This window comes from Xyrauchen texanus, chromosome 34 (assembly GCF_025860055.1).
Source record: "Xyrauchen texanus isolate HMW12.3.18 chromosome 34, RBS_HiC_50CHRs, whole genome shotgun sequence".
Taxonomy (NCBI): domain Eukaryota; kingdom Metazoa; phylum Chordata; class Actinopteri; order Cypriniformes; family Catostomidae; genus Xyrauchen; species Xyrauchen texanus.
Window position 1 is genome coordinate 20,721,106 of NC_068309.1, and position 109,812 is coordinate 20,830,917.

Genomic DNA, 109,812 nt, shown 5'->3' on the forward strand with positions numbered 1-109,812 from the left:
TGAATTATCAAAATCAAAGTGAAACAAAGATGTTTGTCTAACGTGCATTTAGAAAAACAAATGGATGTTTGCAAAAGCCTTCGGTGTGAACAGCCCCTTACAGTTGGTGGAGGTCTTTGGCCATTGCGAATTGCTCTCTTCTAAGCATTTCTCAGATTAAGCAATGAGTTGTTTAAATGCTTTGTCAGGAAAGATGCTCAACTTGGAAATGTGTGTCAGTCTTGAGATCCTTCCGTTAGGTTCCAGTTTGTGTTCCTTCTTTTTGAACAGCCCCTGGCCTGGGCTCATAGTCTGAGCCGCTTCACCACAGAAATCAGCAGAATACCACTGCTATCTGTGAATATTGCTACTCTACATACAACTGTACTGAATAAAAAACATTGCGGTATTTCACTGTTTTATGAAGCTTGAGTCTGGAGTAGTATATCTTCTATGCAATAATATATTTATTTGAAAATTTGTACATATATATATTAATATTTATATATTTGTTTCATTTAAAAAATTGTTTAGTCAGTACTGTTTAATTTTGTAATAAAGTTCAGCACTATTTCGCTTTGAGTGTTATTTTTCATTCAGTATATATTTTAAAAACTATTGGTTGATTAATTGGTTATTGGCAGGAACTGCCCAATTTAAGTTATCAGTAAAATCCACTACCGGTTGACCTCTATCCTCTGGAGACAGTGAGCCCGGGGTGTGTACATTCCTTCATAGAAAATAATTATTTCAAATATTAGAACACATAATGTCATCCGACAGACACGTCTGCTGTGCGACCCTCTTTAATTTACCCTGTTGCCCACACTTTATCAAAGTTATGTTGAGAAATATGTTTTGAAAAGGACTATTGTGCAACGAGCAGGCCTATTTATATCTTAAGAAATCCCAATATCTATTGATAATCATTGGGAAAATCTTTTCGAAAAACGTTTCTCACATACATACTGTTGTCCCATGACTTATATATAGCAAAGTGCCCCAAAACTCTTTTGTTTCCTCTAACATTTTGATGTTCTTCCATAGTAATCCAGTAAGTGAACTGTTGTGCTTCACACCCCTTTAATGACCCTTTTTTTTACATCTAAAGTGTGAACAGCTGGTGCTGAACTAGGGGGGTTTTATGACACTTTCACAGAATAAGTTTCAAAGTCCAAAAATTCTCATCAGAAAACATATTTCTGATGTTAGATGTTGCACATAAGTTTTCTTTTAAAATACTATGGCACAAGAGTTTCAAAACATGGGCAGATATCTGTCTGCATAAGCAAATTACATCCAGATGGGTGCTTAGCAAGGTGATAAATTGAGGTTATTCTGCTTGTGCTAACAACAGTTTTAGCACTTGTTAATATTTCAGACATGCAGATTAATGCGAAAACCACCTCCTTAATCATTTTTCAAAGTATAACTTTGATGAAGGCCATACGGAGCAAGAAATTCAGCTTCTCTTATGGAATTACACTGAAAAAGTAACATAAAAATTAAATGGTTTGATTCAAGTAAATAAAATATATTAAACATTTCTCAAAATAGCAGACTACATTAAGCTGAACCAACAAATCTGTTTAAGGGATAGGTCAAGTAGAATTAGTTCCCAAACTAGGAGTGTAACAGTTTGAATTTCTCACGGTTCAGTTTGATTCACAGTTTAAGGGTCACGGTTTCAGTTTTTGCTTTGTTCATAAAAAAACAATATTTCTGCCAAATCCAAAGAATAATCTATTTGGTAAACACTTCCAATGGGTTTGCTCTTAAATAACAATCATTATTTTACAACAGTAATCATGGTTTAACCATGGGATTTGTAGTAAAATTATAGTAACCACAATATAAACATGGTTACTGTCATGGTTACAATATATAGTAAAATCATGGTTACTATATAGAAACTACAGTATCACTGTAATAAAACCAGGCTAATTGCATCAAAACCATGATTTCTGCTCAGAAAACCATGGTGACACCAGTCATGGTTACTACAATATTACTAAACCAAGGTTAATTTTCATCAGGGTCTAAAAAAAACATTTTATCTAATTACTAAATCAACATTGTAGCTTAATATTTGATTCTGCACTAATACGCTACATGCATCAACATAAAGTGCACTTCAAACTCATCTCAACATGTATGCAATATTTGGAAGCTGGACATCACTATAAAAGGAATAACCTTGCTATTAAAATACATATGAGAAGGGATATTTTGATAATGCTGCTGAAGTATTTTAATCATATGTGGAAATCCCACACAAACAGATCAAGCGCTTTAGTTATTGTTTGATGTCTGTCCGAATTAGCACCGAGTGCCTGCTTAAAAATGGAAGGGAGTGTGTGCAGTTTCGGCTCACCTGCGTCTCTTTCCCTGGGTGATGTCAAAGTAAAAGATTAATCATGTGTCAATGTATTATTATAACGGCATCTTAATGCCATTAATCAAAGCACATTATTGTTGTTACTTTTCAATACTGTAATCTATCATACACGTGATAGATTACAGCTGCGTGAGAAAACGGGAAGAAATTGCGTGTGTTTTAAATAGAGTGCATCCGGAAAGTATTCACAGCGCTTCACTTTTTCCACATTTTGTTATGTTACGGCCTTATTCCAAAATGGATTAAATTCATTATTTTCCTCAAAATTCTACAAACAATACCCCATAATGACAACGTGAAAGAAGTTTGTTTGAAATATTTGCAAATTTACTACAAAGAAAAAAGGAAAAAAAAGAAAAAAAAAATCAGCCTTTGCTCAATACTTTGTTGAAGCACCTTTGGCAATTACAGCCTCAAGTCTTTTGTGTATGATGCTACAAGCTTGGCACACCTATTTTTGGGAAGTTTCTCCAATTCTTCTTTGCAGGACCTCTCAAGCTCCATCAGGTTGGATGGAGAGCATCGATGCACAGCCATTTATCCTGCTGGAAGATGAACCTTCGCCAGAGCTCTCTGGAGCAGGTTTTCATCAAGGATGTCTCTGTATATTGCTGCATTCATCTTTCCCTCAATCCTGATAGTCTCCCAGTTCCTGCCGCTGAAAACCATCCCCACAGCATGATGGTGCCACCACCATGCTTCACTGTAGGGATGGTATTGGCCAGGTGAAGAGCGGTGCCTGGGTTCCTCCAAACATGACACTTGCCATTCAGGCCAAAGAGTTCAATCTTTGTTTCATCAGACCAGAGAATTTTGTTTCTCATGGTCTGAGAGTCCTTCAGGTGCCCTTTGGCAAACTCCAGGTGGACTGTCATGTGCCTTTTACTGAGGAGTGGCTTCCGACTGGCCACTCTACCATACAGGCCTGATTGGTGGAGTGCTACAGAGATGGTTGTTCTTCTGGAAGGTTCTCCTCTCTCCACAGAGAAACACTGGAGCTCTGTCAGAGTGACCGTCGGGTTCTTGGTCACCTCCCTGACTAAGGCCCTTCTCCCAGGATCATTCAGTTTGGCCAGGCGGCCAGCTCTAGGAAGAGTCCTGGTGGTTCCAAACTTCTTCCATTTACGGGCAATGGAGGCCACTGTGCTCATTGTTTGACGCTTCAATGCTGCAAAAATTTTCCTGTAACCTTCCCCAGATCTATGCCTCGATACAATCCTGTCTTGGAGGTCTACTGACAATTCCTTGGACTTCATGGCTTGGTTTGTTCTCTGACATGCACTGTTAACTGTGGGACCTTATATAGACAGGTGTGTGCCTTTCCAAATCAAGTCCAATCAACTGAATTAACCACAGGTGGACTCCAATCAAGTTGTAGAAACATCTCAAGGATGATCAGTGGAAACAGGATGCACCTGAGCTCAATTATGTACATCAGAATCAGAATCAGAATCAGCTTCATTGCCAAGTATGCTTACACATACAAGGAATTTGTCTCGGTGACAGGAGCTTCCAGTCTACAACAATACAAACAATACCAAAAACAGCAGCAAGACATAGGTAATTAAAAACAAAAAAGAACACAATATAAATAATTATACATATACGTACATACACTCACCTTCATACATACCCACATACACACACGTAGTGCAAATCTAATACAATCTGTATATAAAGAATAAAAAACAGTATATTATGTACAGAGCAATGTAAGTAATGGCAGAAGTGGATATGTTGGATAATATAAATTAAAATTAAAATTAAACTGTGTATTGCACATCATTATTGCTCAATGGGGCAATTTAATTGTTCATTAGATGGATGGCCTGAGGGAAAAACTGTTCCTGTGTCTGACGGTTCTGGTGTTCAGAGCTCTGAAGCGCCGAACAGAAGGCAACAGTTCAAAAAGGTAGTGGGCAGGGTGAGTGGAGTCCAGAGTGATTTTACCAGCCTTTTTCCTCACTCTGGAAGTGTATAGTTCTTGAAGGGGGGGCAGGGGGCAACCAATAATCCTCTCAGCAGACCGAAGTTAATGGTGGAAGTTAATTTTCCCTGCCTCACAAGCTGCTGCCTGTCCGTCAGAAAGCTGGTAATCCACTGACAGGTAGAGGTGGGAACAGGGAGTTGGTTTAACTTAGTCCGGAGTATATCTGGTATGATTGTGTTGAAAGCCGAGCTGAAGTCCACAAAAAGGATCCTTACGTATGTCCCCGGTCTGTCCAGATGTTGCAGGACGTGATGCAAACCCATGTTGACTGCATCATCCACAGACCTGTTTGCTCGATAAGCAAATTGAAGGGGGTCCAGAAAGGGTCCAGTGATGTCCTTCAGGTGGGCCAACACCAGTCTCTCAAATGACTTCAGATGTCAGGGCGACAGGTCTGTAGTCATTAAGTCCTGTGATTTTAGGTTTCTTAGGGACGGGGATAATAACAGAGCGTTTGAAGCAGCATGGGACTTCACACTGCTGCAGTGATCTATTGAAGATCTGAGTGAAGATGGGGGCCAGTTGGTTAGCACAGGAACGAAGGCACGCTGGTGAGATGCCATCTGGACCTGGAGCCTTCCTTAACCTTTGCTTCCGAATGACACGGCACACATCGTCCTCACAGATCTTGAGTGCAGGTAGTGTAGCAGGAGGGGGGTTGCAGGAGGTGTTAATGGTTGTGTGAAATGAAGGTCCAAGTGTATGTGGGGTGTGAAATTGGGCCTTTCAAATCTGCAATAAAACACATTCAGGTTGTCAGCCAGTCGTTGGTCCGCCACAGGGTTGGGGGTAGGAGTCCTGTAATTAGTCAAGTCAAGTGGTTTTTATTGTCGTTTCAACCATATACAGTTAGTACAGTACACAGCAAAACGAGACAACGTTCCTCCAGGACCATGGTGCTACATAAAAACAACAAAGGACCAACACAGGACCACATGAGACAACACAACGAAATAAAATACCTATATAAAATACCTATATATACCTATATACAGTGCACGTGCAAACATGTGCAAAGTACGGGACAGTACAACAAATTACTGACAATGACCAGGACAATAGACACAGTGCAGCGCCGACCAGTACTCAGTAGTGCAAAAAGATGACAGTTTCTAAAAACGTAAACATAACATACTATGAGATAGTGTTCTATGCACATAGCAGTTATTGAGGTAGCAGACAGTTATAAAGTGACAGTAATTAAAGTGCAAATCAGGACACGTGTGTGTGTGTATGTCAAACCAGTCTCTGAGTATTGAGGAGTCTGATGGCTTGGGGGAAGAAGCTGTTACACAGTCTGGCCGTGAGGGCCCGAATGCTTCGGTACCTCTTGCCAGACGGCAGGAGGGTAAAGAGTTTGTGTGAGGGGTGTGTGGGGTCGTCCACAATGCTGGTTGCTTTACGGATACAGTGTTTTTTGTAAATGTCTTTGATGGAGGGAAGAGAGACCCCAATGATCTTCTCAGCTGTCCTCACTATCCTCTGCAGGGCTTTGCGGTCCGAAACGGTGCAAGTCCCAAACCAGGCAGTTATGCAGCTGCTCAAGATGCTCTCAATAGTCCCTCTATAGAATGTAGTGAGGATGGGGGGTGGGAGATGTGCTTTCCTCAGCCTTCGAAGAAAGTAGAGATGCTGCTGGGCTTTCTTGGTGATAGAGCTGGTGTTGAGGGACCAGGTGAGGTTCTCCGCCAGGTGAACACCAAGGAATTTGGTGCTCTTGACGATCTCCACAGAGGGGCCGTCGATGTTCAGCGGAGTGTGTTCACCTTGTACTCTCCTAAAGTCAACAACCATCTCTTTTGTTTTGTCGACATTCAGGGACAGGTTGTTGGCTCTACACCAGTTCGTCAGCCGCTGCACCTCCTCTCTGTATGCTGACTCATCGTTCTTGCTGATGAGACCCACCACGGTCGTGTCATCGGCGAACTTGACGATGTGGTTTGAGCTGTGCATTGTTGCACAGTCGTGAGTCAGCAGAGTGAACAGCAGTGGACTGAGCACACAGCCCTGGGGGGCCCCAGTGCTCAGTGTGGTGGTGGTGGAGATGCTGTTCCCGATCCGGACTGACTGAGGTCTCCCAGTCAGGAAGTCCAGGATCCAGTTGCAGAGGGAGGTGTCCAGGCCCGGCAGGTTCAGCTTTCCAATCAGGTGCTGGGGAATGATTGTGTTGAATGCTGAGCTGAAATCTATGAACAGCATTCGAACGTATGAGTCCTTATTGTCTAGGTGGGTGAGGGCCAGATGGAGGGTTGTGGCGATGGCATCGTCCGTTGAACAGTTTGGACGATACGCAAACTGTAGTGGGTCTAGTGAGCGGGGCAGCTGGGTCTTAATGTGCCTCATGACGAGCCTCTCGAAGCACTTCATGATGATGGGTGTAAGTGCGACGGGACGGCAGTCGTTGAGGCAGGACTCTGAAGACTTCTTTGGCATGGGGATGATGGTGGTGGCCTTGAAGCACGTTGGAACGACGGCGCTGCTCAGAGAGATGTTGAAGATGTCGGTAAGAACATCTGCTAGCTGGTTTGCACATCCTCTGAGCACTCTGCCAGGAATGTTGTCTGGTCCAGCAGCCTTCCGTGGGTTGACTCTACGTAGAGTTTTCCTCACATCTGCCGTGGTAAGACAGAGCACCTGGTCGTTGGGAGGAGGGGTGGTCTTCCTCGCCACCACGTCGTTCTGCACTTCAAACCGAGCGTAGAAGTCGTTCAGCGCATCTGGAAGGGAGGCATCTTTGTCACAGGCAACTGATGTTGTCCTGTAGTTGGTGATGGCCTGGATGCCGCGTGTCACCGTTGTCCTGAAAGTGACTGTGGATTCTCTGGGTGTGTGTGCGCTTTGCCTCTCTGATTGCCCGTGACAGTTTGGCCCTAGCTGTTCTTAGGGCTACCTTATCGCCTGCTCTGAAGGCGGAGTCTCGGGACCTCAGCAGCGTGCGCACCTCCGCAGTCATCCACGGCTTCTGGTTGGAGCGTGTGGTGATGGTCTTGGAGAAAGTGACATCATCAATGCACTTGCTGATGTAGCTGGTCACTGATGCTGTGTATTCCTCCAAGTTGGTAGAATCGCCATATGTTGCAGCGTCCCTGAACATGTGCCAGTCAGTACACTCAAAACAGTCCTGAAGAGCAGAGATGGCTCCTGCTGGCCAGGTTTTCACCTGCTTCTGAAGCGGTTTTGTGCGTCTGACGAGCAGTCTGTATGCTGGAATTAACATAACAGAGATGTGGTCTGAGTAGCCGAGGTGGGGCGGGGCTCCGCCCGATGCAGCGCCTGGGATGTTTGTGTAAACAAGATCAAGTGCGTTCGCCCCTCTCGTTGCAAAGTCCAGATACTGATGGAATTTAGGGAGCACTGTCTTGAGATTCGCATGGTTGAAATCTCTGGCGACAATAAACAGTCCGTCGGGGTGAGCGTTCTGCAGTTCGCTCATAGCCCCATACAGTTCACAGAGCGCTTCCTTAGCGTTAGCGCTGGGGGGAATGTAAACTCCGGTTATGTAAACAGTGGTGAATTCCCGTGGTAGATAAAAAGGTCTGCATCTAACAGTAACAAGCTCCAACAGCGATGAACAGTAACTAGAGACTAGCATAGAGTTCTTGCACCATTCCGTGTTGATGTAAACACACAAGCCACCACCACAAGTCTTACCACAGAGAGCTGTATTTCTGTCGGCACGAAACGAGGTGAGCCCGTCTAGCTGAATGGCGGCATCCGGAATTCTGTCGCTGAGCCACGTCTCCGTGAAAACAAAGACGCAGCAATCTCTAAACTCACGCTGCGTAGCCTGCTGGAGTCGGATATAGTACAGTTTATTGTCCAGGGAGCAAACATTTGAGAGCAGGATAGACGGGAGAGCCGGCCGGCTAGGGTTTGTTTTTAGCCTAGCATGAACCCCCGCCCTCTTGCCGCGCTTCCACTTTCTCGCACACCGCTTACGACGTCCTCTCCCCCGGCCACTGGCATCAGACGACGCCGAGGACTGGAGGCCTGGTCTCCGCAGCAAGCCGAGTACGCGTAGCGCCTCCTGCAGGTCATCATGCAGCTTGGTTTTTGCATGAGTCTTATATTTTAGTAGTGTCTGGCGATGGTAGACACGAACACCGGTTGCTCCGATGTCCATGTGCTGCAAAAGTCGGGCTTTTTTAACAAAAATAGCACCATTGTGGATCCGGAGTGGCCGCTGCGTGCTACCGCGCCGCCATCTTGGATCCAAGATGTTTCAGGCCACTCCACACTGATGCAGGGTCGTTAGCTGAAAACTTGTTTTTCAGCTTCTCAGAGTAGCTTCTTTTAGCCACTCTGATTTCCCTTTTCAGTGTGTTCCTAGCCTGATTATACAACACTCTATCCCCACCCCTGTAAGCCTCCGCTTTGGCATGACGAAGCTGTCTGAGTTTTCCTGTGAACCATGGTTTATCATTGTTGAATGATACAAATGTCCTAGTAGGGATGCACATATCCTCACAGAAACTGATATATGATGTATGATGTACATGTGATGTATGATGTACATGTGATTTTTTTCATTTTTTATTTTTAATAAGTTTGCAAAGATTTCAAACAAACTTCTTCACTTTGTCATTATGGGGTATTGTTTGTAGAATTTTGAGGAAAATAATTAATTTAATAAATTTTGGAATAAGGCTGTAACATAACAAAATGTGGAAAAAAAGAAGCACTGTGAATACTTTCCGAATGCACTGTAAACCCTCACGTTCATTACTTAATATAATGACATATTACCATTAGCCTATACAGCACTAGTGTCGAGCGATGTCTGCGAACAGTGCCTGTTTTGTTTACGTCTTTTGACATCACTGTTTTAATTGACTGCAAAAAGAAAATGTTCCTAGAAAGGAGAAATGCAGGGGGCTTCTCTTATCAGCGGCTCGTTTTCTCCACTTGCCATTTTCAACTACACACAACGCATGCAGAACTGTGATGTCATCAAGTTGACCCACGTAAAATACAGGCAGAGCGTCCATCTACTCAGGTGCATTAGCGGAGGTTGTAACTGTCCCTGTTTGTTTGACGCTTTGTTTTCTTGGCCAAAACTTGTGCTCCAGATGTCTCATTAAATTTGAGGTGAACCTACCACGATGCCAATACTTCCCGAAGCGTGGGTGGTGAACGATAAGGTTCGTTTTTTTTTACCAAGAACCGTTACACCCCTATCCCAAACCATTACCTTACCTGAACCTGAAAGATGGCAAGTTGAGTCAAAGTTCATGGTGGTAAGAACTAATTGAGTTCTGGCAATCTCCCTCAGAGTTTTCCCCACTTCTCTTTACTATCTTTCGATAGCTGTCAAAAACTTCCTGCACTTTCCCTCAGCCATATTGTTTTGCGTGCCAATTTGCTGGACACAATCCACTTGCTACACCAAACAGGCGCTTAAAATAGGATTTATGTGATAGGTAACCTGATTAACGTGTTAGCCTGATCCATCAGTACTGCTGAAGGGCTGTGGCTGAAAACTTCACCTCTGATCTACTGACCTAAGCCTTCTTTAATTAAAACCAAGTCACTGGCTTGTGTTTCTCTGGACCTGTCCTGGTGGTAGAGTTCGAATGAAGTCCAAAAAGCAATGCTCAAGGCTTAGTGGTAAACAGTGCTCTCTGCTGGTGCTGCTCTCTGGTGGAGTTGTTTTATGTTTTTTTGCCAGTACACTGTAAAACAAAAACACACACACACATACATATGTAACCTGCAATTCTTATCTTAACAAGTTATTTCTATCTGATTTAACCTTTAAAAAAAATTTGTTTTAGTGATGTTAAATAATACTTCTGACTTGAATGAAACCAGTTAATTTAATCTCATGTAAAAAAGACTATTAGTTTCAGTTTATTATGTTCATAACATTTAGCTTTTCAATTTTTAGACTACTGTTGCATCAGCAAGCATCAATGATTATGATAAGCAAGTGCCCCATGGCCAATTATCTTTTAGACATTCTACAGGATTTACAGGATCAAGGTAAAAAGTAGGCTATCATTTTTTTAACATACATTGATGATGGTTGCGAAGATTTGTCGACTGTAAATAATGCAATCTGCCAACCTCATATATACATTTTTTTAAATATTTAAATACACAATGAATACTACAATGCAAATAAAAAAATGATTAAACAGACGTTAAACGTCTTAACAAATTAGCTATCATATACAAGTGGAATTTAAAAAAAGAAAAATCCACATTTTACCTAAAGAACTGAGGGCCATCAGCCCAATATCAAAAAGGCAAACTCAATCCAAGAAAGTACAATCTATTACACAAACAAGCTTTATGTGAGCAAACCCCACATAGAAGGTAGTTTATAGTTAAAGTGAGCAGATTTATTTTAATATTAAACTGGGACGGGGGAAGGGGTGCATCTATATTCTCTCTCACACACATGTGCACGCCATCAACTCTTGGGGAGAAATTCTTTCTGTGCTCCCACACATAGGCCAATCTATTTTAAAACGACTCTTCTGAGTAGCTTCAATACAAACAGGAATTTTAATGTCAAGAGTAACGCGAAAGGGGGGCGGGCCTGAATAAGGTGACTAGATCTGAGATATTCTTCTAAAAAGAAAGAAAGCAGAAGAAAGAAAGTCGTTAAAATCTGTGAAGGCATGAGGCTGAGTAAATTATAAGAGAATTGTAATTTTTGGTTGAATTACCCCTTTAAAACTCATTAAACTCATATTTTATCACCAATATACATCACGTTTCTCGCCTCTTAAATTTAGGTTATGGGTAGGCCTACAACACTTGAATAATCATGTTATGTTGATGATAAAAACGCACTTAGTAAAATGCATTCGAATACAATTCTAACGTAAAAAAGCATGTCATTGCTCTGACACCTACTTGTCGCAAAAATTGTCCGTGACTTCTCTTATAAACAGCCATTTTATCGTACTAATCTCCACACATTGTTCACTCCAAAAGGATTTTTTTAGTTTGCAACATGTTGACGATTCAATGACAGGCGGTCAATTTATTAAGTGATAAGCTGTTTCCACATAAAAGCAGTTAATTCAGCGTACTGAAGCATCTCCCCATTAACATCAATTCAAAAAGAACGGATTCTGTTATGCTATGTTTGGCCGAGGGGTTCCGTTTAGGCCAAGCGCCGGGTTTTCTCGCGTGATTACACGTCCTGACGTCACAATTCTTTGCATTTAGTCGAAAGAGCTGCAGAGCAATTTTACATGAATATTCTTACGAAAAGTAGTCATTCATTTATTCTTTTACTGCTTATGTGTTCCCGATAAAATAATGGCATAATGGCTGCCGTAACACGACTTTGCAACGAATCGTTTAGGTAAGATCTCAAATACATCCCGATACTTTAATTGCATGCTGCAAGCTACAGACTATGATTATAAGTGAAACGGGAGCTGCATGCCTAGACAGCATTTTGGAGCATCATAAACGTGTGAAACACGTATTGCGCATCATTGCCGCGTACATTGTTTTAGGGCGGCGGTACGCGCCTATGATGCCCAGAAATTCTGTTTAGATATGTAGTTCACATGATTTTGAGACGCAGCTTATATTTGATAGATTTGTAAAGGCCATATCCATCGCACGAATTGTAACTTGAGAAATTGCTAAATGCAGTGGTTCATCATTTTACGATTAATTGTCGTGGTCTATCAAAACCACAGAGCTAGTTCATTGTGCGATGGCCTGACAGATGCGTCTTTATTGCCTCTGGAATTCGATTGTAAGACTTAATAACACTTATATTGCTTTTAACCCCAAATCGTTGAAATTCACAGTTCCTTCCTTGGGTAATGAGCAGGGCAAAAGTGAACTGGCCTTCTTAGTAAAAAAAAAACAGTTGTGTTTTGCCCATATTTATTAATTGTACATAAATAGCAAATGAAAACTGGCTATATCTACAGGAGCATATAAGTAATTATAATATAATAAACTAATAATATATATTTTTTATAATAAATCTGTGAATAATATTTGTATAATTACCTGTCAAATTGACAGGTTGAGTCGTGTGGACCTATTGTTATAGCTAGATTCGTGTGGACATCATCGCCACCGTGGAAGATAACGGCAGCTCGTGGCACCAGGCCTACACAAAGTCGGGCTCCAGCCCCCTTCCAGCACCACCCGAACACTTGTGCAAGGCCTGCGGAGGCCAGCTTGACACAGTAAGAAGAGTAAGTCAGTTTAGATCTTTCAAATCCATCTCAATTTATATTTTGCTGTAAAAGCGTTGAGCCCTGGCAATTTGTAATAGCAAAACCCAAATCATGGCACTAATGCCACTTTAAGCATTTTAGCTGATTTCAATTCAGTGTTCTCACAGTAATGTTTTTTTTTCACTCCCTACACATGTATAGCATGTCTGCATGGACTGCAAGAACAACTTCTGCTGCCACTGCACGACACAGATGGATCTCAGGCCACGGATGTGCCACACCTGTCAGCGGCTCCATTGCACCATTTTTGAACGGGCTGAGTTGATGCGACTGAAGGTGAAGGACCTCCGTGACTATCTCCACTTGCATGAGATCCCTACGCAGACATGCAGAGAAAAGGAGGAGCTGGTGGAGCTGGTGCTGGCTCAACAGACTCCCAGGGGCAGCGGCGGTGCCGATTCTGGTTTTCAGCCAGCTGCACCTCCCATGTCTTCTCATCCACTTGCAGAATCTGAGCCCCTAACAGAGGAATCTGAGGATGAGGAGGAGGAGGATGAAGAAGAAGAAGAAGAAGAGGGCGAGGAACAGGATGAAGAGGGTGAGGAACAGGATGAAGAGGGTGAGGAACAGGATGAAGTGGGCGAGGAACAGGATGAAGAGGGCGAGGAACAGGATGAAGAGGGTGAGGAACAGGATGAAGATGATGAGGAAGAGGTATGTGAAATAAAGGTGGGCGATACAAGCAAAAATCTATTTCAAGATATTCTTTTAAAATTTGCTTCATACTGGTATATGCTTTTTAATATAAAAGCGAATAAAATACGGACAGGTCCGTTTGACTTCAAACGATATCCAAAGTAAAAGTAGGCCTATTACAAATTTTAATTATAAAAAGAAAAAATTGCCTCATTGTAAGGGAAAAAAGAAACAAACTCATCAAACATAAGTAATAGGCTTGGGATCTATGCCTTTATCACGCATCTATAATCGGAAGATTTCCCAGATGATTATCGATATATATAAGGATTTTTTCAGATATAAATAGTGCTACACATTGCACAATAGTCTTTGTCTTTTCAAACATATTTCAAAACACAACTTTAGTAAAGCATTAGCGGCAGGGTAAATTAAAGGGGGTCCCACATCAGACGTGTCAGGTGGACGACATGTTGCGATCAAAAATTAGAAACAGTTATTTTCTATGAAGGTGTGCACACACCGCAGGCCCGTTGTCTCTCAAGGCTGCTTAAAAATCTGCATAGCCACGGAGCTCAACTCACATAGTTATCCATTAAATTCGACCCAAATTATTATCAAAGGAGAAAGATTATTAATTCTGGCCATCAGTGGCTATCACTGATGCAACTCCAATTCCGAAAAGGTTGGGAAAAGTATGAAAAATGCTAATAAAAAGAAAAAGGAGTGATTTGTAAATTATATTCACCCTTTGCTTTGTTGAAACCACTTCAAGTACACATTATATTTTGTTTTTTCTTGTGAATTTAATTGATTTTTGAAATGTACAGTAATTTAAAATCAGAAATTGCAACACACTCCAAAAAAGTTGAGACGGGTAATTTAAGACTAATAACAATTTGACGAGTTGAATTAACAAGGCGATGTGAAACAGGAGATGTTAAACAGGTGAGGCAATCATGTAATAGTATATAAAGGAGCCTCCAAGATCAAGGATCATTCGAGACTTGTCAGTTTGCCAACAGATACTTCAGCAAATAATCCAGCACTTTCAGAACAATGTTACCCAAAGACAAATTGGAAGGATTTTGGGCATTACACCCTCTACAGAGCAAAATATAGTTAAAAGATTCAAGGAATCTAGTCAAATCTCGCGAATGTGCATGATCTCTGATCCCTCAGACATCGCTGTCTTAAAAAACAGCATTCATCTGTAATGGATATCATGAACATGGGCTTGGGATAACTTCAGTAAACCTTTGTTAGTCAACATCCAGCACTGTCTTTTCCAAGGACGTCACAGAATTTCCAGCAGGACTTCAAACCACATACTGCCCGGATTTCAAGTGCATGGCTGTGTAAACAGAGATTGTGGGTGCTAGAATGGCTACCTGCAGTCCTGACCTGTGTCCAGTTGAGAATGTGTGGTGCATTATGAAGCACACCGTACGGCAATGAAGAACCCGTACAATTATGCAGCCAAAGACCTACATAATGGATGATTGGGGGAAAATTCCACTTTCTAAACTTTACAAACTTCTGTCTTCAGTGCCCAAATGCTTAACAAGTGTTATTAGAAAAAATTTTGATTAAATTCTAGACTGTCCCAACTTTTTTGGAGCGAGATGCAATCATCTGATTTGAAATTACTGTAAATTTTACAAAAACGATTAAATTCACAAGGAAAAATATCATATAATGTGTAGTTGTTGTGCTTTAAATATAGCAAAGGGTGAATATAATTTACAAATCACTCGTTTTTGAATTTTTCATACTGTCCCAACTTTATTGGAATTGGGGTTGTATATTGTGTATATGCGTCTTTCATAGAGATGGCACAATGTATTTTCAGTTACAAGTATGTCTTTTTGTGGTTTGACAGCTTAAATTAAACTTCTTCAGAGATGCATACATAGATATTGCATAATATCTTTTAATCGTTCATTTTGCACAGTTAAATCAGTTTCATACTCTAACCTGCAAACTCATCAACGTCACTTTCATTTTTGCAGCACATGAACCTTCGTAACTTTTTTTGTGTATGCGTCCTGTGTAAGGATTTCTAAATTGCCCACCCTATGTCCTGCTTCAGTAAATGTTATATCTCCCCCTTGTATTCTCCCATTCCTATTATGCCAGACATTCAACATAAGCCCAACTGAGTGAATTGTAAAGCACAAAATTAGGCTTCTCATTAAAATGTTGGCTAATGTTAATATATCAATGCAACAAAAATATTGATAAAGTAACATGCCTATCAATAATTGCTATATCGATTTTTATGATATGCCAAATAAGTAATAATAATTAATTCAATTATTTGTCTAAGTTTTTTTTTAATCAAAAAAGTAAATGATCCTGAAGCAAACCTCTCAAGCACACATTTCATTATCCAATTTCATGATTAGCTATTTTTCCCACCTCGATATAATTACTACTGGTGCTCATAAATGCCCTTTTAATCTAGAAATTATGTCATCATAGTTCCTGAAGTAATGCTCTGAATTACATCACGTCTCAATCCATGTTTGACAGCGGCAGAACAAATTGCTAGAAGGAAAGCTGACAACAGTAACTAAGATTGGTAGGGCTTAGAGGCGGGTCAGTTCAACCCCACAGAGGACACATCTGTTTTCTAACAAGCTCTTCATCATTTTTTTTTCTGATGTAAACGTACTAGACTGCCAATTCCCTACAATGTGGTGGTGTTTTGCGAAACACAATTTTCAAAATTTCTACCCATTGATACATTTCTACCAGTTTATTGTTTGAGTATATTGCCCACCTCCTATATGAAATGTACATTGCCATTGAATTTTTAAGGTAGTAGCACCTTTCAAGTATTAAATCAAATAAGATATATATAACATGATAGCAACCTTCTCAGTCCACAGACAGTGAGGAGGCCCATGTACACAGCAGAAGGGCCTCCCTGTCTGACCTGAGCAGCCTGGAAGACATTGAAGGCCTCAGTGTGCGGCAGCTAAAGGAGATTCTAGGACGCAACTTTGTGAACTACCAGGGCTGCTGTGAGAAATGGGAACTGATGGAGAAGGTCACTCACCTCTTTAATGATCAGAAAGACCTTCACAACTTGGGTATGTCTGCTTGCACAAACACACTTAAACCATTTTGGGGTGGTGCATCTTAGTGATTAAAGATCTGGAGCTGTATTAAAGAAACATCTGTACACATCTGCTTGTAACCATGGTGGTTTCAGCTAGGATCTAATTTAGAATAGTGACATTTTCAAATCTTTACTTAAAGGGATAGTTCATCCAAAAATGAAAATACTCTCATCATCTACTCACCCTCATTCCATCCCACATTTGTATGACTTTCTATGTTCTGCTGAACATAAACAAATGACAGTTACGTCTCCAGTGGTTAAATCCATATTTTCAGCAATATGATAGGTATGGCAAAGAAACAGATTAATATTTTACGTTTTTACTATAAATCTCCCCTTTCACTTTCACATTATTTTTCTTTTGTTTTTGCCGATTCTAATTCTTTGTGCATATCGCCACCTACTGGATAGGGAGGTGCTCCTCACCCACACCTATCATATTGCTTCTTAAGACATGGATTTAACCACTGAAGTCATATGGATTACTTTTATGCTGCCGTTATGTGCTTTTTGGACCTTCGAATTTCTGGTCACAATTCACTTGAATTGTATGGACCTACAGAGCTGAGGCATTCTTCTAAAAATCTTCATTTGTGTTCAGCAGAAGAAAGAAAGTCATACTTATCTGGGATGGCATGAGGGTAAAATGATGAGAGAATTTTCTTTTTTGGGGTAAACTATTCCTTTAAGGCTTAAGATTTCTTTAGTAAGGTTTCTTTAGGATAAACCTTGGGTGGGTAACCAAACGTTTGCAGGTTCACAAGGAATGATGCATTAATGATCATTACTGTCCATTTTATGCAGTAAGTGTAATATTAGTTTATTTGGATAAGTATGTCTGCTATATGATACAGCAAAAAAAAAAAAATTACGTAATTCTTCTTTTTAAAAATATGCTCTTCTTCAAATTCCTTGAAATTGACAATCTTGCATTTTCTTTCAAATTACAGTTTCGAACACAAAAAAAGAAGAAGGTATGCCTTATGGATAATGAGCTAATTAACCCCTAAATACTGTTATTGTTTTCAAAGCAGTGCTTTAATTACTTAAGTTCCTTAAGATGTGAGATATTACAAATTCTTAAGTAGAAAATCTCACATTGTTGTTCTAGATGACCCTGCTGAGCCCAGCGGCCAGGAGGAGATCCTTTGCAAGATCTGCATGGACTCCCCCATTGACTGCGTGTTGCTGGAGTGTGGCCACATGGTCACATGCAGCAAGTGTGGGAAACGCATGAATGAGTGCCCCATCTGCCGACAGTACGTTGTTCGAGCCGTGCACGTCTTCAGATCGTGAAATCCGGGTACAAAAAGACTCCCACAGGTTGTTGCTTTAATTTATGTACGTTCTCATAACATATATCTTGTCATATCTCTGTCTATCTTTACTCACATTCTTGGATAATGTTCTTATTTGCAGCATTGTTTATGTTTACATTATTTAATGCTCATGTTTGTTTAGTCATAACTGTGTTTGGTGCAGCAACAATGTTGTGAATCAGTGTTATGTTATGTTTTCAGTTCATTTGTTGACCTTTGCCCAATAGCGGCTGATATGTTGCACTTTGAATATTATTACTGAGGCTTTGTCGCTTCTCAACATTGGTTACTTTATATTCATCCTTGAACATTTTCATTTTTCAGTATAAAAACTCTTAAGAGGAGCAAACAAGCTGTAAAGAAAGTTGTATGAAATCTCTTTTTCGTGTTCTTTAAAGATAAGAGCGGTTAAGACAACTTTCAGATAATCAAATGACAGACCAATCATCTTTTTTTCTTTAAACAATTTTTACTTGGCTTATGAGCCTCAAAAAGTGAAATGTTCTAATATATTCATAATACTCAAAGGTGCGGAGTACGCTAGGATTTAGAATTTCTGAGATTTGAAAACAGGGCAGGATGGTTCACTTTATATTTTTTTCTTTGGAGCTCTATTTCTCATGTTGTTTCTGTGCATCTGTACAATAGTTCGCTTTGCTCTTAACTGCTTTTAAATCACTGCTATAATGTGACAGTTTAAGGAGCAATTCCACTTGTTTACGTGTATGTTGCACTCTGTATTTGAACTAATTTCCAGTGAGTAGGTGCTATTTTCCAGTCTCTGTGCACTTTTAGATCACAGATTATCCCCCTCTTTTTGTCATGCTCTTGAGATCATAACTTGAGAATATTGGGCAGAACCAGTTTTTCAAAACTACCAAGCTTGACATCTGCTTCAGTACATTCTTTCAATTATTGCACAAGAGACTAGTTCTCCACCACTAGTAATACTAACAGATCAGTGTTATTCACAAGATGCTCATTACTGCCTACAGTTACTGTTGTATGATAAAGTGTGTTAATGTAATAAAACTTTCTCAATTACTACATCATTTTTAACTTTAAGACTCGCAATTTTAAAGGTGCAAGATTTTAATTATTCATAAAGTATTATTACCTTTGCTTCTTAAAAGATTCTGAATGTATCATTTAAATTGTGGTTATATGGGAATGCCTGATAACTGAGAGAACTGATGCATATTGTTGTTTCCTTGCTTTCTTGAGCTGAATGTAGAGGACACTGAGATCTTATTAAACCATCTAGACATTCTCAGAAACACAAAGAAAAGAAAGATCCTTGAAAAGTTATACAGTCAGTGTTTGGGCAATTCATCTGGCTAAAACATGAAATCTTTTTAAATATCTTACTCATTGTTGGAGTCTTTTGCCAGTATATGCAAGCTGTATATATTCTATATTTTGATAGCTTTGTGTTTGCTAGTACTTTTGTTGGGTATTTGCATATTTATCAAATATAAAAGTGTTCAATCAATGAAAGTCGGAAACCTTAAACATCTTAACACACTTTCAAATTTTCATTGTTTTACTGTTTATTGCAAATGTTTAGTCAGTCCAAACCCAGCATGGCCATGTATTTACATAAATGCCTCACTTTATTCCTCAACGTGGCCACAGTGTATTAAAAAGTTATAATGAACAGATAAGTATTAAGAAAGTTTGTGAGCATTGAGTGTGAATTGCAGCTCCAAAGACAGACTATTGTATCTTATTACTGTCAAATGCCCACCCAAAATCTGTGCTGTGCCTGGAGCTTTTAATCTGTGCATTAACATCTCTAACAAAACAAATAAAAAACACACTAATAAATGCTCAGTTCATGAAGCTGATATTAAGTGTATGCCTTTTGCCACAATCCGTGTCATTTATTTTACCTTTATAAAAAAAGGAGCCCATATATCTGTGTGTATGTGCCAAGTGGAGTTTCGCACCCTTGAAATATTAGTAGGTTGTATTGCGGTCTGAAGATTTAAATATTTACATCAATTTTGTGACAATAAATATTATCTGAAGGTCAAACTTAAAAGTGGTTGCTGAAACAATGTGAAGTGTAGCATTTATATGATTATTTAGAAGCTAAAGTATTATGAGTCTTTGCAAATATAGCTACAGGACATTGAATGCAGCACTGAGAAATTGTTCCAAAAATAAAATAAAATAATAAAACAGTTTAGGCAAGTATAACATATTGGATGTGTATCTAGACACATTTTTTAATGAAAAAATAAGCTAATGAGAAAAAGAATATGAGCTGTGCATGTATTGCTAAAAAAATATATGAATTACTATTGAAAGGTGCTTAGAAATGCTTGAATTATAATTTTTTTATGTTGAGAGGAGACACTGGATTTGTGTATCATTTTTAAATGTTTTTGTTATCAGATTCTCTGAGACTGTGAGTTCTTTTGAAATGAACAATAATCCAAATCAACTGATTTCTTTCCGGAAACTTAGTTTCCGGATGTGGTAAACATTATCATATAACTAGCATGTCAAATTGCCAATATTGTCTTTAATATGCAGTGAGCCTGATATGCTAAATGCTGTATTCATGTAAAAGACTACATTGGAAGCTGTTTATAATTATGGAAAAAATATATATATTTTTAAAATTTTGTTACTATATACTGTTGTTCTTGTGCATATATTTGTTTTGTTTTTGTATCAATAAACAAACTTACGACATCGGAACAGTTGTTTAACTATTTTTTATTATTAACCCTTGTGCATCAATTAAAAAAAGTTACAAATAGGTTCATTATGGACAAAAATGGCCATGTCCAAAAACTGTCATAAAAATATTATAGATTTATATTTTTTTTCACTTTCACTGACATAATTTTTTTAACCAGCATCAGCTCTAATCATAATGACCAAACATTCATTCATTTTTAGAATTTTAACCCTTTAAACGCTGGTTTGTTTACATAATGCCACTGTTGTTTTTTTAGGAAAAAATTAAAAATAGTAATTATTTTCAATTTAATAGATGCTAAGCAGAGTTTTTTTCTTTGATTATTAGAGCCTCGGATATGTCAATGATTAACAACAACATTCATTTTGATGCTTATACAGTATCAGATTTAAAAAAAAGCTACCACTTAGGTCCATAATGGACAAAAATGGCCATGTCAAAAAAAGTGTCATAAAAATATTATAGAATAATATTTTTTTCTACTTTCACTGACTTATATTTTAACCAGCATCAGTTCAAATCATAATTACCAAACATTCATTTATTTTCAGAATTGTAACACTTTAAACGCCGGTTTGTTTACATAATGCCACTGTTGTTTTTATATAAAAAATATAATAATTATAATTATTTTCAATTTAATAAATGCTAAACATAATTTTTTTATTTTTATTATTAGAGCCTCAGACACATACAAACCACACTCTGAAATCCATACCAACACACTCACACAATTATATATTCATAATGTATCTAATTGGCTCTATAATATGCATAAGCCAAAAACAGCAGAAAACAACAACAAAAGCGATGATATGCCAAACCTGAAAAAATGGCACGATCTGGTAAAAAATATTTAAAATGTAAATTTTGAAGCCTTGCCAACATAATGAAAGCATGTTAAACAAGATTGCATAATTTTATAGTTAAATGGCACTGGGATTAAAAATCGCAGTTTTAATGGGTTTCAATGTGCCATTTTTGTCCAAAACGACGCTAAGAGGGAGTATTTTGTGTAACTAGTGCAAAAAATATTTTTTTAAAGAAAATAGGGTGAAATATTAAAATTCCAATAAAAATTCACACCTGTGGAAAATTTTATGCAGTTAGCATTAACACAAACAAAGTTAGCAAAAAAACAAAACTGAAAAAGCCAAAAATGTCCACAAGGATGCACAAGGGTTAAAAAAATAATCACTATTGGTTGGACGTCTCATCGAATTTCAATCAATCAACTGCAGTATTTCTTCATGCAGTAGGGGGAGACATAGTCCGCTAATAAAATAAAACAAAAATAACTGAACATTGCTTCTTAAATGTCGAGGCTTTTATCTCGACAGTGATGAATAAAACACTTTCAACATTTCAAAACACTTACATTTACAGTCACTCGAATCCCTGCGAGTTAGTTCAATTTAAAAGCGCACGTGTTACTGTTTCTTGTAGCCATGGAAACGAGAAGTGAATGGGTTGGAAGTTCAGCAGCCTGTTGCTGAGATTTACTTCGGAAGAAAATGCTCAACTGTGTATATATGAATGTGACTTAATAAAATAGCTGATGATATCATCGAGAAAGCGGGAGAAACACAGGGTAGGTCATTCAAAGTTTACAAAAAAAAAATAAAAAAATCCTGATAATGTTATGAATGAATGCTACCGCTAACTAGATGTTTCTGTAAGTTAAGATCACACTGAAACGCTTCTCTTTGGAATAGTTCAGTACTAGTACTCATTTTGAGGCAAAAGTCTAAGTATAAGACAACGATTTAGGTAGACCGAAGTTGTAAACAGTCTAGAAATGTTAAAAGGTAATCGTAATCTCTGGGAACTTTGTTGGTTTTCTTTTAACCATTATCAACCAGCTGGTTTAATTTGTTGTTGTAAAAATAACGTTCAAATCAAAAACAGTTCACTTTTTCACTTTGCAGGTTAGCAAGATGCAACATTCCCCATCTGTGGAGAAACCCGTAAGTATTCTTACTGATGTCATAACCTCTTTTGCTTTGTTTTCTCTTGTGGATTGCATGATTACATCAACACACACTTCTGTATGGATTGACACATGCGTTTATATGTTAACTTTGTGCCTGCAGTTAAGATTAACAACAAACATGATAATAGTTGTTTTATGACCGTCAGCTATGGTTGCCACCTTGGCCCTGTAAAATTCGTGGACACAATGACCAAAAAACATATTGCTGGCCATCATACATGAAATAAAACCTATTTATATCAATCAAACAATAACATCAATAAATTCAATTTTATATATATATATATATATATATATATATATATATATATATATATATATCTTTAACAATATTATTTGATATAAAATATTTGTATATTTATTTTGTTAAAGATTACTCTATTCAATGTGATGGAATTATGTTATGAAATAAAAATGTGCACAGGTTTAACATATTATTTACTTATTCTGGCCCCAAATAATTTTCTTGAGTTTATTGTTAACACTGAAAATGTAAAAAAATGTATAAATATGTATATGTAAATGATACAGTTATTTATAAATGTACATAAAATGCATTAAAAAAAATATTTTCAAGATTTACAGTTTTAGAACATATTTCCATCAAATTAAATGGAGTAATCTTTCACTAATTTTACTTTTAGTTTTTAATTTGGTTAAAATTTGTTGTGAAATGGAAATGCTAAATCTTTAAAATAAGACTTATGTGAGTGTTGGGCATTATGAACCTCATTGATCTGACATGAAAACGGAAGGACATTCCTTTTTTGGATATGTATTCCAGAACATTAAACCATTCTCAATGAAAAATCTCAATCATCCGAACAAACCAGTTCACTAATATTAATCAGACTTTCTAAAGATTCATATGAGAATATTTTTGATTCTCCTCATTGTATATAGTGTGCTTTATAAATAAGGGTTCTTATGTGTGACCATGTCAGGAAAAGAATGAAATTCTGTGACTTATTGTGTCAGAAACTAAAGGAATATTCTGGGTTCAAAACAAGTAAAGATCAAGCGACAGCATTTGTGGCATAATATTGATTACCACAAAAATTTTATTTTGACTCGTCCCTCCTTTTCTTAAAAAATAATTAAATCTGTGTCCAAGTGAGGCATTTACAGGTTAAGGTAAAAAATGTGTGTTAACATGATTTTAGTGTGAGAAAATCACTTACTAACTTTTTCTTTGTAATGTTATAGCCAATTTTACAACTTCTACGCCCTAAAATGACTTTAAAAACAACTATTTAAACAACTTTACAGCTCAAATAATACATGAGTTTTAAAAGTGCTTTTACAAAATTATAAGCTTCACACTTCTGCTTTTTAAACCCTCCAAAAATTGGCCCCATTCACTTCCATTGTAAGTGTCTCACTGTGACCTTGAGTTTTTCTTCTTTTTATTTTTTCTTCTTTTTTTTTTTTTAAAGAAAAGGACGGACAAGTTGCAAGTATGTTTTGTGGTAATCAACATTATGCCACAAATGCTGTTGATTGAGCTTAGAGCTCGGTGCAAAAATGCATGAAAGACAACAACCAAACATTTTTACATGCTATGGCATAAATATGAGTTGCTTGAATTTAATTCTAGAAGGTAAGAAGTTATAGATATTCAGCCTTCAGAATATCTATTAATGATTGATTAAATTAACATATTTGACATAAACAATTTGACTGTTTGTTTTAAATAGATTGGAAAAATATGCTGTCATAAACGTAAAAATGGTCCTGAAATCAAATCCAGGGGCAAATATTGCCCCTTAATGTAAAACTTAATTTCTGACACTGTTGAGAATAATCTGGAATACTTTACCTTTCAAATGATTGTGTTATACCTCTCATACATGAACTTGATCAATAGGGTGTAATACGTTTTTTAATCTGTCAGACCCATGGCTTAATGGTACCTACATTGCAGAGACAAGCATGCTAACCAATGAGAACTACTATGTACCTAATCTTTTTTAAATAAAATAGCAACACTTATAACTTTAAAATGGCAAAATTTCAGTTGTTTTTGTAATTTTTTTTTATTTCTTTGTTTTTATTAATTTTGTTAATTTTTAGTAAAAGTCCATAAACATAGAAATTGTGAAGTAAGGCAACAGCAGGAAGCAAGAGCCAGGCAGGAAGGATGTGGTCTAATGGGGCTTTAGAGTAAACTGTATATGTCAGATTTCACATTATGATTTTTTACATTGTTTTTATTTGTTCTGTTAGTTGGCTTTTGAAATGGAGGGAAAACAGGACGTAGTGATATTCAGGCAAGAGCACATCTACTATGTTATACAGTCAAAGAGTTTTAATTAATAGTAATTTCGTTTATAAATTAACGCAAAAGTATTAATTTAAATTAGAATGACCATAACATGCATTGTACTTCCACACAATATTGCAACTAGCATAGAAGATAACTATTTTTCAACACATAAGCTAACATGAGCTGAAGCGTCGCCATAACGACCGTGGAGCAGCTGAAGGCGCATGCGCATTACCTCCTCATCTCAATCCACCCTGTATCCTGTTACACGTCTAGTGAGCTAACGGGCTGGCACATATGGTCATCGCCTTGGTTGAGGTGTTTTCTGTACCTCCCTTTGTTTACCTCGGCTCCTCCGATATGCGGTTAAAAGGGTCTGTCTGACCAAGGACGTTAACATTTCTGCCCTCGTGCTCCACTCACCTTTATGAGAATTCAGAAGAATGATTGCATCTCTGTCTAAAGGAAATCTCCTTGACGTGCTCCAGGAGGGTCCAAATGAGGTACTGAACTCGATTGGTCACCGTTATGTCTGTTTACACGTGCATTTGTTTCCGTTTTAGCCACATCAGTCAGTCAGTCACGTCTTGCATCGTGCTGACTGCATAAAAAAGTTGTGTTCTCTTAAAATGTCGCAATTTAACAGGCGTTTTACGCATGGAACTCCTGTAAACAATGCGTCAGCATTCAGTTGCCAGGTTCTTTTGCATATCTTTAATTTAGTCGCGTCACTTTACTGTAAACGTTAGTTTACAGTCCATGTCTTCGTAAACGGACATTTTAGAGCGCACATCCGAAATAACTACCATGGAGAAGGCGATAGTTTCTGTAAAAAAAAGTAACATGTCAATAATATTGGCTAATCCAAAAAGCTGTAAAAAAATGAGCTACACATTTCTATCAACACGATAATTGATATACTGATATTCATATACACTCTCCAACCACTTTATTAGGTACACCTGTACACTTACTTATTTATGCAATTATCTAATCAGTGTGTGCCAGTCGTGTGGCAGCAGTGCAATGCATAAAATAATGCAGATACCGGTCAGGAGCTTCAGTAATGTTTACATAAACCATCAGAATGGGGAAAAAATTTGATTTCGGTGATTTCAACCGTGGCTTAATCTTTGGTGTCAGATGGGCTGGTCTGAGTATTTCTTGTGTGTTGTGCATTCTGAGATGCTATTCTGCTCACTACAATGTACAGAGTGGTTATCTGAGTTATCCTAGTATTTCTGTTAGCTCAAACCAGTCTGGCCATTCTTCACTGAACTCTCTCATCAACAAGGTGTTTCCATCCACAGAACTGCCACACACTGGATATTTTTTTGTTTTTGGCACAATTCTGAGTAAAGTCTAAAGATTGTTGTGTGTGAAAATCCCAGGAGATCAGCAGTTACAAAAATACTCAAACCAGCCCACCTTGCACCAAAAATCATGCCGCGGTTGAAAACACTGAGATCACATTTTTCCCCATTTTGATGGATGATGTGAACATTAACTGAAGCTCCCGTATCTGCATAATTTGATGCATTGCACTGCCACCACATGATTGGATGATTAGAATGAATATGTAGTTGTACATGTGTACCTAATAAAGTGGTCAATGAGTGTTATGTACGACTCTGGGAAAAATTAAGAGACCACTGCAAATTTATCAGTTTCTCTGGATTTAGGTATGTTTTTGAGTAAAATGAACATTTTTGTTTTTTTCTATAAAGTACTGACAACATTTCTCCCAAATTCCAAATAAGAAATATTGTCATTTAGAGCATTTATTTGCAGAAAATTACAACTGCTCAAAACAACAAAAAAGATGCCGTTTTCAGACCTTGAATAATGCAAAGAAAACATGTTCATATTCACACAAACAACACAATACTAATGTTTTAACTTAGGAAGTGTTCAAAAATCAATATATGGTTGACTAAACTTGATTTTCAATCTCAGCTTTCATGCGTCTTAGCATGCTCTCTGCCAGTCTTTCACATTGCTGTTGGGTGACATTATGCCACTCCTGCCGCAAAAAATGAAGCAGCTCAGCATTGTGTGATGCTTTCATCTTCCTCTTGATCACATTCCAGAGGATTTCAATGGAGTTCAGGTTCTCCATCAACACTTTGATTGACCTGGATGTGTGGCATGGAGCATTGTCCTGCTTGGCAAAACCAATCCTCAGAGTTGGGGAACATTGTCAGAGCAGAAGGAAGCAAGTTTTCTATAAGGTTAACCTTGTATGTGGCTTGAGTCACGCGTCCTTTATAAAGACTAATCTGCCTTATTCCAGCCTTGCTGAAGCACTCCCATATCATCACCGATCCTCCATCAAATTTCATTGTGGGTGCGAGACACTGTGGCTTGAAGGTTTCTCCAGGTCTCTGTCTAACCATTGGTTATGTGGAGGATCGGTGATGATCTGGGGATGTTTCAGGTTTATTCCACCAAGTATTGATTTCTGAGCTCTTCATAAGTTAAAACATCAGAATTGTGTTGTTTAAAAATGAATATGAACTTGTTTTCTTTGCATTTATTGAGATCTGATAACACTTTTTTTTTTTTTTTGCAGTTGTCATTTTCTGCAAATAAATGCTCTAAATGACAATATTGTTATTTGGAATTTGGGGAAAATGTTGTTAGTACTTTATACTAAAAACCAGAGAAAATGATAATTTTGCAGTGGTCTCTTAATGTTTTCTGGAGCTGTATATAATTAGTGAGCTGACTAACTTGACAACAATTTTGGAGAGATGTTTTGATACAAAGTCACCCTCTCACTGCTCTTAGAAGTGGTGGTAAGTGCTTTTTCTATAACATTGTGCATTATCTTCAGGCATTCCTTTGTAACATTACCTAACACTCGGTGTGTTTGCATCTGCCTGCCCTCTGGCCATAACCATTAAACAAGTCGAGTGCTGTTCTCAAACCATTATAGATTTTTTGTTATGAATCCCAGCTGTCTCGATCCCTTTACATCCCCTGAAGATATTTCAGGTTCACGTACAGTAAGGTGAGAATGCAATATAGTGGCATGCTCCAGTGATGGAGATATCCATCTATGTAGGGTCGCTGTGGGAACAGACAGCACATTTATACAGCTGGCTGCACAGAGCTATTGCTACCTTCCGATTTTACAGCATAGTCAGCATCTGACAGTGCATCTGTGCTGAAAGCTCTCTGTGTTAGCTATTTTCACTGGGAAACTTGTCACTCTGGAGAACTGTTAGAGCATTGTGCTAGCAAGCCCACTGTGTGGAAAATCAATAAACGCTACTATGCACAGTTGTTGCATGAAGGGTTCTCATGAAACAATGCAGAGCTCTTTTTATTTTCTTGATTTTTGGGATGTTGTTTTTTTTCTTCCATTATTATGTTTTTGTTACAAACTATGGCACACTTTATTAAACACTGGTTGGATTAGAGCTCGACCGATAGTGGATTTTGCCGATAACGATACCTAGAGTGGTGGAAAAGGCCAATAAGCAATTCATCGTCCGAAAGTTCTTTTCTTATTATGAAGGGCTCATAAATTGAGGCTACAAGAGTTCAAAATGAATACAATCCCAAAACCAGCTTATTGTGCAACCAAAATCTCAATTACCAAAAAGTTCAGATTTGGTGCATAACGTGGGACTTTCAACTATAAACAAGTAGGGCTGCAACTAATGATTATTCTGATAATTGATTGATCTAACGATTATTAGAATGATTATTCTGCAATTATTGCAACGATTAATCATTAGCTCTTAACCATTTATTCAGCTTGTGCCCCGACTTAAAAGGCTGTATTAAACGTGCTTCCTAACAAATAAAGAGCACAAAATGATCTTTTAAAAATACCTCTAAATGACATTAACTGAAATAAAGGGGAAAAAAATATTTGTATTAAGTTCAATTCAGTAAAGAAATTCACTGCAAAAAATTCTATTATCAAGTGTTTTTGTCTTGTTTTCCATTTTAAAATTGTCTAAAAATCGATAAAACAAGATACATTTAAGAAGTAACATACAAGCTATTTAGACTTGCTTTAAGAAAATGTATCTTAAATATAATTGTATTTTGTATATAAGTGTATTTTTTTTTTCACTGCACTGCAGTTTCAATCTCTCCCCTTTCGATCGGGACATTAGCGCAACTCATAGAAGAGGCACTGACCTCACAGAGAAATGGCAGTTTCGGAGTTTGTAGTTATTTACATGATCTGCTTCCATTTGAACTTGAATAAAGCTATAACACATTAAATATAACTGCAATGAAGATGTAATGTCAGGGTATTTCCTTTAAATGCGCTTGACATGCAAGTTTTCCTTCAGCGGAGCGGCAGCTCCAGCTCCATTTATTCCACAACGAGAGGGCCTCTGCATTTACTTAGTTTGTATTTTTGCATTCTAATTCACTCATACTTTGCGATCTACATCCCCTGAAGCTGTTTGGAAGGTTTAGAGTGCATCTGGACTGTGAGCTGTGTAATTCTTCCTCTCCTCAGTCAGGCGTGAACTGCAGTGCTGCTCTCACGCGTCATCATTCGAGTTTAATGTGATCTGGTGTTACGTTAAATGAGATCAAACGACTATTCGACAACAACAACAAAAATTCTACAATTTGTTATTGTCGATGTTGTTGATAACGTCAACTAATCGTTTCAGCCCTATAAACAAATCCAAAATATACTGGGGACTCTTATTTTGAAATGAGAGAGACATGGCAACTTTAGAATGCTCTATATTTAAGTACTTACCTAATTAAGATTTTTATAGCCTATATACTCACCAAATTAAGAGTTTATATGTACAGTATATATTTCACCAGATGAGGTTTGTTGATGAGGAATAAAAAAAAAAAAATATCAGCATAGATTTAGCAGATAACCGATAGTTCCAAAAAGTAACTATCAGCCCTGATTAATCAGTAAAATATCGGTCTATTTCTTGTTGGGAGTTTGAGGCCAGTAAAGGTTACCCGCAGTTTGTCCTGCATAGTAGCTAATTTAAACGGAACTTACTTATAGTTGTCTCTGCTAACTAAACTGGGATAGAAGAAAGTATTTTAACATTTACACGCTTCAGCTCCCAAGAAATTTTTTTCTACCTGATGTATTTTTCCCTCAGCCTCCCAACATTCTTCTGCATTTAAAAAAAAAAGCACATTTCAATGTGTAGTACATTTGCCAGGGGCTGAAAATGCGGCACTGCAGTCTATATATATATATATATATATATATATATATTCCTACATGTAGTGTGGGGAGTTAAGCTCTCCCTTTGTTACAAGGCATAGAAAATGCAAGTCTGTCTAATCCACGCCGTTGTACCCGGGTGACGCTGACCAGCCTCAGTGAATGGCCAGGGATTTGCCCTGTCAGAGCAGGTGCACCTTGATCGATGAAGAAAAAAGTTATTTTTACAGCGGGTATCATGATGGGCATCAACATGGACACACCCTTTGTGACCTCTCCACTGTCAGCACTAATGAAAATATATGCAGCTTAACAGCCTGAAATGAATTATATGATGAAATTAAAGCATCAAAAGAATATCACTAGAAAATGTTTGACCCAGACAACTTAGTTTGAATAGTGAATGTTGAGAAGTGGTCTGAGAAACATGAAGGCTAATAATGTTTTATTAAGAGTAAATGAGTTAAACAGTGACTGTGGCTGCATTTTGTCTTATGATTCATGATGCATCTAGTCCCAATAAGCTAACATTTGTGGATTTACTGTGTATGTAGACAAATATTTTTTTTTTTGCATAAACACTGTATAGCTCTAGAATTACTGCCTTAATGCCTCTTTATATTTATATAAATATATGGTTATCTGAGTTATCGTAGACCTTGTCAGGTTGAACCAGTCTGGCCATTCTCAGTTGACCTCTCTCATCAACAAGGTGTTTTCATCTGCTGAACTGCCACTGACTGGATGTTGTTTTTTTTTTGTGTTTTTTTTGGCACCATTCCGAATGTTGTGTGTGAATCCTAGGAGATCAACATACTCAAAATACTCAAACTAGCCCGTCTGGCACCAACAATCATGCCACGGTCCAAATCATATTTTTCCCCCTTTCTGATGGTTGACGTGATTGTGAACATTAACTGAAACTCCTGACCCATATCAGTATAATTTTATGCACTGCACTGCTGCCACACGATTGGCTGATTAGATAATAGCATGGATGATTTTGGTGCCAGTTTGGGCTGGTTTGAGTATTTCTGTAAATGCTGATCTCTGGTTTTAATGTTGTGGCTGATCGATGTACATCAGTGCTCCAGACTAAAAAAATGGCTTAAGAGCCATTGGCTCCTAAACTGAAGAATTGAGCCAAATGGCTGTTTTTAGATTACAAATCACAGAATTGCTCGATTTAGATTGTTGTTAAAATACAAGATAGAAAGCCTAAGAAAAGGAAGACAGCTGATAACCCATTAATTTGAGGTTTAATAAACAGTATATATAGTTGAGAAGATAAGTTTGCATTCTCTTCTGTCTCATAAATGTTCACACCCCTTTTATAATTTATATAAATATAAGAGATATTTTTTTATTTGGTACTGCTCTTCAGAATCTATATTACAGATATTTACATAAAATATACATATAGTAGTGTGTTGGCTTCTTGAGCATCAATGAATGTTTGCACCTCGTGTAGTAATTGTGTACCCTCAAACACTCACAACACTCCAGGTTTCGGAACGCAGAAGTAAATGATTGCATTGTAAACTTCGAGAATGGTGAATGGGAGACCACAGCAAATACAATTTTCACTTACGTATTTGCTCCTAGAGCAAAATAAAAAGTCCACCATTACATTTGAATGACTTTCCAGTCAAATATAGAGAGCAGTCGATTAAGATGGGAAGATGCCAAATTTACTGTCATATGGAGCCAGAAATATGCCAAAACTATATGAATTATAGACATTTGAATTTGAAATACAAGTGTGATTTTTGCCAAATAAAATATTCAGTTGTATTTTAAATGGGTTTGAATTTGAATATTTTTAAACTCCAATCCTGGACATTTCATATTTAACTAAATTGAATTGTTTTTTTTTTATGGCACAATTTTAAAAATATGTAATTTCAAACAGCAAATGTTTGGTTCTGAGTTCTTACACCGTAAATATCCAGTTTAAAAAAATACAGCTTCAAGTTTTCAAGATGAAGAAGAAATTCAAACACCAAATTCAATATTCAGATCTACAGAAAGTGGGTCAGAGATCAAACTTCCGTGTTCCACAGGGAAGAGTAGAGGGTCTCGGAAAAGTCGAACGGAGCATTTTGGCCAATTACAGGTCGAGTTGCAATAATTCTCTGGCGCGAGCGTGATTCAAAATGTCGCCATTCTGACCATGAAGTGGTTCTTAAACTTTTATGATTTATATTTTTATGGTTAGCACGTTAGCACATTCTCAGCACATGAGACATTTGTCTAAGCGGTCTCTGGTATTTGTTTTAGTATAAATTATATTTAGTATGAAAGTGATTAGTATGCGTAAGAGAAAGCATATAACTCAATAATTAATGTAATTCTACTTCATTCTGTGATTGGAATCCACATCAGATCCAAGTCGAATGTTATTTCAAACACTTGTTGGTGTTTGTAAGTGCGTTTTGAGCTCAAGACATGAACATCACGAATGATCATTCAAATGTGTGTGATTTAGCTGGCGTGATTACATTATACGATTATTTTCATGCAAATTTGAGGCTTATTGTAAGGCATTTAATGGCTAATTTACACACCGAACTCTTAACAAACGTTACAAACACAGTATGACTGTCATTCTTACTCAGAGAGTGCACATCCCTATTGATGTTTAGTCATTATGCCATTTATTTTTAGTTTGACTGTCAGAATCATTTTAAACTGAACATTTTACGTGTTCTTGTCATAAATCTTCAAAGCTGCAAAATAAGTTTATACAAGCAGCATAAAAAGGTTCGGTTTTGGGTAATGTTGATTATTGTTAATAATAACGAGCAGCTGTAATCAGTTGAATATTCTGGGACTATGTATCGATAAGAAGTTGCTATGGACTAATCACCTATCAAACATCGGCAAGCATGCTGGACAGTGTCTTGGAGCTCTGAGCAGGTTGGCCAACAAGCTTGATGTCAAAGGTAGGGCCAATGTCTACAAGGCACAAGTCAGGAGTACCTTGGAGTACTCATGCCTTGCCTGGATGAACGCATCACAGACCACCCTTGGGCAGCTTGACAACATCCAGAAAAAGGCACTGAAAATCATTGGGGAGGATGAGGACACTGCCCTAAGGAAATATGCAATCAGTCAGCTCAGCCATCGTAGAACTGTTGCAGCAACAACTGTGCTTTTCAAAATGCACACTGCTTGGCTACCCCCACCAGATCTCGTTTGCCGAACCACTCGAAGAGCACGACCAAGTCACGCCCTAAAACTCCCCTAGTCTAACACCAAATGCTTGGGAAGGAGCTTTCTTCATTCGGCTGTAACAACTTGGAACTGCCTCCCCTCTACTGTAGTAGGTGAAATCACCTCAAAGAATGTTCAGGCCTTCAAGAAGAGACTAAACATACATCTCCTTAGCAAAAATAAAACTGTAATTTCTTGATGCTTAATGTCACTTATCATATATTCTTAGTCCTGAGTAGCTGCAGATCACGATAGGCTTTCGGGCCACGAACTGCTAAAGCCTGTATCTGCTAAAGCACAAATAATAAAAAAATAAAATAAAATTAAAAAAAAACCTCACAGCTGTGGTAATTAATTTTTTAAAAGTAATTCCAGGGTAATATAACACAAAGCATAATGTTATAAACTTGCACTCAATATTTAAAAAAGAAAGTCATATAAAAAGGTTTGCTAGATTTACACTGCTAAATAAGGCGGAAACACATCATCATAGTCTGTGGAAAAGGTGTATTGTCCTAATTGTCCAAAGCTTGATTATATACATACTGTATTTTTAATATATATAATTATTTTTTTTATATATACATTTTTTAAATATTGCCTTATTCTTTCTTTACTGTTACCAGATGGCTTAGACAAAGAGGCTACATTAATGCAAATTGAATGAAATCCCAGATGCAGTTTATTGTACAGTTTACAGTCTATCCTAATCAATAATTACCAGAAGAAAAAAGGTGGTACACAATACAGGACTTTTAATTATAAAGAAGACCAAAATACACACTGGACTCTTATTTTGAAATGTCTGCTCCCCTAGTTGTGAGCTCATTGATGGCTGGTTCGCTGAGCGAATCTGATTCAAACTGCTAACCTACGCTCTTAAGTTCAAACCCTCAGTTCTTTTCGGGTGATCCATGGAAAATAATAATTTGTTTTTTTTTTGACTCTACCATACTGCGTTTGTTTAATCATATCAACAAAACAGGTTAAAAGTGGCGCAAAACACACTGGCACTCTAAAGATGTGTTCAGTAACTCATAAGATGATATCTAGCAAAACATATATGAACACACACAACCCGACTGTCGCCAATTGCAATTTTAAATTATTGTCGCAATCAATTATTTTTGGTCATATTTGCGACCATTTTAGTCGCAGTCTGGAGCCCTGTGTTTATAATATATATATATATATATATATATATATATATATATATATATATATATATATATATATATATATATATATATATATACATACAGTGCAAAAGTCTTAGGCACATTAGATGTTTCACAAAAAACATTTGTCTTAAAATGGTTATTTTGTATCTTCTGCTTTAGTGTGTCAATAGGAAATATCCATTTTAGATTTTCAAACATTTATATTGTAAATAGAAAAGAAGTAGAACAAGGAGTCCTACAACAGATATGACCCCCACTGAGCCTTGATCTCAACATCATTGAGTTGGTATGTGATTACATGAAGGGACTGAAGCAATTGAGACAATATGAATACTTGGAAATGCGGCAAGTTCTCCAATATGCTTATGGTATATTTGATATATATGTCTTGTTTGTCATATTTTTCTGTTCACTGGGTGCTTTTGTCACCAAGACAAATTTATTTTGTGTCTGTAAGCATACTTGGCAGTAAAGCTCATTTTGATTCTTATTTAAATTTTAAAATGCTTTATACAGAATTCTATAATTGGACCAAACAAATCTTTGTATCTGCTTTTTATTTACCCTTGGTGCATAAGACTTAAGACCAAGTTTGAACTCACATGTATGTAAATGTTGCCTTTCCAGCAACAACTGGCTGCCTATGTGTCTTGGGTTAATGCACAGCTGAGGAAGAAGCCAGGGCTGAAACCTGTGAGTGATCTACGGCAGGATCTCAGAGATGGCGTAGTCCTTGCACACCTCATTGATATAGTGGGTAAGGCTGTTTTGCATAGTATGACATTAATCTCACATGTCTGTTTGAAGTGCATGGCTCGGCTACATAAATACAGTATTTGTATAATATCTTGAATCTAATTTCTGGCATTCATGCAAAGTTAGTAGTACTGAACATTAGTGTTGTCAAAAATACCAAGTCGGTACGAAAACAAAAAATTATTTACAATACCAGAATTTCTGAAGGTACAGAGTACCGGGTCTACCCGGTACCCATGCAGATGCAAAAACCTGTTTGTAAACGCTGCTTTCGCAATTTTCTGACGATAGGAGGGAACACATCAAACTTAATAAAGACAGACACCTGGATTTATTCAAGCAAATAAAGCAGGTGAGTTTAAAAGCATATTATCATTTGCATTAGGGCTGAAACGTTTAGTCGACATTATCGACATCGTCGAAAATACAAAATTGATGAGAAAAATGTTCGTTGATGAATAGTCGTTTGATCTCATTTAACGTAACACAGTTTAACACATTAAACTGTAACGATATCGCGTGAGAGCAGCCGTTCACGTCTGATGGAGGAAGAATTACACAGATCAGTCCAGATGCACTCTACAGTTTATTTTATGTAGATCCCAAAGTATTAGGGAATGATTAAAAAATAAAGTACAAAAGTACAGAAGCATGTACCATTGTGGAATAAGCGGAGGCGGAGCTCTTTAAAGGAAACATCCTGGCGTAACATCTTAAATGCAGTAAAATTTACATTTACATTTATGCATTTGGCAGACGCTTTTATCCAAAGCGACTTACAGTGCACTTATTACAGGGACAATCCCCCCCGGAGCAACCTGGAGTTAAGTGCCTTGCTCAAGGACACAGTGGTGGTGGCCGTGGGGCTCGAACCAGCGACCTTCTGATTAACAGATATGTGCTTTAGCCCACTACACCACCACCACTCCAGTAAAATTGCTTTATTAAAGTTCAAATAAAACAGAAGCAGCTCATGTTAATAACTATAAACTCAGAAACTGGCATTTCTCTGTGTGGTAAGCGCCTCTTCTATGAGTTGCGCGAATGTCCCGATCTCAGGGGGAGAGATTGAAACTGTACTCGGCTGAGAGAGACTCTGCCTCGGGGACATTCATCCCTCGCACGCGCACGCTAAATGCAACTAGATTAGAATGTGGTTGCTCGCGACTTAATCATAATATATATATATATATGTCACTATGCATTTCTTATCTTGAAGAAAATTGGCAATATGCAGCTTTATTAATAAGAGAGCACTTTGCACATTAGTTTTAAATTGTTTTTTATTAATTCTATTGTATGCTTGTTTATTTAGGCTTTTTTTTAGTACTTTGTAAAAACTTAAATTAAAAGATGAAGCAAATCTTATATTAAAAGATGAAGCAAATCTTATATAAGTGTTCAAAAATACTTAAAGCATACATTGTTCCGTTTTGTTATAATTAAAAAAATAATATATTTAAATTAAAGTGTTGCTCAATGGCATATTTCTGTTCTTAGTTCTGCTGCTAATGTTTTGTAGACTTTGTTAATAAAAGAGTGTTGTTTAATAACCTGTTTTTGCTTTGGTACCGAAAATGGTATCGAGTACCTTGAAATTTCACTGGTATTGGTACCGACTACTGAAATTTTTGTACCGTGACAACACTACTGTACATCATATTCCAGATTTATAATGGCCCTGTATTATAAGCCTTCATATTAAGAATGTGTCCTATCTATTTGGCAAGCTGGTGAGCTGCTCGATGGCATTCATTATGTGCCACAGGACGACCTGGAGAAGAAGCAGAATGTGGAAAAGGTTCTGCAGTTTGTGTCATCCAAACGGATCCGAATGCCACAAACCTCTGCCAGGGGTGAGTTACAAAGCAGAATCTTAATCCCAGGTAAGCTGATAGACCTACTTATTTAAGATCTGCTTTTTTTTCTGTCTTCAAAGACATTGTGGAGGGGAACCTCAAATCTGCCATGAGGCTCATTCTCGCCCTGGCTGCACATTTTAAACCCTCTGCATCTGCCAATCAAAGAGCGGGGGCTGTAAGCAGGAGTTCCACTGGCTCCTCAGCCAATCACAGACCACATTCCACCATGGCAATGGCCCAGAATGCAGCAGCAGCACTGGCAGCAGCCAGACAGGATGCCTCTCGCCCAGGCCGCTCTGTTTTTCACCTAAGACAAGAATGGAGCAGGTACAGTGAGCATCACGCTACTCTATTTCTCCTTCTCACCCACACAATGTTTACAGCCTGCATGCCTGAACTTTCATTTTTAACATCTCAGGGAACTCTGTTTCCTGTGCTAGTTTTTGAAGTTTAGTTTATTTTCATAAATAGTGTGAAAGAAATATTAGGATTAGGATTATTTTGCGGATAAACTAAAGATGGTACATTACTTTAGGGAAGGTGTTTTACATACAATTAAGTATGTAAAATATATTTTATGAATGGAGCCTTAATCTCAGCTAACTGACTGCCAATTGCTGCTGTTGGGATCTGTAGCTTGAGAACTGTTCTTAACTAGATTAATTGGAACCACAGACTCCTTCTCAATGTAAGAGGTTCCATTTGCTCATCAGATGAAATATTGCCCTCTTCCTGTGGATGTGGGTATTACAGCTTATCTAAAAGGTGGCATATGGATAATCAGATCTGCAATCCAAAATGTGTTTAATCCAGAACTTGTGTTGCTCTCAAGTCTAGTGGCCTGTAGCCCTGTTGAGAGCTTTGAAAATTGTTGTTACACAAGGGAGAAAGCTTTTAACAGTGGTGGTGGTGTAGTGGGCTAAAGCACTTAACTGTTAATCAGAAGGTCGCTGGTTCGACCCCCACAGCCACCACCATTGTGTCCTTGAGCAAGGCACTTAACTCCAGGTTGCTCCGGGTGGATTGTCCCTGTAATAAGTGCACTGTAAGTCGCTTTGGAGAAAAGCGTCTGCCAAATGCATAAATGTAAATGTAAACGGGCTGGCATCATTAAATATACAGTACTGTGCAAAAGTTTTAGGCACTTGTGAAAAATGTTGCATAGAGAGGATGTCTTTAAAAATAATGCCATAAATAATTTTCATTTATCAATAAAAATCATACAAAGTCCAGTAAACATAAAAAAGCTAAAACAATATTTGGTGTGGCCACCTTTGCCTTTAAAACAGCACCAATTCTCCTAGGTAGACCTGGACATAGTTTTTCTGGGTTGTTGGCAGATAGGATGTACCAAGCTTCTTGGAGAATTTAATTCTTCTATCCATTTATTCTCTTTATTTTATTCTCTAAAATAATTGTTTCATATTGCCACACTAAAGCTGAAGATATAAATAACCATCTTAAGACAATGTTTTTGTGAAACATCTAAAGTGCCTAAATATTTTGCACGGTACTGTATATCTCTCTCTGTATTTGTTTCTCTCAGTCGTGGTTGTAGTGCTGATGAGGACGTGGAGAACTCCTGCTTAAGTGTCCGAGCATTGGTCCAACAGTATGAAGGGCAAAAAGGAACATTTGAGGAGACTGGAGCAAGATCCACAAGGTAAACACTAGATGCCTAAATTAATAGTACTGAATGCAATGCAATGTCCTAAGGTGTATTCATATAAAACTATTTGAAACCGTTTTATATATATTTATATATTTTTTTATTATATATGTATTTTCCAAACCCAAGTTTGGAAAACAGCTTCACATCATCCAAACGAACTGAATATTTACTTAATTCGAACCTGGGTGCTCAACAAAAGTGCTAGAGTGAAAGAACCCTTAAAACGTGAGGTGATCAGTCACAGTACTGATGATATACACTTTACCTTATTCATTCATATACATTTTTACCTTAAATCGTGATGCTAAAGAAACAAACAAACATGCTTTGTGAGACTTTCGGTTGTCTGTGGAAAGTCGTGATTAAAGGTGTGTTAAGCACTGTAAAACAGATTGTTTTCGGTGTGTTACAGGTTATTACATATAAAATTATTAAATGTATGTCCTGTTATTATTAAAGATCCAGTAAATGCATGTTGTCAGTTTCGGGCATCATAAATGGGAATTTAGGAATTTGGTTGCTGGGTTTGAACAATTTTTTTGTCGTGGCCATTTCTGTTCTGACTTTCCACTTGTTTTGAAACACTAGTTTGTAACTCTGAAATCATATACCCTGGCAGCAAATGTTTGGAATAATGTACAGATTTAGCCGTTTCAGAAGGAAATTGGAACTTTAATTCACCGAAATAGCATTCAACTGATCTAAGTATAGTCATGTCATTACTGATTAAAAAAAAAAAAAAAAAAAGCACAATCACTATTAGAAAAAAGTAATTTTTGATCAAATTTAGACAGGCCCCATTTCCAGCAGCCATCACTCCAACAACTTATCCACGAGTAATCATGCTAAAATGATAATTTGGTACTAGAAAATCACTTGCCATTATATCAAACAGTTGAAAGCTATTTGGTTTGTTAAATGAAGCTTAACGTTGTCTTTGTGTTTGCTTTTGAGTTGCCACAGTATGCAATAGACTGGCATGTTTTAAGGTCAATATTAGGTCAAAAATCGCAAAAACTCGCCATTCAATCATTGTTATGAGGAATGAAGGCTGTACAATGTTTGAAATTGCTAAAAAACTGAATATTTCATACAAAGGTGTACACTAAAGTTTTCAAAGGCAAAAGACAAATGGCTCTAACAAGGACAGAAAGAGATGTGGAACTCCAGAAGTACAACTAAACAAGAGTGTAAGTATATCAGTGCATCCAGTTTGAGAAATAGACACCTCACGTGTCCTCAGCTGACAACCTCATTGAATTCTACCCGCTCAACACCAGTTTCAACAGTAAAGAAGACTCAGGGGTGCAGGCTTTATGGGAAGAATTGTGGAAAATAAAAAAGAAAAGGTTAGAATGGGCAAAGAAACAGACGTTAGACAACATATAATTGGAAAAGAGTGTTATGGATCTTAACCCCATTGAGTTTTTGGGATCAGCTAAATGTAAAGAGACAGCCACATCTATGGCAAGTGCTACAGGAAGTGTTTACACTGTTTCTCAGGTACCATCGGTCCAAGGTGGGTTGCAGACCTCTGTCTCTCCAACCCATCTGTACAGAACAGTATTTTTTTCTGCAATGAATGATAGAACTACTTTGCATACATTGTTCATCCATGAATATCCATAACTTATCCAAAACTTTGTTGTCATCAATAAAGATTACAGCAGTTATTCATTTTTTCATGCCAAATGTTTCTAGTCTACAAGAGACATGGTGCAGTGGTAGCAAACATGCTCTTGACATGTTAGAGCTCACAAGATTTATTCCGGTTTAAGTCTAGATAACCGCATGTCCTGATTGCATTGCCTCGTCTCTGCCCAATAATCTCCCCGTTATCTGATTCTTTTGTGCTTGCTTTCTGTGAAAGAAAGGTTATGCCTGCCTGAATATATTTTTTGTTGTAATCAACATTATGCCAGAAAATGATGTCGACTGAGTTTAACTTGTATTGAACCTGAAATATTCCTTTAAATCATAATGCAGTAAGTAGCAACTGTCCAGATCAGATCTGTGCAAACTACCAGTGTCTCTCCCCATCCTCAAGCCAGTCTAAATGAGTCCCCATACCAGCTCCCCCTCCATCAAAATACTGATCCAAACAGATGAGGTGCAAGAGGCAGGGCAGAGAGACAAGACAAAATAGAGGGAGTGGTAAAGGGAGAGGATAAATAGAGGAAGGCCAGACCAAGTCTGACATTTCTGCACAGGAAAAGAGGAGCTGGTGAGGGAGGGAGCGAGAGAACTACAGAGGGAGACGCAGATCTCAGTGAAGGAGAAAATCAGTCGTCTCTGAACATTGTTGAGCAGAAAAGAGGGATGATTAGCCAAACTCAGAACAATCACAAAGCCAGAAAAAGAGAGGAGGGGGCAGGGTGCAGCTGCCTTGGTGACGGAGCAGTGCTGTCACTGTGGACGGATTGAAAACAGAATTTCCATATGGACAACCTTGGGTGCATCTGAAGAGCAGGTCACATTAACTGAGAGGCTTTGAACTCTGTAAGGATCTATTGCAGATACCTCCAACATGGTTTTAAAAACTGTTCAGGGCACAGATAGGTCCACTCTGTGGTAATAAGAGAACTAGTTATTGTAGGGGCTGTAATGCTGTAGACTGTTTACTGTGGTGCTGGGTTGAGACTCAACTAAAGAAGTTGTCTGTGAGAAGGATGTTGATGGCCAGACTTCCTAATGTTCAATGGATTAATAAATGTGGTGCAGAGGGGTAGAAACTCACTGTCAACATGGGAGCAAAACAAATTAAATGGTAAGAATCTATTCCAGCATATTTGTTATGTGATAAAATAATTGAACAAGTGCATCTGAGACTACAAAGCAATTTTTTTCCCTATACCAACTGCTATCCAAAATAATTTTGATTTAATAAGATTTTACTGACTCACTTTTCTTATGCTGTCCTGTACTTGTAACCGCTATCTGAGCTGAGTCTCGGAGCAGTACAGCGACTTAGATATCAATGCAGTCAGTATGAAGGCACCTTAAGAACATTTCCTGCATTTTGAATGTGAAGGACAATTGCTGTTGCTGTGCTTCAAGCTTTTCACAAAGAGCATGTATGGCTGTGTATGACAGCTGTCACTGCTGTAGCAGTTCCTTTCTGATTTAGCTGAAGTACAAACATCATTATTTTAATCATCTTCTCAATGTCAGTGCCACATGTAGATTGTCAAGTCATCACGTTTTCTGTAATTATAAGCTGCCATTGGCATACAACATAATGTCACTCTTTCAGACTGTACTTGATAGTACTGCCATTAGTCCATGTGGATTTGAAAGGAAGTATTGAATATTTCCTGCAGGTTTATGTGCAACTTGTTTTGTTTTAATGCAATTTAGTTTACTCGTGATTGTACAGTGCAAAGAATGCAGGATATGGCTACTCAAAATCTCTTCTTTTCAAAACAACCTCCTAGATGTGAAATCAATCCCTCACCCTGGACTTCCATAGCCAACAATTTCCATAATGTTGACATGTTTCACCTGGTGGCCTTTCTCTTCAAATAAAACGGGCTCCTTTGCCTAGTTGTGAATGCTGAAGAGTAAATATTATTTAATGAGCTTCCTGTGATCCCTCCAAATGACTCTTGGGCTCTCATCATGAGAATTATCTAATGACCCTTCAGATTGAATCTCGTGTGCGAATCTGAGATCAGAACGTGTGTTTATTTGCATTGGACCACTCATTGTTTTGTTTTTTTGTGGTTTGATACGCGAGTCTGTGGCGATCTGTGGGAAGCCACGAATGTGAGATAATTGAGAAACAGTACAGAGATCTGGATACTTTTTAGAGGAGAAAATATTTGGGAGGATCACAGCAGGCTGAGTTACAGAGATTACTGGGTTTCCTGCTGGGAGTCTGAAGCTCTTATGCCAGACCAAATTATATTCAGAGATGATCATCAGAGCACACTTCACCATACAGCAACAGTTCTTTATGTTCCTTTTGCATTAAGACATTGGTTATATAATGGGAAAACATTTTATTTTATTTTATTTTATTTTATTTAATGTTTATTTGACAGGGACAAATGCATAAAACATTGCTTTATAAAAAATACAAAGTAGATGCCATGCAAACAGGTTTCTAGCCATGACTAATTTGCAACCCCTGTCCCTGGTTAGGCTTTTAAAATTAAAACAAAAATTACAAAGTTAACCCATGCATGCATCAAGAGTTTATGGAAAATGAAGCTCTGTGTGTGTCATTCTTTTAGTTTTGCATTTAAAAAGTAATGGGGAGAGCACTGGTTTGCATGTGAAGTGTCTCCGTACAGGCTTGTTTGATTCAGAGAAAAAGCACTTTAACCCTTTTCACCTTTTAACATTTATTTATTTATAACTTAACAGTTGTGTTGGCAATTGCTGATATTGTAAACTTGAAGGCCATTTGAAATGCTTAGTTGCACAATGATTTATCGCTGGCCTGTTGCACCATGCACCAAAGGGAAACAAAAATGTAAATTCTCTCATCATTTACTCACTTTGGCAGCATGAAATTAAGTTTGATTAAATATGATTTGTAAATTGTGTATAAAAAATAAATAATTAAATAACAATTGTATCTAGAGCCCCAGTGAGCAAGCCAAAGGTGACTGTGGCAAGGAACACAAATTTCCTTAAGATGTTGGTTAATGGTGAAAAATAACCTTTGGAGAAAACAGGCTCACTTTCAATATAGCAAAGGGTGAATATAATTTACAAATCACTCCTTTTTGTTTTTTATTAGCATGTCTCATTCTGTCTCTTTGGAATTAGGCTTGTAGTTCAACAGACTTATACTTGTTTAAGTTATACTTGAACTTATATCCTGCCCTCTGAGTATTACCAAAAACTTCACTGTAAATTGTAGCAACACCTCCTCGACCCTTTAGACAAGGCTTATGTTTATAACAATAACATGGGGGAGTAGATTCATTTAAACTAATGTATTCATCCAGTTAAGCCAGGTTTCAGTCAAACAGAGTACATCCAAAGTATGAACTGTAATAATTTAATTTAGTGGTTTGGTTGAAAGAGATCTAGTGTTTAGTAGCCCTACCTTTTACATTATTTTTATCTTAAAAAAGAAAAGGAATGTTCCTGGTTTGACCTTAATAGATTTTTTTTTATTATTATTATTTAGTGAGGGGTTTGTGTTTTGTAGTTCAGGGAACAGACACAGTCTCTATATGATATCTAGGTGATACAGTCTCTGTGTTGTAGTTTATGTGACTTGCATGACGTCTCAAGTCAGCTAGCAAACAAATGTTTAATCCAGTTTTTCTGCTTCCTGACCTGGGCCCCATTTAGTCAAATATATTATCACAATTAAGAATATGAGCCAAATTACTAGAGAGGAGAGCGGCACCTTCCCTGGAAGGATGGAGTCCGTCTCTCTTTCGCAGGTTAGGTCTACCCCAAAAACTCTTCCAATTGTCTAATAAATCTTATACTATTCTCTAGACACCACTCAAATATCATGATGAGTAGGGAGGGGGCCAGAGAATATTACAGTGTCTGACATAGTTTTTGCAAGTTCACACACCTCTTTAACATTATATTTAGTAATCTCCGACTGGCGAAGCCAGACATTGTTAGTGCCGACATGAATAACAATTTTAGAAAATCTACATTTTGCATTAGCCAGCACTTGTAAATTTTATCTAATGTCAGACGCCAGAGCCCCCGAAATGTATTTAACTATAGTGGCTGGAGTCTCTATTTCCACCTTCCTTACAATAGAATCTCCTGTAACCAGGGTTCTTTCAACATGATTCTCAGTGGGTGCATCACTGAGTGGGGAGAATCGATTGGAATCCCTAACTGGAACGGTAGAGTTGTTGTATTGTTCCATGAACATTTCCTGCTTGTCAAAACAGAGACTATTTAGCAGAGACTACTTCTATTCAAATTAAATTGGATACGACATCCTCACCCACTGTGACTTTTTCCCTTTTGTTGGCATGTGATGGGGATCACCTGAACCCAATGAAGAGCCTCATCACCGTTGCCTTTAAACACCAAGCGCGCCTCTCCTCTGTAGACCGGTCTCTACCTGTTGGCGTCTTTGCAGGTCCGGGAATAGAGCAGGGAGGTGTGAGTTAGATGCATTACCGGACCCACACTCCGGAACCCCGGCGCGAGTTAGATGTGATGCTGGGGATTGGAGCACGCGTCACGGCTGACATTCCAGGATGCCGGCCCGCTATTCCCATCAAGTGCCGAGGCCCAGGGAAGCCGCCGCCCCATGTGCCTCAGACCAAGGAGGGGAGCACGTCACAGCCTCCGGGATCCCGCCCACTATCACCTGGAAATTCCCAGATTCCCCTTTGTTTTAGACATTTTAAATAAATGCCTCTCCGAGGCCTGACACCACACCCACTGTGTCCATCTCATGCTTGCCACACAGTGTTTTCAGATTTTAATTCTTATTTGAAATATGTTCTTTTATCGTAATCTTGACGAACTGTTTTTTTGAGATTTTTCTCTTTCCCCATGCAAGTAGATAGGAGCTGCACTTTCATGACGCTTGTTTACATAGAAAAATAGCTGTCCAAGAGCGTTCCAAAGACAGCCGCCGAGTGGACTGACTTACCTTGAAAAAGAGACTTTGTTGAAAGGATCTGGAAATGCATTTAGACCGTTCTAATCTCTTGTTTTTGTTTGCATTCTTGAAATGTTCTATAAATCTCCACTTTCACATTCTAAAAGTGAAAGTGGAGATTTATAGTAAAAAAGGATTGAAATATTGACCCGTTTCTCACCCAAAGTGATTGCATCTCTTCAGAAGACATATATTAAACCACTGGAGTCATGTGGATTGCCTTTATGTGAGTTTTAGAGCTTGAAAGGTCTTGTCAACATTCACTTGCATTGTATCATGGACCTATAGAGCTTAGATATTCTTCTAAAAATCTTTTGTTTGTGTTCAGCAGAAGAAATTAATACATATCTGGGATGGCATGAAAGTGAGTAAATGATGAGAGAATTTCCATTTTTGTGTGAACTATCACTGTAAAAAGTGATATCATGCAGCAACAACCAATAATCGCAAAGGCGGTGAAGCTTATTTAATAAATTGACAAATCGCTCATCTTGTTCATGATATGATGCATTAAGCACTACTGCAGTTTGTATATAAACGCTCTTCCCTGCTGAATGTTTATTTTAGAGACAAAAAAAATGTTTCCTTGTCAAATAAGAATGATATCTTAATTTTACCAGCAGTGTATCTTATCTGTGATCAGATTATGTAAAGCTATGGCCAGTTGTGCACCCGACTAATAACGTTAAAGTGACCAGCAGTAGGAACTCCCACTAGCGACATCCAGCAACAAAATCACTGACAATATAATTGGGCCTTTATACAACAGTTCCAGTCCTCTAATCTGATTGGACAGGCAGCGTTCTAAGAGTGCTTATATTTAGGACAATAGTGCTGGGACACTTAAGTGTTTGTACCATTCTAATCTGTTTTCATTTGAAAAGTTTTCAGTTTCCTAATGTCATTTGTTTTCCAAAATATATGGGTATGAAGAGCGTTTCTGATGCAAAAAAAACACAAAAAAAGTGTGGACGTGTTCATGGCTTTCCAGACAGTCCGTGCATTGCTTGTCGACACACAAAAGTTGACCCTGCTTTGAGTTTGTAAAACTTGTGAAATCATTTTCATAAGCAAAAGTAAAATAGACAAAAGAACTGACTATATTGTATCTAAAATGTAAGTTACTCGATATTTGCTTCTTGTTTATAGAACTGTTGAATGAAAGCAATTATCACCATGGCTGTGATTAGACTTGCAAAATCACAAGTTCTCTCATTTGAGTACTGTATACAAATATTACTACAAGACTCACAATAAATAGAGGAATTTTTCTAGTTTTAGATGTGTTTCAGTTGATATGTGTTCATTTGTTAATTATGATGTTTTTTTCAGCTAATATAGTGCAGAATGTAGAAAGGAATGGTGGAAGAACTGGAGAAAGTAAGTGTCTTTTCGTGTCTGTGTGTATGGGTCAGGGTGAGGAGGGGAGTCTGAATTTGGTTTTGAAAGAGAATGGTCCTCTCCTTCCCCCTCCCCACAACGTGAGAAAAATAAAACAAAGAGAGTAATGTGGAGTGCGATAGGCCATCTCTTTCAGGGTCTCTATGGTCTGTAGCCTGGTTTAGGACAATGAGTGTCAGCACAACATACACACTAAACAAAAAACAATAAGCACTCTGTTTCTTTAGAGAAGCTGAGTTGTTACTTTTTTCAAAGAATGCGCTCAAAGGATTTCCAGGCCTGATAGATTGGCCTGTTCAGTTTTTTTTAAATTATTATCAAGGCACTGCAGTAGCAAATCCAAACCAGTTGCACACCATGAAATCTGGACCCAGTGAATGCCGGTGGATGCAAGTGGGAAAGCCTGTTAAGTGCAAGCTTCAGGAATTCAATAAACCTTAAGTGATAATTTCCTGATATTTTTCTGTATTGATTTATTTGTTTATTTAGCCGAAGTTGTTTTTTTTTGGTGCGGAAGTGTGCGGTTCGGTGGGCTGGGGATCTCATCGCTGCTTTTTGCAGATGATGTTGTCTTCATGTCATCATCGGTCCGTGACCTTCAGCTCTCACTGGATCGCTTGGCAGTCGAGTGTGAAGCAGCTGGGATGAGGATTAGCACCTCTAAATCTGAGGCCATGGTTCTCAGCAGGAAACCGATGGAGTGCGTACTCCAGGTAGGGAATGAGGTTTTGCCCCAAGTGAAGGAGTTCAAGTACCTCGGGGTCTTGTTCACGAGTGAGGGGACAATGGAGCGGGAGGTTGACCGGAGAGTCGGGGCAGCAGGGGCGGTATTGCACTCGCTCTATCGCACCGTTGTCACGAAAAGAGAGCTGAGCCGAAAGGCAAAGCTCTCGATCTACCGGTCAATTTTTGTTCCTACACTCACCTATGGTCATGAAGGTGAGGGTAGGTGGTCATGACCGAAAGAACTAGGTCGCGAGTACAAGTGGCCGAAATGGGCTTCCTCAGAAGGGTGGCGGGCTTCTCCCTTAGAGATAGGGTGAGGAGCTCAGTCATCCGTGAGGAGCTCGGAGTAGAGCCGCTGCTCCTTTGCGTTGAAAGGAGTCAGTTGAGGTGGTTTGGGCATCTGGTAAGGATGCCCCTGGCCGCCTCCCTAGGGAGGTGTTTCAGGCACGTCCAGCTGGGAGGAGGCCTCGGGAAGACCCAGGACTAGGTGGAGAGATTACATCTCCACACTGGCCTGGGAACGCCTCGGGTCAGCCCAGTCAGAGCTGGTTAATGTGGCTCGGGATAGGGAAGTTTGGGGCCCCCTGCTGGAGCAGCTGCCCCCGCGACCCGACTTCGGATAAGCGGTTGAAGATGGATGGATGGATGTTTTGTTTTTTTGTTTTTTTGTGCAAAAAATATCACTAAATAATATTAATATGTATTTGCAAGCCTTGTGTTCTTCAGACTGAATGCACTCTTGAACCTAGAACCTAGACATAGAACCTTTTTATTTGACGTTGCACAATCTTTTTATCCTCTAGTTCTATTAAAGAGCAACTATTAACTATTACTGTCTACTGTACATTCTGGGTTCAAAGAAAAAAGAAACCTGCTAATCTGAAGAATTTACAATGTAACATCAAGAACTTTTTTCATTTATCCAACTAAAACTTATTAATAAAATAAATGGTTACTAATGTATGCTAAATAAGTATTGAATTTCCTATTTTTGAACTTATTTTCATATTAAGAGCATTTAGAAACATTTGGTTCACACTGAGATGGAAGAGCTTTTAGGGTTTACTAAAAATGTTTGATTTATGGTTGTTAGAGTGTTGTTATGTAACTCGTACTTCTAACATCCCCATGAACAATACATTTCAATGTTTTCCTTTCACAAAGAAATAGGATAGCTTCAGAAGACTTTGATATACACAAGTTATATAGACCAGTGATTCCCAACCGGGGCTTATGCATACCCCAGGGGGTACATAATCAGGCTCCAGGGGTACACAACAATAATAAAAAAAAAAGCCAATGTATGGCTTAAAATAAAACTAAAGGATTAGGGATGGTTAAAAAATAAAATTATAATGATCTTTTACTCTGTGAAGTTAGGCACCAAAATCTTTTCACTGAAGAGTAAGTAAATATTTGAGAGTAAATATTTGATTTGACTCGTTCCGTATAATGTGTCCAAAGATTAGAACCACGCAATCCATTTGTCATTGAATAATGTCTCTTTTAAAATCCTTTCAGTTCTTTACAGTCAGTTGTTGATCAAAAACAGCTACTTATCACACATAGTACAGATGCACTAAATGAATCGTATGCATCTTCTCTCGTTAATATGCGCCGTTTTTCTACATATCAGTGTAAATACTTGTAAATAGTACAAACTAAACATGTAAACAATAAATGGGTAATAAATCATATGAATGCAATATAATATATGCAATTTCAAGACATCCTATTTATTGATAGAATACATGGAATTTGTACATTTTAAAAAACACTCAAATTTGACCAAAATTAGGAAATTAATAATCAAATAAAATGTATATTTCAAATGTACAAAGTTAGAAGGTCTCCTGTATAATTAACAGAATTAGCTGAGAGAGAATTTCTTTAAAATGTAAGCAAAATGAACATTATAACTGAAATATACCCAAATTAATCAGAATTTAATCTGAATGAAATAGAATCTGGAAATCTTTATCAATACCAAGCCCTAATGGGTAGTCAAAAAGGATGTCAAAAGATCAAACCAATACTGATTGATCAGTAATAATCAGTGGTGGTAATAATAATGTTAAAAGGTATTTGGTCTTGCTCAGCTAGCATTGACGCTTACTACCACCCCTGGAGTCGTGAGTTTGAATCCAGGGCATGCTGAGTTACTCCAGCCAGGTCTCCTAAGCAACCAAATCGGCCCGGTTGCTAGGAAGGGTAGAGTCACAAGGGGTAGCCTCCTCGCGGTCGCTATATAATTTGTGTTTCACGCTCTCGGTGGGGTGCTTGGTGAGTTGTGCATGGATGCTGCGGAGAATAGCGTGGGTCTCCACGTGCTAAGTCTCTGCGGTAATGCGCTCAACAAGCCACGTGATAAGATGTACGGATTGACGGTCTCAGACGCGGAGGCAACTGAGATTCATCCTCCGCCACCCTGATTGAGGCGAGTCACTACGCCACCACAATGACTTGGAGTGCATTGGGAATTGGGCATTCCAAATTGGGGAGAAAATCACAAAAAAAAAAATATTTCGTCTTCGTGGTACACATCTTTCATTTTGTGTCAATGAAGGGGTACTTCAGCCTTACTGATAGTGCTGTGGGGGTACATACGGGAAAAAAACATTGGGAAACACTGATATAGACTAATTTTATGGTACTTCTTTTGTGCTTTCTGTTCCATAGAAAATATTTTTTATATACGTTTGGAACAACATGAGGGTTATTTTTTATTTGATATGCATTAGTAATTGTTTTCAACTCTTAGATTTTGCCATACTGTACATTAGGGATCTCTTTGTTTTTTTATTGCCTCAGTTCACCAAGCCCAACTGACACTCCTAAAGACTCCATCTATCTGTCAGAGGGGAAGGCAGGGTTTCTGGACAGCCTATCCAGTGAGAAAACCAATAAATCAGGTATTGATAAAGTTTAGTCCAGAACTTGGATATTTAAAGGTCTTGTTCACATATTTGTACAATAATCGTGATTTCTGTTTATCATTAGAGGATGCAGTTAAATCGGCCCTCTGTGAACAAGCAGTTATTCTGGGACATGGTCTAGGGGGCTGCACTTGGGAGGACAAATTATGTGAGCATCAAGAGCAGCTGGAGCGGGAGATGCAGGATGCACGGAAAATGGTGTCCAGCCTACAGGTAAGAGTAGCTTACAACTTACTCATGCAGTTCTAAGAGATCAAAGACCTGTTTCACACACACTACATCTGCAAGGCGTATACATTTTTTGGCGTGCATATTAACATGTTACAGCATTTACGTTGCATGCAATGAGCCGAACGCACTGAAAGTACTGTACAGTAAAAAACATATTTTGAAAACACATTGAAAAAGCACTGTAAACCCATTTATCATCACAATTTGCAGTAGAGTTTTTATTTATTTATTTATTTATTTATTTATTTATTTATTTATTTTATGAGATTAATGAACCAAACTATTCATGCTTTATTTGGAAAAAGACATCTGTTGGGCTTGATGTAATTTAACATGCAGTGACACAAATCCAAAACCAGACAATTAAGCAGTTTAAATTCTGCACTGTAGGGTTTGGATTAAATTACATATTAAATATATACATTATTTGGATGTTAATATGGTTCTTCACATGTATATTAGATTTCAAGACAATCAAGTTTGTAATATTTCACAATAGCCTATTCCCAATATCCATTTTATGTAGGGATGTGATAATATAAAAAATGTGTGCAAATACTGATATCTACAGTGCCCTAAAAGGTACGGGTTCGGTTCACTTAGTTTTGTCGTAGCCACGTCATATTAACTCGTGAGAACATATGTTGTGGCCACTAGATTATATGTTAAGGAAACAACATGAGAAAATAATATTGTTCCCTTAACATAATATGTGTGCAAAAATTGTTTTTTTTACGTTGATGTAAAGGGCTAAATAAAGACTTATATGACCACAGCATGAACAAAAAGCAAAAATGGAGATGATTAATGAAATCAAATTTTATTTTAAATTATGAATGGCATACTGAGATGTGTTGTCGCTGGCATTTAGATGGTTAAGAAAAAGCCATCTAAAAAGCATTCTGAATGTATGAAAATGCAAGTGAATGAGACTGTCGTATTTGTCCCAGACACCTACATGGTTAAGATACCGTTGGATCCACGCATCAGCAGAGTCAGACCACTAGCAAGCCGATCAATATTCACTATCCATAATAATGTCCTTCCAAGCAATAAGGAATAAACAAATGTACACCTGTCTCAAAAACCATTACAAATGTATTTATATTTTCAGTGAATTGATTAAAGATGCAAACTAAAATACCATTACAATTATAGGCTATATACAATAAATATATTATATAAATACATGGATTTGGATACATTTTGGATGGAATACATAGCCTATTATTGAACTGTCTGGGTCAAGCTCTTTTAAAATTAATCGAACGTCTTCTTTTCTTGGATGTATTGCATTTTAAATAATGCATGATAAATCAAACAGTTTCATTCATACTTGCACATTTTCGTCTGCAAAGCCCATAACTTTTGAATGCATTTTAGATGGCTTTCACTTAAGCTTGTCTTATCGCTTGTTGGCTATGCCAGTCATAATTCAAAATAAACTATTTTTTTATTAATCATCATGTCTTTTATGTCATTTAAATTCAAAATAAAACGTTATTTCATGAATCATTTCCATTTTTACTGTTTGTCTTTATTGTCTTTATTTAGCTTTTTACATCAATGTAAAAAAGTCGTGGCCATGAAATATTATGTCGATGGATCGCCATACATTTCTTGTGACCACGAGAAAAGGATGGCATACACTTGACATACAAAGTCATGGCCACAAGAAAAGAATGTCCTTACCTCGTCATAAAAAATCATGGCCACAAGAAAAGGATGTCGTTCCCTCATCATATTATCTTGTGGCCACAACATATTATCACGTTCCCAAGTTAATATGAGGTGGCCACAACAAAACTATGTGAACCAAACCCATCCCTTCCCGGGCACCATAGATATCTGATTTGTTTTATAACAATATCTGCCAATACTGATAGTTTGGTGGTTATGCTTTTTATGCTAGCTTGTTTCAAATCACTGATTATTAATTACACAACTTTGAAAGATTTGAAATGTCTCTACATGTTTTCCATATTTCAGAGTAACTGGTCTCAGTTATAATAAAAAAAACTGAAAAAATAAAGCACATTATTAATTCACATTAGTATTCTTAACTTGTCCCTTTTTAGCTAAAGCAACCTCCGCTTAGGCTTAAAGTCAGCATGAAATGTAAGTTTTGACTGACTTCCATATTGTGACGTATTTCCAAGTGAAACGGTGTATCGAACGAGAAAATAAATGTGGTTGGAACTTGATTTTATCCATCATTTGTTGAAAGGATTGTGAAAAGTGGCTGTTGCATGCCGGAATGGAGGCAGATCTGAATGCGAGTTTGCAGTCGACACACACCCATTCCACAGTGCAGCTTGAGCGCAGAAATTGAGCAGTGATCTCAACACATAGATAATCAAACTGACAACATAAAAGCATGAGCACATCGTGGTCTTTGCTTAGGACGAGGCTGAAACCATTGTGAAACAAGCAAGTAAAAGATCATAATATTTCAATGTTTTGAATCACAATACGCTAAATATAAAGGGGGGAAAAAACACTTACTCGTGCTGTTCATCCCAAGATATGAACAAAAATATGAATAAACTCCAGAGGCATTCAAGACGCATTCTATTCAGTAGTGATCACCTTAGCAATTCAGGCATGATATGTCTCAAACACAACCGCGAATTCACCGTTATTTCTCCTCGCTAGCCAGCTAGTCTTTTAACGAAGAAAGTTTGGGGTAAGGAATGGGAGTTTTGGAGGAAAACAGCCGAAAACACACCTTTTCATCTCTGCATTAGCTGCTTTGATGCCAGGTTTGTTTTCAAGACTCTTGATGGGGCAGGGTTAAAATTGACTACCATTTGCATTCGTCAGCAGAGAAGAGTCAGTCATTTCACCGGAAAAGCAAGTTATAACATTTTGATTAAAGATTGCGTGGTCAAAACATTTTTGTGTTCAAAATAGTTGCGTTAAAAGTTTAATGGTAATTCCACCTCATGAAATTCTAGTGTTGCAAAGCTTTCAAATTGCAACTCTGCTGCCATTGTGATCCTATTCAATGTATTTCCACACAAGAGAAATTTTCTTTCACACACAGCACTAGTTAAATGTTGTTCCGCCCCCTTTTGATTAACTGAAAATATTTGTCGCTGTAAAAGTTTAAACAATTGTCCGATAGCCCGATAACTACAGTATTTTAATTGGCCAGGGTGTATCACTAATTTGATCATTTATAGCCAGTATCAAATTAAAAAAACAATGCCGTAACACAGAAATCACTTTACTTTCTGTATAGAGTCCGAGATCGGTTACATCTTAGATGCAATATGTGTGAAATAGGCCTGATGAGATTTGTCTTAACCACAAATCAGATTTTGTGTGCACTAGATTAGCTTAGATCTGTAGACTCACGAAGTGGCAGCTATTAATAGCTGTTTTTTGGCTGTTTCGTAGGCTCTTCTTCTCCACGGTTCATTACCTGAGGATGAGCAGGAGGTGTCGCTCATTCTGGGTGAGGGAGTGGAAAATGCTGAGCAGCAATTGGTGTGTATCTTTATTTTTCTCACTCTTTTCCTTTTCCTGACAGTGTGTATCCCCAATATGGCCCCTTCATTTCAATATCCTGCTAAATTACTCTGGATTTTTCCCTCTCTCTTGATAATATGTGACTTCCTACACCCTCCCTCCCCCCATCTCTCTCTCTCTGTCCTGCTCTCTCCTGCTCTTTCACTCTTTCACTCAGCTCTGTCAGGGCAGATCTGGTTTCTTTCGTGGTGAACTTTGCTTTGTTTGTGAGAGAGAAACAGGTATTCGTTTTCCTCCCTCTTTCCTGAAACAGTCTTCTCTCCTACAGTGTCTCTTTTTCTCTTTCACATTTTGTTTGTACTTTTCTTTAAGCCTTTTGTCCAGACCTGCCCCTCTTTTTTCTCAGTTTTATATGTGTGCTGTTGTTAAGGTGGTTTTAGTCTAAAACAGCAAATATCTTCTGTTGTTGAGTAACAGGTTATAATCCGAAGTCGTCTGGACCAGAGCATGGAGGAGAGTCAGGATTTGAAGGTGGGTCTTTTAGTACTGCATTGTTATTTTACTGGGCTGTTCTGTAGGTTTTGTTCAGTTTATTATGATAGAATTTGAGTGTAGCACATACTGTTAATATTTTTTCCATCTCTGGACTCTTTTAATGTATGTTTGAAAATGGTTTGAGTTAAATTCTTACTAGACAACTTAAAATTGTTGGATAGGCGACAGTGACGTGATGCTCATTTTATTCTTTGGACTTATTAATTTATGACTTGAATGCACCCCTTCTGTGATGGACATGTTTTTAACTCCTGATTATTGTTACCATAATTATTATTATTATTCTTGTGGTCAAACTAAGAAAAATGAAAATAAAATGGCTTCAATGTTACTTGGTTTTAGCATGGATTTTGTAGTTAATGTAATTTTAACACCATTTTATCTAAATCTGAATATATTTGAGCAAAACCCGTCTGTCGCAAGACCGATCATAGTCTAAGAGACCTAATTTCAGTCGTTTAAAATACAGCAGCCTCAATAACTACATAAGCTCCACTGTAATTTTTTGTTTGATCCTATTTGTTTGCCAGACTACATAATGTGGTTAATTATCAATGTTTGATCCCATGAAGCCCACGTGGTAGTTTAAATTAACCTGTCAATTATTAGTAGTTTCTGGATTATGTTTTTACTTGGTTATTTATATTGAATTTTCACGCAGAGGGAGCTGTTGAGGTTCAAACAGGAGGCACGTAACCTGCAAGGAGTCAAAGTGAGTCTCTCCATACTCATACATATGGAAAAAAAAAAAAAAAGACTTTTACACTTACATTATGAAGGATTATGTATAAATCCACTTTGTACAGTTGAAGTCAGATGTTTACATATACTTAGGTTGAAGGCATTAAAACTCATTTTTTAACCACTGCACAGATTTCATATTAGCAAACTATAGTTTTGGCAAGTCGTTTAGGACATCTACTTTGTGTATGACACGAAATTTTTCCAACAATTGTTTACAGACAGATTGTTTCACTTTAATTGACTATATCACAATTCCAGTGGGTCAGAACTTTACATACACTAAGTTAACTGTTCCTTTAAGCAGCGTGGACAATTCCAGAAAATTATGTCAAGATTTTAGGCAATTAGCCAATTAGCTTCTGATAGGCAAATTGGAGTCAATTGAAGGTGTACCTGTGGATGTATTTTAAGGCCTATCTTTGCTTGATTGACATCATGGGAAAATCTAAAGAAATCAGCCAAGACCTCCAAAAAAAAAATTGTCGACCTCCACAAGTCTGGTTCATCCTTGGGAGCAATTTCCACATGCCTACAGATGATTATCGTTTGGTTCGTAAAATCCGAATCAATCCCAGAACAACAGCGAAGGACCTTGTGAAGATGCTGGAGGAAACAGGTAGACAAGTATCTATATCCACAGTAAAACATGACCTATATCGACATAACCTGCTCAGCCAGGAAGAATCCACTGCTCCAAAACTGCCATAAACAAGCCAGACAACAGTTTTCAAAGTCCACATGGGGACAAAGATCTTACTTTTTGGAGAAATGTCATCAGGTCTGATGAAACAAAAATGTATCTGTTTGGCCATAATGGCCAAACGTTATGTTTGGAGGGAAAAGGGTGAGGCTTGCAAGCCGAAGAACACCATCCCAACCGTGAAGTATGGAGGTGGCAGCATCATGTTGTGGGGGTGCTTTGCTGCTGGAGGGATTGGTGCACTTCACAATATAGATGGTATCCTGAGGAAGGAAAATTATGTAGATATATTGAAGCAACATATCAAGACAGAAGACAGGAAGTTAAAGCTCGGTCACAAATGGGTCTTCCAAATGAACAGTGACCCCAAGCATACCTCCAAATTTGTGGCAAAATGACTTAAGGACAACAAAGTCAAGGTACTGGAGTGGCCATCCCAAAGCCCTGACCTCAATCCATTAGAAAATGTGTGGGAAGAACTGAAAAAGCATGTGCGAGCAAGGAGGCCTACAAACCTGACCCGGTTACACTAGTTCTGTCTGGAGGAATGGTCCAAAATTCCAGCAACTTATTGTGAGAATCTTGTGGAAGCCTACCCAAAACGTTTGACCCAAGTTAAACAATTTAAAGGCAATGCTACCAAATAGTATCAAAGTGTATGTAAACTTCTTTCCCACTGTGAATGTGATGAAAGAAATAAAAGCTGAAATAAATAATTCTCTAAAATTACTCTGACATTCTTAAAATGTTGATCCTAACTGACCTAAGACTGGGAATGTTTTCTACAATTAAATGTCAGGAATTGTGAAAAACGTTTAGTTTAACATTTGAGTTTAAATGTGTTTGGCTAAGGTGTATGTAAACTTCTGACTTCAACTGTATGTCTTGGGCTGATATATAGCAAAGTTAGATATTTGAGTTTAGAATGATTTACTGTTCTATATCATCAGGATGCTCTTCAGCAGCGTATGGCTGTACAGGAAGCCTCAGTTTTGCAGCTTAAACAAGAACTCCTGCGCTCCAACATGACCAAAGACGAAATGGCGGGACAGAATGTGAGTTCAGGCAACTGACCAGTATTGTAGTCAAGACCACCTAAACCGAGACCAAGTCAAGACCAAGATCAGATTGTACAGAGACAAGACTTTGAGGAGTTGAGACTAAGGCAGGGCGAGACCAGACCAGTGCGAGTCCCACACTGCATGACACACTTGCATTAAAATGTAGAACACGCAAACCATAGGCACTCCTCAAATTGATCTGAAAGATCCACATTCCCATAAAAACCCACAGAAAACAAATGAAGATTCACCTCTTGTATTGCCATATGTGTGTGTCCATGTGCATGCATGAGTGTGCGCGTGTCGGTTTACCATGAGAAATGTCTTGATAAAATAATCAAAAGGCATTGCAGAGGTGAATTGTATGTGTATGAATTTTCCTTTTTTTTTTTTTATGAGATTAAATCAACTTCTTTATTCAACACTCCTTTTCCGAGTTTTACCATCCACCTTAAACAATGCAATTTTTGTGAAAGCATTGCATAAGGTTTTCTGGATGACTCTTCCCCTAGAAACCATCATTAAGTGCAGAATATATCAAACAATTATTCAGTACTTAAGTCTTCACTTTTCTCTGTCTTTTCGTAAACAATTCAAAACAAAAAAAAATTCAAAACAAACTTTCCGAGTTGAATGGAATGCAGCAAGAGGCAGATTGCTAACTCTAGCTAGCTAGCTTTTCTAGTATCACTTACACTTAGCTTATCTTTATTTATGCTTCCTTTCTAAGTGCTGATAAAAGTTTGATGTGGTCCCAGCCATCTCTGTAAGCATTGCATTGCAGAATTAACATAATGCTGTGTTTTCTTTTGTATGCTTTTATGCAGATGAACTCTTTGTGGTTTAGGTCAGTGTTTCACAACCTTTTTTCTGCCAAGGCACACTTTTTACGATTACAAATCCCATGACACACCACTATCTCACATAACCATAGTCGATAGTTTTCCTTTTCAAGAATTTGTCCATGTTTTCTGTCTCTTATTAGCGTGAACTCGTAATGTTTGAAATTGGGCTATGCAAAAAGCAAGAAACATAGGTATGCTGTATAATGAGGTCACAGATGCCAAGAGCACTAATTGGATGATGAAAAACAAATACATTTGTGTCTTTTCCAATTACCGGTAGGTTTTTTTTTCAAATTAATTCTTGCAATGGCACAGAAAATAAATTTTGTATTTATTTACTGTATTTTCCGGAAATAAATTTGCACCGGACTATAGGTCCAATGGGTCAAAATCGTGAGAAAAAAAAACACAAGTCGCACTGACAGTGATTAGATTGGACTTGTTTAAAACAGGAGAATTCACTTTTAGAAATCGTATGTAACAGTTCTCATATCCTTTTATTTTTCATGAGAGAAGCATGACAATTAATCCATATCTGGGCTGTGACTGTGTGGGATAGGTGTACAGTCTCTTCGATGAGATGTACAGCCATGGCCAAAAGTATTGGCAGTGACATATATTTGTGTTTCACAATGTTTTCTGCTTCAGTTGTTGTGGTGTTGATTCACATGGATTATTGTGCAGAGTGATCAGATGCGTTTTAAATAATTGCAAAAAGCTTCATTGGCCAAAATATTTTACTTTATTACAACCCAAATTTCACTGTTTTTTTGGGCCTGGGACAAAATAACCAGCTAACATAATTTCACTAATCATATCAGCAGCACCTGGGAAAGTGTGTACGGAGTACTAGTCAGGTGAAATCACTCTATCATTCTGATTGGATTATAAGAGCAGACTGATTGCTATAGGCAATTTAGTGATATCCCCACAGTTGTGGTCTTGACCGGTCTTGAAATAAAATCCTGAGTCCTCTTTGGCTGAGACAGAGACAAGTGAGGTCGATGACGAGACCGAGACCTTAAAAAAAAATTCTCGCGACAAAGACCGATCTCGAGTACTACAACACTGCAACTGAGATATGATGTATGTCTTGCGTATACAGTTCACTTTTAAAATGCCACGTCTGAGACTGTTAGTCATCAATAACCTTTTTATATGTTCTTAGGCTGAGCTACAGAGAAAGCTGGAGGAGAGGAACAAACTTCTCAGTGAATATAAGGCAAGTGTTATTAATCTTATATACTTAAAGTTTTCTGTCATTATTGGTGTATTGGCTTAAACTGAGGGCTGGAATGTTGCTAGTTTAATCTCAGAGGGGTGATTCATGAGCTATCATCATTGTGCTCTTGAGCAAGGCACTTAACCTTAGGTTGCTCTGGGGGATTGTGCATGTAATAAGTTTATTGCATCCTTCAATGGCAACATTGTCATGTGGCAGTAAATAGAGATTCTATTCTAAATTATTAATGGTGATGATATCATCTGTATAAATTATTTATTTCAGTTCCAATCAGCTCCAATTTTGTTTTTAGGAATCGCACTGAAACAGTTATAATGTCAAATTGAAGAAATATGTTATTGGCATTAAAGCTGAAGTGTGCAATTTCTGTGCCACTAGCACCACTGAACGGAACTGCAAAAATAAACATGGTTTTCAAAGAGCTTTCTGAAATATGCCAACCCTCCCATTATCCATTAGTCGAACAAACTGATAGTCCTGCCCCAACTCACACTATTAGTTAAGTCAGTGTTGTTGGTTGGGCTGGACAGCTGCTTAGAAAAATCAGGATTTCTTTTTTGCACCATAGTAAAAGTGTTTACAGATAGAGGATTGAAGTTACATGCTTCAGCTTTACAAAATGAATGACATTAAAAATAATTAACTGTAGTGCTGGGTGTTCAATCAATAAATATGATAGTATATTGCATATATTATATTTCATAACATGTTTATTTTTAATTGCATAATTTGTACTATTGATTTGATTTGTTGAACATTTGTTAAAAATTGGGACTGTCACTAAGAAAAAAGGCATTTCTGTAAAGAGCATCTGTAAATGAGCACATTTTAAAGAGAGGGACTCGAATGACTTTATCTTGTCCATGCTATGCATGATTTAAAATAAATAAAAAGATATATATATATAATCAACGACTGACTTTAGAGAACAGAAAGGGTATTAAGAGACGTTATTTAATGTCAAATGGGTCGCGTGGATCTTGTCTTTACGTGGAACAACTTTTACTCTCAATAACAGTGAAAGGATCTTGCTGCTGAATACAACCACCACTATACTACACAATCACTGGTGAACATTTACCAGGCAAATGCCAAGTATATACAGTTTTAGACACATATCGTGAAATTTGGTTGCAAATTCTAGTGGTTTCGTCTCATTGTAGAGGTCTGTGCATAGAGTAAAAGATTGATCTTGGGATTTAAGAATTGATATTGAGACCATTTAAACAAAGATTGCAATGCATTAAAAACTCTATATTTTTACCCACCCCTAATTAATTGTATGCTTTAATTTTCACAGCCCTAATTTAAACTTATTAGTAATGTATGTTCTTAGTCACTATATATTTGTTGCTGTACAGAAAGAGTTGAGCCAGAAGGATCGACTTCTACAACAACAACAGCTGAAGCTGGAAGAGTCACTACGTAAGCTGACCGATAGCAGCAGTCAGCAGGTATAACATCAAACTGAGCGAGCAGACTCAACTATCATACCAGATGCATGACCAGAACTGCATGTTGGGCATGGAAATATAGGACCGAATTTACTGTTTCCTAAATCAGCAGATGAGTTCCAGGGATCCCTTGAGCCAATTATATGGATCAAAATAACATTATAAATGTCTTTGTTGTGCCCAGTATTGACACAATTAATCCAACCTCATTATGAAACTAAAACAGTTTGAGCAATTTTGGCACCTGCTGTGGTCATTCTCTGTGAATAAATATTTCTGTGTTCCTCAGGTTTGCCTGCAGAGGGAGCTAGAGCACAAGGAGACTATTCTCAAAGAACTAATGAACCATGAGATGGATGAGGTAACATCACATGGTTATACATTTTAGACAATTCTGCCCACAGATGTTTGTTTTTCACTTGAGTCTTTATAGTCCTATCAGTTGCACTTTTCTTAAAATTTTCAAGTATAGACTCAGTTTGTCCTCTGTTTCAGCATCCTTGCTCACAAAATAACGGCTTCTCACATCCACAAGTCACAACATCCAAAACGCACCATGGGGTAAATTAACCTGAAGCCTTTTTTTTTTGGTCTTAAAAAGACATTATCACGAAGATACAGAAGCCCAGACTTATGCATCATAAGTGTATCTTTATACCGTAGGTGTTTATATGAGAGATATATATATATATATATTAATGCATCTCTGGTAGGCTGAGGAGCTGCAGTTAGTAAGAGATGCTCTGCGCAGTCTGAGGAACAGCTTTGGAGGTCACGACCCCCAGCATCACACTCTGGACACCTTAGAGCAAGGTGTGGCCAGCCTGATGGATCGACTTTATGACCTGGAAACATGCCACAAACAGGAGCGGAGGGTATGGGGAAAGTTTCTCATACATAGTAGGTTTGCAGTAGGATTTGAACTTTAAATTACATTGTTTTTTGTAGACTAGAGGCAAATCATCAGGACACAAAGCCACTCATTCAGATAAAGACTCCTGGCCTCCTACTTCAAGTAAGTATTCTTCTCAAACTTTTCAAACATGGGTCTCCAACCTTTTTTGTACAGCGTTGTAAACCATTGATCTATAACAACTGATAACAGCAGTTTTAAGGGATAGTATGTATTGTATGTAGATTTCTGTTAAAATTGTATTGGGTTCCTCTGCTCTATTATAGAAATGGCTCATTCTCATAGCAGTCCTGCACTAAGCTCCTCAGCATGCACCAAAGTCCTGTACTTTACTGACCGCTCCCTCACTCCATTCATGATCAACATCCCCAAGAGGTGAGACAAACTCACTCACTGTTTGTTTACATGTAAATATATGGTCTGGTTGGATATTTTGTCATTTGAATGTTACATTCTGAATTCTATCCATTTTGCATTGTTGTCAGGCTGGGGGAGGTCACCCTGCAAGACTTCAAGGCAGCCATAGATCGTGAAGGCAATTATAGATACCATTTTAAAGCACTGGATCCAGAGTTCGGCACTGTGAAAGAAGAGGTATACACATATTAGAAAATTCAGGGTTCCAACAATCATGAAAACCTGGAAATATCAAGTAAATTTCCATGTTTTCCCTTCCTGTAGAAGTCACAGACATTTCTGTAGTGAATATTTATTTTTCTGGTTAGGCTCCGCTCTAAAATATTTAATCATTTGAGTATTGCTCTGCTCTCGGATAAAGGTTGTATAGAGTAGAACTTGCTCACAAGTGATGGTGATTTCTGATTTGCGAGAAAATCCTTTTTAGTTATTTTTAGTTAATTGGTCGAAATGGTTCATGAATCAGTCCGGATGACTTATTAGCAAATGTCTGAATCAAAATAATTTTTACAAATTAGTTACCAAAAATAAAAAATGACTGGAAAAGTCATGGAAAATTATTGGTTGAAAAGGTAAGGGAAAATTGGAATTAATTGCCTCATAATCAATCAAATGACATTTTCTCTTTTTAGGCTTCTAAATGCAATAAAAATGAAAGCATTGACATCGTTTGAAAGGTAGTTTTACTGGACTGAGTAATTGAAACCAATGGCATCCCTCAGGTGTTCCAGGATGATGCAGTGGTGCCTGGCTGGGAGGGGAAGATTGTGGCCTGGATAGAGGAGGACCATGGACAAAGAGGGTACAGCATGAATAGCATGAAAACTAAAGAAATGTATCAATGCTGATTGTCAGTTTCTCACCGTCAATAACTTGCATACTCTTTCTTTTCTCCACAGGACCTAACATTCATGCGCAAGAATCTGTGAACATAGGAAATAGAGACATCTGTGCCAAAAATGCCAAGATGAATTAACATCAATTTGTAACATAATTGTTACCTCTCTTCTGTGCCCTACAGAGTTTTTTCAATGTCCTTTACCCTGCATGAGCTGAACAACTGAATGAACCAGAGTGCTTCCCAAAAGGACTTTGAGGATCACCATGAGGGTGACCAAATGGAGAACATCAGAGATTTTCACAAGGGATTTCAGAGGTCTTGCCATTTTCATTCTTGGCAAATACTCAAGGAACATTTGTGTTACAACTGTTTACAGTGGCACATGGAGGCTTTTGTTTGTTACTGTAATGACAAGCTGGATTTCACAATTCACATACTTTAAAGTAGATCCTGCCAGTGCATTTCACTAGACTACTGTCTTAACCAAAATAATTTTGCTGTGAAGTTAATGTAAACAGTCAGATTACTTGTGTGAGTATTGCCATTTATGAATGTTAAGGCAGAAAAGCAGTAAAAAAAAAAAATGGACCAAAGTATTTGCCTTTTTTTATGAACAATTGTACAAGATCGTTCAATGTGTCTTTCTTATTTGCTTTTTGTTAGTAAGAATCAAACAACAAATTAAGATTGGCATAATCGTATGCATAATTGTGAGATTACAGTTCAAGATCTTGATTAGTAAAACAGATGACTAAGAACGGTAAAGCTACATAGTACATTTCTAGCAGCACAGCTAAATTGCAAGAAAGTGACCTTTGATTGCCGTTGCACATTTTCGAATGTAATTTTATATAACCATCAAATGTGCTGTTAGGCTACACTGATTTGAGTATCACTGGAGTTTACAGGAGAGTGCCTGGACAGAGAGGGATCACAGGATTTTTGTTCTGTTTTATATTTATGTAAATATGTTAATATGTCAGAGGCAGAGAGGCATAGTGCCTTTATACTGTATTATGTTCTATAAATAAGTAAAAATGTTTTAAAAATATGGAATGTCCCCTTTGTACCTGTAAAAAAGGCACAATCACTCTTCACAGAGGCCTCAAGCTAGCTGGAACCTTGTTCACTCATGATGATGCCATTACTGAAATTCTGCTTTTACCTTCTTCAATATTGCAGGACTTTGCAGTGTTCGTTGATAGAGGATTGTTATCTGCTTTGCCAATAAACATTTGCAGCAGAATACACTATGTGGTTATTTATTTAATAATTTTTGTTAAACATTTATAAACTTTTACTACTAAATTTTTTTAACTCCCCCATCATCAGTTCTGGTTATAGAAAATTTACTTAAATAAACATACACAAAAAATAAACCTATTATTCGATAAACATGGTCAGAGAATTTTTCATTTTTAATGAGAAAATCTAGTTTATTATGTAAGTAATTACCTTGTTGCTGATAGTGCAGATTGTAATATAGTAAAATGGTTTCACCAAACATTATTCCATACCTTGGGTCTTTAGCGACCCGGCTCGTATACCCATCACAAATGGATCTATAAAATGGCCAGATAGTGTAACATTTTCAAGACAATTAGACAAAAATGTAATATATTTTAATGTTTTATTTGTTCATATATCAATGAGATGATGCAACAAATCACAGAACAAGATTCATTACTTCCACACTGAAATTTCATGAGATGCAACTGCACTGAAAAAGATGACATGTAAGATTAACAATTTTTTTTTAAATCTTGAACAGGTAACGTGGAATAGAAACTTCAGAGTTCACAAAACAAGAAGAATCAAATGTAACAACAATAAAATGATAAACTTGCAAACATTGAAACCATTCCAGCCCAGTGCATGATGGGAAAACCAGTAAATGTAAGTAAAATGTACTTATTTTATTTACCAATGAAATTTACTCAAATTAGCAAATAACTATTAAAAGGTTTTCTACATTAGGGTTAATTTATGATGACACATCATAAAAATAACAAACAACCATAAATAACATTTATTTTTAATCTAAATATTTCTACGTTTGAATGAAGCATTTACTTAATATTCTCAAGTGCGGCTGGCAAACAAATATTGAGATAAACAGAAGCTACATAATTGCATTTTTTCAAGTACTTATTGAGTCTAAATTAAAATACATAATTTCAGGAGTACTTCCAAATTGCAGTAGCCAAATTATACTGTTCATGTGTTAGACTTGCTATAGTTTACTTCCAAATTGCTTCTTCATAAAATAACAATGCCAATGTAAATCTGACACATCAGTGCCACCTTAAGTAAGAAGTAGCATGTATAAGATGTTTCTGTACATGCAGGTTTGGGGAGTAACTAAATACATGTAACATGATTACATATTTCAAATACAAACAATTAGTAACTGTATTCCACTACAGTTACAATTTAAATCATTTAGAATGACATAAAGTATTTAGAATAGTTACATTCAAAAATTATTTTGATTACTGAAGAGATTAAATTTTATTGTCATTTGTTTCATTTAATATTTAGTCCTTTCAGATGGAAAAACATATACATATAAATTATGTGATCCAAAGTGCATTTGAACAGCAGTGAAACACTTATGAGCAGACAGAGAAGTAGCAGAAGAAATAAATAAATAAACCTTGTGTAAATTGTCAGCTTTATGCTAAGCTAAAATGCTATTTCTAGCCATTTTACATGCACATGTAAAATGCACCATATTTTTTATCAAGAAAATTCACATTGGATCATAATACATTTTTTCTAGAAAGACTTTTGATATAGGGCAAAAATCTTATTCTTGATAAAAAAAAAAACCCATTGTATTGTTATCCTGTACAAATATCTAAAAATCGTTAAAAGTTTTTATCGTCAAAACAAGTGAATAAATCTACCAATGCTGAAGAAGTAATCCAAAGTATTTAGAATACTTTACTGACCTTGAGTATTCAAACAGAATACGTTACAAATTACATTTTACAGCATGTATTCTGTAATCTGTAGTGGAATACATTTCAAAAGTAACCCTCCCAACCCTGTGTACATGCATATGGAATACTGATAAATCACTAATATTGTACAGAAAATAAACTTGATATAGTAGTCATTTGTATGAATATAGTACTCGTTTGTCTTGTAATAAACAAATAAATAGATATCTTGTGATAATACACTTATATAGATATTAATTATTAATACAAAATATATAATTTATGGAAGTGCAAAAAAAAGAGACTATTACATATCTCAGGTCACTAATGAGCCCTAAACACTTTTTGCAATTAAGTGATTATAAAAAAATATATACACTGGCAGCCAAATGTTTTGAATAATGTACAGATTTTGCTCTAATGGAAAGAAATTGGTACTTTTATTCACCAAAGTGGCATTCAACTGATCACAATGTATAGTCAGGACATTAATAATATGAAAAAATACTATTACAATTTGAAAACAATTTCAGAACTTCTTAAACTACTTCAGAGTTCTCATCAAAAAATCCTCCAAGTGCAGCAATGACAGCTTTGCAGATCTTTGGCAGATATCTCTACCATCTAGCTGATCCCACAAAAGCTCAATGTGGTTAAGATCCATAACATTCTTTTCCAATGATCTGTTGTCCAATGTCTGTGTTTCTTTGCCCACTCTAACCTTTTCTTTTTGTTTTTTCTGTGTCAAAAGTGACTTTTTCTTTGCAATTCTTCCCATAAGGTCTGCCCCCCTGAATCTTCTCTTTACTGTTGTTCATGAAACTGGTGTTGAGCAGGTAGAATTAAATGAAGTTGTCAGCTGAGGACACGTGAGGTGTCTATTTCTCAAACTGGAGGCACTGATATACTTACACTCTTGTTTAGTTGTACTTCTGGAGTTCCACATCTCTTTCTGTCCTTGTTAGAGCCATTTGTCTTTTGTCTTTGAAAACTGTAGTGTACAACTTTGTATGAAATATTCATTTTTTTAGCAATTTCAAACATTGAAACCTTCATTCCTCAAAACAATGATTGACTGACGAGTTTCTAGAGAAAGCTGTTTCTTTTTTTGCAGTTTCTTTTGTTGTTGTAGTTTTTTACCTAATATTGACCTTAAGACATGCCAGTCTATTCCATACTGTGGCAACTATAAAACAAACACAACGTTAAGCTTCATTTAATGAAACAAATAGCTTTCAACTGTGTTTGATATACTGGCAAGTGATTTTCTAGTACAAAATTAGCATTTTAGCATGATTACTCATGGATACGTGTTGGAGTGATGGCTGCTGGAAATGGGGCCTGTCTAATTTGATCAAAAATGACTTATAGTGATAGTGCTGTTTTTTACATCAGTAATGTCCTGACTACACTTTGTGATCAGTCAAAAACCACTTTGGTGAATTAAAGAACCAATTCCCTTCCGAAACAAAACTTATTTTTTTTTTTACATTATTCCAAACTTTTGACCAAGCAAAAACAAAATGTTTTTGAAATTTTTTCTTTTTTTCTTTTATTTTTTTTTAACACTATTTATAACAGAAAGTTTTAATATTAAGAAGTGTGGGCATGACTCCAATTATTCATGGCTGCCCGAATAAAATTAAAATTCATTTTTACAATGTGATCGGTAACTGGACACTACTGCGTTGAAATGATGCTGAACCCATGCTCCTAGGTGTCAGTGTAAGTCCAAGACGACCTAAGCAATAAAATATCGAACGCACTTGCAATGCTAGCGGTAAATGCAGGGTGCCAGTGTTTGCTAGTGAGGGTGTCTCGCCGCTCCAGGTCGTTAGGGGCGCTAACTCCCTACATCAGCAAATCTTACTGCCAGCAAAACATCTCACGACTGAAACATTCACGTGTCGTTATGGTCACTAGCTTTTAGCTAATCAACAAAATAGTTTAAAATGCGGGTTAAAAAGAATAAGGAGGTGAAAAAAGTAACTGACGACCCTGTTAAGAATTTTGAGAAATGGAAAAAGAGGTATGATAAAACTAAGACCCGTATCAAACGAGTAAAACAGACGACTAAGAAGAAACGCGATTGGGAGGTCGAGAGAGAAAACATCCAGAGGCTGGTGAATAAATACTCAGAGGTGAGACACGAGTTTGATGTCATGCAGCATGTCTGGCGTCTATTACCTGTTTCTTAGTGGCTTTATGTTGTTTGGTCACATTTTGTGTAACTCAGTTGATATCTGACAGCAGAGTCATTACGATTCTACTTACTGTGACATTCAGTATTTAATTAATAAGGTTGTTATTAGGAGACTGTGACATGTCAAATTATATCAGTTGTTCATTGTCAGTAAGCTTGTTAGCTCACGTTATGACATCTTGAACATTATATATGCAGTACATTTGTATCATGCTTGTGTGAAATAGACGTATCAAAGGCCTTAGAAATTATTCTACTTTTTAGGGATGTCTTGACATGCCAGTCGCACTTGCTCCCTGTGTAAAATTTGTTGACATGATTTACTGTTGTTTTCTCAGATCAATCCCAAAGAGGCTGTGAAGTTTTCTGATTTTCCACTTTCTAAGAAGACTCTGAGAGGTGATCACTCAACGTTTGAACTCTTTGTTTGTTCCATGATCTATGTAGCTGAGTCATGTACTGTACTTGTATACTGTAAATCTGAATAATGCTCTTCATCATGACATTAGGTCTCCTTGAGGCTCAGTACAGGCAGCCCACAGAGATTCAAAGGCAGACTATTGGCTTTGCTTTGCAAGGAAGAGATGTTCTTGGTGCTGCAAAGACGGGTTCTGGAAAAACCTTGGCCTTTCTCATTCCGGTAATTAATCTCAGAAGTTGTGTTGGTGCACACATAAGCACAGTTATTCACAATAACACAGTTTATTATTGAATAAGACCCCATGTTTCAGTATAACACATGTGAAACTTATCTCCCCTAATGCACTGTGATTGTCTCCAGGTTTTGGAGTGCTTGTACCGTGAACAGTGGACTGCGATGGATGGCCTTGGTGCTCTCATTATCTCTCCCACACGAGAACTGGCCTATCAGACGTTTGAGGTGTTAAGGAAGGTCGGCAAGAATCACGAATTTTCTGCCGGACTTATAATTGGTGGCAAGGTGTGTCTCTCTAGTCTTCAGGGGTTATTGTGTTTTATAATATTTTGAGGTGTCATTATAGGCATGTTTTTATCATGTATTAAATGGTGCTGAGAACATTTTACCTTTTCATTGGTCACAGGACCTGAAAGACGAATCTGAGAAAATCCATCGCACAAATATCATCATTTGTACTCCAGGACGTCTACTGCAGCACATGGATGAGACCTCTGCCTTTCATGCTTCAAATCTGCACATGCTTGGTAAAATGAAAACTGAAAAGTGTATTTAGAAACTTGGTAACACAAGGTTCAATTTGTTAACAACATTAGCTAACATGAACTAACAATGAACAATACTTTTACAGAATTTATTAATCTTAATGTTATTTTCAACATATATTAATGGGTTAATAATACATTGGATTAATTAAAACCATTTAACACATACATTTTTCTTAATCACAATTATAGCATTTACTGTTAATACAGCATAAACCAGAATAAATACTGGTGGTTTTTCAGCCGGCGTATATGTGAGTAAGGCGTATTTTAATAACCACTGAAGCACGTCAAATCTTAACTATCACCAAAGCACAGAATGAGACATTTTTGTCTGCAGGTGCTTTTCATGTGACTTTCAAAGCGGCACTTGAGGCTGGTGCTGACACCCCGACCAGGGTTTCCGTTAGCCGCTTGTTGAATGTTAAAATCTCTTGATGTCTGACAAATACAAACATTGTCTGGTGAAAATACCTGCATTTCTGTTTTGCGTGCCCACAGTAATAATTTTCTCACTTCAGAATCACGTAAAAAAAAAAAACCTTGCATTGCCATCTTCTGGAGAAAATGACCCCAGGCTTATGTCTATCTCAAGCTTTTGAGATACATTTGACTTCACTTTGGCAGCAAAACGCTTTTGTGCTATGAACAATTGGAGGAAAATAAAGAGCCAAGGTGAGCAATTATATGACATAACCTAACGATTTGTTATTTTAATATTTATTTATGATCGAAAAGATATGTGGCAAATTGCAGTTTAGTTGTTTTGTTTTGCCCCATTTGCTTAATGTAATTTTTTAGCTAGATTCAAATTCCATTACAGCATAATTATTTTTTTTTTATTAAACTCTGCTATAATGAACAAATGTTCTTTCATTTGACTTGATTGTGTCATTATTAGCCTATTTTGCAATATTATGCGTATTCCATTGTGTTTACAGCGCAAAATAAACACAGAAATGAGATCACTGTTTTTTTTTCCGAATTTGTCCGGCAAACTTTATCATTCCCAGACACTTTGGCCAGAACCAAAATTACTTAGTGGAAACTCTGAGCCTGACACACATCACCCGGCTTCACTATTACTGTAGGAAAATGGATTGCCACAGTCTGCCGGCAGATTAATATTGTGTAAGATGAGAGTTTAAGAGATTTAATGCACATTACAATGAATATGCAACCTATGTGGAGACTAGTTCTTTCAGGTAGTCAAACTCCCACTTAGATTTTGGAAACATTTAATATCACTTGACTGGGTGCTATTTTAGAGCATTTCTATCTTTATACTGTTAAAGGCTTTGTTTGGAAATAAAGTATTATATTGTTATATTTTCTTTGCTTAGAAGGAAACAAATGCATTTTGACAGGAAAAGAAGAATATTTCGAGTAAAATTTCACCACTTGCAAAAACTGTGATTAATCGCGATTAACGGCGAAAAATTATGATTAAATTTGAATCGACTGACAACACTAATATTAATAAAATATAAAAAAATAAAAGTTGTGTTTGTGTGTTAACGTTAGTTAATGAAGTATGAACTAACAATGAATAGGTGTGTTTTTATTAACTAACATTGACAAAGATTAATAAATGCTGTAAACAATACATTTTACATTAACAAAGTTTATTGTTTGTTCATGATACTTAATGCATTAACTAATGCTAATGAATGGAATTGTATTGTAAATTGTTACCAGAATCTTTTATTAACTGTGGATGTGTTTACATGCGGAATTGGTGAAATTTTCTCCTGACAACAATATTCAAAACAAAACAAAAACAAAAATGTTTTTTTTTTTGTTTTTTTTAAGTGCTGGATGAAGCTGACCGGATTCTGGACATGGGTTTTGCTGACACCCTCAATGCTATTGTGGAAAATCTCCCAAAAACACGACAGACCCTTCTCTTCTCTGCTACTCAAACCAGATCCGTCAAAGACCTGGCTAGACTGAGTCTGAAGAACCCGGAGTATGTTTGGGTCCATGAGATGGCCAAGTTCAGGTAAGATCCCCACTACACTTTTTATAGTGATTTGTGTTAGTGATGCACCGAAATGAAAATTCTGGGCCGAAACCGAAAATGACCTTTTTTTTAATACCTATTTTAAAATCTTTTTTTAAATATTATTGTATTAATATTATACTTTTTAATTAATTTCATGAATTTAATGAATTTGAATTGAAAAACTACAAATCAATGAAATGATCACACTTTTATTGAAAGTAACAACAAAATTGGATAGATATTATAACAATATTAAATATATTATTCTTTATTCAGTTCTTTAACAATCAAATTTAACAGATTATAATTTTTTTTACCAATACCCCAATAAATGTAACGTTCTAGAAAACTCTAATGATATGCAAAACATCAGTCAAATAATGAACTTAGCAGCTCTAGGCTAGCATCTTGCAAATTAAAAAGGTTTAAATATGCTGCACAGTCATTTTAATGAAAACAACAGGCAGAACACAGGACGGCAGAGGGCCTCTATTCTGTTTATGTAAACGTATTTATACTTTAATATAAAATTATTGTGCAAAACAGCAGTAATGGAACTAAAACCAAACTCAACTGTAAACGACAGATGTAGCCTCAAGTGAAGAACAAAGTTTTGCAGGGCTAAACCTATTTTAATGTAATTACTATACACATAGCAAATTGGACTTCTTTCTATTTAAGTAAAAGTGGCAGGTTTCTCTTCAAGAACAAAAGTTGCTCAACTTTCTGGCAGGAGAGATGGTTCCTTTTCTCATCTAGAACATGTGATGCTGCACTGAATAGTCACCCTCTCGCTCTCTCTCTCTGTGCTGGTGCTTGGGCTGATAAATACCTGCGTGCAAGCAATGGAAAGTGATATTTGTTCATCTACCAGAAGTCAAGAGGATTGTCTCATTCGTGTGATATGAGCGTGAAGCGATCGTCTGTGATCCACAACTGCGTTCAGGTCCTTGAATAACTATATGTTATATACTTGCGAGTAAGGGCACCAGGTGGACTTTCTGGTGCCCTCCTAGAGTAAGATGGTACCCTCTTAGGGATTTGGTGCCCTATGCAGACTGCGTAGTATGCGTATAGGGAGTGGCGGTACTGTTTTGAAGTATTTCCACTCTGCTGACATCGGCCTTTGCTTGGTAGCGCCGTGATTATGATCAGATCGATCGAGAGTGAAACCTGAGCACTGAGGGGCGGGGAGGCATTTATAACGGCTCATATTTTCTGCCATTTTTTCTCTTTCGGCCAAAGCAAAAAATGCCATTTTAGGCGGCCTAAATTTCGGTGCATCCCTAATTTGTGTTATACAGCTGGAGCATCCAAGAACATGCAGCCTACATATAGTGTCAAGCACATATGGACTTCCTGAGCATGCAGGTCTTATAAACTGATCTTCTCTGCAGTACCCCTGCCACTCTGGAGCAGAACTATGTGGTGTGTGATCTGCACCAAAAGGTCAACATGCTCTACTCGTTTTTGAGGAGTCACCTTCAGAAGAAGATCATAGTCTTTTTTGCTTGCTGTAAAGAGGTAACTGATCAAGCAAGTTCGGTTCTCAACAGGCCTCAGTTTAAAAACTTGTTTGCTTACAGATAAAGTTCTTAAAATAAAATAATTTATATTATGTGTAAGCATTTCCAAAATGTAATGACAAGCATTATGACTCCTAGTTGTAATGCTGACATTCATTGGTGCTTCTCTGTATGTCCAGGTTCAGTATCTGTTCCGGGTGTTCTGCCGCTTACGTCCGGGTATCTCTGTACTTGCTCTGCATGGTAAACAGCAGCAGATGAAGAGGATGGAGGTTTACAATGACTTTGTCCGCAAAACGTCTGCTGTACTTTTTGCTACAGATATTGCTGCCAGAGGGCTGGGTAGTAGAGACTCTTGTTGTTCAGACATTGCTTGTATTTGTTTAAAATGATTAATACTCCATGGAAAGTGAGCTATACACATTCTTCAAGTTGAAGTAATGCAACTGATTTTTTTTTGTTTTGTTCTCAGATTTTCCAGCTGTGAATTGGGTGTTGCAGTTTGACTGCCCTGAAGATGCAAACACATACATCCACAGGGTTGGGAGAACAGCCAGGTAACACAGATGCACAACTGTGTGTTGATGCTTTTATTTGTTTGGTGACTTTTCAATAAGGTTCCAATTGTTATTGGTTTACAACATTAGTTAACATGAGCTAACAATGATCAAAATGTTTACTGCATTTGTTAATCTTGGTTAATTCTAATTTCAACATATAAAGATACATATTTTGTTTAAGTCAAAGTTTATGCACTTTGAACTAACAATGAACAACTGTATTATTATTATTAACAAAGATTAATACATGCTTTAAAAAATATATTGCTCATTGTTAGTTCATGATCCTTAATGCATTAACTAATGCTAATGATTGGAACCTTATTGTAAAGTGTCACCACAACATTATACAATTTTTAACCGGAATTTAAAATTCACACATAGGACTTGCTGGTGTTTTTTAAGATGTAACACTAGATTACAGAGTTGCTCTGTGCTTCATTGCCTTGTGAAAAAGTATTTTCTGGCAGTCAGATGACAGAGAGGGAATTTATTTTTTAACACAAAACGCATTGCCAGGGAACGCAAATGTATTTTTAGAAAATAAATCCCCCCTCTGTGCTTTAATGGGCTCTGTAAAATACCTAAATCATGGTATGAATAATTTTACATGTTTGTAATAGTATATCATATACTATAGTAATTTTTGTTATGTTTTAATTCTCATGTGGTAATGTGTGTTTTGGATAATCCAGTGAATTTATTGTATGTTCTCATTTTATTTGGAGGTTGGTTAATTATAACAAAAATAGTAAAACTAGAGTGTTTACTATTATGGTCAATTATAGCTTTCAATAAGGTAATTTATGTGAATGCATTCGTGAAAATGTTATCTTTTTATTTGCTCGGGGGAAAAGTGTTTCTTAGTGTTGTTACACTGAATCTCTAAGATTCAATTTAGTCAGAATGTTGGTTGCTGTAAATTTACAGATTTGTGTTTTGACATACATTGCCCGTAACGATCAGAAAATGAGTTTGTTCCATTTTTGGACTCTGGCTTCGCTTGGTAAAGTCTCACCTTCAGGGCAAGTATGTAGCACTTCAGTCCTCCCCTCTATAATGTACCTATGCAAAGATGTCAAATTCTTTCTTCAATTGCTTGGAGCAAGACAGCTCACACCTGGCTTCACCCAGCCGTCTCTCTCTCTCTCTCTCTCTCTCTGCTACCATTGTAATTTCATTGTGAAATCAATATTCTCAGTAACTCCCCTTTATAGATCACCACATTCAGCAGAAAGCTCATGAGCTCTCGCAGAGCTGAGGGTTTTAAAAAAGAGAGAGGTTTTTGTGTGAAAAGACTGTATTACAGCAGACCACCTGGTGAGACTTTTTCAGTCTAAAGGGATAGTTAAACCAAAAATAATATTTGTTTTGCTTACAAACCCTCATGTCTTGTCATACCCAAACCCATATGTCTTCCATGGAACAAAAAAGAGGGTTGTTAGGGAACCTTTCATTGCATGGAAAAAAAGAGCAGCGTCAACATTCTTCAGATTTTCTGCTCCTGTGTTATCTCTATGCAGGTATAAAGAGGGTGGCGAGGCTCTTCTGGTACTGTTGCCCTCAGAAGAGAAGGGCATGATTGCACAGCTTCAAGAAAAAAAGGTTCCCATCAACAAAATCCAGTGAGTGCCTCTCTACTTTCTGCATAATTGCATATAACCAAGATGATGAGGGAAATAAGAAGTGGGCTTTTTGCAGAGAGAACGGCGTGTTCTCTAGGAGGAATTGAGGATGCCATGTGCACGCTGACAATGAAAGCTGGCAGCTTAATTCCCAAGCAAGAGCCTATTATCACGTGATCATGATGATCAATGATGTCTGCTGTGAATATGCTACAGAATTCCATGTGCTGAATTTTATATTTGATATTTGTTTTTAAAAATTGATTAATGTACTAATGCTGGTGTTTTGGGGTAATGGACGGAAGTTCAGCGCTCCATTTTGGTACAGAGCGCAGGCTTTTCACAATCAATTACTAAGGGATTAAGTCTGGTCCTATGTTTTTTTTGGTTTGTTTGTTTTTTGTGAATATTCTGTTTTACTTGGAAATGCATCAAATTACAGAATTAGAATGGGTTGTGAATGCTGTTTCATGTTAGCTTTGTTCTTTTTTCAATGTTAAAATACTTTCTCTTATCCCAGAATTATATGCTGAGATAACTGTAAGCCATTTGTTGTTGGACTTCCTTAAAGTGTAATTATTTTGGCTCTGCAGTTCTATCAAAACATGGCTCTGATTGTTTGAGGACCATGAGCAGCCCAATATAGCAATGCTAATTACATTTACATGGATACCAGAAAACGGTTTTTTGCAAGAAAGTCGTGTTCCCGTTTTTATGCACTGAATAAGCAGCGTAATATTTACTCCTGTGAGCATGCGGCTCGGACTGTAAGCAGCTTTCTCCACAGCATTTTAAAGTCCCCGCAACTCGTGTAATTAAAAAAACACGACAATCGTGAAAGATTTCACTATTTTATTCCCTTTGGCTGATCTCTATTTCCAGAAATTCCAAAAGTTGTTGCTCTGTTGTAATCTTAATTTTCTTTCGTGACCTGCAGCTGTATTGCTCTGCAATAGTGGCTCTTACATAAAACTCTGGTGTTCCCTTAATGTACGAGCGCATATGAACGAATGTGAGGGACTGTCAATATTTTAACTGATGAGACAAAACATTATGACCACTCACAGGTGAAGCAATTAAAATTGATCATCTCCTTCCAAGGCCACATGTCAATATCTGGGTAAATTAGATGGTAAGCAAACATTCAGTTCTCATAGTCATTGTGTTAAATGCAGGAGAAATGGGCAGGAGTAAAAACCTGTGAGACTTTGACAAGGGCCAAATTGTTATGGCCAGATGAATTTGTCAGAGCATCTCTGAAACGGCAAAGCTTGTGAGGTGCTTTCGGTCAGCAGTGGTAAGTACCTAATGACAGTGGTCTGAGGAGGTGACAAACTGGCGACAGGGTGTTGGGCGTCCAAGGCTCATCGATGCATGAGGGCAACGAAGGCTGTCCCCTCTGGAACAGGACCTTGGAGCATTGAAAGAAAGTTGCCTGGTCTGATGAGTCCTGTTTTCTTTAACATCACATAGACAGCCATGTTCATGTGTGCCGTATACCTGGAGAAGTGATGGCACCCAGATGCACTGTGGGAAGGTGACAAGCTGCTGGATGGAGTGTGCTGGGCAATGTTTTGATGGAAAACCTTGGGTCCGGCCATTCATGTGGACATCAATTGTACACGTGCACCTACTGTAACATTGTTGCAGACCAGGTACAACAACTTCATGGCAATGGTATTCCCTGATGGCAGTGGCCTCTTTCAGCAGGAAAATACACACTACCACACTGCACACATTGTTTGGTAATGGATTGAAGAACATGATAATGAGTTCAAGGTGTTTCCCTGTCCTCCAAATTCACCAGATCTCAATCTGATTGAGCTTTTGTTGCATGTGCTGGACCAACAAGTCTGATCCACAGCAGTTCCACCTTGCAATTTACAGGATTTGAAGGATCTGCTGCCAGTGTTTTGGTGCCAGATATCAATGGACAACTTCAGGGGTTTTGGAGAGCCCATGCCTCAGCGGGTCTGTGCTGTTTGAGCAGCACTCGGAGGACCAACAGCAGATTAGGCAGGTGGTCATAATGTTTTGGCTTATCTGTGTAAATGGGTTTATTTTATAGTGTATGTGCTTTTCCCACTGTACTCCCAGAAATGTTGAATTATTTCCACTTTGGACTTGTTGGGATCCTTCCTATGGTTTTTCTTTTCCAGTCTGTTCATGCACATGCTCACTCCTCAAAAAGCTGTATAAATGCCGCTTCTGCATTTGCATGACCACATAATCTGTGTTCTCTGTGAAAAACCCAGGTGTGTTAAACCGCTTTCTCTTAAGCCCTTAATCGTCGTAAGAAAATTGCCGTTCTTGTTTACATGATGTTTCAGAACGCCGCTTTCTGCAAAAACCCGGAATAAACCGTTTTCTTAAATGCATGTAAATGTGATTTATTGACTCACAACTCAACATTGAGTTTGGGGAGGGACTATCCGTTTTTCCAACTAATGAAAAACTGGGGAAAATCATAATTTCTGCTTTATTAGGTGATGCTAGTGGTGCATTAATTACACACTTCACCTTTAAATCAAAGTCCATTGAGCACTGACTGATTTGTGTTGATTTGTCGAGCAGGGTGAACCCAGAGAAGTTGTTGTCTGTACAACAGAAGCTGGAGGCCTTCCTGGCCCAGGAGATAGAGCAGAAGGAACGAGCGCAGAGGGTAAGAGACAGAATGCCTGACTTCCTGTGCAGTCTCTCAAACCTCATCTCAAACAGTGAGAGTTGATGTTATACTTTAGCACAGATCTATGCTTTTAGGATAATCTGATTGTCTCCCTTACACCCTGGTTTGAGCTTTTTCAAGCATGCTACAGAGAGAAGAACAGCATGAAATGTAATCAGGCAAAGTGCTGCCATGAAAATGGCTGTGCACTTTCAGTAATGTGTTTTATAAGTTTTACAGATTGCATCCCCTTTAATGCTTTTTCTTTCTTTTTCCCCCTAATGGCAGTGTTTTGTGTCCTACCTTCGCTCTGTTTATCTGATGAAGAACAAAGACGTCTTTGATGTTTTCCAGCTTAAACTCCCTAATTATGCCATGTGAGTATATGCTGTGAAGTTATACCCAGTGCGTTTGTGTGTTTCAACACCCATAAGTATTTTCAATGATGTCATTGTTATGCAATTGAATGTACCAAAAAGGAACAGTTATTTCTCCCTTTCATTTTCTGTCTGCTCTCTCTTATCTCTACTGATTTAAAAAGTGTACAAATGCCAAAACATAGCCTTGAATTGCGATGAACAAACTTCAGTACTCAAGGGGGCGATTGAGTTACCTTCAAATATCTGTGCCTTTATACTAAATGTTTTTTTATTTAGGTAGCTTGCTGTAAACTACTTTAATTTAATTTACTTGCTCTGTTAGATTCTATTAAAACTGTTGCTCCACCATGGCAGTAATTGATGTGAAAGAGAAATGTGGCCTTATGGGGAAAGTTGACATTTAGCAATAGCACCCCTTGTGTCAATGCTCAGAATGTAGTGTGTACTTGCGTTCCATTATGAATTGTGATCTGAATGCAAACTTGCATAGTTGGAAGCATGTGCGTAATGCCTTTCTCGTTGTTTGTGGAATATTTTTAAACATTATGTGTGGTGTCATCAATGACAGGTCACTGGGTTTGGCTATGGCGCCACGGGTCCGTTTCCTCAGTAAGGCCCAGCAGCAGAGGAGCGGAGGCGTGCAGAACGATGACAGTGCTGCAGGAGGCGAGTCTGAAGATGAGCTGCAGAGCTTTAAAGACCAACTCAGAGGAGAAATGCCAGAGTCTCAGGTCTTACAGTCTGAGGAGGAAGATACTGATGATGATGATTATGAAGAGGAGGATGAGGAAAGAGTGAAGCCTGCAGCTCTGCTCTGTGGCTTTAATGAAGAGGAGGATGAGGATGAAGACTTATTGACAGTCAAGTGTAAAGATGTGTTCAATATCAGTGAAAGCAGCCAGAATGAAGAGGTAATTGTACATGATTACTTTTATTATTTGTAGTTATATATATATATATATATATATGTGCTTTCACATCTCATTTTATCATGCAGAAGCATATAAATATATAATTGACACCTTAACAGAATGCTTTTGAAAAAACTAACGGCGTGAACATACAGTGTCAAGAGAAAGTATGTGAATCCTTTGGATTTACCTGGTTTTCTGCATTAATTCATCATAAAATATACATCTCATCTTCATCAGTCACAAGTATTTACAAAGCACAATGTGCTTAAGCTAACAACACAACAATTATAATCTCTCGTCTTAATTGAACCCCATTAAAACATTCACAGTGTTGAGGAAAAAGAAAGTGAACCCTTAGGTTAAAGACGTCAATATTCCTAATTCGATTCAGGAGTTGCAAACCTGGCATCCAATTCATGAAACGAAATTGGGGTGGAGGCTGGGTAGCTTAGCAATTAAAGATGCTGACTACCACACCTGGAGTCGCAAGTTCGAATCCCGGAGAATAGAGTGAAGCCTCTACACGCTATTCTCTGCAGTAATGCGCTCAATAAGCCATGTGATAAGATGCGTGGAAATAAAATTATAATAAAAATGTATTTAACTACATTGGAGGTGTGGGTTAGAGCTACTTGGACTTATAAAAAGGACTCAAACATTCTGAGTTTGCTATTCACAAGAAGCAGCTGCTGATGTGGACCATGCCTCGCAAAAAAGAGAGATTTCAGAAGACCTAAAACTGATAAGGGTTAAATAGTTATCTCGAAGAGCTTAGATATTTGTCTGTCCACAGTTGGACAAATTGTCTGTAAATGGAGACTTCTTAGAAAGTGGCTGTCCAGCCAAGATGACTCAAATGACACACAGCAGAATGCTCGATGAGGTAAAAAGAAACCTATAGTGACAGCTAAAGACTTGAAGGAATCATTAGAACTGGTTAACATCTCTGTTCAGTAGTCTACTATACAGAAAACATTTACAGGCATGGTGTCCATGGCTGGGCACCACGAAGGAAGCTGCTGCTTTCCAACAAATACATTGCTGTGCGCCGGAAGTTTGTTCAAATTTAATGACCAATTTATGCAGAAGACCAGCTAATTTCACACTGTACATAACGTGTTCACTCTGATGTCCACTATAGCACCCCTTGTGGCAAAGTTGTGAATGCAGCTCGTATTTGCATTACGTTATGAATACGGTCTGACACAGTTGAAATGCAACTACGCACAAAATCGAGCTTGCGTAGATTGAAGCGTTTGCGTCCACATACTTGCGTAGAGTATGATTCGGCCTTTGTCTCTAAATTCATCCCCTTTAATGCACCGTCACTAAAAAATTTCTATAGCGTAAAAGAAGAAAAAAAATCTAAATAAACTAGACAACGAGTCATTTGTTGGACAACTAATCAATCTAGTCGACCATCTCAAATGATGACCCAGTGCATGGGGATTCAGGACTGCTTTTTAAGTTACGTGCATTCTGTGTTCAAAGCGTTTTGTTTCAGCCTGTGTATATAAGGTCATTTTAAAATCTTGACTCCACTCAAGATGCCTCTGAGGCAGAGTTAGCATTGCTCCTGTGCAGATAGCCTCACAGTTAAAAGTCACTGGATTTGTCTTGAGGCTGCACAATAAAAAATCCCAGTCAGTTGTTCACTCTAGGGCTGTCACAATCATGAAATTCTTGATTACAATTTATGGTCATACAAATACTTGACAATTTAATGATTGTCTGTTAAGAAGTTATTTACATTAAATCTGGAATCATACAGTACAATTTATGGTTTCTTTTGAGGGCTTTATATGAAAATAAATGCGCAGGGTATTGTCCCTTAAAAAGTATATTGCTGTTATGATTGTATCTGTTTATGTAAAGCTTGGTTGTGTAAAGGTAATCTTTCTTACTTTAGGACACAGATGCTCAAGCCAAGAAAAAGAAACAAAAGGAGTCCAAATACACAGAGGCAAAGAAAGTAAAGAAAAGAAACTTCAAGGTTAACACCAAGAAGACCTTCACTGAAGAGGGAGAGGTTTGTATCATCAGAGATGTCTTGCAGCAATACAGCAATAACTCCTTATTAAAGCACTATTCAAATGGTAAATGCATTCTGTAATTGAACATTTGCAAGGTTCCTCTGAGATAAAACACATGTGGCCGCATCGCAATTAATTCACTTGGGGATGAGGGAGTTGTGATGTGATTTTATTCATGTAGGCAATGGCACATACACAGTGCTGCTAATTGTTGCTGTTAATCTTGTTCTCAGTGCTTTATTCTGTTCTATACACAAGAGTTTGACTATTTTCAGGATTCACTCCCCAAAACAATACTGGATGAGAACACATCTCTGTCTGCCAATATTAGGTCAACAATAGCAGACTGATTAAACTGTTGACATCAGCCACAAGATGGGGAAACCTTGCTATTGTTATTGTCAGCCATCAAGAGCTCAATAGCGGCTCCTTACACAAAAACTAACTATAAGCCATAGTTAAATTCAGTTCTCTTAAACAAGCATCCTTCATGCCAAATACCCATATTTTGCAGCGCTACGACACTTGGCGGTGGTCAAAAAAGATTAAAAAAATTACTTTAGGGCTGGTAAGTTGTGCGTGAATCATGGAGAGTAGCATGAGCCTCCACATGCTGTGAGTCTCCGCGGTGTCATGCACAGCGAGCCACGTGATAAGATGCGTGGATTGACTGTCTCAGAAGCGGAGGCAACTGAGACTTGTCCTCCACCACCTGGATTGAGGTGAGTAACCGCACCACCACAAGGACCTACTAAGTAGTGGAAATTGGCATTCCGAATTGGGGAAAAAGGGGATAAAATACTTTTGGGCCAAGTCTTTAATGTACACTTAGAGATGACAATTTGGACAGCCCTTATCCCACAAACAGTAGGTAATTCAGGTTGGAATTTTCTCCTGGGTGGGAGAAAAACACTACTCTCTGATTTGGACAGCAAGAAAACCCCTGATTAGCACCTGTAAATGCTGAAATTACGCCATGTTCCCTTGTGAAACAGTTAATGTTTGAATAGGGCTTAAGCCAAGTTTTGAAGAGGGTGGTATTTGTCTGATTAGTATGGTTTGCAGCAGAACAAGGTAACTGAGTTCTTTGTGCAGATGGTACAGCAGTGGCCTCCGCTGCAGAGAACCATGGTACCAGATAAAGAGGAGGCAGATGAGGAGACATCGGGCATTAATTTGGAGGCAGCCAAGGAACAACTCCGCAAAGAGGACCAGGAGTTTGACAAGATTGAGTTCCGCCGTAAAATCCAGGAGAGACACAGGGTGAGACTGACCGCACCTTCATACGTTTACACTTACGTTTGCATGTCTGTTTGGGTCCCTATCAATGTTATTAAAGTTAATGTTAACTAAAACGAACGCTACATTAAATTTTTTTATTAACTGATGAAAAAATATAAACTACTGTAACTGACCATTCTCTAAGCCCCACCTTCACAACGGTTCTGACCAATCCTATCTTAGCAACTGTTGCCATCCAACGTTTCACAGACAATTGTTTGCAGTTTTCCATTGAGAGCCTACTGGAGTAATGTTTGTTTGAGTAGTTTTATGAAGAATTTTATGGAAATGATCCAAATAAATTATTTAAACATTGTTGCTGCTAGGTCACTTTTAGTAGTGACACAAGGTACATACACAAACTTTTTTTTTTTTTTTTTTTTTTTTATAAATCTTGAGAAGAGCATAGCATGCTATGGATTAAACTTTGTCAGCACTCATCCCCAAATTAACATGTATAACATCAGCAAGGACACCTGTATAAAACCTACATTTGCATCAAGGTAAATAAATCTGATAACTTAGTGTAATTTTTTTATGTGTTGATCCAAGTCTTAGTAAAGGTGATAGTAAATGAAGAGTTCACAGCATCATATTGAGTGTGTTATGGGAAATGTTATGAGCAGCTCTGTTCACTTACCCTTATGTCAGTCACCATCAAATGACGCTTTTCTCTTTTCAATTGACTGTGATCACCGTTTTCCTCAATTCTGATTCACGGTCTTCATAGTTTTCAATCAAATTATTGTGATTTAACATTTTTCTTTTACAAAAAAACATCAGATACATATGCTTTACAAAGTCACTCTTCATTCCAGCTCACATAAGAATATTAACAATTCCAGTTATGAGAATATTTAGCCAAAATCTGCACCATTCATTCCTATGGAAAGTTTTGCAAAGCTTGTCAGAGCAAGCAACAGTAAAGGGGGGTGGAGCTTAGCGAAGGTTCAGTTGGAAAATGTGAAGCTGAACTTAAACACATTTTACATGACTCCAAATATGACTTCAATAGAAATGACTGCAAATTAGTTATTATTTTTTAATACAATCTATATTATAAAATATGAAACCTTTACAACTAGTCTCCATCAAACATAATAAAGCCACTAGATAATACTAGACAGCCCCTTAATTCATTAACTTTAACTAAAATACTGAATAAATAATCTGAAACTTGAAAACAAATTAATCTTAACCAAACTGAAAATAGAAAACAAAATGGAAAATAAATAACTCTGCAATGATTCAAAGAAAACATATGATTCATTGTTTTCAGCTCCAGGTGTTCAAATCAATGTAATATTGAAGGAGCTGAGGGCAATGGGCAATCTGAAAGATATTCTGGCCCTGTGGCTGGTGCTGTCACAGGTTCAGGCAGATGGAAATAGCTGAGATGTCTGTGCAGGCAGCATGGCTTGAAGCTGCGGGCATAAGTGCTAGAGATTGGCCTTTTGAGTTATTACTGTAGTTCTGGATATTGGACAAGTTTTTAAAGGATTGATCTCCGGCAACATCACACCATTTGCTATGTTCCAGTGGAGACTGTTTTCTCGTTAACAGTTGAGTATTGAGAAGAACATCCCTCATTTAATGTCTGACACAGTTTCTTTTTTAATCGATCACTGGGAGTGTGTTGCTCAGTGGAAAGGCACAGAAACAATGGGCTATGTTTCTTTTACAGGATAGAGAGCTGATGAGCACCATATTCTTTATGCCTTTATACAATTTGGTGGCCTGTCTCTACACTCCTGTTTAAGCATCTCAGTAGAACATTAGTTAGAACATTAGTTGTTGTTGCGTGCTGAGAGTAAAATTGATTCAGTGTAATATGCGTCTAAAGGCGACCCATTTGTCATTGAATAATGTCTCTTTTAATGCCCTTGCTGTTCTCTAAAGCCAGTTGCTAATCAAAAGCAAACAAATTATTAACATTTATTTCCAATCATGCATGGCACAGATGAGGTAAAGTCATTCAAGTCCTCTCCCATTAACATGTGCTCATTTACAGGCGCTCTTTACAGAAATGCTGCTTTTCTTAAAGAGACAGTACCAGTTTTATCATGTGTTCAACAAATCAGTGTAGTTACAAGCAGAGCTTAACATTACATTTCTGGCTAACCAGCCACTGTGGCTAGTGGTATTTCAAAGTCACTAGCTACTTGGTATTTTCACTGGCCAAAATCCCCAGTCCCACAAAATGTTATGAAACTTAATGGAGATTGTTACTGCATGCATTTTGGACGTTTGATTTGAATATGAATGATATGAGTTCAGCAGGACACAAGCTGAACTTCATAGTTTCATAATCTCTTAGAATATCTAAAGGCAAATATGACCAGTTTACTGGAGTAGGGCAGAACAGGAGGAAAACTTTGTCCATTGGTCAATGGAAGTCCAGATTTTAACCCCTTTAACCATTCTAAAATGTACTTGCCTTTATGAAAGTTTACCATTGTTCTTTCATTTTCTAACAGTGGCATTTGTAATGGTAAAGCCTGTGCCACAGGTGAGGCCATGGATGGCTCTACATTATTGAGTTTAGGCAACTACAGATGAAAAAATTATAGCCTAAACATGTAGGGGGCCTGGGTAGCTCAGCGAATAAAGACCACCCCTTGAGTCACTAGTTCAAATCCAGGGTGTGCTGAGTGACTCCAGCCAGGTCTCCTATCCAAACAAATTGGCCCGGTTGCTAGGGAAGGTATAGTTACATGGGGTAACCTCCTCGTGGTCGTCATGTGGTTCACTCTCAGTGGGGCGTGTGGCGAGTTGTGCGTGGATGCCACGGAAAATAGCGTGAAGCCTCCACGCGCCATGTCTCCACGGAAATGCGCTCAATGCGAACGCCTGCAATGGACTATACAATCACGATCCACCTCAAGGTCCACCGGCAGAGACACCTCTTATCGACCCACCAGTAAATCCATTCCTCGACGAGGAGCCTAAAGTCGACTAAGTGAAAACTGCCGTCAGATCACTGAGGAATGGAAAGGCACCGATCAGAATCGATCAGGTCACCGCCGAGGCGATCAAGGCGGGAGGAGATGTCCTGCTGCACTGACTTCACACACTCTTGTCTTTTATCTGGCACTCCGAACGAACACAATCTGCTTGGAAAAAGCCATGATTGTGCCTTCAGTTTTTTCAGTGAATAATGAAGACCTAGGGATTGATGGCTTAACCAGTTGCGTGCGGAATGAGTCCACCATGGAGATGTCACCTCTCCTCTGCTCTACAACACCGTGATTGACGCTGTAATGAGAAAAGCATTCGAGGGAAGTTGTGGAGTTGCAGCTGAGGGAATCCCCAACATAACGTGAAATGAATTATTTGAATAAATTTTTCGAAATTATTCTTTCTTTAAAAAAAAAAAAAAAAAATGTAAAATACGTAACAAATAGTGCTAGTGCCGTATTTTGTTCTCGTCATATTTTTGTCAACAGTTTTTTAAATTAAAACCATTTGATCATCACCATTATGCGTCTTTTTCATCTCATCTTTGTTATTGTTGTCAAAATCAAAAAAACCTTTGTCATCAACCATTTTCATCAGTAATTTTGGTGTCAGTTCAGTTCAATTAGTAGTAAACTGTCTTTAACCTGTCAGCTGAGGTGTACTGTACACATGCCCAGGCCATGCAGTAAAAAGAGCTGTTGACTCAATGGTCTTTAACCTCCTGATCCTCTTTTATATCAAACTTCTGAATCATTGTTTTTGAAGAGACAAATTTTGTTTGATGTACCACCATGCCCTTGTAGCCCTATGATGGATGGGAATCAATTTATTAATTTTTAGTGTTGGCTAAACTTGCTGGACAAACTATAGTATGTGTACCTTTTGGATTTACCTGGATTTCTACATAAATTGGTCATATTATTTGATCTGATCCTCAACTTAGTCACAACAATAGGCCAACTTCATTGAACACACCGTGTAAACTTTCACAGTACAAGGTGGAAAAAGTATTTGAATCCCTTGGCTAATGACTTCTGCAGTCAGCAAACCTGGAGTCCAATCAATGAGACAAAATTAATTGTGTTAGTCAGAGCTCCAATACTTTTTTTAGATTTTGCTATTTAGAAAATTCAGGAGACATGCTTACAGATACATATACTGTATATCTGATACCTGTAGGTGTCTCTCTGACTTTGATTTGTACAAATATCAGTGCCACAGACTCAATAATTTAGTGAACAGATGGATCAATGTTTCCACATTTAGTATTGCTTGACATTTTGAAAGAAATGAAAAGCCGATGGAAGGGCATTTGACATTCTTTTATTACACTCTCCCAGCTTTTTCATTTCTTTTACACAATCAACCTCATAATATTTCTCCTCTCCCAGATATCTGTGAGTCACCAGTAATGTTTATAGTTGTGTCTAGCTGTTCAGTCGCCCTTTGTGCAGAAGATGGCATAGAGTTAAATTGGAAAGTGACATAAGATAAACATTTTGTCCTGCTCATTCATTCTCCTCATGTAACCAAAGTTAAATTCTGCTCTTGTTTCCCCAAGTCAGTCTCATCATTCAGCCTTTGCTGCTTGACTGTGTTTGATGTGCTTATACAATTTTGCCTTAACCATATCTGAGGTTGATGCAGCTATTTATTATTATTTTTTCTCTTCTCTCTCATTTCAAACAGGAGAGAAGGCTTAAGGAGAAAGCAGCTCGAAGGGAGACCAGCAAACAGCAGAAAGAGGTACTTCAACCTGAAGTCATTTCAAAAGACATGATATGGATGTGGATTATAGTTGGATCAATATCCACATTTTGGGTTTAGTGTAAGACACCAGCCTCTGGTAATTTGGTATCAATACTAAATAGATTCCTTTGGTAACAAATAAATCATATCAGTCAATAAAATTCAGTAATTTTCAATTCATCTCAAAATGTTTTGGGGGTTATAGTTAACACGTTCAGTTCTTTTTAAGAAAGTAAAGCTAAATGTGAAAGTGTTTGGTTCGGCAATTTATTTGGATGACACACGTAGCAGAATATATGTGCGTATACAGTATAGAGATCTCCAACATATTCTATATTTCTCAAAAATTGTCAAAATGCTCAGGAAATCTGCAATAATTAAGAAATATATAAGTTGTTAATAATGTAAGTTTCCCCACACTTTATTTACATGTAAAATAAACATAGTTTTTACCATTGTCTTCTGTTTTGTGTGTTTGCCATTTTGCCAATGCTACATCTCTGTGGTTGTGCGAATTTTGAGCAAGATTTCAAAGGTTCAGAAATGTTTTTTTTTAATTTGATATGGGACCTGTCACAGGGGAGTTCCTGTCACACTGAGTCCTCTCAGTCTCTGGCCTTTCCCTCCCACAGACAGCCCATAATTTTGTGATGGCAGCTGTCATGTGTCCCATCTCTCTCCCTGTCCTCGCTGGTGGATTGTGTTCTGCACATCCATATGGAAATGCAGCTGTCTGTTCCTCCCGTTTGTCATCTGATCAATGCAGCGGTCTGTCCAAAGTAGCTAGACTATTCATCACCTTCCTAATAATGAATTTCAGCACTCTTTCACCATTCACTCGCATAACCCCCCGACTGGTGGTCGATTTGTCGGTCGTTACACATGGTCCAGATTAATGTAGAGAGCTACTGAATTGACCTTTTGACAGAATATGCTGTAGCATTTAACAGTGCTGCTTCATTTTCTGTCAGTTTTGCTTCTTTTGGTGCTATAGACGTTTGAAGAAATAAATGGATACTTCAGAGTCTCTTTGCTTAATCTGGAAATCATTGGAGAGTCTTATTCTAAATGAATTAATTGTAATTTTGAAACATATGTATAAAATCATGAGCACTTGCATGAGATGAAGACTCCAGGCCAAAAGCGGTTTTATTCTACATGGAGAGGGTCCGCACATGGGGGCTGCCATGTTAGAATCGCATGACCAGCCAAATCCTACTTGCTTAATCTCAGTAACCACCCTGTTATTGGATATTTTTTACTTATTGATTAAATTAATCATGGATGTCTGAATGGTATTTCTACAACGGCATCAGTAGCTAATGACTATTGCGTCTGAATGATGCTGCATCCATGCATATGTCAGTTTAAGTAAAAAACAACATATTAAAAAAAACTACTAAGTGCACCTTTAAGAAATATCTCATGAGCCAGAGCACAGCTGTTAGTTCCAGTTTCACTCCAAATTCAATATCCAATCAGATTCTAGGGACCGGAACTAAAATCTTTATGCTGATAATTTAATTTGTTGTTTTAAAAAAAAAAAAAAATTCATTAGAAAAATCCAAGTAGAAGCATTTTCACTAGTGGTCTCAGAATTTTGGACCTCACTCTTTATTGGCATCGTAATGGCCAGTCAACTCTCAGTATTTTACACCAATGAGAGCAATTAAAGTGTTTTGTTTACACAGAAATATTATAAGAAATATCGTTTTACCCCTGTGGATATGTAGATTTAGAGAATGCACTGCTGTCTGATTGATTAAAGAAGAAATGGAGATAATGGATATGTAAATTAATGTAAATGTGTTGAATGTTTTGAATGGTAAGCGAGAACTATCATTTAAATTGACACTGACAATAGTTTAATGGCTTTGTGCCCAATCCTACAGGCTCACCAATCATGTTTTGGCAGTTAGTGTGGAGCAGGGCATGTCTACTTTTGTTTTTCAGTATTGAGCCTTTACTGTTGTTTTTCTTTATTCTTGATTAATTCCAAAGACTTTGATACTGATCACACATGTATGCCCATCTTATACTCTTCTGTTATACAATGCACACAGACACTCCTGTTCAAAGCAAAAGTCTGTCTGCAGAATTTCAAATGGTTGAAATTGCATGATTAGATTATAGCACAGAGAGATACGCTGCTGAATGTAGAGTGTCCTGTAACTGGCAAAACCCAATATCAGGCCCAAGCACTGATACAATGGCATGAAAAAAAATATGTGAACACTTTGGAATTAGTTGGTTTTTACATTTAATTGGTGATTTAAATGTGTTCTCATCTTCATCAAAGTCACAAGTATAGACAAACACAATGCGTTTATGTTAACAACCCACAAACAATTTCATATCTTTATTGAACCCATCTCATTAAACATTCACAGTGCTGTGGAAGAAAAAAATAAGTGAATCCCTTAGATTTAATAACAGGTTAATCCTCGTTGAACGTCCAAGTGTTTCCGGTAGCTGCGGATTAGACCTGCACAATGTTCAGAAGGAATTTTGGATCATTCTTTCTTACAGAACTGCTTCAGCTCAGCCATATTCTAAGGATGCCTGCTCTGAATGGCTCTCTTAATGTAATTCCGCAGTATATCTATTGGGTTCTGACTGGGCCACTCCAAAAGGTTGATTTTCTTTTTTTTTGAGTAAAAACAAACAAAAAATATTTTTCATATTTACAATGTTTAAGGTCATTGCCCTGCTGTATCACTGCAACTTCTACTGAGTTTCAGCTGGTGCACAGCCACCCTGACATTATCCTGTAGTCAATTTATGTGCCAGTAGTGGAATTACCGTTGATTCTTTTTTTTTTTTTTTTTGGTGATTTAATTTTTTTGCAGTGTATTTACTTGTGCCAAATAATCTAACTTTTCTTTGTTTTTTTATTATGTTTTTTTTTTTAATAAAAATTATTTGTATTCTAATGTTCAAAGATCAGACGTATATAGAGAGATTTGAGGTTCTTCACATAACTTACAATGTCCTTTTGTTCAAGGTGTCAGGTGTCTTCAGTTTGCTCCTTGTTGGACTTGTTTTTTTGTTTTAGGGGTGCTGGATTTATTGGCGACTAATATATTACTGGCCAATAATCGGGGATATTAAAATATTATGAATGATAACTGATAATTTGCTTTAGTTTATGTGCTTTTGCCAGACAATATTCATTTATTTTATTTTTTAAATGAAGGACTGTAAGGTCCCTTTTACACCTGGTAATAACATTATTTTGGCCTCCAAATTTGTTTCCACTCATGATCGGATCACACTGATGTTAATTACAGTTGTAAATGGGACCAAAGTGGACTGTCATGGTTGCTACAATGTTTCCAATAACATTAGTTTTTTCTTGGCTTTAGGCAATCTTTCAAGGCTAACATCAACAGAGTGAAAAAGACAATACATTTTGCAAGTGCTATCCTTTAATATGTTTGTAAATCAGTGTTTATGATCCTTAAGTATAGCTATTAAAGTGAAGTGTTTCCTCTGTACAGGAGAAAAAGAAAGCTGCTGATAATGATAAAGTTGATCACGACGACGATGATGATGATGAGGAGGAGGAGGAGGAGATGGTGGCATACCTGTCTGGTGCTGAAGAATTTGATCCCAGCACCCTGCCTGATCCCGACAAACTGTGCAAATCGGAGTCTTCCTCTGAGGACGACAGGTAAGAAATGACCTGTGCTATTTTAAACCGCATGAATGACTTTAAATTCTTCAAAGCTCATGAATCATTATCACTTACTACAGCGGCATCTGCGCTGCATCTCAAACCTTTGGAATTCATCTCAATAAAAGCTGATTGAGTTTTTTACTCCCATGAATAGATAAGAGTGTAAAAAGACACAGGACTGCGCGAAACTCACTGCATAGCCTAACAGATATTGATTCTTTCATATATGATGTTTTTCTACTGTAGATCTAATTATGCTCAGCTTAAAATGAATCCCTATATTTCAAATATTGCATTTTTCCCTCATTGCATTTTGTATAGAGTGAAAAAAACCGTTACACCACTAAATCAAGCCAATCAGACCGACACCACGTTGTAAGGCCATAATTATTCCAAAATGAGGAATTGATTCTTCTGATACTTAATTACCGCCTCAGCTTTCTCTGCTTGTATTGAGTTTGTACAGTTCGATTTGGCTGGATCATGCTGATCCCGTTTCCTTTTTGTACTGAAGTTCTCTGTACAATTGTCTCTCGGAGGAGGTATCCAAGTACAGGGGAAAATGATTAATTCTGTTCCCTTAGCAGCATTAAGCACAGATCTTTAGCTGGCTTTAGATAATCTATAAAATGCATAATTACATCCAGATTTAAAGTTAGAGCTAAAACCATGCTCTAACTTTATGTGAAAAATGTGCTCCTATTTTTCTCACTATCCTTTTTGTCTTTATTCGATTCTCTCTTTTGTAAAACCCCATCACGACCTGTTCCCTTTTTCCTCGCCATCTGTCTCTTTGTGCCTTGATGTCTCTTGTTTTCTGTCACTCAAGTACGCAGATCTGCGTACATACATTAGGACACTCACTCGCTCACACACACAAACACTCTCAGCAAGTGATTTCTGTTGTGTGGCTTAGTGGGGCAAAGACAGCAGCAGTGGCTTAGATTAATGACTCTGTGCGGGGTGTTTACTGCATGGCTACACTTGCTGAATTCAGGAGAGGCTCCAGTGCTGAAAATCAGATAAATCTCTCTTTCTTCCTCTTTTGCTCTCTCTACCACTTTCCCTGCCATCATATTGAAGGCTTTGTTTTTGGGACTAAAGCCAGAGGTGTCAAAGACCCCCAGCTCATTCCTGTGCAGTACCTGTCTTCCTTCCTTACTGTCATGACAGATCTCCCTCCCTTGAATCTAATGGGATCCTATTGGCCCTGCATCACCCCTGCCCCTGCCAGTGCACTGTGCCCAGAATATTAAGATGCTATAGAAACATTTTGGAAAATATTTTAATCCTTCTGCTCTCTTATATAAGATTTTCGAAGACTTTGCTGCCTCTGGTCTTGTCTGTAGCTCACTAGTGTGATTGGTTGGTTCATACTGATCCGGAGTCATTGAGCTGGTTAGAAATAGCCATTGATTTGGAACTGAGAACAATCAGAAGCCTTTAAGACTAATTATGTGTGATTTGCTAAAAACAGTATAAACCAGTATAAACCAGAGAGTTGTTGTTTGCTGCAGAACAGAGTCAATTTCATCGCAAAGCTCAAAATAATTGTTACTGTTTCTGAAAAACCCCAAAATGGTGGAAGTGGCTTTAACCCTCCAATTGAGTTCAGAATCTGCATATACCTTTTGCATTTCTGGGTCAATTTTGACCCAGTGGAATTCAATCTTATAAATCATTCAAAACCCAATGGTTTTCATCTAAAACGAAATTGTCTAAAAGTCATTAATACGTTCTTAACTGTTCCTATGTGTAAAAAGTTTTATATTTTTGGGATGCTAACTGACAAATATAAACATCTTAATTAAGGTTAGATGACATCATAATAGCTTGTTGTGTAAAATAATCGAGAGATCTATATAGAGTAACCTATAGAATTGTGAGAGAGCCCACTCCCTTGGATGAAAAGCAACCCCACACGTGGATGGTCTCAGGATGCTTCACTGTTGGCATAACTCATGGTAGCGTTCACCTTTTCTTCTCCGGACTATTGATTTTCCAGATGTCCCAAACAGTCAGAAGGGGGCTTCATCAGTGAAAATATCTTTTGTACCAGTCTTCTGTTGTCCAATCCTAGTACTTCCTGCAGAATTTCAGTCTGTCCTTGTTGTTTTTCTTGGAGAGAAGTGGCTTCTTTGCTGCCCTTCTTGACACCAGACCATTGTCCAAAAGTCTTCGCCTCAATGTGCGTGCAGATGCACTCACACCAACCTGCTGCCAATATTGAGCAAGCTCTGCTCTGGTGGTGACACGATTCCGTACCGACACCTCATGAGGAGACAGTCCTGGCACTTGCTGGACACTCTGGGACGTCCTGAAGCCGCCTTCACTGCAGTTGAATCTCTCTCCTTGAAGTTCTTGACGATCCCTTAAATGGTTCTTTCAGGTGCAATATTCTTTGCAGCAATTTCCTTGCATGCGAGGCGATTTTGATGCATAGCGATGATGGCTGCACATCTTTCTTTAGAAGTAACCATTTCTAACAAGAACACAATGAATAGAAGCACTTCTTCCCTCCTTTTATAGCAATAAGTCTGCTCTTATAATCTAATCATAATGATAGTGATTTCACCTAACTAGTATTCATTCATACTTTTCCAGGTGCTGCTGATATGATTAGTGAAATTATGTTAGCTGGTCATTTTGTGCCAGGACCAAAAAAACAGTGAAATTTGGGTTTTTGTGATTTTAATTGTTTTGGCCAATAAAGCTTTTTGTAATTATTTAAAATGCATCTGATCACTCTGCACAATAATCTATAAACAGTGTGAATCAACACCACAACAACTGAAGCCGAACATTTTGCGAAACACAAAATGTATGTCACTGCCAATACATTTGGCCACATCTGTACTCATAACTGCTCAATACAAAACAACTGTACAACTCAAGTTTACAATATTAATACTACTTTACTATATTTTTAGGCAAAACATTTATTTTCTTGCATGAACTGCCGAATGTTGATGCATGAGTATGCTGCAAGTTGGTTTGGCATCAGATGGCTGCAGAGTAAAATTTGGACAATTTCCTCTTTCAATCCCTATATAGACTAATGTGTGCATAAACAAAATCTTGCCACACCCCCTTTAGGCCATTGTACCTTTGATTTAGTTTGTTTATCGCAAGGTCAAAATGTACCCGCAAAAGATGGTTGTATATCTATAACAATTGTATAAAAAAATCTGGAGAAAAAAATTTACCATGTGTATGTTGATATTCTTGACAAAGTCACAAAGTTTGGTTCACCTTCTAAAAAAAACTATGTGGTATTTAAAAATGTATATCTACCTCTGCCAGGTCAAAAGTGACCTGAACGCAATAGGAGGGTTAAATGTCTTTTACAACACAGCAGTGTTTGTTACATGGGGCAGTACATTCCCAGTAACCTTAAAAGCACACAAATGCCTTTAACGTGGGAAGCATGTTTGTAATGGGAATTGTCAAAGCCTCACAGACTTGTCTCTGTCTATTGCTATTGCTAAATTACCACTTTGGCTCTTTGATGCTTGGTCCTGTTGGAGTTGTTTAATGCCTTGTTTTGCTAAAGCAAGGTTTTCGTCAGCACAAGGAAAAGTCCTTCCTAGCTCAGCACATATCCATCACGCATGGTCTCAGATTGAAATCCAAATTTACCAAAAAGTACTGTGAATTGATTTAAACCGGATGTCTATAGATTAGCATATATCACATGTCTGACATAATGTCACATAACTGTACATTAACCCTTGTTGTGTGTTTTGGAAACAGTGATGCATCAGATCATGCTGGTAGGAAGAGAACCTTCAGCAGCAGTGAGGAGGATTATAGTGAAGATGAAGAGCAGCAGAGAGCTTTCGACAGGAAGAAACCCAAGAAGGAGTCCATAGTTCCTCATCTGGACACTGGCCTTTCGCTGGCTGAAGATGAGGAGCTTGTGTTGCATCTTCTTGGAGGTCACAGCTAGTGGCTTTAAAAGAAGAGCCATTTTCCCAACAATCTCTTTAGAATTCGAATGGATGCTTATTCAGTGTACCTGTATGTTGAGTATATACATTATAAAAATGCCCCTTTCCTAATAAAATTCTATCCTGATTGTGAACTCGACTTTAAAGATTTAATTTAAGATGCATCTTTATATCTCTTACTCTAGAATGTGTTCACTGTAGGGCCAGAAGAATGTGGACACTCTAATACCAAACCCTTATGTGCTTGTTGAACTTCTAATTTCAAAATGTGACATATGTAGTATATATGTAGGCTATGTAGATTAGGTGTGTTGTGTGGGCTATAATTAATGTCCCTTTCTTGCCCCTTCCTCCTGTTAACTTCCTCTCCTCCTGAAGACAGGAATTGAATTCTCAGGTGGCGTCTTGCCAGACAGCCTCAGATTACCTAAAAACTCCTGTTTTGCAGTGAAGCAAAAAGAGTCGGTGCGGCTGATGTCACTCTTGATAGAGAAAGTCCCAGGAGCCATCTATAACCTTTTACTGTTAAACTGCTTTCATTATTTCTAGTATGAATATCGCCTTCCTGTTAGATTTAACTGTTGTTTAATGTGTTATTTACTCTACCTCATTTCTGTGTTTGAAAATTAAATGGAGGATTCTAGATGAGAATGATGCTTTGCAGGTATTGTCCATATTCAACACAAATCCAGCCTTTTGAGTTGTATGGGTATCTGCATTCAGCCAGCTCATGTCAGGAAGGAAATTGGGGTTACATATGACAAAAGTCCATGTTCAGCACCAGCAGAACTTTGCATTACTCAACAATGACCGTATCTAACAATGCTGCTCTTAACTTGAGTCCCTGTGTTCAGAGACGTTAATGGAAACTTCTCAGAGAGAACTATCACTTCTGTCTCATGACATCAGAGGCACTGCATATAATCATTTGTAATACATGACTAACTCACATTTGACCACACATGTATCACCAATGATGTAAGTTTCCGTTGACTAATGCTCATATTGTACAGCTGCTTTTCAACATACTGTTGCCCCAAAAAGTATTTGGACACTTAAGCGACATTTAAAAATGTTTGAATGTAATTTAATTAGATGTAGATACCAAGTGATATTTGTTTTAAAGAGGGCACAAACAGTTTTCAAGCAAAAAAATGCATGGCAACTCTGCCGTCATTGGTGTGTGAATGAGATGCAGTGTAAGTGATTTCGATACCGTCAAGGTTAAAAAGACGCTATATAAGTGCAGATCATTTACCATTTACAAGTCCCTAGTTAAAGGGATTGTGACCCAAAAATAAAAATTCTTTCATTTACTCACCCTCATGCCATCCCAGATGTGTATGATTTTCTTTTATAAGAACATTTCAGCTTTGTAGATCCATGTACAGGTGAAACTCGAAAAATTAGAATATCGTGCAAAAGTTCATTAATTTCAGTAATTCAACTTAAAAGTAGAAACTAATATATTATATAGACTCATTACAAGCAAAGTAAGATATTTCAAGCCTTTATTTGATATAATTTTGATGATTATGGCTTACAGCTTATGAAAACCCCAAATTCAGAATCTCAGAAAATTAGAATATTACATGAAATCAATAAAAAAAAGGATTTTAAATACAGAAATGTCGGCCCTCTGAAAAGTATAATCATGCATATGTACTCAGTACTTGGTTTGGGCCCCTTTTGCATTAATTACTGACTCAATGCGGCGTGGCATGGATGCTATCAGCCTGCGTTACAACCCTGGCTCTAGGGATGCAACATAAAGGACACAAAGACAGAAGTCTACCAATCAAAAATAAAGTTTATTTAATTTATAAGGAAAACGGGGACTGTAGAAGCAAAAAAAAAACCCTGTTACTGCACTGCCGGCTGCAAGACGAGAGAGAGAGCAAGAGCATGCATCCTGGATTTAAAGTAGCTCCCATCAGGTGACACCAATTAACCGGTTGATTGCAGGTGATCTACCAGGGAAACTGCAATGACATACAAATTAGAACACTCAGACACATAACAGCCTGTGGCACTGCTGAGGTGTTATGGAAGACCAAGATGCTTCAATAGCGGCCTTCAGCTCTTCTGCATTGTTTGGTCTCATGTCTCTCATCTTTCTCTTGGCAATGCCCCATAGATTCTCTATGGGGTTCAGGTCCGGCGAGTTTGCTGGCCAATCAAGCACAGTAATACCATGGTCATTGAACCAGGTTTTGGTACTTTTGGCAGTGTGGGCAGGTGCCAAGTCCTGCTGGAAAATGAAGTCAGCATCTCCATAAAGCTTGTCTGCTGAAGGAAGCATGAAGTGCTCTAAAATGTCCCGGTAGACGGCTGCGTTGACTCTGGACTTAATAAAGCACAGTGGACCAACACCAGCTGATGACATGGCTCCCCAAACCAACACAGACTGTGGAAACTTCACACTGGACTTCAAGCATCTTGGATTGTGTGCCTCTCCATTCTTCCTCCAGACTCTGGGACCTTGGTTTCCAAATGAGATGCAAAATTTGCTCTCATCAGAAAAGAGGACTTTGGACCACTGAGCAACAGACCAGTTCTTTTTTCTTTAGCCCAGGTAAGACGTTTGACATTTGAAGCCCATGTCCAGGACTCGTCTGTGTGTGGTGGCTCTTGATGCAGTAACTCCAGCCTCAGTCCACTCCTTGTGAAGCTCCCCCACACATCTGAATGGCCTTTTCCTGACAATCCTCTCCAGGCTACGGTCATCCCTGCTGCTTGTGCACCTTTTTCTTCCACACTTTTCCCTTCCACTTAACTTTCTATTAATGTGCTTTGATACAGCACTTTGAGAACATCAAACTTCTTTTGCAATTACCTTTTGAGGCTTTCCCTCCTTGTGGAGGGTGTCAATGATGGTTTTCTGCACAACTGTCAGGTCAGCAGTCTTCCCCATGATTGTGAATTCAACTGAACCAGACTGAGAGACCATTTAAAGGCTCAGGAACCCTTTGCAGGTGTTTAGCTGATTAGAGTGTGACACTTTGAGCCTACAATACTGAACCTTTCCACAATATTCTAATTTTCTGAGATTCTGAATTTGGGGTTTTCATAAGCTGTAAGCCATAATCATCAAAATTATATCAAATAAAGGCTTGAAATATCTTACTTTGCTTGTAATGAGTCTATATAATATATTAGTTTCACCTTTTAAGTTGAATTACTGAAATTAATGAACTTTTGAGTTTCACCTGTAGCAAGTGAATGGTGGTCAGAACATTCAAGCTGCATAAAAGTAATCAGTACGACTCCAGTGGTTTAATATATTTCTTCTGAAGCGATATAATGACTTTAGGTGAAAAACAGATACATTTTTTTTAAAATCCTTTTAACTATAAATCTCCAATTTCACTTTTATAATATGTAGAAAGTGTAGATTTTTTTTTTATAGTAAAATACTTAAATATTGATTTGTTTCTCACCCACACATATATCACTTCTGAAGATATAGATTTAACATCAAGCCTTATGGATTACATTTTATGTGATTTTGGTTCTTGAAAGGTCTGGTCACCATTCACTTGCATTGTGAGGGGGGAATGTTGAAAATTTCAGAGAAAGAAAAAGTCTTCATTAATGTAAAAAAAATGAATTTGACGTTATTGCTATTTCTGTTTAATCGAAATGTTTTGTCTTTAGGTTTACATTTAACATTACTCAATAATTGGGTAGAAAAAGATAAGCTGTCAACGTAAGGAGGCTTAATATTTTCCAGATAATTAGGGACGCACCCATATGAACATATCTGGCTGATACAATACTGATTTTAACAAACAACTATAGGCCATTTTCTCACTTTATTTTGTCATTAGGTCATTGTTTTGCTAGGATTTTTTTCAGAGGTACAAAAGCTTTATATTTTTTTAACAATGAAATGGATTGATTGGATCCGTTGGACACATAACAGGACAAAACTTTTAAGAGGGCAACAATGTAAAAAAGATCATTATATAAAAAAAAAGATTTAAAATGATTTATGTGGAAAAGTTTATTTTAAACATTTTTGCAGTTCTGAACAATAGCACTCACATTTTACATACAGTGATAGATCATTACAAATTAATTGTATTAATTATTATATTTGACATGTTTTTTTTTATTTGTTTTTATAGGTATTTGGTATTTCTTAATATTACACTCAAACATGGTTCAAAACTTCATACAATGCAATACATTTACGTAATTAAAGGACTATTCCGGGTTCAATACAAAAACTCAATCAACAGCATTTGTTGCATAATATTGATAACCAAAAAATTTTATTTTGACTTGCCCCTCCTTTTCTCTAAAAAAAAAAAAAGCACAAATCTCTGTTCCAGTGAGGCACTTGCAATGGAAGTGAATGGTGCCAATCCATAAACATTTAAATTCAAAAGTATAAGCTCAAGACAAACAATATGCATATTAACATGATTTTTGTGTGATTAAACTGAATACAAACCTTTTCTGTGTAAAATTATAGACAATATGACAGCTTCCTTGCCATGACAATGTAATGTAAACAACCCCTAAAACCCATAAATGACTGTAAAAATAATTCATTTATAAGCGCTTTTATAAAATTATAAGCTTCACATTTCTGCTTTAAACCCTCCCAAAAGTGGCCCCCTTCACTTCCATTGTAAGTGCCATTCTGCAACTTTGATTTTTGCTTTTTTGAAAGAAAAGGAGGGATGAATCATAATAATGTTTTGTGGTAATCAACATTATGCCACAAATGCCGTCGATTAAGCTTACCTTGTATTGAACCTGTTATTTTCCTTTAAATTATAAAGAAACCATTATTTTTTCCTATCTTTGTTTTCATATTAAATCATAATTTTGCTTTGGTCTTTATACACAAAAATATATAGCAACCTTTGTATATTTTAAGAGGGGGTCCCACGCAAGGTGATTGTCATATTTAGGGGTCCTTGGCATCAAAAAGTCTGAAAACCCGTATTACAGGACACTTGTGTGAACTTAAGGGGAACTGACTTTACACTGCCACTAAAATGAGCTTGGTCAGTTGGTTAAAAAAATTTATAATAAAAGTTATTTCTGAGAAATGCTCTAGCGTCATTTGTTTTCAGATGCCACTTAATTTTGTATTCCGTTATTTAATGCAATGAGATTCATATATGTTTGAGTGTTACTTAGGTGTTCAAACGCTTTTTGGGCCACTGGAAGTGTCCATCCAATGTTTTTAGTCCCTCTGATTAGTTCAAAGACTATTTGTTTATCCTACATCGATTCTTATCTCTTTTAACCAACAACTGCAGGCATGCAGTACTGTGAGTGTTGTGGTGCACTTTGATATATTGTGTTTGTGTATGACTGGGCTGCATAGATTCTCTTTGTGTTCTGGGTTTGTGGGTGCAAAGTCATCCATCATAGATGTGAGTTTATTAGGTGCCTGCATCCTGCCTGGAAAGCTATTTCCCTTGGTGCTATTTCTCCTCTCTAATGACTGTTTCAGCCATTTCTCTCTAGCAGGGTGCACAGAGCGCTTAATGTACACACACATGCTTTTGATAGTGCAAATTCAGAGTGCTTAACCAAGATGAATTGTTAAAGAACTAGTTCAACCAAAAATAAAGTTCTTTCATTTTTTACTCACCCTCACGACTGACTTTCTTCAGAAATCCATATGACTTGTGCAATATATTGAAAATCTTCTGAAGACCTATAATAGATTTGTGTGAGGAACAAATGTAATTTTTAAATGTAAGTCTGTATTCACTGAAAATCTTGACATCCATCCTAGTTCTCTGGGGCTTTCATGAGATAAGTAACAATGTCCGATTTGTGAACAAATAATATTGGAAACACTTAAATAATTTTCATCATTAATGACTAATAAGTCATTTACAAATAATTGCTATACAGTTGTAACAACATTAATAAAAAAGGGTGACTAGGATCCAATATTTGCCAAATAGTGAGCATTTTATTTGCTTATTATAAATGCTTAATAAATACATACTCCTACAAATATTAAACATAAAAAAAAACATAAAATACCATAATTAATGATTTACATTATGCATTTGGCAGAGGCTTTTATACAACGTGACTTACGGTGATTTCAACATATACATTTTATTAGTTTGGTAATACTATATATTATTGTGGTGGTGGGGGCATGGTTGAGTGACAGTTTGTGAATGGAGAACGAGATCAGGAGATGAGAATGGTAAGGATCATCACCTGGCAATGATTGTCTCTAACAGCTGTTTGTCATTGCAGTGAGAGTGGAGACAGGCTTTAACATCGAGCCAGATGCCAGTGAGGCAGAGAGAGAGTTACCACACCTAAAAGAAGAGACTGTGCTGAACTGTTTCCGCTGAAAAGTGTGATTTAGACTTTTACTGCTGAAAAGCGTGGTTTCTGAGTTTAAAATAAACATACCATTTGAGATGGATTTGCCATATCCCGCTTCATCCTTTTACCTAATTGTGAACTTTGTTACACTGGTGCCTGACAAAAGCAGCTCTTTGAAAATAAGCGCTGTGATTTATGTCACAATGCTGCAAAAATAGACTATTATAGTGAGTTTAAATGAAGGCATTACGTCATTTTGCTACAGTCAGCACTGTGATTATAATATTTACTGTAATGTCTTGACTCACTTGTGTTGTCAATTTCCTTGTCACAATAAAGTCAAAGAATGGTGCAACTTTGAGTGGTGTCTTAACTTACCTAGTCCTAGTTGCCTTAAATAAATCAGCAAAAACACTTTTCAGGCCACCATGTTCATTCACACATATACAGTATATACAGTGGGTACGGAAAGTATTCAGACCCCCTTAAATTTTTCACTCTTTGTTATATTGCAGCCATTTGCTAAAATCATTTAAGTTCATTTTTTTCCTCATTATTGTACACACAGCACCCCATATTGACAGAAAAACACAGAATTGTTGACATTTTTGCACATTTATTAAAAAAGAAAAACTGAAATATCACATGGTCCTAAGTATTCAGACCCTTTGTTCAGTATTTAGTAGAAGCACCCTTTTGATCTAATACAGCCATGAGTCTTTTTGGGAAAGATGCAACAAGTTTTTCACATCTGGATTTGGGTATCCTCTGCCATTCCTCCTTGCAGATCCTCTCCAGTTCTGTCAGGTTGGATGGTAAGCGTTGATGGACAGCCATTTTCAGGTCTCTCCAGAGATGCTCAATTGGGTTTAAGTCAGGGCTCTGGCTGGGCCATTCAAGAACAGTCACAGAGTTGTTGTGAAGCCACTCCTTCGTTATTTTAGCGGTGTGCTTAGGGTCATTGTCTTGTTGGAAGGTGAACCTTCGGCCCAGTCTGAGGTCCAGAGCACTCTGGAGAAGGTTTTAGTCCAGGATATCCCTGTACTTGGCGCATTCATCTTTCCCTCGATTGCAACCAGTCGTCCTGTCCCTGCAGCTGAAAAACACCCCCACAGCATGATGCTGCCACCACCATGCTTCACTGTTGAGACTGTATTGGACAGGTGATGAGCAGTGCCTGGTTTTCTCCACACATACCGCTTAGAATTAAGGCCAAAAAGTTCTATCTTGGTCTCATCAGATCAGAGAATCTTATTTATCACCATCTTGGAGTCCTTCAGGTGTTTTTTTAGCAAACTCCATGCGGGCTTTCATGTGTCTTGCACTGAGGAGAGGCTTCCGTCGGGCCACTCTGCCATAAAGCCCTGACTGGTGGATGGCTGCAGTGATGGTTGACTTATTACAACTTTCTCCCATCTCCTGACTGCATCTCTGGAGCTCAGCCACAGTGATCTTTGGGTTCTTCTTTACCTCTCTCACCAAGGCTCTTCTCCCCTGATAGCTCAGTTTGGCCGGACGGCCAGCTCTAGGAAAGGTTCTGGTCGTCCCAAACGTCTTCAATTTAAGGATTATGGAGGCCACTGTGCTCTTCTGAAATTGTTTTGTAACCTTGGCCAGATCTGTGCCTTGCCACAATTCTGTCTCTGAGCTCTTCAGGCAGTTCCTTTGACCTCATGATTCTCATTTGCTCTGACATGCACTGTGAGCTGTAAGGTCTTATATAGACAGGTGTGTGGCTTTCCTAATCAAGTCCAATCAGTATAATCAAACACAGCTGGACTCAATTGAAGGTGTAGAACCATCTCAAGGATGATCAGAAGAAATGGACAGCACCTGAGTTAAATATATGAGTGTCACAGCAAAGGGTCTGAATACTTAGGACCATGTGATATTTCAGTTTTTCTTTTTTAATAAATGTGCAAAAATGTCAACAATTCTGTGTTTTTCTGTCAATATGGGGTGCTGTGTGTACAATAATGAGGAAAATAAATGAACTTAAATGATTTTAGCAAATGGCTGCAATATAACAAAGAGTGAAAAATTTAAGGAGGTCTGAATACTTTCCGTACCCACTGTATATAACTTTATAAACTTTATGTACATAGGTTTCTAATGTTGGCAACTCCTAAATAAATTATTTATATGTGTCCAATTTACATCAAGGTATATTTTGCTTATGTTGAATAAGTGTTTTAAATGTGAGGTAAAATGGCTCACTATTTGGCAAGTATTGCTTTAAAGTGTAATTTTCTTTTCATTCATTGTTATAACATCACTGTAAAATCAAATTACGATCGGTTTGTATACTTTTTCTTTAGAAAACATACTTATTTGGCTCCAGTAAAGTGAACTTAATTATTTAAGTACAGTTTACTAGTTACAAGTACAACTCATCTGTGATGCAATTATTGTTCTTTTTTATTTAATTATTTAGATTGAGTTATAGCACGTCTTATAAAGTATAAGGGAATTATGACTGGACTCTAGGTCAGCCATTTGGCACATTGGATTCCACTTAGTACTTGTTAGTGAATCTGCACTTTTGTAAATTACAATTGAGTAGAGAAGAATTACTTACATTTAACAGGCTCCTGACACTAATCACCTAATGGTGACTTCACACAAATCACAACTATCAACCAGCTACAAAAAAACAACAACAATAGTCAGAAGAATTTTAACTATATTAATTTTATTTTAATAACAATTATTCGATTTATCCAAAGTTCCCTTGTCTTAACCATATAAACATAATTTATTCAAGCACAAGGGCTTCTCTTACACAGCCGCAATTTTGTACTTGATAATTTTGAGTTAGTAGTACTTGAAGCCACACTTGATTGTTTTTATTAATGAAAACTTTAGAGTTCAGAGAGTAATAATAACCCAGTTCAAAACTGCTGAGTGGTTTTGTTGATTTCAAACTAGTTTATATCCGTTTCTTGATGTTTACTCCTTTGTTCCACTGCAGTGCCTTTTGGGAGAGGATGAGATGTGCCATGTTGTCATCAGTGACAGAAAAACAGAAATGTATCACATCTGCTACCTCTTCTGTATTGGATACATGTGAGAGCTTCTCAGCATATGCTTTTCTTTATAACGCTGTAAAATACTGTAAAATTATGATCCACAACCCAAGTACAGTTAATGAGTTGCCCAAGGTGCTAGTGTAGATATTTTGTTTATTTCCCATAGTGACAGTGTTGTTATGGATTACGAGGATTAAGTGAATTTAATTGCACCTTTTTAGTGAAAGAAGTTTGTTTGAAATCTTTGCAAATTTATAAAAAATGAAAAATGAAAAAATCACATGTACATAATTATTCACAGCCTTTGCCATGACACTCAAAATTGAGCTCAGGTGCATCCTGTTTCCACTGATAATCCTTGAGATGTTTCTACAACTTGATTGGAGTCCACATGTGGTAAATTCAATTGATTGGACTTGGTTTGGAAAGGCACACACCTGTCTATATAAGTTCCCACAGTTAACAGTGCATGTCAGAGAACAAACCAAGCCATGAAGTCCAAGGAATTGTCAGTAGACCTCCAAGACAGGATTTTATCAATGTACAGATCTGGGGAAGGGTACAGAAAATGTTCTGCAGCATTGAAGGTCCCAATGAGCACAGTGGCCTCCATCATCCATAAATGGAAGAAATTTGGAACCACAGAGACTCTTCCTAGAGCTGGCCGCCCGGCCAAACTGAGTGATCGGGGGAGAAGGGCCTTAGACAGGGAGGTGACCAAGAACCCGATGGTCACTCTGACAGAGCTCCAGTGTTTCTCTGTGGAGAGAGGAGAACCTTCCAGAAGAACAACCCTCTGCAGCACTCCACCAATCAGGCCTGTATGTTAGAGTGGCCAGACAGAAGTCACTCCTCTGTAAAAGGCACATGACAGCCCGCCTGGAGTTTGCCAAAGGGCACCTGAAGGACTCTCAGACCATAAGAAACAAAATTCTCTGGTCTGATGAAACAAAGATTGAACTCTTTGGCCTGAATGGCAAGCATCATGTCTGGAGGAAACCAGGCACCACTCTCACCTGGCCAATACCATCCCTACAGTGAAGCATGGTGTTGGCAGCATCATGCTGTGGGGATGTTTTTCAGCGGCAGGAACTGGGAGACTAGTCAGGATCGAGGGAAAGATGAATTCAGCAATGTACAGAGACATCCTTGATGAAAACCTGATCCAAAGCTCTCTGGCAAAGGTTAATCTTCCAACAGGACAACGACCCTAAGCACACAGCCAAGATAACAAAGGAGTGGCTACTGGAAAACTCTGTGAATGTCCTTGAGTGGCTCAGCCTGAGCCCAGACTTGAACCTGATTGAACATCTCTGGAGAGATCTGAAAATGGCTGTGCACCGACACTCCCCATCCAACCTGATGGAGCTTGAGAGGTCCTGCAAAGAAGAATGGGAAAAACTGCCCAAAAATAGGTGTGCCAAGCATGTAGCATCATACACAAAAAGACTTGAGGCTGTAATTGGTGCCAAAGGTGCTTCAACAAAGTATTTAGCAAAGGCTGTGAATAATTATGTACATGAGATTTTTTGTAAAGTTGTAAAGATTTCAAACAAACTTATTTCACATTGTCATTATGGGGTATTGTTTGTAGAATTTTGAGGAAAATAATCAATTTAATAAATTTTGGAATAAGGCTGTAACATACCAAAATGTGTAAAAAGCACTGTGAATACTTTCCGGATGCACTGTAAACCACACCACAAACAAATGCGTGAACATGGTAGCTCCTTTATTTTTGGATGATTCAAAATACATGCAATAAATACATTTAAACTCATTTTACAAAGGTTTTAATAAACAGCATGTAGAACAAGAAAGTAACATTTATAATTCATGTTAAATACATTAGGCATTCAAAATATTAATTAAACACCCATTGTATTATTAAAAGGATTGTTCACCCAAAAATGTAAACCTCTCATTCCCCTTCTGTCGCTCTCTCCACGTTGTGTCGGAGAAGCGACACTAGGGGGGTCTCTCTTGAGCGCCGATATTCACCTCTGATCTATTGAAAAGGGCCAATGGGAGTTGGCAGTCAGTATTTGCATACCTCGCCCCCGGACATATGGGTATTTAAGCGGGGCAAATACAGGAGTTCATTCAGAAAATTTCTTCGGAGCCGATGGTCTGTCTGCAGTTGCTGCGAGTTTACACACCACTATAAAACGTTCCTGTTTCCTCTGACGATCTGCATGCTGTTGGATCTTGGCGGCACAACAGCGGCTTTCTCCTTCACTTTGCACGGCGTGCATTGTTGCCCTGAGCTCGACAGCGCAGACACACATACACACTGTGTATATTAAAAGAGTTATTTTCCTTAAAAGAGTAAATTTCTCTAAAAGAGCAAACACAGCGGCGTTGAGCGTCCTTTTCAGGGCGGCGTCTTTCTGAAGATGCCTTTCCACCCCTGTGTAGTTTTTGGAGGCGGTGATTTCTCCCCACCTCTGGCGATCATAAAACCGCCTGGCGTACCTGGGTTCGCGAAACACGCAGGCAGCGTTTTTATGAATGGTCTATGTTTTCAGTACGAAAACATAGCCATGACAGCATTAGTGGTCGTAGGCTTTCTCTTGTAGTGAGAGAGCGGCTTCAGCCGCCCAGCGCCTCGCCTCCTTCCCGCGGGATTGAGGCGAGGCGCATGGCGATGAAAGCGATCTGGGGTCAATGGCGGGCTACGTTTAGCGGGTGAACCCCTTGAAACCCCCACCACCCGGCACACTTGCTGTTTTCCGTCGGGCTCGGGATGAGCATGCTCTCCAATGGGTTATGTTTTCAGCCTGAGAACATAGCTGCAGCAGCGTTGCGATCTCTGCTTTCTTGTGAGGAAGAAAGCCACTTCAGCCGCCCTCCGCTCCTCGCCTCCTTCCTCACGGGATTGATGCAGGCAGCGCGGCGATGAAGATGATCCGGGATAATGGCGGGCTGCGTTTAGCCGGGTAAAACCGCTTCGAAACCCCCGCCCCCTGCACGCTTGCTTGCTCCCCTCCACGAGCTTCGGGATAAGCGCGGTCCGCCCTAACGGCCGGCCGCCCGGTCCCTGGAGCTCCGGACGTGGATGGCGACATCACCGCTGCATCGGAGGCGTCACAGCGGCATCGGATGCGGATAACTTCGCCTGGGCGCCACCTACTGGTCTGCTTGCCCAGTCTGAGCCTGGCGCCGCGGAGATCCGCTATGCTTCCCGGGCTTGATGATTCACGGGCTGGTCGCCGCCCACAGCGCCCCCGTTCCTTCCCGGGCGTGCCGCGGCGAGCTGAGCGAGCCAAGCTTCCTCGCTCCTCCGCTCTCACTACCCTCCGTGGTAGAGCGGTCCCAGACCGCTCCCCCTGCATGCCATGGCCCCTCCCTGCAAGTCCACGGGCCAAGGCACTTCAAGATTTGCACTTGGGTAGTCCTGTTCTTGGCGTGCTACAGGAACTGCACTTCGGTCAGGCGATGTCCACCCTCGTGGTCCAGAAACATAACAAATGGACTGGATCTGGTGCGTAGTACAGGAGGTAGACAAAGCACGCATTCTCAAAACTTTCCAGTCTCCCAGCTCCATTCGTGACACCACCTGGCGACTCCACCCAGCAGTCCTCAGTGGTGAAGAAACAGAGCGGAGGCCAGGTCACACGTCCTGCCCGCCGCCAAACCTGCCGCCAGGGGCCATGCCCTGTCTGCTGCGCCGAGGCGTCCTCCTGCGGCTTTCAAGGAAGAAAGGAAGTGGTGCTCGCCTCAGCGAGCGACAGCGGGCCTAGCTCTCAGCCCGTGTTGAGCTCCCCACAGAAAGGGGCGCCCCTCGTCTCCACGGACCCCCTCGAGGACCCGGAAGGCTCCCAGAAGCTCCTGAGGCGACCGACCCAGAGACCGAGGCGTTAGCTCGGAGGTGGTAAGACCTCTCCGTTCCCCAGTGGAGGGCGGGAGGAGAATCCTTTGTTTTACATTTTCCACATTCTCAATAATAGAGCTATTTCTTTTGCCTCTGGGTCACCTGGCCGCCAAATGCCGTTCTCCACGGCAATCTGCTTTCAGATTACGACATCGGACGCGTGGCGATCCGCCTTCCGCCTGCCCGCGACTGTCCCCGGCCGGCCGGTTAAGGCGAGTCCAGAGGGCGCCAACATCAGACCTCCTCCTCAGTCACGAACCAGCCCCTGCGGGTCGCGTGAGCAAGGTAAGTGCTTTGAGTCTATTCTCAGCACCTCAGCCTCAGGCGCCAGCGAAGCCGCCCGGCGCTGCATTATCTGCAAGGCCCGCTCGCGAGGCCCGCCAGGTGCGTCCAAAATACTCGTCCCTTTGGTGCCCCTAAGCGTAGAGCTGGGAAGCGTGGCTTTCAGCTTCCCAGCGCATCACGCTGGCTGCACCGGACCATTCGACTTCGATTCACGCAATTCAGTTTGCCCGGCTCCGCCCCCTTCAGGAAGCGTCCGTGAAATCACGACCCTCTTAGCCAAGAGCGCGGTAGAGCCCGTCCCTCCAACTGAAATGAGGAAGGGTTTCTACAGCCCTTACTTCATTGTACCCAAGAAAGCGTGACTTCACGACCAATCCTGGACTTGTGAGTTTTCAATCGGGCCTTGTTAAAACTCCCGTTCAAAATACTCACGCAGAGAAATATTCTGGCTGGCGTTCAGCATCTAGATTGGTTACGCGGTAGACCTGAAGGGCGGCGTACTTCCACGTCTCAATTCTGCCACGACACCGACCCTTCTTACGGTTGGCGTTCGACGACCAGGCGTTCCAGTACAAAGTCCTCCCCTTGGCCCGTCTCTGTCCCTCGCGTCTTCTACGAAAGTCGCAGAAGCGACCCTTGCCCGCTCACAGTAGCCGGCATCCGCATTTCTCAACTACCTCGACGACTGGCTCATCCTAGCACACTCTCGAGAGTTACTATGCACACACAGAGACCAGGTGCTCCGGCACCTCAGCCGTTTGGGGCTTCAGGTCAACTGGGAAAAGAGCAAGCTCACTCCGGTTCAGAGCATCTCTTTTCTCGGGTTGGAGTTAGACTCAGTCTCAATGATAGCACGTCTCACGGCGGCGTGCTCAGTCGGTGCTGGACTGCCTCGCTTCCCTCAAGCCAGGCACAGTGGTCCCTCTAAAACTTTTCCAGAGGCTCCTGGGGCATATGTCATCCTCCGCGGTCGGTCGCGCGCTGGGGTTGATGCATGTGAGACCACTCCAGCACTGGCTCCAGACTTCGAGTCCGAGACAAGCATGGCACCACGGCGCGCGTCGGGTAGGATCACCCCGCCTGCCTCAAAACACTCCGACCCTGGACAGACCTCTCCTTTCTACAGGCAGGAGTGCCCCTGCAGCAGGTGTCCCGACGCGTCCTGGTCACAACCGACGCCTCCCGGTCCGGCACATCAATTGCCTGGAGTTGTTGACCATCCTTCTTTCTCTCAGGAAGTTCCTCCCGTTAGTTCGGGACAAACATGTCCTCGTGAGATCGGACAGCACCACAGTGGGGGCGTACATAAATCGCCAAGGCGGCATACGCACCCACCACATGTCACAACTCGCCCGCCGTCTCCTCCTATGGAGCCAGCAGCGACTCAAGTAAGCTCGCGCGCCACTCACATCCCGGCAAGCTCAGCGTCGTGGCGGACGCGCTATCCGCGACAGCGCCTGCCCGGCGGAGTGGAGGCTTCACCCCAGTCGGTCCAGCTGATTTGGGCCCTCGGGGCTCGCGCCAAGTGCGCATTTCCCCAGTGAGCCTTCTTGCACGGTGCTGTGCAAGGTCAGGGAGGACGAGGAGCAAGTCACGTTAGTGGCCCCCTACTGGCCCACTCGGACTTGGTTCTCCGGAACTCAGGCTTCTCGCGACAGCTCCTCCCTGGCGAATTCCCTGAGAAAGGACCTCCTCTCTCAGGGGCCGGGGCACGCTCTGGCACCCGCGCCCAGACCTCTGGAACCTCCACGTCTGGTCCCTGGATGGGGCCGCGGAAGAGCTAGCTGGCTTACCGCGACCGTTGTGAATACAATCAACCAAGCCAGAGCCCCTTCTACCAGGCACCTTCACGCCCTAAAGTGGCGCTTGTTATGCAGATTGGTGTTCTTCCGAACTGAAGACCACGCAGAGATGCGCTATCAAGTCAGTGCTCCTGTTCCTACAGGAGAGGCTGGACAGGAGGCTGTCCCGTC

At 38.3% G+C, this 109,812-nt stretch overlaps 3 protein-coding genes across 4 annotated transcripts; all 3 read left to right on the forward strand.

The window, feature by feature from the left end:
* Window positions 1–11,539: 11,539 nt before the first annotated feature.
* On the forward strand, window positions 11,540–20,377 carry zgc:171740 (uncharacterized protein LOC795694 homolog). Of its 2 annotated transcripts, XM_052104366.1 has the most exons (6): window positions 11,540–11,688; window positions 12,372–12,547; window positions 12,731–13,243; window positions 16,113–16,323; window positions 17,306–17,329; window positions 17,467–20,377. In XM_052104366.1, exons 3-6 carry the CDS (start codon window positions 12,740–12,742, stop codon window positions 17,649–17,651), a joined length of 924 nt encoding a protein of 307 aa, XP_051960326.1. In that variant the 5' UTR covers window positions 11,540–11,688; window positions 12,372–12,547; window positions 12,731–12,739; the 3' UTR covers window positions 17,652–20,377. The 2 variants fall into 2 exon arrangements, with proteins under 2 accessions (XP_051960326.1, XP_051960327.1); XM_052104367.1 differs by lacking the exon at window positions 17,306–17,329.
* A 4,494-nt stretch (window positions 20,378–24,871) lies between these two features.
* dixdc1b (DIX domain containing 1b) lies at window positions 24,872–63,897 on the forward strand. Its single transcript, XM_052104843.1, has 20 exons — window positions 24,872–25,149; window positions 34,850–34,979; window positions 36,709–36,834; window positions 36,918–37,167; window positions 38,387–38,503; window positions 50,055–50,155; window positions 50,244–50,392; window positions 53,813–53,902; window positions 54,362–54,415; window positions 55,101–55,151; window positions 56,834–56,938; window positions 58,958–59,011; window positions 60,394–60,486; window positions 60,776–60,847; window positions 60,982–61,047; window positions 61,200–61,361; window positions 61,435–61,501; window positions 61,666–61,774; window positions 61,885–61,993; window positions 62,539–63,897. The coding sequence occupies exons 1-20, from the start codon at window positions 25,090–25,092 to the stop codon at window positions 62,662–62,664; spliced, it is 2,091 nt and encodes a 696-aa protein (XP_051960803.1). The 5' UTR covers window positions 24,872–25,089; the 3' UTR covers window positions 62,665–63,897.
* Window positions 63,898–67,483: 3,586 nt separating this feature from the next.
* On the forward strand, window positions 67,484–95,376 carry ddx10 (DEAD (Asp-Glu-Ala-Asp) box polypeptide 10). Its single transcript, XM_052103615.1, has 18 exons — window positions 67,484–67,743; window positions 68,144–68,204; window positions 68,315–68,445; window positions 68,587–68,745; window positions 68,867–68,987; window positions 70,818–71,007; window positions 72,408–72,534; window positions 72,716–72,878; window positions 73,009–73,093; window positions 74,620–74,721; window positions 77,296–77,383; window positions 77,675–77,763; window positions 78,335–78,677; window positions 80,590–80,709; window positions 81,809–81,976; window positions 86,642–86,698; window positions 90,202–90,374; window positions 94,134–95,376. Exons 1-18 carry the CDS (start codon window positions 67,555–67,557, stop codon window positions 94,327–94,329), a joined length of 2,562 nt encoding a protein of 853 aa, XP_051959575.1. The 5' UTR covers window positions 67,484–67,554; the 3' UTR covers window positions 94,330–95,376.
* The last annotated feature ends 14,436 nt before the right edge of the window (window positions 95,377–109,812 follow it).

Coding starts and splice junctions, on each gene's coding strand:
- zgc:171740 (XM_052104366.1), top strand. CDS start 12,740: ATGGACTGCAAGAACAACTTCTGCTGCCACTGCACGACACAGATGGAT. Junction 13,244..16,112: donor ATGAAGATGATGAGGAAGAG/GTATGTGAAATA, acceptor CAACCTTCTCAG/TCCACAGACAGTGAGGAGGC. Junction 16,324..17,305: donor GAAAGACCTTCACAACTTGG/GTATGTCTGCTT, acceptor TTCAAATTACAG/TTTCGAACACAAAAAAAGAA.
- dixdc1b (XM_052104843.1), top strand. CDS start 25,090: ATGATTGCATCTCTGTCTAAAGGAAATCTCCTTGACGTGCTCCAGGAG. Junction 38,504..50,054: donor ACTGGAGCAAGATCCACAAG/GTAAACACTAGA, acceptor TTATTGCCTCAG/TTCACCAAGCCCAACTGACA. Junction 61,502..61,665: donor CTCCTGGCCTCCTACTTCAA/GTAAGTATTCTT, acceptor GCTCTATTATAG/AAATGGCTCATTCTCATAGC.
- ddx10 (XM_052103615.1), top strand. CDS start 67,555: ATGCGGGTTAAAAAGAATAAGGAGGTGAAAAAAGTAACTGACGACCCT. Junction 72,535..72,715: donor TTTTTGCTTGCTGTAAAGAG/GTAACTGATCAA, acceptor CTGTATGTCCAG/GTTCAGTATCTGTTCCGGGT. Junction 86,699..90,201: donor CCAGCAAACAGCAGAAAGAG/GTACTTCAACCT, acceptor TCCTCTGTACAG/GAGAAAAAGAAAGCTGCTGA.